Raw genomic sequence first — 139,884 nt, forward strand, 5'->3', positions numbered from 1 at the left:
CCGAGGAGTCTTCGGACCTTCCAGAGGACATTCTCGTGCCTCAGCGGCCATGGCCACAGCCACCTGGGCTGCACACATTTATAGGGATCTGTGTTTCCCAAGTGTAATGACTCTTAAATCATTTTATATAAAAATAAAACTAAATTTAAAACCTCATCAAACTAAGCTGCTGTTGAGAGAAGCAGTGGAGACAGGAATCGCAGAGACCAGCAGTCCAACCAGCTGGTGTTCCAGGTGCCCAAAGCCGCCCCCCCAACCCCCCAGCAGGATTCCAGGGGCCAGGATGTTACCCAGGGACCCAGGGAGAAGCACCGTCGACTGTCACTGCGGGGACAAGTGGAGGCGGCCTCCCGCTCAGCAGACTTAAGACTGTCACCAGGGCCCTTGCGTCTCATAGCTTACAGTGATGCCCCTGTGAGGGCCTGGAAATGTTCCTTAATGCTGAACACTGCCTAGGGAAGACAGGGTAGAAGAAAGGAAAAGGCACCAGAATTAGGAATTAAGGAAGTCCTTGGAAATGAGGTCTCTTTCTTTCAAATAACTTTAATGTAACTTCAAGCCCAAACATTCTGGGAGGTAAACAGTCTGGGTGAGGGGGCAGAAGGGACCCCTGGGGTGTCTGGTCACTCCCACTCTAAAGCAGGGCCTTGGACAGGAGACCCCTGAGCAGCCGGAAGACAAAGGGCTTCCTCGAGTTCCAGAAGGAAGGTACCGTGTGCGTCCTTGGGAGCAGGCCCCTGAAAATCTCTGGCATAGGACTGGGCACAGACTCGCCCTTGGCCAGAGCTGCTGCTGGCTGGCCCAGCACAGCCGCCACTCGCTGGGCAGCCGTCAGCATTTCGCTGAGAAAGGTACTTAAGGTACTTGCAACTGGGAAGAGGCCCAGAAGCAGGCGGCGCCTGAGCTCGAACCCGCCTGGACGAAGACGGAAGCAGCAGGAAGCACCCCCACCCCCAAGAAAGCTGGCTCAGATTCTGGCAGTCCACCCCACCCCACTCCTAGCGTGCATCCCCAGAGCGCCCGTCCAGGAGCCAGGGAGCTTGCACATGTGCCGGGGCCCTCGGGAGGCTCGGGGAGCCTGCTGGGACCTGCCCCACCCCATCTAAAGTGCCACGTGCGGGGGAGGGGGCCCCCGGGGGGCCGTGTCACAGGGAACGTGGGCTGGCAGCCCAGCAGTCTGTACAGAACAAGAGTGCTCCCTAACGAAGGGGGGGCCAGTCCATTGGGAGCCCCCCCCATGCTCGAAGGGCAAGTCCCTGGAAGCGGCTTCAGGATCGAGTGGACACAGATCCCTGCCGCCCAGCAGCGGGACGCCCCTCGCTGGCAGAGGCCCTGCAGGAATCCATCTGTCAGAGAGCCCCCCGCTCCTGGCGTGCACCCGGCCTAGGAGGCGTCCCTGGATATCCAGCCGCTCTCCGTGAGGAAGGTCAACACCCTTTTCTTGAGGACCCTGTCCAGGTAGCTGGGGAGGCGGCTCTTGGAGGGGATGCCCTGCCGCTTCTGGAGGTGGTCTTTGATGATGATGGTCTTCACCGTCACGTAGCGGGCAGGGCTCAGGTTCAGGGAGCTGCACAGCACCTTCTCGCGGTCCGACAAGAGCTCAAAGCCTGGAAGGTTCTCGATGGCCGCGAACTCGCTGTCCTTGCCGTCCTCCTTCCCACGTTTGGAGCCGGCGCTGTTCTTGTTCTCCTTCCTCTTCTCCCGCTTGTGCCTGGCCGCCTCGTACTCGGCCGACTCCTCCATCTTGGTGATGCCATTGCGCCGATACCTCTGCAGTTCTCGAATCTTCGCCCGCAGCATCTTCTCTTTGTGCATGTTCTCAAACAGGTCATCGAACTCCTTGCACGACATGAACTGGTAGAGTGGTCGCAGCTTGAGCCGCAGCTCCTTCTCCTCCTTGGTGATCTTGCGCTTGGGCACCTTTTCCTTCTCCTTCTTGTCCTTGCCCAGGAAGGCGGGCACCAAGTTGTAGTCACGGGCGATGTTCTTGCGCCGCTGCCGTTCCCGCAGCTTCCGCACATACATGTCTACGTGGGCGCGCTTGAGCTCGATCTCCACATCGTCGTCGTCATAGTTGACCGAGAGCCCGCTGATGAGCGCCTCGGCGTCCTGGTCGTACTCGATCTCGTAGTCATCCCGCAGCGGCATGTACCCGAGCTGCTGCTGCTCGGCCACCGAGATGTCTAGGGGAGGCAAGGGGGTGGTGAGGCTGGGCGAGAGGGGGCCCCCACTGGGGCACGTGTGGTCGGTCACCCGGTTGGGGATGGTGTCGGGGATGCAGGCCTTCCCCAGGTTGCCGTGGATGTACATGCTTACATAGTGCTCCATCACTTCCTGCGGGGTCCGGGAGGCACCCACGTGAGCTGCCATATCTTCCTGCAATGACCAAGACCGGAAGTTAGCGTCAATGTCAGACCTGAGACAGAGCACGGCAGTACAGGAAGGGGCAGGCCTGCGAGGTCGTGCCCTCCACTGCCCCGCCTGCAGTCCGCACCCAGGTAGGGGAGCTGCATTTCGCCAGCTTGAGCAGGGAGGCTGGTGGGTGCTGTGGCTGCAGACGGTCACGGCAAGTGTCAGCCCGTGATTCATGGGAGGAAACCATTCGGCCCCTCAACCTTTTCCTTCTGCCAAGAGGCCTCTTCCTCCAAGTCAACCGCTAAAGCCACTTCAGAGAGCCACAGCCAGGCACCCTGTCCGCTCTCACGGCTCCAGAACATGGGGAGTCTGCATCCCCCAGAAGCTACCCTGGAGATCAGGGACCTGGACATGCAGTGGCTGGCACTGACCACAGCTGGGCAGAAACGGGAGCTCAGGGCACGCTGCTTGCTCCTGAAACCAAACCCAGCTCAGCCACCACACTGCCCAGGATGGTCATCTCTGCTTAGAACTTCGGTCACAAGGAGTAAGGGCGGGGAGGGCGGTAGCTCTGCCCAGCCCAACACTGACACCAGGAAGTGGCCGTGTGCAGGCTCGTCTCCCACGCTTACTGCCTGCCCTCTGCAGGGCACAGCCGGGCCTGCTGCTGTTGGCTCCAGACTCCGCCATGAGGCCCTTGCACGGCTCACTCAGACCCGAATCCACAAGCCCCGGCCCAGCTCCCCCGGGGTGGGGTGCCCACTTTGGGAAACACCATTTGAGATGCAAAGGAAGGACCTGCCTGGGAATCAGGGCAGTCAGCTCCCGGTGGGGGCTGTGGCGTGTGCAAGGGAAATCCCCTAGTCGATGCTGCTGCTGCAGGTACGAGGCGCCTGAGTACTGGAGCCCAAGTGACAGGGCGCTGTGCAACGCAGCTGGCCGCATGCCGCCATCTTTCCACTCTCTTGGGTCCCGAGCATACGTGAGGGCTTGCACGAGGGCAGGAGACAGGTGTGCAGTCAGTGACCTGTGGCCGTATGGGCAGAGCCGGGAGGGTCAATGGCCCCCTTTGATCCAGCACTTCTCAGGTTACTCCTGGAGAGCCTGGGGGACCCAACCGGGGTCAGTCTGTCCATGCCTGGTATTTCCATGACACACTGGCACGGCTTCATGAAGGAACCAGCCCACTCAGAGCCTTTGGCCCCGCATCCGGAGAGCCAGACAGCCCAACCTGCTAAGGATTATTCGAGAATACCATGCCAGCCTGCGTCGGGTGCCAGATAGAGGCCAGCGAAGCTATAAGCGCTTCACTATCGGAGAAAAGTGAAATAGGGTTTCACTTTCTGAAACTTTTTTTTTTTGGGGGGGTTGGGGCCACACCTGGCAATGCTCAGGGATTACTCCTGACAGTGTTGGGGGGGGGGCTCTGGTGCTGGGGACGGACCCTGGCTCGCCGCATGCCAGGCATGCACCCTATCCGATGTACTACAGCTCCAGTCCAAGTTGAGCCGGGTTTTAATGTCAAACTCTGCCTCAAGTCCTCAGTCTAAGGAGTCTGGGGCTTTTGTCTGAAACATTCACCTAGAAAGCCAGAGACTGACCCGCCCCCGTGGTGGCAAAGGACAAACTGCAAAGCACTGCGGCAGGGCAGGGCGCTCCCAGGGAGCCTGGAACCTGAGGCTGTGCTGAGGAGCCCCGCACAACACAGCTACTCCCTGGGTGACATGAGAGGTCACACCCCAGAGGGGCAAATGCCCGAGGCAGCACGGACAGCACAGCTGGCACTCCCCGAGGCAGTCAAATCCAGTGAGCAGCTCCGACCCAGTAAGGACCCAGACAGGCTTCAAGCTGACTGGCAACAGCCCAGCTCCTGCAGCCTGTCCCCGGCCTCCACTGCCGCCGCCACAGGCCAGGGTGACACTATGTCTCTCAGCCACATGGGGACGGATGTGGCAGGGACTCCCCAGCTCCCCCAGGAAATGTACCCCCCGGAGCCAACACACAATGTCAGGTGGTTCCCCCTTTGGAACGGGCAAGGAGATCTGGCGCGCTGCCCTCGGCACCTGAGCAGGTGAGCCAGCAGCCTGGAGCCACTGCAGACGGGGCTGTGCCAGGGCCCAACCAGGCCCGTCCACAGCTGGCGCCATCTGCCTGCCCCACAGCTCGCTCTGCTCCCCTCCCACTGTCCTCCAGACCCCATATCCTGGGGTAATGGGGGCCCAATCGGGGCCAGGCCTGCTCTGGTCCCCCTCTGCAGCTTGAGGCAAGAGCGACTCCACACCCATCCCAGTGCTCGGGATTACTCCTGGCAGACTCGGGGGACCACCATGTGGGGTGGCAGGGATTGAACCCAGGCCTACTATGGCTCCGGCCACAGTCCCAGTCGTAGTTAAAGGGCAGGGCCACCTGCTGGGACTTGAGCCCCCTGCTATGCGTGGCCACTTCCTCACCCTGAAGCCTCTCAGCTCGCTCACCTGCTGTGACTGGGCTGGGGAAGGGCCATGAGAAACGGCAGCTGGTGGTGGGATCTCCAGACAGAAGGGAGGCCCCTTCCCATCAGGCATCCCTTAAGCACCCAGCCCCAGAAGGGGAGGGCCCTAGCCCCGGGCAACAAAGACAGGAGGCAATTTTAGGGGCCACAGACAGTATAGAAGCGGAGAGGCCTGCCTTGCAAAGCGCTGACCTGGATTCGGTGCCTGGCACATCAGGACCCCTGAACACAGGAGGCTACGGCCCACCAAAGCAATGAGTAACAAAACGGGTGATTTTAGGGCAGGAGAGGCAGTGTCAGGCTCATCGGACGGCCCGCAGCTGCCGAGTCAGCATCTCAGGCCTGACACCACAACCCAGCCGGAGTCGGCCCTGAACCCTGAGCACGGCTGGTGTGACACTGTCTGCCCACCATTTTATGGCAATTTTGCCACCCCCCCCCCCAAAACAAACCCAAATTAAAAAAAATCAGGAACTGAAATGAAGTGGCAATGTCTTCCTCGCATTAGCCGCCGGTGAACTGGGAGTGTCTGACGGCTGCAGCTGGGCTGACAGAAACGCAAACTTGCACAGGAAGTGGAGGCAGGTGTCTGGCCCTACCTCTTGCCCCCAACCCAGCAGGGCCTCTGCTCCTCAGACACCCACATACCCCGCGCCTGCGGAGATGCCTGAGGGGCTCGACACTCAGGCGATGCTGACAGAATGCAGCGAGCTCTGGGCGTGGAGGCCAATGTCCAGGGACCTGTGCCCTATGCGCACACTGGGCAAGAACAGGCACCTGCTCAGAACCCCCATGCACTTGTGCACCACAGGGGGTCCCCCTCCCCCCACCAGCTTGGATACAGGGGAACTTGGTGGGTTTTTTGGGGGGAGCCACAACTGGCAAGACACCTCAGGAATGACTCCTCACCCCTGGCAGTGCTGGGGGTGGAGGGAAGGGCTGGCTCTGTCCTGCTCCCGCCCCAGACCCTGGCAGCCAGCACTCAGCGGGGGGTGGGGGGGGGGTCCAGAACCTGAAAACCTCTGCACCAAGCTTCAAAGCTCACGAGCCCCTGCCCCAAGTCAGGCAGCCCTGACCAGGGTCTTCACCTGCTCCCAGCGAACAAGGCTGTGCGGCTCAAACACGCCGGCACCCGCCCCTGCACCCGCCCGTCAAGGCGTGGCCTCGCCCATCCCCTCTGCCTGGGAGCCCCAGGGAGTGGGTCACCACCCCTGGTCGCTGTCTCCCCACCCGCAGACCCCTGCAGTTCAGAACTTGCTCCTGTCCCGTTCTCCTCCGCGGGGCTGGGTCTCTGCCTGTCTGAGCTGGCCAGAACACACTTGGGGCGTGCACTTGGCCCCGCGTGAACCCCCCGTCCCTGCTCCTAGCCTGCTCTCTGCCAACAGCGGAGACTCCTGGTGGCATGGGAGCCCACGAGGCAGGCATGCAGCAGGTGTGGACTCACTGGCCGGGAGCCCACAGTGGGCAGCTCACAGCGGTGGCCGTGTCCCAAGTGGGACAGACTCGAGGCTGAAGGCGCGACTCATGTGACTGACTCTGGGCTTCGAGACTCACTGCACCATGGCACCTGCAAAGCCACTGCTCACCCCGGCCCGGACTACGGGGTGAGAAGGGGTCAGTTCTGGGGCCAAGGATGCGAGGGCCCAATTTAAGTCCGCAGCCCAAGGGAGGTGTGCAGAAGAGTGGTGAGGACTTGGTACCCCAAGGCTGGAGGGGCCCCTGGAGTAGGCACCACAGGAGAAATAGCTGGCAGCAGCGGGCACCAGCCGTGCCCCACTGATAGGCTGGTAGGTGGGGCAAGAGCGGGCAGCTGGGGGTGTGGGCACCAGAGAGAGGGCTGGGTTCGCTCCCCGGGCAGTGGACACGCAACAGAGGGCCAGCCAGCTGGGCAGAGGGCACCGGAGACGGACTGATAAGAGACAAAAGAACTAGCTCCCGGCCGGCAGAGCTCCCTGGGCAGTGTCTGGGGGGAGAGTGCGGCCTGTCCTCTCCAGGACCCCCGGTGGGAGCGAGGGGCGCGGCCGGCCAGGGCAGCCGAGACTGTCCTTCCTCTCACGCAGGCAGCACGCGGGGCAGCACTGGGCCGGGCCCCCGGAAGCGGGCCGGGGGTGAGCGCCCTCGCAGGCTGTCCAGGTGGGCAGCGCCGGCCGGCCTGTGTGTGGGGGGGGGGGCAGGCCGCGCGGGTCCGGGCAGGTGGCGGCCCCGAGCCCGGTGCGCCGGCCGTCCGGCCGTCCGTCCGTCCGTCCGTCCGTCCTCGCGGGGGCGCTGCGGCGCGGGGGCGCCGGGCCCGGCCGGCCGGGCGGGCGGTGACCTTGGGCGGGCCCGCGCCCCGCACTCACCCAGTTGCCGAAGCCGAACTGCTCGATGGCGTCCAGCAGCAGCTGCTCCTCGCGGCTGGTCCAGCCGCCCTCGGCCTCGGGCCCCCAGAGCGTGAAGCGGCCGCCGTCCACCAGCTGGTAGCCGTGGTAGCGCCGGTGGTGGCCGATCTCGGCGCCCGCCGAGAAGCACTCGGGGCACAGCTCGATGTCCTGGCACTCGGTGCAGCGGAAGCGCAGCGGGCTCACCTCGGCCAGGCAGTACACGCAGTACTTCTTCCCCAGCTCCGCCATCTTCCCCCGCCCGCCGCCCGCGCCCGCCGCCGCCGCCGCCCCGGCGCCCGCCGCGCTCGCCGCCGCCGCCGCCGCCGCCGCCGCGCACGGGCAACCGCCTCCCGCCGCGCCCGCCGCCGCGCCGCCGCCGCCGCCGGCCAGCCGGGCCGCGTCCCGCCTCAGCACGCAGGCGCCCTCGGGCCCGGCCCGGCCGCCGCCGCCGCCGCCGCCGCAGCCGCCGTCGCTCCGCCGCATCGCGCAGGCGCCACGGCGCGGCCGCCCCCGCCCCGGCGCCGCGCTGCGCCTGCGCGCCCCTCGCGCCGCCGGCCGCCGCCTCGCGCAGCGCCGGGCCGACGCCCCGCCCCAGGGCGGCTTGGGAACGCGGCGGCCAGGGAGCCGGGCCGGGGAGGCCAGTCCCCCGCGGCGCGAGCCGACGCCGGCGCCCAATCCGCTCCGCCCGGAGTGCGCTCCCCGCGTGCTATTGGCCCTCCCTTTTCCGGGGGCGGGGCTAGGAGAAGGGCGTCGGGCTCGCGTCTGGCCAATCGGCGGGCGCGAAGCGCGCGCCCCTGGTTGCCCCTGGAAACCTAACAGCGGCGGCCGGGAAGGTGGCGTGAGCCCAGCCGGAGCAAAATGGACAGCGCCCCTGGGCCCCCGGACGACTCGGAGGAGGAAAATAGGGACACCCCGGAAGGCGGGGGCAGCTCCGGCCTCCAGTCCGCGACCGAACTGGCCTGGTCGGTCTCGGGGTCGGAAGCGGGGGCCGCAGAGGCCTCGGAGGAAATCGCCCTACAAGCAGCGGTCCCCGAGGCCTGGGAGGAACCGGCGGCCGCGGAGGCGGAGGGAGAGGAGGGGTCGGGGGCGTCGGAAGAGCCAGCCCAGGCCCAGGCGGAGTCCGAGGAGCAGGAGAAGCCGGCGAGGACAGCCGGGGATGAGGCCGAGGAGACAGCCCAACCGCTGTCCGAAGGCGAGGCCGAGGAAGCCGAGGCCGGGGAGGAAGAGGAGGAAGAGCAAGCGGAGGAGGAGATAGAGCAGGAGCTGGAGGAAGAGAAGAGCAAGAAGGAGGCGGCGGCGGCCGAAAAGGAGGAGGTGGAGGAGAACCAGGAGGAGGAGGAGGAGGAGGAGGAAGAGGAGGAGGAGGCTGCGGCAGCGTATCTGCTGCGGAGGAAGAAAAGCCTGCCCCGGGGCGCCCTCTCCGAGGCAGTGACAGCCCGCAAGGAGGCGGTGCCCGGGGAGGAGGAGCTCGAGGGCGGCGAGGAAGAGGAGGAAGAGGAGGGGGCGGCTGACAGATTAACGCCGGCGTCAGTGCAGAAGGGGCACGTGTACGGGGAGCGCCCCGAGGAGGAGCAGGGGCCGGAGGAGGGGGAAGGCAAGGCGTGGGTCCCGGAGACGGAGAAAGAGCAGGAGGAGCAGCTGCGCTTGGAGCTCATCCAACAGTACAACGCGCTGATGGCCGAGCGCAGCCGCTACCAGCGCTACAACTTCTTCTTGCAGTATAAGATCAGCGAAGCGCTGCGCAGGAAGGGCCAGGACGCCGTCGCCGCCGCCGCCGAGACGGACAAGGTGGCCGAGGAGTCCCCCGAGAAGGAGCAGACCTACCTGGGCTACGTGGCCATGCTGGAGGACCTGCGGAAGCAGCAGGCGGACGATCTGGACTGGTACCACCAGGAGCTGGAGCAGCTGAAGCAGCAGTGCAGGTACACGCTGGAGCAGGCCGACAAGGACTGGAGAAGGTTCCAGGCCCTGAAGAAACAGGTGGTGATGCAGGCCATGGGCAGCTGCCGGATGACAGGCGGGCGGCAGGAGGCGCTGCGGCAGGTGGAGCAGATCCAGGCACTGGAGGACAGGAAGGAGAAGGAGATGAGCGCTGTGAGGCTGGAGAACGTGCAGCTGAAGCAGTGCTTGGTGCACTTCGAGACCAGGATGAGGGCCCAGGAGGACCTGACCCAGGGCCTGCACCTCATCGACTTTGAGCAGCTGAAGATCGAGAACCAGACGTATAACGAGAAGGTGGAGGAGCGGAACGAGGAGCTCCTGAAGCTGCGCAGCAAGGTCAGCAACAACGTGCAGACAGTGACGCACGTGAAGGAGAAGCTGCACTTCGTGGACAGAGAGAACATGAGCAAGAAGGTGCAGCTGCAGGAAATGGAGGAGCAGGTGGCCCTCCGGAGGGACATCCTGACCAAGACCAAGCAAGCCCGCGACAGCCTGCGGTTGGAGAACATCAAGCTGAACCAGAGGTGTGGGCTCCTGGGCAAGCACACGCTCCTCCAGGACCTGGAGGACAAGGTGGACAAGACGGAGCTGCTCAGGGAGCGGCTGGAGTCGCTGAAGCGGCACCACGCCAGCCTCATGCTGTCCTGCAGGGGCATGAAGCAGAAGATCAGGGAGGCCAAGGCCTTTGTCCCCTCCTGAGTGATGGAGAAGACGTGCTGCCAGCTGATGGCTGTGCACTCAAGAGTGTCAGCCACAAGCTCTGTCCAGGGCCCCTGATACTCGGGATGGAGCCACATTTTGTCACAATCCCAAACTTGCTGCTCCCCCAAGTGCCTGCACTGGCCGAGAGCAGCACTTTACTATGGATTCTGCGGACTGGACTGGAGATGCAGCCAGAGTCACCCGAAGGGACTGGCGATCTAAGAAGCTGTCCAAAGTCTTTCGCAAGTGACCCCAGGATATTGATGGCCCCTTCAAACTGAGAAGGATGCTTCCTCTCGCATGTGCAGGAGGGTTTAAAAGTTCAACCAGTGGGCTGGGTCCCCTCCACGCCCGCAAAAGCTGCTGGTGATTAAGCTAATTATTAAAATTACCCTTGAAATATGAATGTGGTTTTGATGACTGTCTATGAAAAACTGAGTTTCTTAGATTAAAATTGTTTCATAGGGACCAAAGACCTAGAGCAGGGACTAAGAAACTTGCTCGACACACACGGGTTGACCCTGGCAATGCATAAGATCTCCAATAGTATCACCAAGAGTGCTGGCTGAGCACAGAGCAGAGTAAGCCCTAAGCACTACAGGTGTAGCCCAAACACCAAGATAAAATTGTGTTTAAAAACGGGGGGGCTGGAGTGATAGCACAGTGGGTAGGGCGTTTGCCTTGCACACGGCTGACCCAGGTTTGGTTCCCAGCATCCCATATGGTCCCCCAAGCACCATCAGGAGTAATTCCTGAGTGCATGAGCCAGGAGTAACCCCCGTGCATCACCGAGTGTGACCCAAAAAATAAAATGAAAACAATAAGGGCCAGAACTCTAGTACAGTGGGTATGGTGCGTTGCCCTGTACGCGATCAACCTCTGTTCAATCCCCATCGTCCTGTCTGGTCCCTCAGCCCGCCAAGACTGCAGAGCCACGTGTGGCATAAAAACAAAAAGGAAATAGGAAAAAACTAAAAAGGGGGAAAAAGCTGAAGTTTCTTTGCTTTTTGGTGAAGAAAGGAGTGAACATTCACCTACATTTCTTCTCAGTAATATCTGGTATACATTATATATGGTATTTTCCTGGGTGGCTAAAGACATTCGTTGATCTGTACCAAAATAAGTGTTTTCCAGTGATGACCCACTGGTATTTTTCAAGAGCTGTATTTTCTTTTAAATCATTTTTATTGAGATACCAAGATTTACAATACTGTTACTCACACTTTTTTTTTTTTTTTTTTTTTTTTTTTTTTTTTTTTGCTTTTTGGGTCACACCTGGCGATGCACAGGGGTTACTCCTGGCTCTGCACTCAGGAATTACCCCTGGCCGTGCTCAGGGGACCATATGGGATGCTGGGATTTGAACCCGGGTCGGCCGCGTGCAAGGCAAACGCCCTACCCGCTGTGCTATCTCTCCAGCCCCATACTCACACTTTTAATGCATACATTGTGTCAACACCATATCCTTCAGAGAGACCCTGCTTCCCTCACCGGTGTCCCAAGGGCACACCCCAATCCCTAGTTCTATAAAACAAAATCTTTAGTTTCAATGACTTTGACCGTGTGTAAAAAATGTTTTTTGCTTCTTTTGGGAATATATCCAGAAACGGAATGGTTGGAATAAAAATATGGAACGCTTGACGAATTTGCATGTCATCCTTGTGCAGGGGCCATGCTAATCTCTGTATAGTTCCAATTTTAGTATATGTGCTGCCGAAGCGAGCACAAGAGCACAAGAGTGTATTTTTTTAAATTTTTTTGTTTTGAGGTCACACCTGGCAGTGCTCAGGGCTTATTCCTGATTCTGCGCTCTGCAATCACTTCTGGCGGGGTTCAGAGAATCATGTGGTGCCGGGGTTTGAATCTGGCTCGGTTGCGTGCAAGGTATGAGCGCTACTTGCTATACTGTCGCTCTGGCCCAAGAGTTGGCTTATTTTTAATTTTATTGTATTTTTTAAAATTTCAGGCACTGTTATTTGCAATATTGTTAATAACAGGGTCTTGTGCATGCAGTGAAGGCCACTGATGGTACTGTGTATTTTTCCAGGTGTGAATTAAACAAACAGAGGACTCAGCCCACAGGGACCCTTCTGTGTGCACCGGTAGAATGCCAGGACTTGATGCCCTCTGGGTGAGCCCATGATTTTACTCCAAATCAACAGTCACTTGTCTCTTCTGCCTCCTGTTCACGGAACAATGCCTGATGTTCTAGCACCTTCATCCAGAATCCAGAGTGAACACCTTCGCTTTCCTTTGGTGCTGTGGGAACTACTAGGGCCTTGGTTTCATTTCTCCCATCACAGAGTGAACTGGAGGTGGGGCTCAGGGTTAGACGCATGCTCACTCTCCCTCCTGGCGTGCAAATTCCTGCCTTCTGTCTCTGGTATGCATGTGCCTGCACTGGCTTTTCCCAGCTGGAAGCGGAATAGCTCGAGTTCGGCTGAATCCACTTACAAGTGGTCAGTTGGGAAATACCCCTTATTATTATATTTTTGCTTTTTGGGTCACACCCGGCAATGCACAGGGGTTACTCCTGGCTCTGCACTCAGGAATTACCCTTGGCGGTGCTTAGGGGACCATATGGGATGCTGGGAATCAAACCCGGGTTGGCCGCGTGCAAGGCAAACGCCCTACCCGCTGTGCTATTGCTCCAGCCCCTATCTCATAATTTTGATGACACAATTTTATTTCTAAAGTATGTTCCTTTAGAGGCCACTAAAGGTTGATTAAAATTCTAACCTGCATGGCCTGAATATGACTTTAAAAGAATATAGTCTTCTTGAGCTGCACATGCTCACCCTCATGCGCACGTGTTCATTCACACACACACACACACACACACACACACACACACACACACATACACTCCCTCTCTCATGCTCCCTTCCCACTGTTCAAGACTCTGAAGAAGTGAACTACTGGCTGATCATATCAGATCGCACTCTTTCTGCCTTGGGTAGTGCCCCCCAATCCTGCCCTTCTCCTCCATCCTGGAGAGGGCCCCAGGCGGGTGGGTGGCACCAGGCCCTTGGTGGTGGCAGCTCTGGGCTGCTCTCCTTGGCTCCCAGCTTACCTCTAGGGAGAACAAACTTATTATTCAGCCAACCTGGAGCCACTGGCTCCAACCCTTCCCCTTTCACTCGCGAGCAGACAGCAGCCTCGGCGGAGACCGGCCTTCGGGCCTGGCGTTCAGCGCGGGGTGGAGCCGAGGGAGCGCTTCACGCAGGAGATGCCACCACAGGAAGGAAGATCCTCACCCACTGCCCTGTGACCAAGGTTCTCTGGACTGAGATGAGAGGAGCGCGCTCATGGGACAGCTCCCTGCCCCTGCCAGGTCCCTGGGCTCGGGCACTGCCCATGTCCTCGGCTCAGGGGCCAGGGAGCTCTAACCCGGAGAAATGAAGACGGGGCCACGGGCTGTGCGTTAGCACCTGCCCTGCCGGCACTGAATCTGGAGCCTGTGGCCCAGGGCCTGAAATAAGCGGTACTTGCATGAAGCACGCATCCCAGAGGGCAGCCACATGGATGGAGGCGGGCAGGCTCAGTGATGGTCGGGCTGCCCAACAGATGATGTCCACAAGTCAAAGCTGCCTCGCATGCTCGGGGAGAAGGTAGCTCAGATAGAGAAGGGACCACCAAGTAAAGGATGCTTGGAGGGCCTGCTTGGGATGGGAGATGCGTGCTGAAAGTAGGCTATAGACCGAGCATGACGGCCACTTAGTACCTGTATCGAAAATCATAGCAACCAAAAGAGAGAATAAAAGGGAATGTGCCTGCCACAGAGCCAGGGGTGAGGCGTGGGGGTGGGGATGGCGGGAACATTGGCGGTGAAGAATGGGCACTGGTGGAGGGATGGGTACTGATCATCGTAAGTCTGTAACTGTACCTCACAGTATTCATTAAAAAAAATCAAAGCCGCTGACCCTAACCTGTGGACACCTGTGTTTGTGCAGGGTCTGATGGTGGCCCTGTCCCACCTGCCTCAGCAGGCCTCACCCAGACCTGAGCCAGCATGAGGGACCCAGCGCCAGGCTCTCAGGCGAGTGGGCAGCTGCCGGTGACGGAGTGGCTGAGAAAGCGCGGGAGAGGAAAGGGCTCTTTCCACGGGGGCCTGTGAGCCCCCAACCCACGCCTCAGGACAGGAGAGAGATGGCAAGTAGCTTGCAGTTTCTGCTCAGGTACGAGGGCGCAGGAAACTGAAGCTTCACTGGCGGGGACTTGGGGACACGAGCAGGCCGCCCTCCAAGGACCCCAGCAGCTATTTTGAGGGGGCACATGGAGGAGCTGGGCTTCTGGGGGGGGGCTTAGTCACAAATGGGAGGGGGAGGGAGGGGGCGGGAAGCAGCAGGAAGGGGGAGTGAACCCCCTGACCACACCATGAACTCCGAAGATGAGTGAATGTTTCACGGGGGGCAGAGCGGGGCAGGCACATCCTCTGCACTCAGGGCTCCCTCTGGCGGGCCTCAGTACACCGTATGTGGGGATGGGACTGAACCAGGCGAGTGCCGTCCCCTCAGCTACTTCTTGGGCCCCTCAAGGTCACGCGCCTGCTGTCCTCCCACGGGACCATTCATTTCAGTCACACCTGTGATCGCTGGTAAATTTTACATACTTTTTCTTTAATAAAACTGTAATTTACAATTCAAAAAAGTCTTCATTTGATACTTTACTAAATAAAAAGGCAATTGTACAAGCCGTCAGCACGGGGCAGACGCAGTGAGTGTCACCAGTTTCCACAGGAGCAAGTCTGAGGAGCCTGCAGCGCTGTGGTAGGAGCACGCCAACAAGGGAGTCTGTCTGCCAGCCCGTGTGTCCCTCTCTCGGTCCCCGACACTGAAAGGCCTCTCGGGAAGGCAGCCAGGCAGGGGCGCAGCAGGGCAGGAGGCTGGAAGACCTAAGGCTGCCTGCTGGGCCACAAGGGGACAGCGTGTTGGGGCTGCTGTTGGCAAGCGTCGTGGTCCTGCAGGCTGTGCCCGGGGAGGCCTGTCCGGCAGGAGGGAAGCAGCGCCCGACAGGAGCCGGGGGGCCCTGCCACTGCTGCCAGCACAGAACCTCTGGCGGTGCCACCATGGCTCTGGCTCCATCTGGCTCCCAGCTGCCCATGACACGAGAGGAGGGTGCTCTGGGCTGCTACTGTCGTGGTGACTGAGGAAAGGGTGCAGGAATGCTGCGGCCGAGTGGCGGGTTTCCGGGGCCTCACATGCCTTCGGCCACTCAGTGCCACAGCACTTTCCGAGACTTTCTACACCCACCCAAGCGCTTCACTCGTCACCCTGGCCACGCTTCCGCGGAGAGGGGAGCTGTGCGGGGAGTGGGGGCTGCTGGTGCCAACGGGGTACGCCAGGTGGCCTGGCCGGGGAATGCCTGAGAAAGGGTCACGGCACTTAGGGGTTACCCTGGCGCTCAAGGGATCAGGCAGACAGGCACGGGCAGGGCCGGGCCCTTCTGTGGCCCGAGGCTGGCCCTGTGTCCCTATGGGAGCAGCCCCCGATGGCCGCACAGAGACCCTCGCTGCAGGCTGGCTTGGGGGTCGGTCCAGCTGCCTTCGGCGTCTCAAGGTCAGAGTAAGTGGCAGCCGGGTCGGGTGGCCCGGCCCTGGGGCCCCTCTCGTGAGGTGGGAGCAACAGGCCGCTTCTGACGTGGTGGCCAGGCGTGTGGCTGGCGGCTCTGCCTCTCCCAACCTGTCCTCCTGCGCCTCGGCCAAGAAAGGGGACGGTCCTCTCTGGTCGTTGACATAAAAGCATCACAATTTAATGGGCTTTTGCTGCGAGGGGGGAGAAGTTGGCCACCACCCGGCTTCAGGGCCACTGGGTCCGTCCACATTGCTCTTTCGGCTCAGCACTGCCGGCGTCCTTCCTCCCCGTCCAAGCGCCGAGTCCCCGGGTCAAGGCCGGCTACAGGGCGAGGGCGCTGGCGGCAGTGTTTCTGGAAGCAGCCAGGAGGCGCCTGGCACAGGCCCGGTGGTCAGTGCCGGAGACATGGGCTGCCCCGCTCTAGCTCCCGGCTGTCCTTCTGCAGGGCACTCAGCACCTGGGGATCAAGGGCGGAGAGATGACGGGCGCCGCCATGGTCCCAGATCTGGAGCCCTCCCTCCGCCTGGCGCTCCCACCCCTGACGCAGGTGCCCAGGGTGCATGTGCCAGGCCCCCGAGCCCCATCTGCACCTCACCACAGCTCTCTGGATCTGGGAGCGGGCGCTGCCACCGAGTGGCCTTTCCAGAGACAACACTGGCCTCTTGCCCGTGCTGGCACCTGAACTGCCACAAGCTCGCCAGACACTGCAGGCACGTGCGCAATCCCCAACTGCCCGGGGCTGGATGTGCTCCCACCTCGGGAAGTGCCCTCCCCTCGGGAGCCGAGGGCAAAGGGCACACGTGTGATGGGTGTATGGAGTGGGTCTAAGTGTGTGCATGTGTGCGTATGTGGGACAGGTTGATACAAGCCTCCTGGACAAAGTAGGCACACACTGGGCACGCACACACCTGGACAGGCACACACTGGATACACACACACATGGGGGATACATACCCGGACAGACACACACCTGGACAGGCACACATGTGGGCACGCACACGCCTGAACACACAGGCCTGGCCATGGGGAGCATCCACCTCCAGTCAGGCAGGGGGCGCCCCTGAGGGCCAGGACAGCTCCGCAGGCAGGCACAGCTCCGAGCACTGCCACTGGGCCTTCCGCTCTGTGGTCAGCGTGACCCTTCACCCATGCTCCCACAGCTGCTGTCCCCACTGAGGCCCGAGAAAGGCCCAGCTCTTGGTCCTGCTCAACTGGCCCCGCTACTCATGGACACGCATGCGCACACACCACCGAGCACAGACATCACGGGGTCAACTGCAGGGTACCGGGGTCCAGTGGGAGGAGCCGCTGCCCTGGGCCCCATGACGCGAGGTGCAGCGGGCAGGGCACCTCATACCCGCGCCCCACACGGTCCCCCGAGCCCCGTAGGAACGGTGCCCGAGCACAGCAGGGGGAGCCTAGGAGCCGAACAGGAACAAAAGGTGCCCCCACCCTGCTGCCTCAGCACCAAGCAGAGCCCCCAGAGCAAGGGCCGCGACGCAGGCGGTTTCCTCCCGGCAGAGCCTGCCAGGAAGGGCACGGGGGCAGTCAGCAGCACACAGAGGGGCACAAGCACCGACCTGGCCCTGCGGAACACTTAGGGGGCCTGACAGGGGGCACCTCTGAGCAGCCCCTCCCGAGTCACGGCAAACCTGCATCAGGTCCCAGGTCAGCCGAGCCCCGCAGCAAGGGTGGAAACAGCCGTCTGGAGAGGGAGGCGACTAGCCCTGGGGACACGGGTGGCCTGGCTGCTGGGCACCTTGGGGCCTCAGTCCAGGAACCCGCTCACCCCTGAGAGCAGAGCTGGCCGGGGGCCGAGAGATGGCGCACGGGCGCAGTGTCTGCCACCACCAAGGCCTGCCGACACCTACCCAGCCCCAGCTGCGCAGTCGGGCACCCAGAGTCCAAGCTCGTGCCCCGGGCGCTGCCAGCCTGACACACTCCCAGGGGCCGCCCGCCAGGGTGTGCGGCTGGGGCCACACTCAAGACCGAGCCTGGGAGCTGCCCAGAAGCAACATATGTGGCCACAGACTTCAGGCCACTGCTCGAGCCAGCTTGAGCCGGGCACCATGGCCAGGGCAGGCTCCCCCCTGGCTGCCCCACACATGCTGGGCAGAGCAGGAATGAACCCCCAGAGCCACGGAGCCACGGCCCAGCAAGGTCTCAGCCAGGGTCCAGGGCCGGCTGGCAGGAGGGGCCCCGGAGACACCGCAAGGACACAGCACTCAAAACCAGGCGAGAGCAAAGTCCGGAGAGGAATCGGGCTAAAGGTGATGACAAAACAGCACACCTCGAGCCACGGAGTGGACAGAAGGGCCCGGGCAGCAAAGCGGACAGAAGAACCTGGGCAGCGGGGCGGACAGAGGGGCCTGGGCAACCAAGTGGACAGAGTGGAGACAGCTCAAAGACCATGCACAGGCAAATGATCTCAGTGTACACACACGGAAAGACGGATGGAAAGGAAGGGCAGGTGACTGGAGGAAAAATAAAGTAAAAGACCTTTTCGGGGCTGAAGCAATAGCAGGTGAGGCGCTTGCCGTGCATGCAGCCAACCTGGGTTATAGAATGGCAGGCAAAGTGTTTGCCTTGCACGCGGTCAACCCAGGTTCAATTCCCAGCATCCCACACGGTCCCCGGAGCCCGCCAAGGCACAGTGCCAGAAAGTCCAAGCAACGCCTGGTGTGGCCCAAAGAACAGCCAAAACCAAACCCAGAAAGCCTACAGACGAGACCCTGCCATCAGCGTGGGACCTGGATTCTGGCTGGTTTGGCTTGGGGGGGGGGGCCAGTCCTCTGGTGCTGGGGCACTGGACAAGTGATGACCGCTGCAGTGGCCGTGGGCAGAGCCCCATGAGCGGGTCGCTGGCTCCAGGTCACAGTGGTGCACTGGGCCTGCGAGATGTGTGCTGCCTCGGGTGGGGTGGGGTGCAGCCCCCCGCCACCTGACGGGGACCCACAAAGACTGAGTCGAGTGTCCAGCCGACGGCTGCCCAGGAGCCGCACCCTCACCTGCGCCCACTTCTTGTTCCGACTCTGCATCTGCACGGTGGCGATGGCCGTGAAGACCTCCTCGGCCGGGAGGTCGTCAGGCAGTCGGGTGAGGAACTGCGCCATGTGGATGAAGTCCATGCTGGCCAGGACGTCCTCAAAGAGCCGCAGGATGCCCAGCGCCGTGCGGAACAGGAACTCCTCCCCATCGCGGCAGAACACGTCCCACACGCGGCAGGCCAGGTCCAGGGGCAGGGACTTGCTGTACAGGGTGAAGATCCTGGCGGGTGGGGAGGCAGGGGCGGGCGGCGTGTGGGGCGGGCGCCAGCGACAACCCCAACCTACAGCCCCAGGACGATGACCCCGGCCAGTGCAGGGACCAGGGCACGGGCCCAGCCAGCGCCTTCCTCCCGCAAGGGGGTGGGGTGGGGGCAGAGAGACAGAGACAGAGAGACAGAGAGGCAGAGAGACAGAGAAGGGCCAGAGTGACAGTTCAGCAGCCTGGGGTCCAGAGTGAGCAAGAGAGTGAGAGAGGGGAGGGGAGGGAGAGAGGGAGGGAAAAGGAGAGAGAGAGAGAGGGAGAGGGAGAGAGGTAGGGAGAGGGAGAGAGGGAGAGAGGGGGGGAGGGAGAGGGGAGAGAGGGAGAGGGAGAAAGAGAGGGAGAGGGAAAGGGAGAGAGGGAGGGGGAGAGGGAGGGAGAGAGGGAGAGAGGGAGAGGGAGAGAGGGTAGAAGGAGAGGGAGAGAGGGAAGAGAGGGAGAGAGAGAGGGAGGGAGAGAGGGAGAGGGGAGAGAGGGAGAGGGGAGAGGGGAGAGACGGAGAGGGGAGAGAGGGAGGGAGAGGGGGAGAGGGGAGAGAGGGGGGAGGGAGAGGGAGAGGGGAGAGAGGGAGAGGGAGAAAGAGAGGGAGAGGGAAAGGGGAGAGAGGGAGGGGGAGAGGGAGGGAGAGAGGGAGAGAGGGAGGGAGAGAGGGAGAGAGGGAGGGAGAGAGGGTGGAAGGAGAGGGAGAGAGGGAAGAGAGAGGGAGAGAGAGAGGGAGGGAGAGAGGGAGAGGGGAGAGAGAGGGACGGAGAGGGGGAGAGGGGAGAGCGGGAAGGAGAACGAAGGCGAGGAAAGGGAGCAAGGGAGTGAGACGGGAGAGGAAGGGAGGGAGACAGCGCCTGCTTGCAAGATAAAGAACAGGATCCTTGGTGAGGGCAGGAGGGGCCTGCTGGACGTGGGCACGCAGCCTGGCACCCTCTCTGGTGACCTGGGCCATGCCTGACCCTGCCTCTGTCCCCCTCCGCCAGGGCCCGTCCTGCTACCTCATCTAGCACAGGGCCCTCGCACCAGGGCCATGACCCCCCACAGCCCCGCACCCACCTGGTGCCCTGGGCTCCTGGGGACTAGCCACCCCACCCCCAGCTCTGTGGCCTCAGGCTGCAGCTCCCACACACTCGGGACACAGGCAAAGCCACCTCGGGGACAGAGGTCAGGACGGTGAGTCACAGGTCTCTGCCCCCAGCTGGGGTACTGGGCCGGGGGACCCTGCGCAGCGGTGCACAGCACTGCAAGGACAGAGACCCGAAACGGGGTCCAAGGTGGAGCCCCCACACTGGGCATCTCAGCGGTCGTGCTGCGGGGTCATCCCCAGCACCCAGCAGTGCTCTTATCTGCTGAGCTTGGGGCAGTGGAGGGGCAAGGGGGCGGTTGCTGGTGGGGGGTGGGACACCCCAGCCCTGTCATCCCATCCTGCCACCAGCCGCTCCAAGTCACAGAAAACCGCAGGTCAGGATGCCGCGGCGCGAGGGTGACCCTCCTGAGGCCCTAACCCGCGCGAGGCCCTGCCTCCCGGGCCTCCCCCAGCACCCACAGCCGCTCAGGGGCTGCCTTTGTTTGCGGACCACCCCAGCGGTGCTCAGGGGCCGCTCCAGGCAGGAACTGGGGGACTATGTGGGATGTCAACGATCAAACCCGGGTCAGCCGTGTGCCAGGCCAACACCCTCTCTGCTGACTATCGCTCTGGGGGGCTGTTTTTTTGATTTTTGGTTTTTTGGGGGCAAGGCGTGCACCTTAACCCGAGGAGCGCTTCCTCTCCCCCGGAGGCACCCCTGACTGCCCGGGATGCAGAGCCTCAGGGACGACCACTCGGGGGTCTCGGCAGAGGCTGCACCGCCCCGTGTGGGGGCCCTGAAGGAACGGGTCCTGCAGCTCCAGCGTCCAAGGGCAGCCCGAGGGGGGCAGAGCCCGGCCCAGACACACCCCAAGGTGCTGAGAGGGCGCACGGCCCACAGTGCTCCCGTAGCCTCCTCCAAGCAAGCCCCACTGCCCAGCAGTGCTCCCGGCTGACTCCTGGCTCTGTGCTCAGGGCTCCCTCCGAGCTGGGGCAGGTCGTGTGCCGAACCCTTGTTTTCTCTGTCCCCAGGAGGAATTTTTGCCTCCTGATGAAAATGAACCAACCAGCCACCAAGCCCCCCGCGCCTGATCCAGGCTGCCTCCGTGGTGAGGCCTAGGTCGGGCAGACGCTGGCCCAGGTGAGAAGCTCGGGGCCACTTCCTCCCCCGCGGCTCCTCTCCCGCCTGCTCCAGCGCAGCAGTCTCCAGAACTGGCCTGTCCACTGAGACGAAACCAGTGGTGCAGGCCCCAGCCCGGCTCTCTGCACGTCACGGGGCACCCACAGAAGGTTCCGGGGACCCCCTTATCCCTACCCCATCACTCCATCACTGCACTTGGCCCAAGCCCGGCTGTCCCCGGCCTCCCCACCTCCCGGGCCTGAGACAGCCTGGAAAATGCACTGGCCCTCCCCTGTCCGGCCCAGGGCCCTGCCTCCCCGTCCCCCCTCCCCTCCCTCCAGGCTGGTCAGCTCAGGTCCATCTTGCTCTGCTGTTGCTGTCCATCTGTCCCTCCATCCTGAGGGTGTCCCATGCCCGCCACTCGCCTGCCTGGCACAGTCTCCCCCGGACTCGGTCCCACGGTCTGGAGCCCGGGCAGGTGAGCGCAGGCAGCAGAGTGGTGCCAGCGCATGGGCACCCAGCGGGCACAGGGCGGGGGGGGAGCACTCTTACCAGTCGATCAGGTAGATGTCCGGAGTTAGGTTGTTTTTCTTGAAGTGAGCAAACAGCTTCGGCAAATTCTCTTCAAAGAATACCTCAAAAGCAGCAAAGTAAGTCAGCATCTAGGGAGACGGAGGCAGGCGTGAGGCAGGGCAGCGGCCGGGCCAGGCCGGAGGTTTCCTGGGGCAGTTCCGTGGCCTTGCACACGGCTCCGGCCTGCCCAGGGGCTGCCCTTCCGAAGCAGCCCTCACGCCCAGTCGGCGGGAACCACGGCCCCACGTGAACGCTGGCCGGGTTCAGAGTGCGGGGCCCGCAGGGTGGGGGCGCAGACCAGCGCGGTGCAGGGAGATGCTCCGGGCTCCGGACACCTGCCCACTTGGCCACACCAAGTGACAGCCAGGCCACAGTCACCGGACCCCAGGGGCCAGGGCAGAGGTGGGCCCCAGCACAACCGCGTCATTTCCCAGAAGAGAGAAACTACAGCTCCCTCCCTGTGGGGCAGGGGAAGGGGACAGCATGCCCAGCTCAGCTTCCTCCCCCGTCACAGGGAGCCCACAGGGAGCCCGGAGCCTGACCACTCTCCCGTGCTGTGGGGAACGCTGGGCACAGAAACCCACACCCCCTCCCCTCTGCCTGAGCAGGCGGCTCTGGGCACCTCGCAAATGGGCACTGAACACCACATCCACGGGTGAGCCTGGACTCTCCAACAACCGGGGGCAGTGGGGCCTGGGTCAACTGTGGTGAGGTCTCGGGGATGCCGAGGGGCTCTCAGGTGAAGGGCCAGGGACAGGTGCGCCCCGGGCAAGACCAGCGCCCTGCGCCAGGGTGACCTGCTCTTAACAGTCCGCCCACCAACTTCATTTTCTGAGGGTTTTGTGTGTGTCTGTGTGTGTGTGAATGTATATGCATGTGTGCACACGTGTCTGTGTGTGTGCATGTGAGTGCATATTTGTGTATGTGTGCGCATGTATGTGTGCAGGGATGCATATGTGTGAGTATGCATGTGTGCATGCACTTGTGTGCATGTGGGGGCGTGTGTGCGTATGTGTGTGGGAGCATGTGTACATGCATGCATGTGGATAAGCATGTATGCGTACACGAGTGTGCATGTGCATGCATGAGTGTATGAGCGTGTGCATGTGTGTGTGGGTGCATCTGTGAATATAAGGATGTGAGTGTGAGAGTGAATATGAGTATGTGTGTGTGTGTGTGTGTGTGTGTGTGTGTGCGCGCGCGCGCGCGCGCGCGCATGCGCCTGTGCCTGTGCCCCTGAGTGCCAGAACTGACTGCTGGGCCCCACATATCCAAGGCCAGTGCGCTACCCTGAGCAACACCCAGCCCACCTGGTGTGCCCGGGTCTGTGCTGACACCGTGAGTCACTGTGTGCCGTGGCTGCACTTCAGGGCAGAAGCACACACTGATGCCACCTTCCACCACGATACTCCACCCAAAAGGCCTTCTGGACCACAGCGCATCCGCAACGTGGGGGGCGCTCACTCGGGGTCTGCCCAAGGCGCCAGGAAGGCCTCTTGCCCCCCAGGTCGAACCCCACACCACCATCAGGCTCTTCTAGGCCGGTAGGAACCAGCAAATCGGGCAATGTCCCTTCAAGAGCTGATGAGTCATCTGAGCTCGGGCACTTGGGCGGCGACTGTCAACACCGCTGCGACGAGCACGGGAGTGCAGCTGGCGCTCCTGCTGCGTCCGGGGTTTGTTCCTGGGAGTGGAATCACTGGGTCATATGGAAGCTTAATTCCTAGTGCTTTGAGGATGCCCATGCTGTTTGCCAGAAAGGCTGGCAGTCGGCATTGCGGCGAGTCCCTTTCTCCCGCATCCGCGCCAGCACTGGGCGCTCTTGTCCGCTTGGATGTGCCAGTCTCTGGTGGGAGACGGTACCTCACTGTCATCTTGATCTGCATCTTCCTGATGATCAGCGATAGAGCATTTTCCCATGTGCCTTTTGGCCATCTGTATTTCTTCTCTGAGAAAGTTTCTGTTCGTTTCTTCTCCCCAGAATTTGATGGTGTTGGATGGACTTTTCTTGTCAAATTCTCCCAGTGCCTTGGGTACCTTGGATATCAGCCCCTCACTGGGTGGGCGCTGGGGAAACAATCTCTCCCAGTCCGTGGGTGTCTGTGTGTCCTGAGCTTCGCTTCCTTTGAGGTGCAGAAGCTTCTGAGTTGCATAGCATCCCGTTTGTTTATCTTTGCTTCCATTTGTTTGGTCAGAGGTGTTTCATCCTTGAAAATGCCTCTAGTTTCAATGTCATGGACAGTTCTGCCTGTTTTCCTCCAAGTACCTAAAAGATTCGGGTCTGATGTCGAGGCACTTAATGCGTTTTGATTTGACTCTTATGCGTGGTATGAGAAAGAGATCTGAGTTCTTTTTTGCTTTCTTTAGCCAAGCAATTTTCCTACAGCTACTTGCCCAGGAGGGATTTCCTTGACCCAGTTTATACTGATTGCTTCTCTACGGAGGACCATGTACCCGAGCGCTGTCCCTGGAGTTTCAGTTCTATCCACTGATCTGACTGCCCCATCCTGGCCATCCTGCGGGTCACGTGTCGCCCTGCAGCTGTGCATGTGAACCAAGGTCCGCACGGGTGCCGAGGGGAGGCACCTGCGAGAGGAGCGGCCGGGGGCCCCAGGCAAGAGGGTCCTGCCGTCCCTTCCTCCGTGCCCAGAGCAGAGCCCCATGCACTGCTGGCTGCCAGGACACGGGGCACATGCGAGAAGCAGGACCCGCCCTCCACGGCGCTCAGCAGCAGAGCAGTCAGGGGTCCTGCTGCATGGACCCAAAGGAGACACTGCGCTGTGTGGGTCCACCCTGTGCAAGGCTGAGAGCCAGGGCTCTAGAACCTTCTGAGAAGAGGCATGAGGAAACCCACGCGGCTCCAACAGCGCCTGGGGATCCAGCCAGAGCCCTGACAGGAGCTAAGTGGGCAGCAAGTGGCAGCGGCCACTCACCAGGCTGTGGTCCACTCGGAAGAAGGCCATCTGGCAGGGCTTGTTGAGGAGGTTCGAGAAGGCGATGAAGGCGTCTGCAGTGTCCAGGTTGAGGATCAGCACGGCCGCGATGAAGGACATGCCCTGCACCTGTGTGGAGCACAAGGCGTCACATGTGTGAGCATGAGTGAGGGCGGGACATGCCCTGCATCTGTGTATGAGAGCAGGGGCATCGTGTGTGTGTGTGTGTGTGTGTGTGTGTGTGTGTGTATGTGTGTGTGTATGAGCATGGGGTGTCAGGGGTGTGTTGTCCGTGAGCACAGAATGGGACATACCCTGCACCTGTGTGGGAGCACGGGGCGTCACGTGTGTGTGAGCACGGGTAAGGGTGGGAGAGCAGGGGCATCATATGTGTGTGTGTGTGTGTGTGTGAGTACGAGCACAGGGTGTCAGGTGTGTGTGTATGTGTGTGTGTGAGCATGGGGTGTCAGGGGTGTGTTGTCTGTGAGCACAGAATGGGACATACCCTGCACCTGTGTGGGAGCATGGGGTGTCACGTGTGTGTGAGCACAGGTGAGGGTGGGACATGCCTTGCACCTGTGTATGAGAGCAGAGGCATCGTGTGTGTGTGTGTGTGTGTGTGTATGTGTGTGAGCACAAGCACAGGGTGTCAGGTGTGTGTGTGTATGTATGTGAGCACAGGGTGTCAGGTGTGTGTGTGTATGTGTGTGTGTGTGTCAGCCCTCCGCCTATGTGTTGGGGAGCATGGGATAAGGGCTGGTCATGCCCCGGGCCTGCTGTGTACATGTGGCGGGGGCTGGGAGGGTGTGCGACGAACACTTGCAGTGGGTGGCAGAGGAATCCCACCTGCCCTGATACCAGCACCTGCTTCTGCGGGCCCCTGGGACCCCAGTGGACCCTCCGACACACAACCGGGGCCTGAGCCTCATACCAGGTGCAGCCCATCCCCATCTCTGCCATGGCTTCTCCACCGCGGGCAAGACCGCGGGGAAAAGTAAAGCCTGTCCATTCAAAGTCAGTGCCCAGGGCAGTGCCCCCCACCTCCCGCTGGGGTCTCGGGGTGCACCCAGGCCCTCCTTGGGGATCCCGTTTCCCCCCCGAGCACCCGAGGGAGAGCTCACTCACGTAGCCAACATCGGGCCGGTAGCAGGTGTAGGCGCCCAGGACGCTGTGCAGGGGGTCATGGTAGGGGCCACCCTGGAAGAGCCGACAGGGTGGTGAGACCCACTGCCCGGGCGCTGGACGAGGGACAGTCTGGTCCTCAGCACCCGCAGGGCGGGCTTCCGTCTCAGGGCGCCTTGACCCTTAACCTCGGCCCTCACCCCTTGCCCCTGCCCCAGCCCCAGGAGCAGGCGGGGAGCATGGGCTTCTCTGCAGGAGATGGGCGGGGGCGGGGCAGGGTCTTCGGCATCCACCTTAGAAGGAAACACTCGGACCCAGGGGAGGCTGGTGGGCGCGAGGGAGCAGCTCATGCCAGGACCCAGACTGCAGGCCTGAGCCCAGGTCCCAGCGCACTGGGACCTCCCTGGGGGCTATGACACAGCCGGGCCCCCCACCCCCACGAGGGCCCTGCCCACTGCTGCCTGTGCATGGGTCACACCCAGGGACTGTCTCTCCCGACCCATTCACCAGCGGCATATGCAGGGAACCCCTTTCCCCAAAGGCCGCCCTGGGACCCCTTCCACACACTCTCGTGCATGAAATAGCCCGAATAGCCCGAGAACGCTTCGGGAGAGGGGACCCCGCCCCCGCAGCCCCCCACGGCTCTGAGCCACGTCTAGGGGCAGCCCAGGCTGCCTCAGCAACCGACTGTTCGCGTCAATCAAGCGACAAAAGGCCCGGCCAACTCTCGGCCACCCCCCAGTGACCCGCTGGGCATCTGTGAAATTGAGGTAAAACATATGAAAGCCACAATCACCTACTTGCTGGAAAATGCAGAGACTAGGGAATGTCCTGGAAATGTCCAGTTTAATGAGTTCGAGACTGGCCTCTCTGTCTGCGGCTGAAAACCCGGCATCTGTCAACAGACCCAGAGCACGTGGGGTCATCACCAGCCTTTGAAGTTTCATAAGAACAAACGAGGTGACGAGGCTCGAGAAGAGACACTGGCCTAATTACCCCGGCGGGCGCCACGGCAGCCAGAGGAGCGAGGGTGCCCGGGCCGGCAGAACCCCGAGTGGAAGCAGCCCTCCCGCCCCTCCCCTGCGGGCCGAGCACTGAGTCCTGCCTCCAGGAGCAGCAAAGGTCTTGGGGCAGACGGGCCTGGCCCCGTGCTGGCCAGTGACAGACGCTGCTGAGGACCAGCGTGGGCTTCCGAGTGCCTTGTCCTGCCCCCACGCAACCCTCCAGGCCCGCAGTACCTTCGCTCTCCGCCTCGGGGCCGCCCGCGCTGAGGGAGCGCCACCTCTCCTTGGCTCGGGCCAGGCAGATGTGGAAGAGCTCTGCGGGGGGGGGGGGGGGGGAAACATGCGGCCGTGAGCGCAGCCCCCTGCGCCACACCGCCCTGCCCCCAGCAGAGGCGAGGGGAGACACAGGATCCTCGCCCCACCCACCTCCTAACCTGGGGTGTGAGACCAGGCGGGCCCTTCGGGGTGGCCTGACCCGGGGGCCCCTCCCCCCTGCTTCTGCAGGGACCCGAGTCGAGTCGTGTGCTCTGGGCCCTGGGCGCAGCGACGTCACCACAAGGGACGGGCCTGGTGGCAGCCGAGCTCTCGCCCCCCTGTAGCCTGAGCCACGTGGGGCAGTGCCCGGAGTCTTGCCCCCAGGCTGGCTAATGCGCCCCTGGGGAGGTGATGGGACGCGCCCGGTGCCCACACCCAGCGCCACTCAGTGAAGCCCAGCTCGGGACTGGAGGTCTGGCCTGGGGTCAGAGGCCGCAGGGCCAGACGTGACCCTGGTCCTAGCTCCCGCCCGCCTGTGAGGCTGCACAGCTTCCTGGCAGGAAAGGGCCGCCCACCCCGCAGGCCCGCCACTCCGGAAGGAGGCCCTGGCCAGACTGTGGTGGACACTGGCACTGGGACCAGGAGGCATGCTTGCCCACTCATTCATTCATTCATTCATTCATTCATTCATTCATTCATTCACTTACTCCTCCTCCATTCATATCCTACTTGTTCATTCACCACTCATCCGTTTATCTAGTCAGTTGTGCATTCACTCATGGACTCATTCAGCTAAGACTCAAGGCCAGCTGTGTGCTGTGGGGGGGACTGGGCACGGTGACAGGTGGACAGTGTGTCGGAGACCCTGGCTTCCAGAGCGCTGGAGAGTGGTCAGCAAACTTCAGATAAAGCGTGAGCCCAACTCAGGGTCAGACAAACCTGCAGAGAAGGGTCTGAGCAGTCCCCACCTGGCCCAAACACCCAGGATACGCTCCTAGTGGATTTTGAGTAGCACCGGCCCCTGGGGCCGAGGAAGTGGCCACACACCTGGACGGCCTGCTTCCCTGAGCACTGCTGGGTGTGGCCGCAAAATAAAGAAGAAAAACCAAAAAAACCAAAACAAGGTCCCAGAGAGGTAGTAACGGGGTGCAGGCTTTTCCCTGGCACGAGGCCCAATCCCTGGTCCCCTGAGCACCGCCAAGGAAGAACCTGGGCACAGAGCCAGAAATGAGTCCTTGAGTACTACTGGGGGTAACAAGGAACAACCCCCCCTCCCAAGGCCCCAAGGCTATACACAGACCAACCCAGGCCTTGGAGAGAACCTGAGGAAACACCGGCTCAGCCAGCACCCGTGAGAGCTGCAGGCTCGGACCAGCACGGGCTGGGAGAGCGCCCAGAAGCTTCTGAGACGCCTCTCTCCAGGCCAGGGCTCACCGCCCTGTCCAGGACAGCTCCAGGTTCAGGCAGCGCAGATGGCCCCGTGTGCAGGGCCTGGCATGGATGGGGCAGTGCTCCATGTCTGACTCAGTTTCGAGTGGGGAGGGAGGGGAGCCCAGTCATACCAAGGCCTCAGGCTGGGCAGCTCCCTGCACAGGCACCAACTAGGTCTTCTGCAGCCTAGATCATACCTCGCACCCAGCACTCAGGGACAGTCCAGCTCCGGCACAGAGTCCAGCAGAGCTCTGGGCATGGCATGAACCACACCCATCACACGCAGTCACACACATGCACGCACAAACAATCACACAGCCACAAGCACATATAACCCATATGTGCACAGATGTGCAATCACACACAGCCACATACATGCAACCACATAGCACAACGTGTAAACACACATGGGATCCCACATGCATGCCATCTCACAATCCTGCATGCACACCTGTGGGCACAATCATGCTTGTGCATATATGCAGTCCACATGCACTCAGCATGTGTACAATCACATAATCATACATATGTCACCAATACACATCACCACGCAGGTGTCAGTCACACATGCCCAGTGCACATCGAAGCACACATGCTCACACACAATGACATGCCCACCCTCTCCTAGGGAGACAGCTGAGAGATGGACGCAGGCTCCCATGGGCCCCACATGGTACGAAGTAAAGCTCTACACCCGCTCCAGGGGAAACGCCCACAGACCACGCGCCCCAGCACGAGCCTCGCAGAAAGGACCAGGGCCAGCTGCCCCTCGGGCTGGACAGGGAGGTCTGGACCCGCCCTGCTGCCCCTCAGGGTGGACAGGGAGGTCTGGACGCTGGCCCTGCCTGCTCACCGTGGGTGATGTTCAGCTCGTTGCCGATGGCCAGGCTCCAGACCCTGCCCCGCACGCTGGGGGGGATTCCCTGCCACCAGAGGTCTCGCACCTTCCGAGAGCACCACCTGGACAGGAAACGGGAACTCACAGGATGCTGCAGTCAGGGCGCCCACGGCAGCCTTTAGTGGCCGACTCCGTGACCGGCCACGACAGGGACGGCGCCCACGTGCAGTGACCGGAACTGCTCTGTGGCCAAATCTCAGGCCAGCGGGCAATGTGAGCAGGAAGCAGAGCAACAAGGGGGAGCGGCAGCCCCCGGGCACGTTCTCTGGCAAGAGCCACACGCGGCTGGAGCTGCCTGCGAGGGGCGCAGGCCCGGGGCAGCTGCTGCCGGCCAGTGACCCCTGCACACCCCATGGCAGAGGAGGGTTCTGTTCCCCGCCCCCACCCCATAGCCCAGTCACAGGCAACCCACTGGGACAATGCAAAGGTGGCCAGGACTCCCGGAAGGTTCTAGAGAGAAGTGCGTGCGCAGAAGGCGCGTACATGGTCTCCCAGTGGGGCAGGATCTCGTTGTTCCATGTGAGCACGGCGTTGCCGATGTTCTCCTCCAGCCGGCACCGCTCCTGCAGCTGCTTCCGCCGCCGCTGGGCCTCGCGCAGCTCTGGAAGGCAGACGCAGGGCGCTCGCCCACCCGCTCGCCCACCCGGGTCCCTCGGCGACGCCCCCTCCCCACTCTCTCCCGGCAGGCAGCTCCCGGGACAGCTGAAGCCAGACCCTCGTGCTTTGCGGCAAACCCCGCCGAGAACTGACAGGTGAGGCCGGACTCGCTCCGGAGGGAAAATCATCAATCTCAGAACACTAAAGGCGTCATGAGGCCTGGCTCCAGGCCGTGAGGGGACAGGGGGACCCCCGGACACCCACAGCCGCCACCCCACCTCGCTTCTTGGCCTGGACCACCATCTCCTCATACTGCTGCTGGTGCTTCTCCGCCTCCTCTGCGGGCTTCGCCGGGAGGTTCCTGGGAGAAAACAAACGTCCGTCTTTCCCACCGCGCACGCGGCATCCGGTGAGATCTCCGGCCACAGACCCTGAGCACCAGCTCGCAGAAGCTCAGCTCACAGGGCAGAGCTGCGGCCGAGGCCGGCAGGGGCTGGAGAGCAGGAAACGCCAGCAGGCGCCCCGCCCTCCCCGCGGGCTTCCCCGCCCGGGACACTGCCTGCAGCAGGGGCACCCGCCACCCCGCAGGCCTCTCCCCGCCGGCGTGGGGCCCGGCCAGCCCCCCAGCACAGGCCAGCAGACACTGGGCCGCCGGCCGCCAGGGAGGGAGCCCCCACTCACGCTGGCCTGTGCTCTAGAATGAGCGCCGTGGTGGACAGCGGCTCGAAGTCCAGGGTCCTGCGCACACTCTGCCGGGGGGACGGGGGCCTGCTGCGGTGGCCAGCCTTGTCTTCACATTCCTAGGGCAGACAGCGGCGTCAGGGTGTCCTGCCAGCCCTGCCCCCGGCCCTCAGGACGGCAGCACCAGTCTGTGTGCAGAGGTGGACACAGCCAGTGCCCAGGAACTGCACGCTGTGGTCGCACCCGGCGCCCGTCCACTGCCGTGCAGAAACGGCTCCTTCCAGCCGATAGTCGCAAGGGCTGCTGGGAAACTCAGACGAGATATGGACTCCCCCACTCTCTCTGGAGCATGTGCACACATGTGGGTGTGTGTGTGGAACAGGATGGGGGTGTGGCATCTGTGTGTGCATGAGAGCACAGGAACGTGACACATGTGCATGTGTGCAAGAGCACGGGAGCATTCAACATGCATGTGTCCATATGTGTGCACGTGTGAGCACAGGAGCACGGAACACAGTGTGTCTGTGTGTGCACATGTGTAAGAACATAGGAGTACGGCACACATGTGTGCACTCCTGGTGCTCTGAAGGGACCTGCTCACCACAGCTCCACACAGGCCCCCGGAGTCTCTCATGGCAATGATCTGCCAAAGGGAGGCCCAGCAAGCGTTAACCTTCCACTGAAAAGCCCAGCAGACGGCCACGGGCATGACAGTCACTGAACGTGACTAATTGCCACCTGATTCTCACTGACGTGAGACGAAGGTGCCCGGGAGCAGCGGCTCTCAGAGCAGCCTATGAAGCACGTGGGGCCTGGGGAAGCTTCCAGAACAGCCGGGCGGTGGGGCCTCAGGGAGCGCACATCCCTGCGCGGGCCCACCGACGCCTCTCAGAGTCCAGCACTTGTGCAGCTTCAAGACGGGCAGCCAGAGGTGACTGAGGGGCCAGGGCTCTGGTCAGGAGGGGTCTGACTGGGCGGCCGCCCCTCCGCGCCCCCCGGGGCCCCATCACACAGAGAAGGCGGCCGGGCCATGGGGGAGCGGTTTCAGGGCAGTGCCAGCTCGGGACTCTCCCTTTCTCAAACCCGGCACGTGGGCACCAGGCAGAAGGGAGGGACCAGAGCCAGAACACCCACAGGCACCAGGCAGACCGCCGAGGGCGCGGGGGGGGGGGGGCTGGACCAGTCAGCTGGCTGCAGGAGGGCACCAGGCTGGGCCTCTCTGCGCGCTGAGACACCAAGTACCCCTACCCCTGAGGGACACCTGGGCTAGGTACTTGGCCCGGGACCCCTGGGGCATCGATGGGGAGGCGGGGTGCTGGGGGCAAAGCCTGCATTCTGGGGCCACGGTCACGCCTCAGAGGGCACCCAGGCACCTGCAGCTGTACCTCAGAGGGCACCCGGGCACCTGCAGCTGTACCTCAGAGGGCACCCGGGCATCTGCAGCTGTACCTCAGAGGGCACCCGGGGACCTGCAGCTGTACCTCAGAGGGCTCCCGGGCACCTGCAGCTGTACCTCAGAGGGCTCCCGGGCACCTGCAGCTGTACCTCAGAGGGCACCCGGGCACCTAGGCCACGTTTCAGAGGACACTGAGTAACCTAGGACATGTGTCAGACGGCACTCAAGCACCCACAGTCACGCCTCAGAGAGCAACCGGTCACCTGGGCACCGAGGCCACGTCTCAGAGGGCACCTGGTCACCTACTGCCAGTCCTGACAAAGCTTCCAACCATGACAGATGACCAGGAGACAGCACTGAGTCCTGACACAGCCAATGTCAGTAAGAGAACAGGGCATGGCCAGACCAGGGCACAGACACACATACACAGTCATACAAACACATACACAAGTGTACACATACACATACATGCACACACATGCACGTACTGTACACAGACCCACTCTTGCTCGTGTGAGGCGCAGCGCCTGACCCCAGCACCATGGGTAGAACCTCACAACAAAACTACAAACAAGGCAACCAGGGGCCTGGCTGGGTGCTACCTGGCCCTGGGCAACGCCCCTGAGCAGCCACAGGCCCGGCAGGGACCCGGCACGCGCCCAGCCGAGCAGGCCGGGCCGGGCCCAGACAGACAGCCCTGGGTGAGGCGGGGCCCCCTGCAGGGGTGACGGCCCCCCCACCCCGCTGACCCCTCCAGGCCACCTGCCTCTCAGCCTCATGGCCTCTCTCCAGAGAGTGAGCACTGTGGGGGGCAGGGAGCACAGGAGGGAGGAGGCTTTGTAGCACGAAGGGAGCACACCCTGGGTGCAGGTTGGTGCCACCCAGCCCAGTCCTAGCCTGACCCAGCCGGGCCCTGACCCAGCCCGGCCCTGATCCTACCCAACCCTGACCCAACCCAAACCTAACCCAGCCCTGACCCAGCCCTGACCCAGCCCCGACCCGTCCCAGCCCTCACCTAGCCCAGCCTTCCCTGAGCCCTGGGGTCAAGCTCTGAAATCTTGAGCCGGGCCGAGCCCAAGCCTGACCAGGTGTGACCACAGCCGGCCCAGGCTCGGAGGACGCTCTGCAGCTGTGAGCACCGGGCGCCCGCGCACAGCCGCTCGCCCTGTGCCTGGTTCCACCTGGCCGGTCCCACTGACTTCACCGGGTGCTGGGTGGGGGTCCCCTCGCGGCACAGGCCACGTCCTCAGCACAGCAAATGCGGCGGGGGCGGCGGGCGAGGCCCCTAACGGGCGAGGCCGCTGGCTCAGGCCTGGGCCGCGGGGCAGCACCTGCAGGGTGGGCGCTGCGCGTCCCACCGCGTCCCACCGGGAGGCCGCTGCGTCACAGCTGCCCCTGCTCTGGGCGCTGGCGTCTCCTAACGAGCTCCCGGGAGGGGAGCCCGGCGCGCCCGCCCACACGCCCCCGGACGGGCACCTGCTTCGTGCCGGCCGCGCCCGGCGCCGGACGCGGGGCCCCCGCCTGGGCCGCACACGCGAGGCGAGTCCCGCGGCGGCGAGGGGCGAGCCCAGGGCCTCCAGGACGCAGGCGCCCGCGGACACCGAAGGCGGCCTCTGCGGGCCGGCCAGGGCGGGGGCTCCGGGCAGGGGCAGCGCCGGGCCTGTCCCCGCACCACGGCCGGGGCGGCTGTGGCGCACGCCCGCCGGGTCGGGGGTCCCCAGCGCCCCGCGAGACCTCGCGCACGGCCCCGGCCCGGCAGGGCCCGCGGCCCCGGCCCAGGCGCCCGCCACCGGCAGTGGGTGGGTGGGACGCAGAGCGGGGTTCCCAAGGGCGCCCTGGGCTGGGACCCCGTTCCCGGGCCCGTAGGCACGCCCGGGGGGCGCCGGGCCCACTCACCATGAACGCGCGGGGTCCGGCGCGCGTCCCGCGGCTCCATCCCCGGCGGGGTCCCCGCCCGTCCCGGGGGCGGCAGGACGCTCAGTCGCAGGCCGAGCCGCGCCGAGCCGCGCACCTGCGCGCCGGGCGGGGGGCGGGCGGGGGCGGCGCTGCGGGCGGGGGCGGGGGCGGGGGCGCGCGACGCGGGAGGGGCGCGGCTCGGCGGGTTCGGGGTCTCCGCAGGGGTCGCAGCTTTGGGGCTGGGGGTCGCGGGGACCCGTGCGGGGGCGGCTCTGCGGGGCGCGGCCGCGGACCGAGAGTGGGGACCCGGAGAGGGTGTGGGGACCGGAGGGTGCTCTGGGACCTCCGGAGGGGTCGCAGCTTTGGGACTGGGGTCGGTCCGGGGCGGGCGAGGGTTCGGCTCTGCGGGGCGGGGCGGGGCAGGGCAGGAGGGCAGGGGGTTGGGGGGTCTTGGGAGGGGACGCGGGGAGGGGAAGGGTGCGCACTGGGCTGGTGCAGCTATGCAGCCCGTAGGTCAAGTTTGAGTGGGGCACACTGGCCAGTGTCGGGCAGAGGCCCCTGGCAGGGGGACTCTTGCAGAGCGCATCCCCCACGCCCAGCCTCTCCCCTGCTCCCCAGGGGCAAAAGCGCTCTATGTAACTGTAACCAGGGAGCAGAAATGAAGGGGGGGGGCACTTTGGGGGAGGGGGACTGTCCGTGATGGAACTGGACAATCAGGGACGCTGGAAACCCCCCAGCCTTACTCTGTGCCAAGGCTCCAGTCACTCAGATCTCCGTGCCCCTGCAGACCTGTTCAGGGGTGATGCCCCCAGGGCCCCAGACATCCCACAGGGTCCTCCTGCACCACCAGGAGTGACCCCTGAGCATCACTGGGCATGGCCCCCAAACCAAAATAAAATAATGTCATAGTTGGTAAGCCATATCTTCGGAACGGTGGCTTCCTTCTGCTTGGGATGCCAGGGGTGAAGCTGGGCTGGCCGAGCGCGGGTGGGTGCCCTACCCGCGGCTCTCTCCGGCTTATCCCTGGAGTTTTGGCCCGGATCACATCCACTCACGGCCGGCGCCCCTTTAGGACAGAAGCTGAAGCTCTGCGGCCAGGCCTCGTCCAGGGGCTGCCGTGGGCCCAGAGAACGGGCAAGCTGGAACCGTCTCCGGTCACTGGTGGGCGCCGCTGAATGGGGAAGGCCTGTCAGTTCCTAGCGGCGGAGGGACCACTTGCCCCACCCTGCCCCTGTGCCTGGCCCACACAGGTCCTGGCATTCACGCGGCCGGCCCGGAAAAGTACCCAAGTGGGGCACAGAGCAGGGCCCAGTCAAGGACGCAGAGAGGCCGGCACTGAGGAGTGGCCCAGCCGGCCCTGACTGACGAGTCCACGACCTGGAACTTCTGCAAAGGGGGTGAGGCGGCTTGGGGCCCGGCCGTCAGGCCCCACGGCCAGAGGAGAAAACCCAGATTCTCTGAGTCTCCACACTGCAGCCTGCAGGTGCGTCTCTGACCACAGCACTGGACAGGCCACCCAGTGTGGGGAGTGGCCATAGCAGGCCCCAAACTGGGCGGCACTGCCAGCACCGAAGCCCACCTGCCCGCCCACCCCGTGCCCCTGCCTGCCTGCCTGGGGCGAGCAGGACCGAGCCCACAGCTGTCCTGAACTCGGGCCTGTGCGCTGGGCACCGGGGCAGCACACTCCTGGTTTGCTCGGGAGCCACACCCGGCAGAGCCCAGGGCTGACTCCTGGCCCTGTGCTCGGGGATCATTCCTGCTGGGTCCAGGAGCTCAAATTTGCTGCCAGGGATGGAGCCTGGTTGAATGCGTGTGAGCAAGTCTCCTGCCCACCGTACTATTCAGGGAACACGGGGGGGCCCAGGGCAGGGAGCACCCCAATACACTGGCAAAGAGTCCCACTGCACAGGCAGCAAGTATTGCAGGCGGGTTCCCCAGCCCTGCCCAGGAGCAGCTGAGACCAGCCAGGCAGGCTGTGCCCCTGCCTAGGAAAAGGCCCCCAGCCCCTCCCCTCCCCACTCCCAAATGCTGGCAAGACTCCAAAACACTGAAAATCTCAGGTCCCTGGGAGGCAGGGAGGGGACCAGAGGCTGTGCCACTCGGCCACTTCCCGGAAATGCACCTTTTCTGTGACTCAGCTTCTGGAGGCACCAGCGGCCGAGCCAAGGGCAGCAGGCGGGCACTGCGGGCACACACAGGACCTCCAAGGACGGTTCTGGGTCAGGGGGTCTGTAGACCCCACATGCTGGCCACAGTTGAGGAAGCAGCAGGAAAGAGGGAGGAGGAAGCAGCAGGAAGGAGGGAGGAGGAAGCAGCAGGAAGGAGGGAGGAAGAAGCAGCAGGAAGGAGGGAGGAGGAAGCAGTGGGATGGAGGGAGGAGAAAGCAGTGGGAAGGAGGGAGGAAGAAGCATCAGGACAGAGGGAGGAAGAAGCAGCAGGAAGGAGGGAGGAGGAAGCAGTAGGATGGAGGGAGGAGGAAGCAGTAGGATGGAGGGAGGAGAAAGCAGTGGGAAGGAGGGAGGAAGAAGCATCAGGACAGAGGGAGGAAGAAGCAGCAGGAAGGAGGGAGGAGGAAGCAGTAGGATGGAGGGAGGAGGAAGCAGTGGGAAGGAGGGAGGAAGAAGCATCAGGACAGAGGGAGGAAGAAGCAGCATGAAGGAGGGAGGAAGAAGCAGAGGGAAGGGAAGAGGAAGAAGCAGGAAGGAGGGAGGAGGAAGCAGCAGGAAGGAGGGAGGAAGAAGCAGCAGGAAGGAGGGAGGAAGAAGCAGCGGGAAGGAGGGAGAGGAAGCAGTGGTCACCCTGGGCTCTGTGTCCAACAGAGGGAACAGTGGGCAGCACGGACCATTTCACAGTCTGCGAGCAACCAAGCGGCCAGAGAGAGTGTGTGGGTGGGCACTGGCCTTGCATGGAGCCAGGCCGATGCAGGTTCGATCCTCAGCACCGCGTATGAGCCCCCAAGCCCTTCCGGGAGTGATCCCTGAGCACAAAGCCAAGAGCAATCCCGGCGGCGGCCCCTCACAAGAATCTGCAGTGGAATTCGCTGGGGATCAGAGGGCGGCAGTGCCGGGTCCTCCTGGGGCCAGACCCACACCATACACGCCCATCATTTTTGCTACACAAGATTCCTGGGGAGGGGGCATCCCCGGGAGTGGAGGTGACCTGAGAATCACCGTCCCTCTGTCGCCTCTAGGGCCCCCTCGCCTCCAGCCCCTCTCCCACCCTTGCATTCCCCGAGGTTCTTAATCACAGAACCTAGACAAGTTAAATTGAGGCTGGAGCAAGTGTCCCGTGGGGAGGGCGTCTGCCTTGCATGTGGCCCGACCTGCGTTTGATCCTGGTGTCCCTTAGGGTCCGCCAGGAGTAATTCCTGAGCACTGCCTGGTGTGACCCAAAAAGCCACAGAACAAACAACCTAAGTCAAATTAAACTAAAATCCCTACAGCATGGGGGACAAAAGGCAGCTACGTGACCAAGGGAAACAGTACAGGCCCTGGAGACAGGACCTGGCCGGAAAACGGAGGTGGCTTTTGAACACAGAACAATGTGCTTAAGGGGGCAGAGAGAAGAGCGGTCAGGAGTTGGCTGCTCAAGTGACTGATGCAGACTCCACCTCCAGCACCCCCAGGTCCCCCGAGGTCCCCTGGAGAGACACAGAGCAAGGAGTAAGCCCTGGGCACTGCCAGGTGCACCCCTCCACCCCCAAAAACAGAGTGCTTAAGGACGAGACAGTACAAAGCGGGCACCCGTCTAGCACGTAGACACAGCCTGCTCCAATCCTGGCCCCGGCACCTCATATGACAGTCCCCCCAGCAATGTCGCCACGTATATGACTAAAAACAATCCAAACATTATAGTGTAAAAGAAAAGTGCTAAATTCTTGTAATAAAATGAGTGCAAATTAAAACCGTAAAAGCACACTGATCGGCACGCACAGCTTTATTCTTCATCAGTGCGGGGACCGGGGGTTGAGCCCAGCTCCGTGGAGGCCGGCTGTCTCGCACACACCGTCCAGACCCGGGCCAATACTGGATATTAGCCCTAAGCGTCTGAGGCTTCATCCGTGAACTGCCCATTTCCTCCTCCCAGCAAAGCTCACAGTGCTCCTGTGAGCAGCCTTTACCCCCTGAGTTACCGTTAACCTTTCCTTTTGTTTTACACCTCATTGTCGCAGTTCCCCAAGTCAATTGGTTACTGATAAGCCAAAACTTTCTGGTAATTCTGGATTTTGTATTTGAGGTGAATTACTTGCTTTTCTATTTCTCCAATCATCATCATCATCATCATCATCATTATCATCATCATCATCATCATCCCGTTGATGGTTGATTTTCTCGAGCGGTCTCAGTAACGTCTCCATTCGTCCCAGTCCTGAGACTTTAGCAGCCTCTCTTTCCTCGTCCTTCCCAATGGTGCCACATTGGAGGCTCCTTCAGGGTCATGGGAATGAGACCCATCATTGTTACTGGTTTTGGCATATGAATACACCACGGGGAGCTTGCCAGGCTCTCCCCTGCAGGCAGGAAACTCGGTAGCTTGCCAGGTTCTCGGAAGGAGAGAATTAGGCTATACGTGTATGAATAATAAAAAAATACATGAATAAAGAGCGACTCAGGCGTTTCTAATGGCCTGATGGTATGCCTGTCATCCCATGAGGCTCACAGACTTTCACCCATGGAAACCTTATATTTGAAGAATAGAAAGGTTCAAACACAGGCTCACCCTGTCCTAGTGAATACAAATGACCTGGAATCTATCCCCGGCAGAAACCAGCACTCCCGGGGTGAGTGGAGTAACTGGCAGGAGCAAGAAGAAAGCTACAGGGCTGGAGAGATAGCACAGTGGGTAGGGCGTTTGCCTTGCACGCAGCCGACCCGGGTTCAAATCCCAGCATCCCATATGGTCCCCTGAGCACGGCCAGGGGTAGTTCCTGAGTGCAGAGCCAGGAGTAACCCCTGTGCATTGCCAGGTGTGACCCAAAAAGCAAAAAAAAAAAAAAAAAAAAAGAAGAAAGCTACACAGTTCGTGCTACACTGTGGGAAAGCGCGGGGGGAGGTGCTGGGGAAACTCAGAGAGTCCCACTCCAGAAAGAGAGAAAAGGGGAAGATAAATGTCCAAACACACAAACTCATGCAAGTAGGGTCCTGCCCACTCCCAGCGGCGCCCAGGCCAGACCGCGGGCAGGCAGACTCCGTCAAGCGCCCGCTGCTCCCTCCTTCACTTCTCCTAGACTTCAGAAATACTGTTTTCCTCGGGGGGGGGGGGGACCCGCCTGACCTCCCCAGCCCTGGAAGCTCTGGGCCCTGGCTGGAGTGATGCGAGGGAAAAGCCAAATGCACTCCTGTTGCCTCATCGAAAGTAAACAAAATGGTTTTTGTCTCAAACTAACACCTGGGTTGCCGGAGTTAAATGCAAAGCACTTCCTGTGATGTTAGTGTTGTATTTCTTTCACACTCCCTGTACCATAAGAACTGCTATCTTGGATTTCCCCTTCAGGGAAGCCCCCTCAGTGCAACCAAGACTTCTTACATTTTTTTTTCCCAGCTGCCATGGCCTTTCTCCTCAGAAAGGCACCATGGGCTAGTGGTCAGAAGGTCCCCAGATTCACGATATGGATGATTTTGAATCGCTTGTTGGTAACTGTGGGTCAGAAGCTTGACTGTTGCCAAATATTCCCGGAGCCCAGCACTGAGTCACAAGACCTTACCCGAGGCCTTGAGCCTAGTTTTAGGAGGTGGGGCTCAGGCCAGCAACCTCTGAGCTGGCGAGCACTGGACTGACGCAGTCCAGAAAATCATCACAAAGCAGGAGGGATAAGACAGTGGGCAGGGCGCTTGCCTTGTCACCAACCTGGGTTGGATCCCCAGGATGCCAGAGGGTCCCCCAGCACCACCAGGGGTAGCCCATGAGCACAGAGCCAGGAGGAAGCCCTGAGCACTGCCTGGTGTGGCCCCCAAAGAACAACAAAACCAAAAAGCATCAAAATGCTTTTCCTATCTCCACTTATGGGCCGGAGAGACACAACAGGCCTTGCGTGCAGCTGAGCTGATTCCACTTGTAGCACTGCATGTGGCCCTCTGAGTACCGCCGGGAGGAACTCCCGGGAGTGTGTCAAAATTAAGTATCCACTTAAAAGTCATGGAATCAATTAAATCCATCCATGAAACCAGCACGGGTACCTTTACTGAGGAGTTTCCTCTCTGACTCCCTGGGGGCGTGTGGGCCCCCGTCTCTGCTCCGATCTCGTACCAAGCAAAGTCCGAGGATGCTGAGACTCTGACGAGGTGTTTTTGGCAACTGCTCTGCTGTGCTCCTCAGACTGTTGTATTTCTCCAACAGCCTTTTTATATTTTACTATATTTATTGTTCTTTACTATATTTTGTACTATATTTATATTATATTACAGAGCAACGTTCTTTGGTTAGACACAGAAAGACCATTAGTGCGATGCTCCGAATACTTGGGAGTTGATTGACTCTGAGCTATATCTGTCCTGGGCATAATTACTTGGTCACAATTACTTGACTCAGACTTCAGTTGCTGCAGTTCCTAACACCCCAACAGGGAGGTCCCGCCATGGGCCTGGCATGGACCCAGGGCAAGTGGCAAAGCTACCCTGGCATTGAAATGGGACATTCTGGAAAGCATAAATGACTGATTTTTTTTTAAAATAAATGCCTGATCTTGATGTGAGCTGTTATGACTTAAGAGACAGGACCCCCGTGGGGTAGGACACGCTGAACTGTCCCAGGACAATCGGGGAGTTACATAAAAGTCTCACTTGCTCTCAGAGCCCAGGAAACTAAGTTCTGGGATCTTTCTCTCTCACTGTGTTTATCCAAACAACTGCAAGTATTGGTAAGAAGTAGAATTAACTGTCTGACTAACTGACTTAACTGTTTGATGCACATGACTAGACAGGAAGAGAAAAGCAGTGTAAGTACCCCTGGGAGACAGCAGCCCCTTGAGTTTATCTCCCCAGAGAACTGCCTCTGCCGGGACGTCTCCCCGCTATAAATCACGCGGACATGCAGTCCTACACCTCTGGCCCCTCAGATGTCCTGTAAGTATCCGAGCAGCTCTGCACGAAACGGGCCATTTTCACCCTCAGGCTGTGGTCCCATCTCTCCATCTGCTGGGGGCCCTGGGGAGGACGAGAGGTGGCTCTGGGCCACTGAACGCACACGCGTCACTGCAGCACCCGCACGCTGCCTGTGAACTCACACAGAACCTTCTCCCGACACCCGAACCTCTGCACGTGCACGCCGTTCCCTAGCCCCCAGGCCCTGCCCAGCTCGCCACAACTCCGGTGTTTCTGCCTTTCCATGCCTGTCACCTAAAGGGTATCACATGGTTGTGTCATCTCCAGAGAGCAGATTCCTACACTCTGGCACCACTCAAGACTTGCCCAAAGGCCCTCGTATGGCCGATTACAGCAGCCGACTGGCAAACGCCCAGGTGGACTCCCCGAAGTCATGGGGCGGGGACTCCCCCTTCTCTGTCCTTGCGCTGTGCATATACTGGGTCTCTCCAGGTCCCGGCAGTATTCTGGCCTGGTAAAATGGGTCGGGGGTCGTTCTGCTCCGAGTACTGGTGCTGAGGCTTTATGCGTCCGAGACGCATCAGCAACAGCCTCTGGGGCTGGAAGTTCCCTTTTCGCAAAATTCCTGGCTCAATTTCCATTTCCGTAATAATTATACAGTTGCTTGGGGTTATCACATCCTTGATGCAGTTTGGTGATCTGTGATTTTTCCAAGGGCCATTTCATCCCAGTTATGGAATTTCGGTGCACAGAGCCATTCCAAACATTCTGTTCAGCTCCTCGTTCCTGCAGGGCTGAGCTGAGAAGACTTCTGTTCCGTCCCTGTTATTAAGAATCTGGTTCTCTGTTTCTTGGTTGCTTTTTTCCACCAGTTCACTGATTATTTCAAAGTAATAACTTTTAGGGGCTGGAGAGACAGTACGCTGAGCAGGGCAGCTGCCTGGCATGCAGAGGTGGGGGTTCAGCCCTCCACACCCGCAGCATCCGCGAGCGCAGAGCCGGAGTGAGCCCTGGGCACTGGCACGCGTGGCCCCCAAACACGCAGGGAAGCAGGAAGGAGGGGGGGAAGGAAGGGAGAAAGGAGGAAGGAAAACTTAGAATTCTGTTTTATTTGCTGGGGGAGGAGGAGTTAAGCCCCACTCTGCCCAGGGGCTAGTTCAGGCTCTGTGGTCAGGACTGAGTCCTGGGGATGCCCAGACCGGGCTGGACCTGCCACTTGCAGGAAACCTCCTCAACCCCTGCACCAGCCCTCAGCTCTAGCTACTGTGTCTCACGCCAACTTCAGCGGTTCCCCTGCACATTGCAATCAGCACTTCATTCTGCCAGCCAGACCCGAATGGGTGCTCTGCGTGAGAGACGCTAGGTCCAAGCCGAGCGCAAGGGGAGAGACAGAGAACCAGCACTAAGTCCGCCCCGACCTCTGACCCAGCCCTACGGGTACTTAACACCACAGCACTGCTTTGCTTTCAAACACACTTTGGGGCTGGCCGCAAGGCCCGCAGCACCTGGTTTTCCCAGGACCCCCAGCTTGAGGCTCCTGCGGGCAGTGCCCTCCGCCTGAGACTCGGCCCTCAGGGTCCCGCGGGCAGGGGTGCTCGGCGCTCCTGCTCGCCTGCGTGCGGAAGGGCACTTGCTGCGGGCACAGAACTGCAGCTGTCGCATTCAGCACTCGGGAAGCTGCTGCCCGATTCCCTTCTGGGCGCCGTGGTTCTGGTGAGAAGCCAGAAGCCCCCGTCTCCACGGCCAGCCGCGTCGCGGTTCCCCGTAAGTACAGCGCTTTCCTAGGACCCCCCGCGCGGCTGCATCACTCGACAGGACGTGCCAGGGCGGGGCGGGACTGCCAGACTTCGGACATGTTCCATGATTACTTTCTCCTATTTATTTTCCTGCGTCGTACTTTGCTCCTCTCCTTCTGAAGCTCAACAGCTAAAGTGTTAGGCTTTTATTTTTAGTATTGCCCCAAATTTCTTTAAGGTGTGTTATTGCTCCTTTTTTCTCTTTACGTTGTTTGGACCAGAATTTTTTTTTTAAAAAAAACTGATCTATCTTAAGACTATCTTCTATGTTTATTTTGTTTGGGGGGCTACATCCGGCAGTGCTCAGGGGTTACTCCTGGCTCTGCACCCAGGAATTACTCCTGGCGGGCTGAGGAGGCAAGATGGGATGCTGGGGCTCGAACCCAGGTTGGCTGCGTGCAAGGCAAGTGCCTTTCCTGCTGTATTACCCCTCCCTCCCTCCCTCCCTCTTTCAGTTTTTGGACTACACCAACTCTGCGCAGGGCTCACTCCTGACTCTGCATCCAGGTGTCACTCCTGCTCAGGGGACAATACGGAATGTCAGGGATCAAACCGAGGATGGCCACAGGCAGGACAAGTGTCTCAGCCCCAGAACTATCCATCCACTCCCCTTTAGAGCTACACGAGGCCCACCCACTCCTGCCCCGATCATCTTTATTCTGTTGTGGAACTGGCCTGACCTTTTATTACAGTTGCTACAGGTTTTAGTTAGAAACTGTTGATGTTGGGCCACAGAGACAGAACAGGGGTGAAGGAACTTGCCCCGTGAGAGGCACAGCAGAGCAGCTAGGGAGCTCTCACCTTGCACACAGCAGCTGACCCAGGTTCGATACCCGAGCCTGCAAGGAGCGACCCCTGAGTTTAGAGTCAAGAATAACCCCTAAACACTGCTAGGAGTGGCCCCAAAACAAAAGGAAAATGCTGAACTGAACAAGAATTGGGGGTGGGGGCTGGAGACACAGAACAGCAGGTTGGCACTTGTCTGGCACATGCCCGACCCAGGTTCAACCCTGGCAGCCCGTAGGCTTCCCCGGGCACCACCAGGAGCAACTGCTGAGCATCGCTGGGTGTGAACCCCCCCCTGCTCCAAACAGAGACACTTGCCTTGTACACAGCCCCCCCGGGTTCAAACCCTGGGACCAGACCAGCCCTGCCAAGGGTGGTCCCGAGCACAGAGCCGGGTAAGCCCAGAGCACCAGGCCTGGTGCCGAACCAAACCCAAACAAGAGCGGTCGCGTCGCTCTTCTCTGCTGCCTCCTCTTGGCTGCCACGGGCTGCCCTCTCCCCGCTGCTGCCTCCTGCGCCGGTCACTACACTGGCGTCTGCCTCTCCCCCGCAAGTGGAGACCTGCCCCGTTTCCCACACGCCAGGCGGAGCAAGGTGGCACGGCCACCTTTGGAGCCCCGGGTGCTCCTCTGGGAATTTCGCTCTTTCTGCCTCCCCCAGACCTGGCTGGGCCCCAGGCCCCGTGCCAGCAGCCCTGCGTGAGCTGTGGCCTGACTCGCACGGGCACCCCACACTCGCCCCGCAACAGGCCGGTCTGTGATCTGCGTGGGGTCCAATCCCAAAGTTCCGTCTATGACCCAGGGTCGGATCTGTGGCTTCATGACTGGGAGTCAGCCCGGGCACGGGCGATACCCCGAAGGGTCCCCTTTCGCGGCTGCCTGGCTGCCTGCCCCTTCCCACTCCCCAGCCACACAAGCGGAGTCGGAGCAGGGTATGAGGCAGCGCCCCCTCCCCAAGCCCCCTGTCTTGTTCTAGCCCCTTCCCTGGGGTTCCGCTGCAGACTCGGGCTGCTGTGGTGTCACAGCCTGGGGGGGCGGGGCAAGAGCAGAGGGTTGAGAACGAGGCACGGGGCAGGTCCCCACAGCAGTGCTCTGAATTCAGGGCAGAGGCCCCGGAAACCCCGTCCACGCAACTGCCCAGCACGGGTTCTGGGCTGCCCTGGACTCAGGGCGACTTCGAGGAAGGAAACAGGGCCGCTGCTCCGAGCCTGGTTTTCTCCTGGCCGCCTGCTAGTGCTTCCTCCCACGGTTCCCAAGCTGCCCCCACATGCCGCTGAGCCGAACCTCAGCGCAGCGCGAGGAGACCCCTCACATCCAGCCCCGGGCCGCCCAGGCCATGCCAGAGATACCAACCAGGGTTGCCCAGGGGTCCCCGGCCAAGGCGAGCGCCCGCTACAGGATCCTCCCGGCCGGCGCCGGTCTCCAAGTCTTTTGAAACTGGCTCAGGCTCATTTCCACAGGTGTGGGGAGGATGGGTACGAGAGCAAGTCTCCATATTCTGGGGCCAGAGAAACAGTTCAGCAGGGAGGGCGTCTGTCTCACACATGTCCCATCCGGGTTCCAGCCCGGCATCCCATATGGTCCCCGAGCACTGCCAGGAGTAAGCCCTGAGCATTACCAGGTGTGGCCCAAAACCCCAAATAAATAAACAGAATTTACTGTATACTATAGCTGAACTTGCAATAAACTTGAACACCCCCCCACCCCACCTTGGCCTGGCCTCTGTGCAATTCACACTGATCCTCGCCTTTCTGAGCACCCGGACTGAGGAGTATCAGTGACGCTGCCCTGGATTGGCTGCCTTCTGGAATTCTCTCCACCAGCAAAGAGCTGACCTGAAATTCCAGAAGGCCACCTGAGACACGCGGGGACCCGCACACAGGGACGGGAGAGCCCCAAAACCCCAGTCACCGCCACCAGCTGCGTCAGAACACAAACGGGTCCATGTCTGACGCTGAGGCCGGTTCCTCACCAGCACGGAGCGTCAGTCCGAAAGATTCACCCACTGTTCAGAGCATCCCCCAACCTTACAACCCTTGGGGCTAGAGCACAGGACAGCAGGGAAGGTGCCCAGACCCGGGTTTCATCCCCAGCACCGCACAGGGTCCCCGGAGCCCCGCCAGGATTGATCCCTGAGCACCACAGAGCGCGGCTCAAAACCCAAAAACGTCAAAATAAATTAATAAACCAGGAGTATATTCCCCACTCCCCAAAAGGCCAGGCCCAGGACCTTCGGAGCCCTTTGCGGTAAGGGTGTCCCTGCCTGGCTCTGCCTGGGCTCTGCATCTGCCACGTGTCACCTCTTCTTAAGGCTGACGGCACAACCAGTCACCTCCAGACTTGACCATCAGCCAAGCACCTGCCCAGCTGCAGGGCAGGGTGAGAAGATGGGGGAAGGGTCCTCAGGTCTGGGTCTGAAGGGGTTGGAGTCCGAGTGCACCTGAGGAAGCTGAGGAGCCTGAGGGGGCTGAGGGGGCTGAGGGGGCCTCAGGGGGCTGGGGAATCTGATGGGGTCTGGGGGGGCTGAGGGGTATGGGGGTGCTGAGGGGGTCTGAGGGAGCCTTAGGGGGTCTGAGGGGCCTGAGGGGGCTGAGGGGGCCTGAGGGGGCTGAGGGGGCTGAGGGGGCTGAGGGTCCTGAGGGGGCTGAGGGGGCTGAGGATCCTGAGGGGGCTGAGGGGCCTGAGGGGGCTGAGGGGGCCTGAGAGGGCCTGAGGGGGCTGAGGAGGCCTGAGGGGGCTGAGGGTCCTGAGGGGGCTGAGGGGGCTGAGGGGGCTGAGGGTCCTGAGGGGGCTGAGGGGGCTGAGGGTCCTGAGGGGGCTGAGGATCCTGAGGGGGCTGAGGGGCCTGAGGGGGCTGAGGGGGCCTGAGAGGGCCTGAGGGGGCTGAGGAGGCCTGAGGGGGCTGAGGAGGCCTGAGGGGGCTGAGGGTCCTGAGGGGGCTGAGGGGGCTGAGGGGGCTGAGGGTCCTGAGGGGGCTGAGGGGGCTGAGGGTCCTGAGGGGGCTGAGGGGGCTGAGGGGGCTGAGGGTCCTGAGGGGGCTGAGGGGGCTGAGGGTCCTGAGGGTCCTGAGGGGGCTGAGGGTCCTGAGGGTCCTGAGGGGGCTGAGGGGGCTGAGGGGGCTGAGGGGGCTGAGGGGGCTGAGGGGGCTGAGGGTCCTGAGGGTCCTGAGGGGGCTGAGGGTCCTGAGGGTCCTGAGGGGCCTGAGGGGGCTGAGGGGGCTGAGGGGGCTGAGGGTCCTGAGGGTCCTGAGGGGGCTGAGGGGGCTGAGGGTACTAAGGGTCCTGAGGGGGGCTGAGGGGGTCTGAGGGGGCTGAGGGGCTGAGGGGCCTGAGGGGCCTGAGGGGGCCTGAGGGGCTGAGGAGGCCTGAGGGAACCATGGCAACGGTGATCAGTTCCTCCCAACTCTTCCACACAGAAGCCCTCACTCTTTTTTTTTTTTTTTTGCTTTTTGGGTCACACCCAGCAATGCTCAGGGGTTACTCCTGGCTGTGCACTCAGGAATTACTCCTGGCGGTGCTTGGGGACCATATGGGATGCCGGGGATCAAACCTGGGTCGGCCGCGTGCAAGGCAAACACCCTACCTGCTGTGCTATCGCTCCGACCCCAGAAGCCCTCACTCTTCAGGGCGTTGAATCCCCTGGAACATTGCTCTTTGTCTCTCTGTGTCCCTGCCCAGAGTGATGGTCCTTAGTGATGTCTGTGGCAGGGTTCTCTCCCCCACAGGCTCTCCCGGGCCTGCTCTTGTTCTTTAAGGTAAACTTCCTTTTCACAACCTCTGAGAAACCTGAGAAAACCAAAGCGCGGCAGCATTTCCTTCCGACGTGGATGCTGAGCTTCCACAGACCCGGCGCCAGGCAGACGAGCGCCCAGGACACGTTCTGGCAACTAAAAGCGCCACAGCACTGACAGCTCCGAGAGGGGTCCCCCAGCCTGAGCCTCCTCCCGGGCAGCCCCCATGTGGGGCCTTCGGAGGCTCTTGGGGCCAGGCCAGGCAGCTCCGGTTACAGCCTGTGGCAGTGACGACTCAGTGTCAAGTTGCCAGAGTAGCTGACCGAGCTGTCTCTACCACGGGGACTCTCGGCTTCACAGAATCCACGTTTAAAAGCAACGGATCGAGGGGGCCGAAGCGATAGCACAGTGGGTAAGGCATCTCGCACACGGCTGACCAGGTCCAATGCCCAGCACCCCCAGAGGCTGACCCAGGTTCAATCCCCGGCACCCCAAGCGGTCTAGCCAGGTCTGGTCCCGAGCCCACCAGGACGCAGCCCTGTGTACCACCAGGGTGGCCCCAAACAAAACCAAAATGACCGAGAAACACAGAGCAATTCAAACACCATGTCCGGGTACTAGACGCCTGGGGTCACATCTACGGAGCAGCTGCTCCTCTGCATCATGCGAATGAGTATTTCTTAAAAAGAATAACTCCAAGCGTGTCCACTGAGATGCCCAGGAAAGCCCCGTGAGCACGCGCCTGATCATGTTTCGAAGCACTGGCTCTTGTGCTCAGCAAGGCGCGGCCCACGGACAAACGTCAACAACCTACAGAAGCAACCTGCGACACGGAAGCACCCAGGCTCTCTGCTCGCACGGCCGGACGACTCCGACGGCCGCCACAGCAACGCTCATCGCCGCCGCACCGGGAACGGCAGGTGTGGACAGCCACCCGCGCCGGCCGGCAGCTGCGGGGGTGCAGCACTCACCCCGCTGCCTAACGGGCGTGCACCTGGGGGGCTGCCAGCACCCACAGCCACCCTGCCTGGTGCGAGGGCCTGGCTGGGCCTCCCGGCGTGCCCTGCACAGCCCCTCAGCCACCCGGCCGCGTCCCTGCAGCTCGGGCCGTGTGCGGCCTAGACACATCCTCTTCAAGCTGCCGTGCGGGGACAGGCGAGGGCACTGGCCACTCCTGCTCCCTGGGGCTCCTCCCGAGAGTCCACTGACAAACGGGAGAGAGTGGTGGGCTGGAGCAGGCTCCGCCTGAGGGAGGCCCTGGCACAAATAACGCCCCCTCCCCCCCGCCAGCCCTCAGCGCGGGAGCAGGATGCCGGGAAGCTGGAGGCCAGGCCTCAGGCCCGCAGGCTGCAGCCCTTCCACAAGGAGCAGGGGAGGCAGCTCAGAGCCGGCAGGGGAAGGGGTGGGAGCGGCCCCGGAGCCAGGCGTGGGGCTGCAGCACCAGACAGGCGTCACCCTGACAGCAGGTGCCCCCAACCCAGACCCAGTTCCGGCAGCGCGACCTCTCAGGGACACGCAATGCAAAAGGCTGACAGCGCCCACCCGGGCCACGTGGCCCGTATGGCCCCCACCCCCTGTGCCCATGGGGGAGCCGAGGGCGTGCCGTGAGGGCCTCGAGTACCTTCTGCGTTTTCCTGGACTCTTTCTGAGCATTCTCTCGCGGTGACGCTTTTCCGAATAACTTCCATCCCAAGTCACTCTGTTTGCCAAGTCTTGCATTTTGTTTTCTAGCAAGCAAATTCCTATAGGGAGAAAAATAGAGGGTTAGGGGGGTGCTGGGGGCGACCCCGAGGGAGAGCATGGCAGATGCCCCACGGCGGGCACGGGTGCTGCCAACATGTCCCCCGCCCCCTGCACACAGACACACGCGGGAGCGACCTGCAGGGACGTCATGGGCTCGACCCTCGGGGCAGCGGGGAGAGTGCGGGTGGGGCCACGCCCCGTCCTGCTCAGGGCTCCCTCGTGGCGGGGCTCGGGGAAGCAGAAGTGGTGCTGGGCACAGCCAGATGCGTGCAGCTGAGCCCCTGGCCCCCGGGGCATTCCCCTAGTCCTGGCTCCACGGCCAGGCCTCACCCGCATGAGATGGGCACAGTCTGCCCAGGACCTGGCGCCCACCTTGAGGCTGCTGGTGGGCACACAGGAGTGGACGGACGTGGCACGGCAGAGAAGGTGCCTCCACATCCACGGCCAGTGGGGGCTGCTGGGGGCACTGCGGGGCGCAGAGACCAAACGGTGCCCGGGGCCGGGGGTGGGGCCGGCGCAGTGCCAGCGTCACCCGTGGGTCTGGCGCCGTCGCGGCCCGGCGGGAAGCGGGGATATCGAGCACGGGGCCTGACCGGCGGAAAGGCGGCAGCCACCGCAGCCGGCTCCGGCCACAACAGAGATCCCCCAGGACAGATCACAGCCCGGGGGCCCTGAGAGGAACGACAGGTCAGCGGGGAAGGGGCGAGAGACAGACGCTCGATGCAGAGTGCTCTGGCGACAAGTGTCCACCCTGAATCCCTGTCCTGCTCGCCGGACGCAGGGGCCTGGGGCCTAGAGCGTGGCGGGCAGGACGGGGCTGGGACACCTTCCATCCACCCGCACCACGGGGACTAAGGTCTGCCCAGGGAGGTGCTTCTGCGGACGTGAACCGGCTTCACCCTCCACCCGCCCCGCCCCGCGCCCACACCCGGGTGCGTGTCCGGAGGCGGGAGCGCAGGGGCCGAGGACAGGCCCAGCCCAGGCTGGCTCGGCAGGTCCCACAGGTCCAGACACCAGCAGGTTCTCAGAACTTCAGGGCGTCCTGGGAAGCAAACTCGGGTCCTGCCCCTCGAGCGGCTGCGTCCAGACCCGGGGACTCTCACCCTCGTGCTGGCGACAGACCCCAGCACCCCGTTCCCACGGGACCACCAGGCACCTTCTCCCCAGCTCGCAACCACGTGACAGTGGTGACCCATGACCTCAGAACCGTGGGGTCTGTGCCGCTGCAGCCCAGGTCGGGGAGCCACAGGGGAGACACCCCAAATCCATACAAACAGTGCAGAGCAGACGGGGGGCAGCGGTCACACCTGCCAATCCCAGATCCACCCCTGCACACATTCAGAAGCACCCCAGAGCTAGAACGCAGGAAAATGTGCCTGAGGGGAAGGGGGCGGCGGGCCCTGCACTAGAAGCACCCGAGAGGGAGTAGCCCCCAGCCGGCCCCCAGGGGACAGCCCTGCACAGACCTGTCCATCAGGAGAAGCGCCGGGGACATGGCCATGGCAGCGGGAGCAGCAGCACCATCCCCGCCTCTCCTCTCCGTCCTGCACGGGTCAGCCTCCTTCCTGCTCTGAGAGAAGGCTGAGAAGGCAGCCAGCGGGAGGGAGGAGGAGGGAGAGAGGAGGAGGAGGGAGGAGGAGGGGAGGGAAGAGGGGCGGAGCCAGGTAACAGGGGCCCCAACAGAGAGACTGACCTCAGGCCCCTGACCCTGAGCCCGACACCAAGCCCCTGACCCCAACAGAGAGCCTGACCGCAGACCCCTGACCCTGAGAGCCTGACTCCAGGCCCCTGACCCTGAGAGCCTGACCCGGGCCCCCTGACCCCTGGTCCCTGACCCCGGCCTGCCCTCGTGCCCTGCGTGGCCTGTGCTGTGAAGGCACCAAGGATTGGGTGCATCACTGTCACTGTCACTGTCATCCCGTTGCTCATCGATTTGCTCGAGCGGGCACCAGTAGCATCTCCATTGTGAGACTTGCTGTTACTGTTTCTGGCATATAGAATACACTACGGGGAGCTTGCCAGGCTTTGCTGTGCGGGTGGGATATTCTCGGTAGCTTGCCGAGTTCTCCGAGAGGGACGGAGGAATAGAACCCGGGTCGGCCGCGTGCAAGGCAAACGCCCTACCGGCTGTGCTATCGCTCCAGCCCAATAAACGCTGAATAATGCCACCCGTTCCTCATTCCCTCGTTCCCTCGTTCCCTCACAGAGTCTCCCTCTTTCACGGAGACTGAGACCGCGGACAGTCTCAGGGTCAGCAAGAGCCCCCCTCGGAGCAGATGGAATGGGCGGGCGGTGCGGGTGGGAGCCGCGTGCTACCCCGTGCTGTGGACAGGTGACAGCCCGCGCGAGGGCACCGGCCTCCCACATGGCTCAGCTGGGTCCCATCCCTGGCACCACATGTGGGCCGGAGTCAGCCCTGAGCACAGGACCAGGAGTCAGCCCTGAGCACTGCGGGGGGGGGGGGCAAAGACCAGAACCACCACCCACAGCACCAAGCAAACCCCCTGTGGGTGTCCACACCGGCGAGTGGCCGGTGGGGCAGACGTGCGAGCGAAGAGGAAATGTCACTTCTGGAGAGAGACACCTGGGTGCCCGGGGCCCATCCCAGGGGAAGGCCATATGGCCGGGGCTGACGCCGGAGCAGGCCACTTCCTGGACATGAATCTGCCGGGCGAGGCCCTGAGACAAACCAGGACTAAGCAGGACAACGGTGTCAGCCCGGCACGAGGCCCCTCTGGACTGTGAGTGGAGAGCAGAGTGCTGCTGGGCCAGCTGACCCTGGGGAAGGGCAGCCTAAAGTGCAAAGTGCGATTCAGACAGAGAAGACAGAGTCAGCGGGAAAATCCGGATGGTCCCAAGCACCAAGTCTGCCAGGCCCCTGCGAATCCAGCAGGCCAGGGTGGGCACTCGGACGGCCAGTGTCCCTGGGAACTGACTGGAAGCGGGTTCTGGAGCCCCAAAGAGACCTGGGACTGGACCCTGGTTCCCACATGTCCCACAACATCCTGAAGATGACGCCAGTGAAGCCAACCACACTGGGGACAAGCTTGAGTGAGGCCTGAGGGACGCGCAGTGGGCAGGGCGTGCGCCCGGCAAGGAGCTGACCCGGGATCCATCCTAGCCCCTCAGAGGGTCCCCGCGCACCTCCAGGTCAGGGGTCAGCCCCGAGCACCTCTGGGTATGGCCCCAAACCAAAAGCAAAGGCCAGGGAGACAAAGTCCAGCTGGACACGGGCAGGGAGGCTGGCAGCGGGGCAAACGGGCATACGCACAGGGCGGGAACAGGGCCGGGAGCTGCAAGGACACGGGCCAGCACAGGGCGACCCCGGGGAGCAAAGGACCCACAGGGAAGGGCCACACAGCTCCCGGGGCATCGGGGTGCAGGCGGCACGGAGAGACCACTGGGTTCCGTGTGCTCCAGCGGGCGCCCCCGGGTGCCCCTGTGCCCGTGCTCCGGGTGGCACAGAGCAGTGACGGAGAGCGGCTGCCGTGGCACGGAGGACAGGGTCATCCCCACCCTCGAGTCTGGCCGCCCACATGTGTCCTGGGCCTCAGCAGAGGGGCTGAGGGGATACCACAAACACATCTGGGAGCATTCGGGGACCCCAGCGAGGCTCAACAAACACCACGGTGACCAGAGGCTCAGCAAGGCCTGGGCAAGGGTTTAGCCCTGGGGAGAGAGAAAAATTTTCACAAATTTTCTTCTACTGAAGTATTAATTGTGGCTGTGTGCCTGCTAAGGCTGGGGAACCGGGAAGGTGGCGGGGGAAGGTCACCTGGTGGGGGACGGGCTGGGCCATCGCAAGCCCCTGGCACCTGTATTAGGAGCAACCCTGTACATCACGGTGCTTGAATAAAGTATTTTATTTTTCAAAAAGTGCGTTTAGGGGTCTGGGCGACAGAACAGCGGGCAGGGTGCTCGCCGTGCACATGGGTGACCTGCCTGACCCCCGAGCCCGCCCTGAGCACGCTGGGTGTGGCCCCAAATCCCGAAAGGGCACATTGATGGAGCGGGAGGGAGCCCAGTGGGCGAGGGACTCGCTGTGCTCACACGTGACCTGGGTACGATCTCCGGCCCCACATGTGGTTCTCGGGCCTGGCCGGGGGCGATCCCTTAGCACCCCAGGTGTGGCCCCAACAACAGAACCTTTCTGTACAAGGGGTTTCTCGGCCCCAGGCGGCAGCGGCTCTGCCTGAGGGTGTGCGTGGGCGGGGGTGGGGGAGGAGGGCTGGGAGGCAGGTGATCCCCCCAAGCGCACACGAGCAGACCCAACCCTCTGCAATGCACGTGCAGCCTCCCGGGCCCCTAAGCGGGTCTGGAGCTGGTGAGGGGAGAGGTCTGAGGCTCTGGGCGTTGGGCACAGCCCCCACAGACAGTCGTGGACCCCCCTTTATCCTCTGCTTTAGAGCTGCTGGCTCCGGGCCCGGGGCCGAGAGGTGGGACAGTGGGAGGCGCTGGCCTTGCACACAGCCCACCTGCAACTGGGTCCCCGGCACTGCACTCCGCTCCCGAGCCCGCTGGGCGAGACTCCTGGGCGCAGAACCCAGAGAAGCCCGAGTGCCGCTGGGTGTGGCCAAAAGCCCAAATAACAACAACAATAACAATAATAATAATAAATAATTAAAAAAATAAAAGTAAGGATACTGGCTCTGTAAGGCCAGATAGCTCAGGGCAGGCACTTGCCTTGCATGCAGCTGCCGGGGCTTGATCCCCACCATCCACGGGTCCCCTGAGCGCCGCCAACAGTGACCCAAGTGCAAAGCCAGGGGTCAGCTCTGAGCACGAGTGGGTGTGCCCCGAGCCCCCGCCCACAGAGAAAGATGCTGGTTCCCATGCTGGTTTCTGGAAGGGGAGGAAGCTGGTGCAGCCAACGGAGACTCTGGGGCCGAGGGAAGCACCGAGAAATGGCTGAAGGGGCCTTTCCTGTCCCCACCCGCCCCACTGCAGGGCCCTGGAGGAGACGACCTGCCCCCCCCCCCCAGTGCTGGCCCCCTGCAAAGGTCTGTTTGGTTTCAGTTTGCCCCCCAGCAGAGCCCAGGGCTCACCCTGGCTCTGTGCTCTGGGGGCACTGGCGGGGACCCCCGGCTGGCAGTGTGGACGGCCAGCGTGTCCCCGCTGCAGTCGCTCCAGCCCTCTGTGCCCAGCAACAGGACACTGCGGGGCAGATTAGGCAAACCTGGATGACTCATCGGAAACCGCAGGCCGGGAGGCAGGGGAACAGCCCGCACGGGAACCACGGCCACAGGCCTGCCCGGGAAGGGCACGTCCCGGCTATGACGCCCACAGAAGGGGGAGCAGGGAGCCAGCTGGAGGCTGCGGGCGGGGTTGCCTGTGGGTGACCAGAACCCCCAACGGGCCTGTTCCATACCCTGCCCCCGAGAGGCTGCGCAGCTGGCAAGGCGCCAAAGCCAGGGCCCAAGCAGGGGACACTCGTCCCCACGGTGCCGCAGGAGGCCCTCCTGGTGACGACTGTCTCCCTGATCCCCAGCCCCACCGCCTGCTGACGGCTGGGAAACTCCTAGGGCCAGCTGCACGGCTGACAACCCCGACCGAGGGACCCAGCGGCAAGGACTAGCTCGAGCAGCACAGCAGGAAGGGGACAGAAGCAGGGAACTCGGGGAGACACCAGAGAGGCCAAGTGACTCGTCCAACGTAGCACAGCAGGAAGGGGACAGAAGCAGGGGACTCGGGGAGACACCAGAGAGGCCAAGTGACTCGTCCAACGTCATGCAGATTCTAAGTGGGTGAGATCACACTGAAAGTAGCCAACCCAACTGCCAAAACAGTTAAACACACACACACACACACACATAGACACACACATTCACATACATATTCATATATACATACTCATACACACAAACACACACACAAACACATAAACTCACATACACAGAAATACACACACTCATAGACACACACATTCACATACATATTCATATATACATACTCATACACACACACGCAAACACATAAACACACACAAATACACACACCTGTTCACACACACTTATACCAACACACGGTTCAGTCACCTGCATCCTCGCTACACAGCCACTCCCGCCCACTCCCTCACACTCCCTCACGCCGTCGTCTGTCATGCTCATGACCCACATTCCTACACACTCACTGATACACACACACACACACACACACACACACACACACCCCAAGCACACCCTTGTCTCTTCCCCACTCTCCCCCTAAGCCGAGCCGACTGTGGCCACCTCCGCCACTCCCCTCTCTACACAGGACGCCAAGCCCCTGGGGACGCGGGCCACTTGGAGCCGGCAGAGAACCAGCCCCAGCTCTGCCCCCCAAACCCCAGCAGCTTCCAGACCACCGGCCCCAGAGGCCCTCCGGGTGGCAGAGCAGAGGGCAGGGCCTGGGGGTCAGCCACCTCCTCCCCGTGGCCCCGGGGGCAGCTGAGAAAGTCCTGGAAGCTCGTGTCCTGGAAGGCTGGACATGAGCAGGGACGGTCCTTCCCATACCCCCAGACCTGCTGAGACCCCGCCTCTGGGCGTCCCAGCCCCCCCTCCCTGCCCGCAGATGGGATCCAGCACCAGTGGCACCAGCGAGGGACCCCCGCCTGGGGCGCCCTCGGGCTCTTCCCTGCCGCCCCCCTGCCAGTCCCCTGCCCTCTGTCCACATCAGCGGGGCTGGCCAGGCGACACCATGCTCAGCCTGGTGAGGCACAGTGCTCGGCGAGCTCGCCAGCCTGGCCCTGCCAGCTGCAGCGGCCACCCGGGCCCAGCCCCCACGGCGAGGCCCAGCCCTCACGCCCCTCATCAGCCCTGGTCTGGGGGCTCCTGGGGTGGTCGATGCAGAGCAGGGTGCAGGCAGCTGGGGGCCCACGCAAGAGCACATGGTGACCCAGAGGCCCGCACCCGGGTCTGGCAGCAGGGCTGCAGGCGGACCAGCGCCCCCGAGACACCCCTGCTCGCCTGAGCCCCTCGTCTCAGCAGAGCAGGCCTCACAGCACCAGAAGAGGCAGCTGGCCCAGGAGTCGGGGAGTGCCCAGGACACAAACAGGGTGAGGGTCCCCAGAGTGACTCTGGACACGGTAGGCCGGGCAGCAGCAAGGACTCCACCTGCCCCCGTGTGACCCCCGACAAGGCACCTCTGACCCAGGGAGCACCTCGGGGCTGAGCTGGCCCGGCCACAGCCGCCCGCCAGTACCTGGACAAGAAGCTGCCGACGGAGCCCAGGAGGCCGCGCTTGCTCCCCTCGTCCGCTCCGTCCGCTCCGTCCGCTCCGCCCACTCCGTTCAGCCGGTCCCCCTGCACGGGTGTCCGCAGTGCCCCGGGCCTGGTCCTGAGCGAGCTCAGGGTGACGTCGGTGAACCGCGGATCCTCATCGTCATTCTCCAGGGTGACAATGGCGCTGGAGCTGCTGGTGACCATGAGGTCCAGAATGTCCTCGTTGCTGGCCGACAGCTCGGTGCCCAGGCTGGACGAGCTGCACAGCGAGCCATGGTCACTGCTGCGGGCGGTGCGGGCGCCGGGGCTGTAGGGCCGGCCCGAGTCGTAGCCCGTCCTGGGGAACGTGGAGGCCTTGCGCACGGCCGGCTCAGGGGCACTGCCGGGCACTGTGGGCACACAGGGCGGCAGCGGGCACGCGCTCTGGCAGCTGCGCGTGGGTGCCGGCGCCTCTGCCTCCGCCCTCCGGACAAGGCCCAGGCCGCAGGGCACAGGCTCCGGGTCGCTGATCTCGAGCGTGGGGATGCCTGAGTCCGCCGAGCAAAGGCTGTGCCGGTCCTCCAGGCCACCAGCTGCCCGCCCGGGGCCCTGCTCGGGCGCCTTGAACGTCGCTGGGTGCAGGCTCTGTGTGGGCCGTCCCGGGCGGCCATCTACCACGCCCATCACGGCTGCGCCATGTGTGGAGGGGCCCAGGGCTCCATCACTCATCTTGTTCCCAGGAGAAACTGGGGGCAGAGCACAGACAGGAAGGCGGAGGTCAGAGAGCAAGGCCAGACACGCCCCAATGGCCCCCTGGGCACCCGCAGCCTGTCCACGGGGGTCCTGCAAGACCCCCACAGCTGTTTCCTGGGAGAGGCCACACCCCAGAGAGCCCAAGGCAGCCAGCGGGCAGGCGTTTGCCCTAGACACGCCAACCCGGGATCCCCGAAGCCACGGTGGGTCCCCCACGACTACCAGGAGTGATCCCTGAGCACCACTGGGTTTCTGGCTCTAGCCTGCACATCCTTTGACAAAGGGAGGCCCAAAGGCCAAAGCTGGAGCAGGCAGAGTCTGCCCCGAAAAATGCCACCCCCAAGCGAGGGCTCAGAGGCCAAGCTGGGGGGAGCCAGGCCGTGGGGGAACGGGGGGGCGCAGACAGCACAGGGCGGCTGCTGGGAGAAGAGAGGGAAACTAAAGCCCAGTGACAGAGGTAGGGGCACGGCGGGCAGACACGGCAGGCACACACAGCGGGCACACAGAGAGGTCACACACAGTGGACACGCACAGCAGACACGCACAGAGGACACGCACAGAGGACACGCACAGCGGACACGCACAGAGAACACACACAGCAGACACGCACAGAGGACACACACAGCGGACACACAATCAGGCGCTGGCCAGGGCTGGGCTGGGCCAGGGAGGAGGGGCCCGCCCCACTGTCCTTTCACTGATGCCAACTGGATCCCAGGAGCAGAACCCCAAAGACCAGCCCCCGCCCCCCCAAGCCAGCCCCAAGGCGCCCGGCACGCTGCACCTCCTGAGGGTCCCAGCACTGCAGGCGGGAGAAACCTCCTTTCCCTGCAGGCCACAGCGTGCTCGGGGCCGGGGGAGGATCTCCCCATGGGGGCCTCAGGAGGAAGCACGGGCACGAGGGACAGGCCAGGAGGGAATGAGCTCTCCAGCCCTCCTGTTCTGCTCTGACACGGCTACATATGGGACGGACAGAAACAGCCTGGGGACAGGACTCACAGACGGGCAGACAGAGGGCAGACAGAAGGACAGACAGATGGGCAGAGAGGACAGAACAGAAGGACAGACAGATGGGCAGACAGGCACAAGGCTTCTAGAAACTCCAGCCTTGGCAGGTGCCCACCTGTGCCCCAGGAGACCAGTGTGGGTCCCGCCATTCACGCTGGGCCGCCAAAGGGACAGAAGTCCAAAGCCTTGGCCTGTCCTAAGTAAGAGTGACCACAGAACACCGGCGCAGGGCGGGTAACTGCCCAGCACATGAGCTGGCTCAAATCACGCACCGCACAGTGTCTCCCGAGCAGTGCCCAAGAGCAGAGCCAGGAGCAAGCCCTGTGCCCTGGCCCGGCACGGCACGGCCTCAACAGAACAAAATGCTGGGCATCTACTCGGGGCCGAGGCCGCGCTGACCCCAGCCGCAGAGGAAAGGGGCAGTGTCCAGCTCGCAGGCAGCACAGGAAAGATGGGGCAGGGCAGCCCGAGGCATCCGCAGTCCAGCTCTGGGTCTTTGGCACCGGCTTCGAGGAAAGGGCCGGTGCCAGCCCTGGTGCCTGGGCCTCAGCAGGACGCCTGCCCGGGCAGAGCCACCCCTGCTGGCTGACAGGCCTGGGTTCCACAGGGAGCCCTCCCCCCGCACCCCTCTCCCCCGCCCAGAGCTCCAGCACGGGCACGAAATCAGCGGGCATGCCCGGGAGGGAGAGGTGTGCCCTGCAGATGCAGCCCCAAGGCTCCAGCCCCCAGGAAACCGTCTGGGCCTGGGAGACCGTCCACCCCTCCGGAAGCCACACAGCCCCCGAGGTGGCTCCTTTTCTGCTCCTGAGAGGCATCTGGGAAGCCAAGCCCACATCCCGCATGCTCCAGAAGCAGTTTCTGAGTCACATCCAGAGGGAGGAACTGGGATGCCCCTGGCCCGCCCAGTGGCTTGGGGCCACCACGGCAGCCGGGGCCCTCCGAGGTCCTCCTGTCTGCTATCACCACCGCGAACCCCACTGCGGCAGGGGCCGGGGGCTGGGCAGGGCTCGGCCCCAACCCTGCACCAAGTCGGGCAGGATCCCCCAACAAAAATAAGCACATGGACAGCTACATGCAAAAGCATAGGCTCAGACCTCGACCTGACACCATGCACAAAAGTCAGATTAAAATGGATTGAAGACCTCAACATCAGATCAGAATCCATAAGGTACATTGAAGAAAAGGTCGGCAAAACCCTTCATGATACTGAAGCTAAAGGAATCTTTAAAGGAGATACTCCACTGGCCAAGCAAGTGGAAACAGATAAACAAATGGGACTATCTTAAACTGAGAAGCTTCTGCACCTCAAAAGATACAGAGACCAGAATACAAAGACAGTCTACAGAATGGGACAGGATATTCGCCCAATACCCATCAGATAAGGGGTTGATATCAAGGATTTACAAGGCACTGGTTCAACTCTACAGAAAGAAAACATCCAACCCCATCAGAAAATATGGCGATGAAATGAAGAGAAACTTTCTCCAGGAAGAAATCTGACTGGCCAATAGGACCATGAGAAAATGCTCCTCATCACTAATCATCAGGGAGATGCAGATCAAAATAGTGAGGTATCATCTCACACCACAGAGACTGGCCCACATCCGAAAGAACAAAAGCAACCGGTGTTGGCATGGATGTGGGGAGAAAGGGACCCTCCTTCACTGCTGGTGATAATGCCAACGGGTTCAGCCCTTTTGGAAAACAGTGTGGATGCTTCTTAAAACATTAGAATTTGAGCTCCCATTTGACGCAGCAATACCACTTCTGGGAATATGTCCCGGAGAGGCAAAAAAGTAGAAATGACATCTGCACTTGTATGTTCATTGCAGCACTGTTTACTATAGCCAGAATCTGGAAAAAACCCGAGTGCCCAAGAACAGATGACTGGTTAAAGAAACTTTGGTACATCTACACAATGGAATACTATGCAGCTGTTAGAAAAGATCAAGTCATGAAATTTGCATATAAGTGGATCAACATTGAAAGTATCATGCTAAGTGAAATGAGTCAGAAAGAGAGGGACAGACACAGAAAGATCGCACTCATCTGTGGAATATAAAGTAACAGAATGGGAGACTAACACCCAAGAATAGTAGAGATAAGTACCAGGAGGATTATTCCACAGCTTAGAAGTCGGCCTCGCATGCTGGGGAAAAGCAGTTCAGATAGAGAAAGGACCACCAAGTAAAGGGTGCTAGGAGGGCCCGGTCAGGATGGGAGATGCGGGCTGAAAGTAGACTACAGACGAACATGATGGCCACTCAATACCTCTACTGCAAACCACAACACCCAAAAGGAGAGAGAGAGCAAAAGGGAATGCCCTGCCACAGAGGCGGGGTGGGGTGGGGGTGGTGGGAGGGATGCTAGACCATTGGTGGTGGAAAATGGGCACTGGTGGAGGGATGGGCACTTGATCATTGTATGACTGAAACGCAAGCACAAAAATCTGAAATCTGTAACTGTACCTCACAGTGATTCTCTAATTAAAAAAAAAAAAAAAACAAGCAGAGGAGGCCCCAGCCGTGCTAATTCCCTAGATAGCATCATCGGGGAGGGCGGGGGCAGCAGTGACCTGGGCTGAGCCCCCTCCCCGCTCTCCAGGAGGAGTCCGAGTCTTCCCGCAGACACACAGCCCTTCTCCGCCCTCTCCCAGCAGGGACCCCAGCCCCTCTCCCTGGCAACCCCCGTCATTCTCTCCGGGTCTCGGGGACCATGTTTCCAGGGGAGCCTTCAGGAATTGGGAGGGGGGATGCTCTGGGAAGAAGAACTCTCTGGGGGCTAACAGGACCACCGAGCACCGCCAGGCTTCCCTCGGCAATCCAAGCTTGTCAGAGACCCTCCCGGAGGGCACATCACTGACAGCCCGCCACTGCATCCCCGGGACCTCGAGCCCGCGTGCAGAGAATGGCCCGGGCACAGGACGCGGGGTGAAGCCTTCTGTGGGGTGCTCTGGTTTGGGGCTGGGGGCTACTCCTGGCTCTGGGCTCGGGTGTGCGGGAGGCCCCTGAGGGCGGCCAGGTGAGTGCCGGGTGTGGCCCTGCAGGTAAGACTGCAGCATGTGCAAACCAGGCACCACGCTGCTCCGTCCCCACCTGACAATGTCCCCTCACACCTGCATACCCCTGACCACGAGAGCCCACCCCACACAGCCCCCGCCACGAGAGCCCAACCTGCGTACCTCAGGCTCGCTCCAGGCAGGGCAGTGCCGTTCGCTCCCAAGGGCCCATCTGGGCGCCATCACCGGACCCCCTCTAAACAGCACAGCGCCCACTCCCCTGCCAAATAAAACCGGCAGTAAGGCGGGAGCACAGGATTTGCGACAAGAACCCTGGGCTCAGCCCCCCGGGACCCTGCGGCCCCAGCTCCAGGCCTGACGCAGCGCCCGGGCACTCTCAGGGGTGGGACCCTGGAAAAGTGGAGGACGCAGGCCCCCGGGGTCCGTGACAGCCACGAAGGGAAACGCAGCTTCCTCTGTGTGTCAGCTCCAGCAGTGACCCGGGGACAGCGGCAGAGCCACGGCATCAGGCAGGGCCCGGGCGAGGGGAAGGAGCCCACAGCAAGCGAGCCACGGCGGGAGGTGGCCGCGGAAGGTGCCGGCTGGGCTGTTTTTCTTCCCCAAGGCAGCGGGCAGGGCCAGCCGGCTCAGACCCACAATTTTAGCAACTCATTTGCATCAGTAGGCCGGGCTGGGCAGCCACTCGGCACCACCCCAGGGCCCACAACTTCCCCATCTCAAAAGGAGCCAGCCCGGCACCTTGTCACCAGACACCTGCAGCCCGAGACCGACACACACCCGCCTGCGTCCCCAGGAGGCGAGCAGACGCCAACTCCACTCCCACGGCCCGAGGCACCCACAGCATCCTGCCCAGGGCTGAGGCTGGAGTGTGGCACCCCCTGGGGTACAGCCTGGTCCTCAACCCGAGGCCTCTCCAGAGGACAGGCAGGTGCCAGGTCTGGGGGAGGCCGTGCAGGAGGCACAGGAAGGAAACTGAGGCAGGAGCGAACAGAGGGTGGGCTGGGGGCAGCCAGAGGAGCTCGCACAGCCCAGAGCCCGGGAGGTAAGTGAAGTGACACTGCCAGGCCTGGCCTCCCTGACCATCCACCCACTTGAAGGGGCAGAGCCAGACCGGAGCATCAGTAGATCCTGATCCCTGCCCAGACAGGTCTACCCGGGGCGGAGGCTTCTGAGCCCCCAAGCTCAAGTGCTCAAAGGTGCTCTAGGAGGTTAAGTAAGAATCGGGGAGTAAGAATCCATGCTGGAAGAGAAGCCAGGAGTGCGGAGGCTGCTAGCATCGGTGGCCACAGAGCCCCCAGCCACACCTCCTCCACGGAGCACCAGGACTGCCCGAGAATGGAAGAGGTCCTGGGTCCTGAGGCCCTGTGCCAGGCCTCCAGAGGCCTCAGCAGCTGAAACAACTGTGCCTGCAGCAATGCCACAGCCACCGGCCCTGGTGGGGGACTGAGTCAGCAGGGTCCCCGGGGCACGCCCACCACACAGGCTGCCCTCTGCTGCAGGGGTCTCCCAAGTCTGGGGGATGGGGTGTCCCCAAGCTGATTCTGGGGATCAGAGAAGGCGGGCACACAGCTCAGGGACGGAGTTCCCGGGAAGACGGGGACTGGGGCTCTAGAACCCGGGAGGGACTTGGGGTTTCCAGGTTGGGGGGATTCATGCCCCGTGGGGGGGTCATGAGGTGGGGATCCCCAAGATGTGGAGGGCAGCACGGGGTGGGTGGAGTCAGGGCCACGGGGTCGCAGGTGGAGATGGATGAGAGGCACGCGCAGGGCCCAGAGGGAGACTGAGTCCAGGTTCAAAGTGGACACGGAGAGTCCAGGGCGCGCCCGGGACGGGGGTCTCGGGTGGAGGAGCTGCCGCGGCGCGCGGGGCCAGGCGGGGGACGGCGGTTGCGCGCTCCGAGCCGGCCGCGGCCCCCTGAGAAACTTTGGCCAAGTTCGGGGTCGGCGCGCGCGGACCCCGAGGCCGCAGCCCCGCGCCCCAGGTCCACGCCCGCCCGCGCCCCGCACCCTCGCGTACCGGAGTCAGCGCGGCCCGGACGCCATCCTCGGGGCCCGCGAGCCCGCAGCCCAGGCCCGGGGACCCGCGACTCGTGCGGCCGAGAGCCGGGCGCAGCGACCCGACGAGCAGGTGGGCGCGAGCCGCCCGCGAGCACCAGCGGCCGCGGCGCGCGCCCGCGGCCCCGCCCCACCAGCGGCCCCGCCCCCGGCGCGCTCTCCCCGCCCTCATCACTCTGGCCCCGCCCCCGCTGGCCGCGCCCCGCCTCCTTCCGGCTGCCGCGCGCTTCCGCCCGGGCTGCCGTGCCCTCCGCGCCGCCTCTGCTCCTCGAGCTCGCTCCGCCGCCCCTCTTCCGGCTCGCTCGCCGCGGCCCCCGGGGCGGCGTCGCCCACCCTTGCCCTGCGGAGGGCCGCGCGGCGCCGAGAGGAGCTGCCAGGGGCCCCCTCACCTGGCCGGCTCCGCCCGCGGCCATCTTGGCAGTGGGAGGTGGCCGGGAGGGCGGGCGCGCGCGGGCGGCAGGCGCGGGCAGCCGAGCGCCGAGCGCGTCGATGGGCGCCGTGCCTCCACTCTGTCTCTGACGTCGCCCTCCTCGAGTTAAACGGTGCCCGGCGCCGTGCCCGATCCTCCGCCCGCAGCCGGGGCGAGTGGCGCCCACCTCTACGGCAGGGACGGAGCTGCCCATGGGGAGAGGGGACCGGCTTGGCACGCGCCCGCCCGGCGTCGGCCGGGGCTCTGCCCACTGTGGGCCTCGGGGAGGAAGGATCCGGACGGAGGCGGTGACCTGCGAGTTGGGCGGGTGGGTGGGGGGGCGGTCTGAAGTCGCTTCCCTCTGCTGGGCCCTGCAGAGCTCCGTGCTTGAAGGGTCGCGAGGAAAAGCCGGGCTGTGCCTCCTGATGGGGTTAAGGAGTCGCCCAGGCCGCGCTCCAACCGCCACCATGACAAGGGGCAGCTGTTCCCAGCCCCGCCAGAGCCCGGGGGTCACTCACCTGACCCAGAGGGACGAGGCTGGGGCAGACGGGGGTGCCCCCTGGCTTGCTGGCGAGCGCACGCATTGGCCTCCAGCTGCCTGTGTGGGGCTGGGCACAGGCTGGGGTGCAGTGGCCATGCCCCCAGCCAGACCACCCCTCCCCAGGTCTCGGAGGCATGTGGCACCTCCCATGTAGGAGGGGGATGTCCCAGGAACCCCGGTCATGGGGAGCACCGGGCTCTCCCCTCAGTGTCCCTCGTGGGTTCTTGGTCTGGCCATACCAAGGGCAGACCCCAGAGGAACCTCGGCAGAGCACCTGTGGCCTCAGGGAACCCCAACTTTCTGCGGGTGTGGCCGTCATTGCAAAGCACACGCGCGCCTTAGGGACAGGCCCAGAGGAGCCAGGTCAGGGCCTCCTTCACACTTGTCAGGAGAGATGGCCACCTGGGACTCGGCCATGTCCCCCTGGATGTCCCCTCCACGCTGAGCCAAAACACCGCAGGCACCCTGGGGCGACCCCCCCCCCTGGGTTTTGTGTGTGTGTGTGTGTGTGTGTGTGTGTGTGTGTGTCACTCTGGGGCTTACCCCACTCTCCCCAGTTTCACTCGTGTTCATCCTCACCCGTGTCAGAGAAACAGGCCCTGCCAGGAAAACTGCCAAGGCCTCACAGCTGCCCCGCGCAGGCGAGGGCTGAACTAGGCGCTTTGACACCCAAGTTGCCACTCTGGACAGTCAGGCCACATGATTTGGAGTGAGACCCCCCACCCCGGACAGCAGACTCACCTCCTGTCCAGGGAGAGGCCATGCCCACGCCACCCTTGCTTCTCCCCTCTTCTGCTGTCCCGAGACTCCACATTTTCTGGCCTCTTAGACGATGACACGGAGAAGAGCTTCCGCAACAGGGAAGAGTGGGCGGGAGCCTTCACTGTGGTTTTCTGGGCAAGCTACTTACTCCGCACAGCGATTTGCTTGGAACTGCACCGTCTCTCTAGGAAGGAGCCTTGTCCCCCCCCACACCCCAAAACCTGTCTCCCATGTGGCAGCCCCTGGGGCACAGGCCCCAAGATTCAGGTGAGCCAATGGTGAGGGGGAAGCAGTCCGCGGGGCCGGAATGACAGGACAGCGCCTAGGACAGCTCCCTGGCGTACGGCGGACCCTCGTTCCATCCTGGCACTGCAGAGGATCCCCCGAGCCTGGCACTGCCTGGTGTGGCCCAAAGTCAAAAACAAGAAAAGGGAAACCTTTGAGGGGCAGCCCTGCGCTTGGGGAGGGAGGTGCTCCCATGGGCGCCTACAGGGAACCTTCCCTGGGGGAGCAGGCGGGTCTGGGGCGCTCTCAGGAGGGGCTCTGGGCCTCTTCTCCCCCTCAGGGTCTCCCTGCTGCCTTGGGGTTCCGGTGCCATGAGCGCGGACACCAGGTGGGGTGCTGGGAGTGACCTTTGCCCAGGGCAGCACAGCATGGCTGCAGGTGGCTGGAGATGCGCTTCACTTTCTCCGCACCAGGGGCAAAGGGCCGGCCCCAGAGCTCGGCAGAGCGCCAGGCCCACCTGCTCAGCCACACAGGGCTGGGGTCGGAGATGCACCCCCTGCAGCAGTGCCTTCATTTACTCAGCTTTGTTGGGGGGCTTGAGGCCCTGGGCACTGCACATGCCAGATAAGTAAGCTACTTTCCTGGCCCCGAGTCCCTGAGCGGTTTTTGGTTTTTCTTTTAGCTGGGAGCCACGCCCGGCAGTGCTCAGGGCTGCCTCCATGCTGTGCGCTCAAGGATGACTCCGGCGGGGCTCATATGTGGTGCTGGGGATTGAAAATGAGTCGGCTGTGTGCAAGGCAAGTGCCCTGCAGCGGTACTATTGCTCCAGCTCTGGTGTCTTAAATTTTATTTTAGTCCCTATGATTTACAATGCTGTCAATGAGAGGGTTCCCACACCCTTCACCAGAGCAACCACTTCACTGACTTGGGGCCCCCCTCTCAAAGCCTCTCCCTACCACCCCATGCGTATCTTTTAAAAGCTACAGAAGGGGCTGGAGAAATAGCACAGCGGGTAGGGCGTTTGCCTTGCACATGGCCGACCCGGGTTCGAATCCCAGCATCTCATATGGTCCCCTGAGCACGGCCAGGGGTAATTCCTGAGTGCAGAGCCAGGAGTGACTCCTGTGCATCGCCAGGTGTGACTCCTGTGCATCGCCAGGTGTGACCCAAAAAGCAAAAAAAATAAAAATAAAAGCTACAGAAGTTTTTTTTTTTTTTTTTTTTTTTTTTGCTTTATGGGTCACACCTGGTGATGCACAGGGGTTACTCCTGGCTCATGCACTCAGGAATTACCCCTGGCGGTGCTCAGGGGACCATATGGGATGCTGGGAATCGAACCTGGGTCAGCCGAGTGCAAGGCAAACGCCCTACCCGCTGTGCTATTTCTCCAGTTCCCTAAAAGCTACAGAAGTTCTTAGCCAGGGATATAGCTCAGCAGAACACTTGCCTTATCAGTCTAATCCCTGGCACTGCAAAAAAAAAAAAAAAAGAAAAGAAAAAGCAGTAAAAAGTTCTAGAAGATTCCCTACCATGCAATAGCTGATCCCCAAATCCTACCTCTCCAACCTCAGGAGGGAGCTCCATCCACCCAGGAAGCCACACTCACCTCCAGGAGGAAATTGCAACCTTTGGGGGTCTGCAAGATACCATCTCCCAGCCCCTGCCCCACACTTCCAACCGGAGGTGGTGGGGGGAGGGTGTTTCTGATGTGCGGCCCCAGGCAGCACTCCAAAAGGCAGGTCCAGGGAAGCTGCATCCTCTCCCAACTTGATGGCTGAAGGAGATCCCCGGAGCCCCGAAAATGACATGGAGGCAGGAGCAGCCTGGAGAGGGAGGGTGGAGGGGCAGGACCACAGGCTGAGGGGCTGCAGTGGGAGCCAGCAGCTGGTCCAGAGTCCCAATCAGGTGTCGGGGAGGGGCCTGCAACGTGAAACCAAAGTGAGCATGAGCTCACCCCTACCCGGGGTGGTGGGCTCAGAGCAGCCTCCCTGGGCCCTGCCCAGACCCTGTGGAGATGTGGTGCCCCCACACGTCAGCCTGGTAGAGCCACCGGCTTCCCAGGCTGCAGATCTCAGAAGAACCCCTCATCTGTGGGGGGCCGGGTGGGGTCCTCGGCTTAGGGCATGTCTGACCAGCGTCTGAGCTGGAGCCTCACCCAGTCCCATCAGTAGCTGATCGCTGGTCTCTGACTGGGCACCCACTGCCATGGGCAGGGCAGCGCCCCCACAGGCTGCTGGGGGTTTTGGGGTGGGCAAAAGGATGGCACTGTGCCAAATACAGGATATGCTACAGGATTTTGGCAGAGGTGGGGGGCTGCTGTGTGCCGGCCGGGCAATGAGGGCGACAGCCGGCCCTGCAGAGCACCGCCAAGGGGGTGTCCCATCACTCCCGAGCAGTGCTCTCTGGGCACCGGGGCCACCTGACTTCACTCAACCATATTTTGTTTGGGGACCAACCCGGCAGTGCTCTGGGCTGACTCCTGGCTCTGCTGAGGGTTCACTCCTTGCGGGGCTCAGGGGACCCTCTGAGTGCTGGGAATCCAATCCAGGTTGGCGACATGAAGGCCAGCGCCCTCCCTGCATCTCAGCCCTGACTTCATTCAAACCACTCAGAAGCCCAAGGCGGCCTGAAGTGCTCAGGGGGCCAGGGGCCACGAGAGCCACACGGATGGAGCTGGAGGGGGCCAGGCAGTCCTCAGGATGGTGCGGGAACAGCATGGTGGGGCGCGCCTGCACGGGGCTCATTTTTAGGCCTCCACTGGCTCTGGGCTTTTTTTTTTTTAACTTTGGGTTAACATTCGACAGTGCTTAGGACTTACTCCTGGCCCTGTGCTCGGGATCACTCCGGAGGGTCTTGGGGAAACCTATATGGTGTCAGAGAGCAAATCCAGGTACGCCTTAACCTCGGCCATACTCACTGAGCACAGATGCACAGAGTTCCAGTGCACTGGCCTGACTCCAGTAGAGCAGGAAGCTTCTAGAAACGCATGAGAGAATCTTTTAGACTCAAGGTTTAAAAAAAAAAAAAAACAGCCCTAAGACAAGCCAACAGCATGCCCTACACGCAGGGACACCCTCAGCAGCCTGGCGTCACCCAGACCCACCCCAGAGCAAGGCAGACAGCTGCGGCCCCGCCCGGGGGTGCCCTGACGGAGCAGATTCCAGCCACTTCCAGGCCCAAGGAATCCGGTCGCCCCGTTCTTGAGGGGCCAGGAGAGCACGACCCCGAACACGTTTCATGGGTGCTGGGGGACTGCAGTGACCTTCGAAGGGTGACACCCGTGCGCCTGCCTCTCCACTCTACAAACACACTCTACTTTCCAGCCCTGGGGACACATAAACAGGTACATTTTTTCACAGAACAGAATCAAGGAGTGTGTGGAGCTGGGCCCGGTGGGTGGGAAGGTGAGTGTGGAGGGTCCTTGGGAAGACAGCCGCAGAGAGAGGGCAGGGGAGCGGCACAGGCTGGCCATAGCTCTGCATACAGGAGCCCGGGTTCACCCCAACTCTACACGGTGTCCTCAAACACCGCCAGAGCACTCCTGAGCACTGAGCTGCAAGTGACTCCCAAATCAAAATTTAAAAAAAAGGAAATCCCCTGAGCTGGGAATCCACTTACAGACAAGAAGCTGTGGGCTATGAATCCCTCACTGGAACTGGAGGTCTGCACCCCACATTCCAAGCACATCACCCCAGCAGCCAGAGCATGGAACCCGCTCTAAGCCCCAGCGACAGGTAATGACAGGCGAGGAAGCAGAGATCAGCGTGCCCCCTGGAATATTATGCTGCCATGACAAAGACAAAAGGAGCCCTAGGGCCAGGGTTGGGGCCTGGGGGACCAAGTACAAGGCAGGACAGTGATATGGGTTGCTTTCACCTCCGTGGGGTGGAAACAAACAGGCTGGCAAGAAATGAGAAGATGACTCTGACTGGGCAACGGTGGGAGGGGGGAGGAACGGACAGAGGTTTGCTCTGGGAGGACTAGCCCTGGACCTCCACCAGTGGGGACAAGGATGACTAGAAACATACACAGAAACATCCCAAACTCCCCGTCACTGCAAATCATTGATGAGCCAGAGCAGCGGTCGGCAGGACAGCCAGGGACAGTGATGCAGGTTATCTGCAGGCTGGGGAGCCGGTGAGGCCCCCCATGTTCTCCGGGAGGGCAGCAGGCATGGAGCTGGCGCTGGGGCCATCACCCCAGAGACAGGCGCTTCCTGTCTCCTCCTGACACCCAGAGTGAGGCCTGGCCAGGGCCCTCACACAGGGGCCTTGGGCAGAATGAAGACCAACGACTGTTTTAAAGGGTTTTTGTTTTTTTATTTGGTGTTAACTCCACAAGAAAACAAAAAAATCAGTTACTCTGGTGTACGTGAAATCAGAACGGTACAACCACAGGGAAGACAAGTCTCCAGGCGGAAACCGTCCCCCAGCGCCACGCTACGCAACGCGCCTCGTACCACAGTGCGTCTCAGCGTTTGGCCAATTTTTTCAACAATGCTTTTTCTTTGTGATCATTCACAAAAAAAAAAAAAAGGAAGAAAGAAAGAAAAAAATAATAAGGAAAGAAAGAAAAAGAAAAGAAAAACCAAAACAACAACCCAAACTCTCAACTGCCGCTGGAAGCCGCCAGGCCTCAGCCACAGAGTGAGGAACACAAACAGCTGACCTGCCCCGTCCGTGCCTCGCCTTCCCCGAGGAAGGGTGCCCGAGGCCGGGCCGGAGTGCATTTGGTCTCTGCTATAAGCAACCACAGCTAGGGTGACCATCACCATGGCCACTCGAAGGATTTACAACTTCCAATTTGTTTTTTGCCCTTAGCTGTTAAATTATATTTCAGTGCAGATGCTGATCAATTCTTAGGAAGCTCCAGAAGAAAAATACATAAAACCTTAAAGTCTGTAAATAAATAACAGCAACGTAAAACCTTCCACACGGCGCACGCACGCACACACACACCCCACTTGGAAGAGTCAGAGGATGCGCTGCAGAGACCCCAGTGCCTGCGGGGACCCCGGGGACCCTGCCCAGCTGAAGTCAGCAGTGTCGTCTTCTGGGAGAGAGGCAGCGGCGCGCAGTGCGCAGAGCAGACCGTCTGTTCTCAGCCTGGCCAGTGCACGCTTCCTGCGGCCGAGGGATACCTGGGAGACTTCCTGGCCCCCCACACACTACGCTGACTTCACACGGTGGGAACGTCTCAAACCAACAGTGAGCTGGTTGGTTAAACCAAGACAACGCAAAATGCTCAGGTTCTGCTAACAGCTCCTCCGAGCTTTAGCCCGCCACTGTGGCCTGCAGCTGGAGGAGCACTGGGGACAGAGAGGGCCAGGACAGAAGGTGCTGATGTTGGGTTCCTAAGGGAAGGTGCTGACACTGGGTTCCTTACACAAAGTACTGACGCTGGGTTCCTAAGGGAAGGGACTGACGCTGGGTTCCTAACACAAGGTACTGACGCTGGGTTCCTAATGGAAGGGACTGACTTTGGGTTTCTAACAGAAGGTGCTGACACTGGGTTCCTAACACAAAGTACTGATGCTGGGTTCCCAAGAGAAGGTGCTGACGCTGGGTTCCTAACACAAGGTACTGATGCTGGGTTCCTAAGGGAAGGAGCTGATGCTTAGTTCCTAACACAATGTACTGACGCTTGGATTCTAACGAAAGGTGCTGATGCTGGGTTCCTAACACAATGTACTGATGCTGGGTTTCTAAGGGAAGGTGCTGATGCTGAGTTCCTAACACAAGGTACTGACACTAGGTTCCTAAGGGAAGGTGCTGACACTGGGTTCCTAACAGAAGGTGCTGACGCTGGGTTCCTACGTGAGACAGAAAGGCAGTCCCATGGCTCCCAGGGCGCAATCACACCAGCAGGAACAAAGGCTGCTCTGCCACCCCCACCCACCCACACAACCCCCTCACACGCCCCCACACACGCCCGCAGACACACCCCTTCACACATGCTCACAGACACCCACCCACACACCCTATGCCCAGGCACTCTCAAACACAAAAGGGATCCACGCTCTGACCAGCCACAGACACAGTGACAAGCTGCAGCAGCCAGGGTTTCTTTGGGGTGCTGGGGGGCCGCTGACAACGTCCAGTCTAGAGGGCCTCAGTGGACTGAAGATGACTGGAAATGTGACCTGCAAGCCATGCTCTCATTGCATTTTAAGACCCACCACAATCACCCTGGACGGCGTCTGGAGAAATAAACTGCAGTGACAACACGTGGGTGACTCGAGCCCCACTCGGCTGTGCGCCCACACCCCAAATCCTTGGCGGTCACGGACATCGTCTCCTCCACGATGCTTCTGTGGCCGCCCTCGCCATGCCCACAGACCCTGGCCGAGACGCCCGCGCTCCCCTCCTGCCTCCAGAAGGCCCGCTCCATCGCAGGCACGCACTTCCATCCCAGTTCTCAGGTGAGGGCTGGAGGCTGGCGCGCTTGGCGCAGATGCGGAAGGGCTGTCGGAGGACAAGCACATGCACCCCCACTCTGCACTGGACAACACGATCTAGTCTATTTCAAAGAGCCAAGACTCAACAGCTTGGGAAAGAATCTTCACCACGATAGCTGTCCTCACGCTAAAGGAAGCAAGAAGAGAAAGAGTATCGCGATGGCGGACGGCGAGTGAAGAGGAAACCGAAGTTGTCTGGGATTAACAGCGCCTCTCTGGGTGGGCCAGCGCTGCTCTGGGCTAGAGATGAGTCCGAGAGAAGATCTGGCCAATGGGCTCGGCCCACTCGGCCCCACCGTCCGAGGCTGTGTCCTCCGAGCCAGAGCTGGCGCTCGAGCACAGCTTTCTGCAGAAGCCGTTGGCTTTGGCCCCGGAGCGCCTGTCTCCTGTACACCTTGCTTCACAGACAGAAGACACCTAGGAGGAAAGAAGGGTTGGCACCGGGTCAGAAAGCACACGCACCTTCCCGTGGGCAGCCGGAGACTTTCCGGAGTCACGCCAATGTGAGGACTTACCGTTTCAAAGGCAACCATCCCTCTTCTCCCTGATCCAAGCAACCTGTTCTGCCCGGCAACCTTCCACAAGGGGATCCACAAGGCTGCCGGGGAACCAGCATGGAGGGGAGCAGGCAGGGCGCTGCCAACCACGCTCAGGACCCACAGCCCGGGTGCCACAGGGATCTTTCCCCTTCTTGACAGGGCAGGGGGCTTGGCTTGGACCACCCCAGGGGCACTCGGGTGCGACACCAGGCTCTGTGCTCAGGGATCGCTCTGGGACCATCTGCTGTCCCTGGAGGGGACGGAGCCTCTGTCAGCTGCTCTCAGGACAGTTCTTTGGCCCCTTTTTCTGACTTGCAGTTTGAGCAGCATCTAGAACTTTCCGATGAAACTCTCTGGGTCAGCATTGTGGCCCTGTCCAGCCCCAGCAACTAGCTCCCCCTCCCTGACAAAAGTCACATGCCCCTGGTCAGTCCCACAACCCAACCATGCCCCTTTAGTGCTGGGGTGAGGGACCAGAAAAGGTGCCCACTCCTCACCCTCATCACCAGGACCCAAGCAATGCCCCCTCCCCATGTAGTGTCTACAGAGAGCGCCCCCTGTAGTAACTGCAGCAACCCCCCATCCCGTTACAGGAATCAGCAAAGCCCCTCAGCTGGAGGAAGTAGCAAAGCCCCCACGAGTCACCCTTGGTTAGAGGAACTAGCAATGTACCTCAGCTGGAGGAAGCAGCAAAGACCCCCAGTTATACTGACGAGTCACAGTGAGTGGCAGAGCCCCCGCCATCAGGCACGCGAGGACCCTGGTCAGTGAGTGGAGCCCCCACATCAGTCACGAGAGGACCCCGGTCAGTGGCAGAGCCCCCTGCTATCAGTCACGAGTGGACCCCGAGTCAGTGAGTAGCAGAGCCCCCCTCACAGACGAGCAAACCAGCGAGCAGCAGCCTTGGCCTAGGCTGAGATGCCGGGGAGGCGGCGAGATGCCCACCCAGCGGGGAGCAGAGTCCCTACTCAGGCTGGCAGCAGGGGGTGGGCACATGATCGCAGATGCCCCATGGAGCCCCTGCACACCTGCCAGGACCGCCTGACGGTTAGGGGGTGACAGATGAGCCTCAAAGGCCATGCTGTGCAGACAGCACATGGGCGCGCCCAGGGGGTGGCTGGAGAGCTGAGGGGATGAGGTGGCTTAGGATGCAGACAGACAGCGCGCGGGGGAGGGAGAGGGGAGGCTGGGGGCAGCCAACCCATACTGGAAGAGAGAGAAGCTTCCTCCTGCCTTCCAGCCCATGCCCAGGAAGTGCTGGTACCAGGCAGGGCTGTGCCAGCTGCGCTGGAGTGGGCTGCTTCGAGGAGGGGAGACACGAGAGGGGGCAGGAGCATGGCTCGAGGGCTGCGGCGGGGGCTGGGCGGTGCCCCAGGCCAGAGGGAGCAGGGCGGCCACGGGAACGTGCGCAACAAGGAGCAGGACACTTACCCTATTAAAATCTAACAGACGCTCTTCATTACTGGGCATCTCTTTAACGTCTGGCAATTCTTCTAGACCATTCTCTCCCTTGGCATTTGTACAACATTCTTAATCATTTTGAATGGAAAAGGGAAAAGAGGGAAAGGGGGAAATCCCATTAAGACACGGATATGAAGCACAATCTTGTCCATTCCCACGGCACAACCCTGTGGCCACTGCGCCCTGCAGCCCCGGCCAGGTGCGGACTCTTCGGGACTGTCCCCATATGCCTCCCGGGAATGCCACCACAAGTGCCTTCAGACCCCGGCGGGGCAGCCTTTGGGGACGGGCCCGGCAGACCGAGAGCCCCACTAGACTCGGGGCGCCAGCCTCTCCCACAAACCCTGCCCTGGTCACAGCACAGAGTGCACGGGGCGGCTGGGGAGGACAGTGAGGCTGGCACAGTGACAGGGTTCACGGCGGAAGGTGGAGGCCCCATCCCACCCCACAGCGTGGCACCTGGCTGTGAGCAAAGAAAAGCTGGAAGAGAAGCAGGGGTGCAGGAGAGCGAGTGACTGGGGGCTCCAGCGCGGGGCCGAGGGGCAGCTCGTCCTCCAGGCCAAGGCCCCCCCAAGCCTGCCCCAAGGCCCTGGCGGACATGAGCCTGAGCTGAACATTCACGTAACTCAAGGGCAGAATGGTTAACAATCTTTCTGCTCCTGAGCCACAGCTGGCATCCTCAGGGCTCCTGGGTCTGACTCAGGTATTCCTGGGGGGGCTCAAGGGCCGGCTGCAGCAAGGGCCCTGCTCGCTGCACTGTCCCCGTGCTGAAGGCCTTGGACGCACCTCCTCAGCGCCTCGTGCCCATGTGACTCAGTCTAGGGGCCATGCCGCCTGTCTCCTTGTGATAAATGCCCCTCACAGGACAGCGGCTGGCGCCTTGGCAACCGGTCCTTCGTGTGGGGACACATCTGGTCCACAGTGACCTGATCAAGCCCTTGGCTGTCCCTGTACTGGCAGGGCCCGGGGGGTCGGGGGCCCAGGAAAGCGACTATGTCCTAACACCTGCTCACAGCACAGAAGACCCTCCCTCCCGGCCATGCCAACTGTCCGTCCGTCCTGTCCCTGCCTTAGGGACACACAGCCTGAGGTCACACCCTGTCCCTGCTGTGGGGGGGTGTCACAGCCTGAAATCCCCGTTGCTCAGGGTGTGTGGGCGCAGGAGGCCCTGACACACTCGCACTGACCGTCCGACCACACACGGCCGACAGCGCCCCAGCACTGAGTTGGCCCAGAGCTGGAACAGGGCTGTGGCCTCACCGTGCAAGGGTCTCCTGCCCTTCGGGTGGTCCCTCCTTCAGCGGTCACAGGGTTGATGCCCTCCTCTGGGGCCTTCTCCAGGCCACCTGGCAGGAAGACAGGGGCAGTGACTGCCCTCATGCCCACAGCGGGAGCAGCGGCGTCTGTTGGCGGCTGCCAGTGTTCAGGCCCTACTGCTGGGCCACGCTCTCCCTCCCGGCTCTTCTGGAGGCCAGCCCTGGACACTGAAACCACCTTCCCATACTTACGCCCCCTAGGCACATCCTGGACACAGGCCGCCTGGCCAAGCGTCACACTGGGCAGGAGCGGACCTGAACTAGGGCGAGTCAGGGTGACTCTTGCAACGGCGGCCGAGGTCTCAGGGCTGTGTGTAAGCGCCTGGGCAGGAGACAGCAGGGCTTCCGGGAGCCGGGCAGACACGCTGGACATGCGCGCACCCCCCACCAGGCACAGGACAGGAGGTGGGAGGGCGTCCAGCAGTCCAGGTCAGGAGAGAGGAGGACAGCACAGCACGGGTCAAGCACGGGCAGCTCTGGAGCTGCGACTCTGCCCCCGCTACGCCAAGCGTGCCCGACTCCCCTGCAGTCGCCCTTACTCGCGGCCCCAGACCCATCTGAAACGCTTCCTGGGCCCTTTCCGAACGCAGCGCCTCCCGCGCCCGCTGCTCTGCGCGCCCTCGCGGTCTCGCTGCAGGCCGACAGGGCTCCCAGCCCATGCTCCTGGCGCGGAGGAGCCCTTACCTTCGCACTCGGACGCGGGGAAGAGCGGCGAGTACAGGGCCTTCTCCCACCAGCTCTGCTTCTCGGGGCGTCTGGAGGCGCCGAGCTCCTCGGTGTGCAACATGGGCAACTGCGCGGACAACACAGAGAAGGTCACACTCAGGGGAGGGAGAGGCCCGACACCCACCGGGCCACAAGCGCGCGCTTGGCAGATGGGTGGGCTTCCTGCCGCCCCACAGGTGAGCAGGAGCTTCGGCCACAGGCTCCTCCCAGGTGACAGCAGTGAGTGAGGCTGCACCCTGAGTGCAGAGAGGCCCCTGAGGCCCATGCTGGCCCTGACCCACTCCAGCCCTAGTGGGGCCCTCATCTGTCTCTGGGACTGCAAGTGGCCAAGCAGACGGCCCGTGGGCACCGCCCTCTGGGACGGCCTCTCAACCCTTCTGACCAACAGACCGCCCATCCCATCTGAAGTCACCGCGTTCGGGTGCAAAGGAGTTCCTCCTGGGGTCAGGGCTCGGTAAGGGGGAGGCCGCATGCCCAGCGCCAGGCAGAAAGCGACCCTGCAAGCCAGGCTGCCACAAGCACGGGAGCCACCAGTCACTAGCGTGTTTCGGTCTCTCCAACTTCTTCACAGACCTCGTGTTGAATTCAGCTGGGTTTACTTTGGGGGAGGGGTAACTACACGGGGAACACTTCAAGCTTTCATTTTCCCGCAACTAGTTATTCAGAAATTCTAAATTAGAAACTAAACTTTACTCCCTACGGAGGGCAGTCGGTGACTGTCCCAGTTCCCGCTCTAGCTGAGCCGCACGTTCAACCCGGCCGAGCGTGGGAGAGGCTCCTCAGCCTGAAGCATCCGCGGCATGCGGGGCGTGGGCCTGTCCTCGCACCTGCTAACTACCCTCCTGAACAACGCCAGTCCCCGCGCGGGCACAGCGGCACGAGAACAGGCGGTAGGCGGGCACAAGAGCGCCCTCATGCTGGGGGACACCAGGCAGGCACGCTGGGCAGAACAGTCCACCTCTGCCACAGCTCAGCGGGGAGCCAGGGAGGGTCCCCCCCTCCAGACCACAGCAGTGGGGCATGGCTGGGGCACGGCTGGGAGCCACGGGGCTGGGTTCCAAGAACAGACAGACGCGTCCTCAGGGCGAGGACCCCCAGCTCCCACTGGACCTCAGGGCTGGCGAGGCACCAAGGAGCGTCTCGGGGCTCAGTCCTGCTGGGGCCAAGGCTCAAGTGGTGCCTGTTCGATGTCCGCCCCTGCGGCAGGCACTCATCCTCCTGACACTGCAAGGAGTGACCACCGCTGTCTCCAGACTGGCCTTTCCCACCCTGTAGGATGCAAAATCCCCAAGTGCTGTCCACTCGGATAGCACATAGCCCCCCAGGAAAGACAGGCCTCGCGGGGCAGAGAGCTGCCTGACCGTGCTGACGGCCACTCCAGGGTCTGCCTCCGTCCCTGCTGGACAGCACTAGCTGATGGCCTCCTGCTGCTCTGAGCGTTACATCCGCACCCACAGCAATGAGCGGAGGGAACACACGGTGGGCCCCACCGCTGCCCCTCAAGGCAGGAACCACAGCACCCAGGCCCGGCGGCAGGGGCTGGCTCCGTGGGTGTGTGCCCGCAGAGGGGAAAGGCAGGGCTGTGATAAAGTGCCACAGCAGTGCCACACCAAGAGCGGAGAGAACCCGCTGCGCCCTGGCTTGCCCCCGGGAACTGTCTGTCGGAGAGGCGCACTGAGGCTGCTGGCTGCGAGGGGACTTCCACCGTGCTCGTGCTGGCGACTCGCCAACTTCACTTAGCGTCAACGTCCACAACTCAGTATCCATTCCACACTGAATCCAAGGGCAAGTCAAGTCCCGATCCTACAGAGCCTGGACCTCAGCGACAGACGGGCACCAGATCCTCAATCAACAGGTGCCGATGCACAGAACCACGCTTTGGGCCCTGTGCTCCAGGGAACTGGTTCTGCTGGAGTCTGACACTTTGTCCCTCTTACTCCCTGGAAGAGGTGGGCAAGGGGAGACCCCGAGAAACAGGGCTCTCAGACTAGCTCTCCACAAAGAGCCGCCTCAGGACTGGCTCGGGAGCACCAGCAGGGTCTGGTGGAGAGCCCAGCCTGGCCCCAAGTTCACCCTGGACGCTGCAGTACTGGCCGGAAAGCAGGGCCCATGGGAGTCACCCTCCCAGTGATGGACAGCCCTGGGGCTCTGCCCGTGCCGGAGGACCCGGAAGCTGGTACCACATACACATCAACACACTAGAAGACGGAAGTGGTACGAGGGAGACTCCCGCTTCTTCCCCTTCCCTTCCTTCCCAAGTACACGAAGGAATACGGAGGGGTCTGTGTGGACCAATAAACAGGGAACAGACCAGCAACACTGCTTTCCCTCCTGAGCAGTTCCAAGCTCAGCGTTCCCACGGGATGCAAGCCTCATCTCTTCATGGGCCTCCAGGTCCAGCTGGCTGCTACAGTGGTTCTCCTGCTGCCCCCACCGTGGGCACAGTCCTTTCCCAGATGGGCATGCACAGCCCGTATCCGGAGAGAGCTGCTTGGTTGCAGAGCAAAGGGACGGAAACCACTCATGCAACAGCGAGCGCGCATGCAAGGGGCGGCATTAAGCACACGGAAATTAGGGAGAGAAATGATTTCTGATGTGGGATGGGGCTGAGCAGAGACTTGAGGGACGGGGTCAGGGAAGGCAGACATGGGGGTGCACAGAGGGCACCAGGCAGGGGGCTGGCACTTCCATTTCTCCCCGAGTCCCTCCCCGGGCCAGCAGGCGGCCTGCTTCCTCATCAAGCAGGTCCCTCTCCTAAGTGCCACTTCTCCCAGTCACCTCACAGCCAGAGGTCACCTCATCTCCCATTAACAAAACCACTGGGATCACTCAGTCTCCTAGGACAGATTGTAATGTGCACTCTAGAACTTGGAATTCTACACAGAGACAGTTTACAAGACACGTTTTAATAAACGGACGCCACCGTCTGGGGCAGGGCTATCCCCAGCACAGTCTGTGGGGGCAGTGCGGTGCCTGAGCTCCCGTCTCTGCCCTGCCCAGCCCGGGCCAGGCTCCTCCTACACCTCCTTGGCTGTAGCAGCTTCTGAGGACACGCTAGCTTCTGGAGAGAGAAGAGGCGTTTCCTGATGTGTCTACTCAGGGAGCTGCAACACTTAGTGATTATGGGGCTGGAGCAATAGCACAGCGGGGAGGGTGTTTGCCTTGCACACGGCCGACCTGGGTTCGATTCCCAGCATCCCATATAGTCCCGAGCACCGCCAGGAGAATTCCTGAGTGCAAAGCCAGGAGTAACCCCTGAGCATAGCTGGGTGTGACCCAAAAAAGAAAAAACACCACTTAGCAATTAGGTTTCGCTTTAAGTGGACTAAATGCCTGTTCGGGCAATGTTACCTCAAGGCTAGACAGATGGTACAGGGGGTTAAGGGGCTTGCCTTGCATGTGGCCAAATCTGGTTTAAATGCACGGCACCACATATGACCCTAAGCACAGCTGAGCACCCCAGGAATGATCACTGAGCACGTGATCATTTCTGGGGTGACACGTGACAGGGCCCAAGTATTTAAAAAAGAATTTTTAATTTTCTTATTTTTTTTCTCACTTTTTAGAATATCTCACCTTTGATTTATTTTAAAAAACATCTTTTCTGGGCTGGAGCGATAGCACAGCGGATAGGGCGTTTGCCTTGCACGAGGCCAACCCGAGTTAGATTCCCAGCATCCCATATGGTCCCCTGAGCCATGTCAGAGCCAGGAGTAACCCCTGTACAATGCCAGTGTGACCCAAAAAGAAAAAAAAAAACAAACTTTTCTGTTTAGAAAATATCTGTCTAGGCACTCACAAATAAATCTCAGAAGAGATAAAGAAGCTGCAGAGATGCCTCCAGACTCCAAAGTTAAAAAATCCAGCTGCATCACCTGATTTAAAACTTCAGAATTCCTGGAGCACACAGTCACGTCTGTGGCTGCACAACAGCTCATGTTCTACACCACTGACGAACCAGGAGCAGCACAACACACTGGATGGGTGTAAAGTACAAGGCAACCGATCTCGATTGAAAATCTATACATATGTATATATGCATATATATACGTATGTATGTATTAACACACAAGGCTAAACCTGTAACAACATGTTAGTTATCTCTTATACAAGGGCTTAATGGCTCCAGGGTGAGAAGATGGCTCTTCTTTTTTCTAAGGAAACTTTTCTTTGATCATTTTTAGCAACTATTCATAACAAGCAATACAAAATAAATGATCTAGGGCTGCTCCTGGGGCAGGCTTGGGTGGTGGCTGGGAGAATTCAAAATAATGGTGGTGGGAAGGTGCAATGGTGGCGAGACCAGTGTGGCACAGGGCAGGACATCTGAGCTCATTTCCCTACAACTTAATCCCTTTTCCTTGCCCAACGGCGGCTCCTGGACCACCGGCCCAATGGGGCACCCGCACGCACCACATACCTCTCCCAGCTGGACTGAAGACACCGGGTTGTCTTCATAAGCGGGAAACTGGCACCCTGCTCTGCAACTGCAAAAATTATTCATTTCCTCCTCACACTGTGCCATTATTTTACAGTTTGCTTCTGAGTGTTCCTCATCAGTCTGCAGAGACTCATTCAGGCTGCACTCCAAACACTGACCCTGCTTCCCTGCAGGCAGGGTCCCGGAGGACTCCTCCTGCGAATCCAGGGATGTCTGAGCACTCTTTTCCATCCCGGATTTTTTTAACCTGGGAAGGAATTTCCCCGACTCGAGCTCCGTCTTTCCGTAATAATGGCCTTCTTTCTCTGCGTCTTCTTCCAGGGGTGTGAGGTCTGCCTGGGGATCTTCAAACGTGTCAACTTGAGAAGGAATGGGAACATTTGCTTCGTCTTTCTCAGATTCAAATTCCGACTCACTCCCCCCTCCTGGAGACAGTTCGGAAGCAGAAATTGGGCGGAAGTGAGTCCGAGGAGAGATCCGAATAGCCCTGTACTGTGTTCGGTCGACACCGCATATCCTGGGATGGAAAACTTCACTGTCGGAATCAGAGCAGAGGATTGACTTCGGTTTGAAACTAGGGCTGAGAGAGGCAATCCCTTCAGGCTCAAAGGAGCACTCCACATGAAGAACTTGTGAAAATGGATTGCTTAAGTCAAAGGAAGAGAATGAATATTCAAGTCCGGGATCTTCAACCTGGAAGTTACCACAGGCTCCAAGGAAGTCTTCATGGAAGATAAAAGAAAATCCCTTGTTTAATCCGTTCCCCCCTGCGTTTTTCGGCGGATCGTTTGGCTCCAATGACACGAAGGGTTTCCATAGTTGCCTGTGTCCAGGAGCGAAGCTGTTTCCTGGGGCCATGAAGACGTCTGTGCCCGCTATCGTCACCACATCGGAAGCTGCACACTGCAGCAAGCTTCCCTTTGTGTGACCGGGCGGCACGAGTGCCCACTCCCCGTCGCTATGGAAAGGTTTGAATTCTCCATAAACTCCTCCAAGAATAAACGCGCTTTCTTTCTCCTCGGCCATGTCCCAAGGCTTCGAGGGGGTGGTGTAATCACCTCCGTCCACCTTCGACAGCTCCCCGGAATCAAAAGCCCTTTTCTCCAGGGTGCTTCTCTGGCCCTCCCAAAGGCGGTACTCGGACCTCTGCACAGCCCTGCGAGGCTCCTGGAGGGCCTCCGGCTCCGCTTCAGCATTCAGGCAGCAGCAGTAGTTATTGACATCTGCGGGGAACAGCGCGTCACCCATTCTCTCTCTGTCCACCTCAGCTACAGAATTCCTATCTGCCATCTTTGTCCAAATCTCTTTGATCACCCCTGAGCTGTAGCCCCCTCCGGGTGGGCTGCCTTCATGACACACCTGTGTCGCTTCAAAGGGTTTATTTTCCGTTTTTTGTTCTAACTGAATACCACAGACAGATTCTAGTTTCGATCTGGTTTTGCAAACTAAGGTAGGAATTTCTCCTAAAGTTCTACTATTTTGCTGGCAAGTTTCGTCCTGCAAAAAATCTAGAAGTTCTTCATCTACATAATTTGAGGAAACGCTAGGAACTACATAATTAATATCTTCTGCATTAAACTGCGTGGATTCTTCAAACTGAATATTCAATGTCTCGTTGTCTGAGCGTGTTTCTTCTGAATGGGACCACGGGCTACAAGTCCTTGTCGAAAGATTAGAACAGTGTTCATTTTCTTCAAAGGCACTATTTTTGGTCCATATTAGCAGCCTAGACTGCGTTTTCCCAAGCATATTAGCACTAGAATCCGTATTTTCATTTCCCAAGTTGAGTGTTTCAAAAGAAAAAGGTAAAACAGAATTACTGCATTGCACTTCAAACACTGAAAAACAAGAGTTTATACCAGATCCTTCATTAATATCTGTAAAGAGCTCTTGATTGCCAGCAAGCAAATGCGGACTGAGCACGGTGCCGTCCAAGACAGGGGAGAGTCTAACGGGAGAGTCTCCTCCAAAACTCTCTCCGTCAGCATCTCCAGAGCTGGACGAACAGCACTCCCAAAACTGAGCCAGGTTGCCGAGGTCTTGCAGGAAGAGCCCCTCGGCCCCCACGGAGCTGGTACGATCTGTCCATATTGCACGTTCCCCTTGCAACTCCATCCCATCTAACACTATGCAACATTCTGCCTCAAAATCTGTTTTCTCTTTGCTTTTTTGTCGAATCATATTCAATATCCGACTTTCTCCTTGCATTGTTTCTGAGGCACCAGGATCCAACATGGATTGATCAATATCCACTTCATAGAAGTGCGTTAATTCTGCTAGATGAATATCATCCAAGTATTTGTCGTCCTCTGGCAGAGAACAGAGCGAGGTCCCCGTGAGGGCAATGTCCTCATTTAGAAGCGCAGGCATTTCTACAAAGTGACCATCAATGAAAGTGCCTGCTGCGAGGTATGTTGGCTGGGCATCGTGGCCGCCGCCGTGGAGACCCTGCACTGACTCCGACAGCTCTCCCGCCGCCTCTGCCGCCAGGTCACGTGCGTCTGGGCAGTTCCGGTATGTGGTCTCCAGTTTACTTTTCCTGCTCAGAGGAACGAAGTACTCAGCAATGGGCTCGGTGTACCACAGTGGTTCCTCCTTGTACTCGCGGTCGCTCCTGCTTTCCGCAGGCAGGTCTCGGCTCTCACTGCCCCCGGTGTCCTTCCTCCCGGCGTCCTTGAACGGTCTCTGCCCCCGCTTGCCAGCGGCGGGAAGGCTCCGCTCTGCCTTCTCGCCGTGCGCCAGGGGAAGCCGGCCTTGCCCGTGCCGCCCTTTCTTGCTGTGCACTTCCCGTGTCTTGTGTCTTACTTTCACACACTTGGTGGATGCTTTGAATTCGCCCTGGTTGCCGCTTGAACTGGAGCCTGCCTCGCTCGAGCCTGAGGACCACGACCGCGGTCGCGCCTTTCCTTCGGCTCTGTGCCGGCCCTGCTTCCGGTACGGGGCAGGCTTCTCCTCGCCGGTGCTGTTGCTGGCCTTGTTCTCTCTCTCGTTTCTGCTGCGGGCTTGCTCATGCGTGGTGGCAGGTGCCGCACTGCCTCGCTCCCGGACGGCTTCCCCTTCGCTGTTGCAGTCCTTGGGAGAGGATGTCTCAGTACTTGCCGGGGGTGCTGTGGATGAGGACGAAGAACTGGAGTAAGAACTGACTTTGGACTTGTTCCACACGGTCATGATCTCCTGAAGGCAGACTGGCTTCTCGGAAAGGGGTGGAAACGCTTCATAGTACCTGCAAGAGAGAGAGGCCAGATGTGGGTACTCGTGTGCACTCGACACAGGAAGTCCCCACAATCAACCAGAGCAAGTGGCATTGCATCTTTGCCATCAACATTCTCATCAACCAAAATTTACATCAGTTTTTAATTAATTAATAATAAAGTAAAACAGCCTTTGCATTTGGCCCCATGCATCAAGCACGGAGATATGTAACAGAATATTAAGAGGAGGAAAGGTTTTTTGTTGTTGTTGTTGTTGTTTTTTGCTTTTTGGGTCACACCAGCGATGCTCAGGGGTTACTCCTGGCTTTGCACTCAGGAATTGCTCCTGGCAGTGCTTGGGGGACCATATGGGATGCCGGGGATCGAACCCGGGTCGGCCGCGTGCCAGGCAAACGCCCTACCCGCTGTGCTATCGCTCCGGCCCCAAGAGGAGGAAAGGTTTTTTGTTTGTGTGGGTTTTTTTTTTGTCGGGGATGAGAGAGGGGGTGCTGGGTCACACCCAGAGATGCTCAGGGCTCACACCTGGCTCTGCACTCAGGAACTATTCCTGTGTATGCTCTGGGGACCATGTGGGGTGCCGGGGATGGAAACTGGGCTGGCCATGCGCAAGGCAGTGCCCTCCCCACTGTACTCTCTCTCCGGCTCCAAGGTGATAGTGACCTATCACTATCAAGGTGATCTCCAAAGTCTGTTTTAATTAAGATGTCAAAAGTGAAAAAAAGTCAAAAGTGATAATGCAATGGAAAGAATATGATCTTCGGATAAGAAACTGTCTTTCATGTTTGGTTGTTGGGCCAGCCCAAGCAGTGCTGACCCAGGGCTGTGCTCAGGGCACACTCCGGGCTGGGTCAGAGGCCCATGCAGGGTGCTGGGAATCAAACCAGCACCCTGTGGGGTGTGCAAGGCTAGTGTCCCACTCTCGAAGCTATCTCTCCACACCCAAGAAATGTCTGAATTTTAATCTCAACTCAGCCACTTAGTAAGCTGTGGCTTTAAGATATTCTTGAATGACTTGGTCCACTGCTCAAAATGAAAAGGCACTGTGAGTACAGGAAGAGGACCAGAGAGACAGGACAGTGATAGGGCACTTGGTCCCAGCATCCTATATAGTCCCCGAGCCCCGTGAGGGGTGGTCCCTGAGGGCAGAACTAGAAGTAAACCTTGAGTACCACCAGGGATGGCCCCAAAACAAAATGGAGCATATCTGAAAAACTTAAAAAAAAAAAAAACTGGGGCTGGAGTGATAGCACAGCGGGTAGGGCGTTTGCCTTGCACGCAGCCGACCCGGATTCAAATCCCAGCATCCCATATGGTCCCCTGAGCACCGCCAGGAGTAATTCCTGAGTGCAGAGCCAGGAGTAGCCCCTGTGCATCGCCGGGTGTGACCCAAAAAGCAAAAAAAAAAAAAAAAAAAAAAACTTCAGAGCAGGAGAGAGAGCCTAAGAACTGAGAGTCAGGCTGGCAGGTGGGAGCTGTGTTCTGGAGCTGCCCGTCAGGGCCGCACAGGAAGTGATCAAGGTGACATTTTCACACGTGGCTCCTTTCCAGGAGAGCCAAAGAGGTACAATTTTGTGACTAAATTTACATATGTAATGTTAATGTTTTGGCGTCACTTTTAAAACATTAAAGTAGAAACAGGTGAAGCTGATTTCAATAATACAAGTTACTTAACCAAACATCCATGATTTTATTGTTTCAACATGTGACAGACTTCTTCATCAAGACCCTGAACGAACGGTTTGATGCACTTCGTGTTCCTGGAGTGAGCAGACACCACTGGATGACCGGGCCGAATGGAGGAGACGTTACTGGTGCCCACTCAAGCAAATCAATGAGCAACGGAATGACAAGTGACAACATGTGACAGAGAGAAGTGGTCACTCCGAGGCAAGGGGGCGAGGGGTGCTGAGAGGTGAAGTGTCACACATGAAGCCCTCTCAGGAACAGCTCTGTCAACCAAAGAGCCTGAAATTTATTTTTCAAAATGCCTGTCATAGAGGCAGGCTGGCTGGTGGGTGCGAGCAAAACTGGGGACACTGGTGGAGGGACGTGGACGCTGATGAGGGGACCGGTGTTTGGTTGGAACATTATATGCCTGAAACCCAAACATGAATAACTAATTCATTGTGACTAAAATAAAATGAAAAAGAAAATATTAAAAAATATGTAGTCAATGCTAAAATCAATGCAATATTTTATATGAAGTCTTTGAAATCTGGTGAGAAGCTCACACTGACAAACATTTCAAGTAGCCATATTTTATTTTTGTTTTGCTTTGCTCTTTGATTGTGGGCCACACTTGGCAGTGCTCAGGACTTACTCCTGGCAGGCTCAAGGGATCATGTGGGATGCCAGGGATCAAACTTGGGTTGGTGACATGGAAGGCAAGCGCCCTCCCCACGCACCCTCTCTCAGCCCCAGAAGGAGGGCATGGCAAGTGCTCTCCACTCACTCGACCTTGGCTATCAGGGTGCACAGCACGTGTCTACAGAGGCCAACATTACCTCCCGCTTGATTTTAGGTCTGCAGAAGCTAGTGTTATTTTCCCATTTTATTTTAGGAGTTCAGAAGATTCAAAGAAATCGTATACTAAGCCAGTCTGCAGCTGCTGCTGCAGATTCTAACACTGATGGTTCACAAGGAAAGTGAGCATCTTCAGGAAGTTGGCCTGAGGAGGTCAGTGCGTCTCCAAGCAGTAAGGAACAGGTTTCCCTGGGGATGAGACAAGGTTCAGCAAAACTCCTCTGAGCTGTAGCAGCCTTGACTTTCCGACGTGCTCAGAAGCAGAGCTGCAAACCGTCAGTCAACTTGTGCCTTTCATTCATTTCACAAATTCTGACCCAGGGGGCTGGAGAGAAAGTGCAGTGGGAAGGGTGCTTGCCTAGCTTTCAGCCAACCTGGATTTGATGCCCAGCACCCCCTGTGTTCTGCCAGGAATAATTCCTGGATACAGAGCCAGGAGTGACCCCTGAGCATCACTGGGTGTGACCCAAAAACAAAAAACAAAAAAATTCTGACTCAGTACGTATGAGGATAAAACCATCTTACTCACCTTTGAAATTTCATTACCAGAACACATAAATGCTCAATAATGATTCCTAAGTTACAAAATATGACACTAAGTAGAAGATGACCACAAAGACTGAATCCAACAAATATCCATCTGATTTCAATAAATGTATACTTTATCACTAAACTCAATCATACATACATTTCCACCTGATCCTTCGCTGTTGGGGATAATTCTGCCTCTGGAGAGGGAGAGCCCTCTAACTTTTTGTGAATCTTCTCTTCTGTTATAAAACAAAAACGCAGAAAGATTTGTTGTCTTATATCTAGTTGATAAATGCTTATGCTTCTTTAAGTTTTGCAAATAAACTTTAAATCAAAAGTTATACAGACTTTTCTGGCTTAAAGAATATTCTACACTACTCTGTCATTTTGAGTAATAATCATAGTTAATGGGTTTACAATGGCATTGTCATTTATGTCTTGGTATACACACGTACCCACCCCAAAGCCCCAATGTGCCAAACCTACCTTTGTGTGTATGTGAAAAACAAAATAACTAAAAGCAATTTACTTAGATGTGAGGGGAAAGAGAGGAATATTTATTCAAGAGATATGGAGGAAGAGGAGGAGGAAAAAGAGAGAGGAGGAGAGAGAGAGGGGAGAGAGAATGGAAAGAGGAAGAGTGGAGGGGGAGAGAGAAGAGACCTTGGGTGAGAGGAGAGACTTCGGGGAGGGAGATAGTGTGGGTGGGAGAGAGGGAGAGAGGAACAAAGAGAAGGAGAGAGGGGGAGAGGTAGAGACGGGGAGAGGAAGAAAGGGGGAGAGGGGGAGAGGGGTTCAGGAGAACCCGGGCTTGAGTAAGAAAGCAACTGTCTCCTGGTGTGTGGGGTCTTCTCTGGCTAGAGCTTCAGTGTGGGCCTAGGTAAGAGGGGTCCATCTCTGCACTGACCCAGTGCTCTAAAGGTGCTTAACCAGGAGTCAGAATTCCCTGTGTACTGATTAATCACACCTCAAGAAACAAGGACAGGGGATTGAGCGAAAGCACAGCAGGTAGGGCATTTGCCTTGCACGCGGCCAACCTGGATTTGATTCCCAGCATCCCATATGGTCCCCCGAGCACCGCCAGGAGTAATTCCTGAGTGCAAAACCAAGAGTAACCCCTGAGCATCACCAGGTATGACTCAAAAAGAAAAAAAAAAAAAAGGACAACCGTCTGGATTCAAAAAACCTTTTTTTTTTTTTTTTGCTTTTTTTGTCACACCCGGCGATGCACAGGGGTTACTCCTGGCTTTGCACTCAGGAATCACCCCTGGCGGTGCTCAGGGGACCATATGGGATGCTGGGAATCGAACCTGGGTCGGCCGAGTGCAAGGCAAACACCCTACCCACTGTGCTATTGCTCCAGCCCCTCAAAAAACGTTTTCTCACAAAATTCTACCCTCATAGACTTCCTCCTGACTTGTGTAACCTGTGCAGAAATTCTTCATGAACAGATCTCTGTTCCTCACCCGACAGGTCCCCTAGAACTGAAGAGTCTTAGCTCACAAGGCCGCCTGATGTTGAAGCAATGACCAGAGCACGAGCAGGAGGCTCAAGGTCTTGGCAGACAACGACATGAGCATCGCTCCTTCCCTGAGGACACTGAGCCATGCGGAAACCGGGTAACAAGAGACAAAGCTAGGAACGAAACGCCAGCCACAGTGATCCAGAATGAACAGCTTTGCATGAGAGCGCCTGCAGGGGAAGCGGGTACTCCAGGGGACAGACGGGCAAGGCTGGCCCAGGGACACCAACAGCAGGGGGTGGTCATCACTGGCTCTCACCTTGCTTACTTTGAAGGTCCTTCAGTCTGGAGCAGAGTTCCTCCACCAAAGTCTCGATGCCGGAGCTCTGCAGGAGAAGAGACACGGTTAGCATGGCCTCGCACTCACACATCTGCCGCAGCTTCAATGTCTCACGATCTTCCACGTGCCCAAAGAGTCACATGACCAGTATGAACCAAAAGTGTACCAGCACTCGCTGATGAATCAGCTTCCCTGAACGGCCCTGTCTTCCCTGGGGTACTGCGAACGGTATCAGGCTCCAGAGGCCAACCAAGGGCTATAGTCGCCGCCACTATGTGCTGAGCCCAGGCCCTCTGTGCCACACTCCGGCCCTAGGAAACTCAAGACCCTCATCTGGGTCCTCGCCCACTCGAAGCCTAAAGAACACAGGTGACACCCCTCTCCGCTTTCCGAGAATGAATACTCAGAGCTGCAAGGGAAAAAACAAAAAACAGACGCGGCGCCCAGGCTGCAGGAGAGGGCTTGGAGGGGCACCAGGGAGGCCTGAGGCCCTAGGGAATTGGGGGTGAAGCAGGGAGAGTGACCGACCGGGAGGACGAGAGGAGGAGGTGGCTGCCTCACAGGACGGCATCTCACCCTGCATCGCCAGCATGAAACCCCCTCTTTCTCAAGCAGAGGGGAGCTTTGGATGACATAGAGCAAGAACGGAACCAGAAACTGCTGATTAGCCGGACCCAGGCCTGTCTCAGGGGTAGAAGCGGGGGCACGGCCTACCCACGCCGTCCTCTGAGGCCCGGAGGAGCTAAGAATAGAACCTTGCCCCACGCACTTCACCACAGTGACTCAGCACAAGGATCCCAGCTCTCCGGGCCAGGAGCCCCACGGCTGCGCAGTCTGAGCAACAAGAAATAGATTACAAGGCAAGTTAGTTGTAAACACTGACAGCGACACACCATTCGCATTAAACCCCAGCTTTCAGGAGGGAGACGGGGCAGAGGAGAAAGAGAAGCAGCCAGAAGAGCACCGGCGTTTCCCCTAAAACACTCGGGAGTGGCGGGGAGCAGCCGGCGACAGTCCGACTCCCCGTTCCATCCCGAGGACTCTGCTTACCATAGCGCTGGCCGGGGAGTGGTATGGCTGTTCCATTCCACTTCCTCTGGCTCATGAACCCAACACCCGCGTCAGCTGACCCGCGGCCACACGCCCCTGTGTACAGCAGGGCCGTCACTGTTTCTAAACCTGGTGCCAGTCTCCAGAGCGGAGCGGGAGCCTGGGCACAGCGCCGCCCCTCGGGCTCAGGCCCCATGGCAGGAGCCGTCAGGACTCTCCCAGGCCAGGCCTCCTCCTTGCAGCTTGGGAGCCGAGCAGCCCTCCTCAGGAAAGCAGGTTCCTTGTCCCTGGCCACGGACAACACCCCGAATCCTTCAGCCCAAGAGGATGAGGGCCCACAGGGCCCGAGAGAGAGCACAGAGTGGGGCGTGTGCCTCACACGCAGTCAGCTGGGGTTTGATTCCCAGCATCCCACAATGTTCCCAAGTTTTTCAAGGGAGATCACTGAGCACAGAGCGAGGAGTCACCCCTGAGCACTGTGGGGTATGGCCAAACACAGAAAGAAAGGAGGAGGGGCAGCCAAAGCAGCAGCAGTGCCTCTGTCTCGGGCTGGCCCACGGGGAGTATCTCCACCGTCCCGTGTGTTTCTCAAGGCTAACCCTGACCCTGACCTGATGTCACAACCACCAACGTTCTGTACAGATGATATGGCCCCTGGCCTGTTACATCCCTCTCAGACCCTCACGTGCCCAGGCAGAGATCAGCCCAGAATGGTCACAGTGTGACAGAGCATTGAAATGAACCCCCTTGGGGATAGAGTGAGAGCGCAGCGGGTAGGGCATTTGCCTTGCACTCGGACAACTCGGGTTCAATTCCCAGCATCTCATATGGTCCCCTGAGCACCACCAGGAGTAATTCCTGAGGGCAGAGCCAGGAGTAACACCTGTGCATCACCAGGTGTGACCCAAAAAAGAAAAAAAAAAAAACCCTTGAGGCTCATGAATCAGCCTCAGAAAGCAGCACTGGGACCTTTCTCCACGCAGACCAGGTGAGGAGGGAGAAGCAGGGCAGGGGGCAGCGAGGATTCAGCATCAGTGTCACGACTCTGTGCCCAGAACAGGCGAGTGCTCTGGCCGCCAAGGCCAGCATCATCATGGGCGCTGCCTGCCTGGCCTGGGCAGAGGGAACAGCAGCATCACCACCACTGCAACCACCTGGCCCCGGGGCCATTCCCTAGCTGGTGCTGTATGCCCTCAAGGCCTTCACGGCCTCCCTAACCAAAGGCTCACCAGAGGGCAATGACCCCTTGGGAGAACAGACTAATATATTCGACCAGCTACTTGCCAACGACTTCCTGTTCCAACTCTAAACTTCAGATCCATGTCATCCAGTACCAGGTGGGCGTGCAGATGTGCAGTACACCCCCCAGCACACCCTCAAGTTTGTACAATGCTCTCCATCTAAAGCTGGGGCACAGGGACGGGCAGGCATTAAACTGCTCAAAGGCAGTTCCTTCACCCACCACTGACGCGGCGTCTGACATCCGTCCACGCCTCCCTCCCTCAGCACATGGTCAGGAGATACCTGATGTGCCAGGAGGACACCAGCAGAGACGAATCAAGTAGCAATGCCTTCGTTTATTGTTTGGGGGCCACACCCAGCAGAGCTAAGGGCTTGTTCCTGGCTCTGCACACAGGGATCACTCCTGGAAGGGCTCAGGGCACCTTATGGGGTGCCGGAGATCGAACTTGGTTCAGCTCCACGCAAGGCAAGCCCCCCTGCATTATCTTTCCAACACCTAGAGTGACAATTCTTCCTTGCAAAACAGTGGCTGAGCACAGAATCAGGAGTAAGCCCTGAGCACAGCCAGGTATGGTCCCACAGCCCACCCCTTTCCCTCCAAAAATAATCTTCAAATTTCAGAGAAGGTGGAGCCAGAGAGATAACTGACTGGGTTTCATACTGACCCTCCCCCAACAGAAAATTAACACAATTCACATAAGCAAGTCCAACGGGCCGAGAGCACACGTAGGCTGGGCGGATTCCAGGCATGGCCACCTGAGCACCACAGGGGTGGCCCCAAACCACCAGGGAACTAAAATGTTCATGAAACAAGGGTGCAAAACAGGAGTGGCGCCATTCCTCGGCTGAGCAGGCAGAGCACCCTCGGAGAGCACAACGCCACTGCCCACGGCCCCCGAGGCCCGGGGCTCCCGGCAGCTGTCGGGGTATGCTCACACACATGCTCCCTCTCCACGCCACGCAGCTCCGCGAAGGTCTTCCAAGCCCAATTTCTGGGCTGGAGCGACGGGACAGTGGGCAGGGCACTCGTCCTGTACCTGACTGACCCAGGTTCAATCCCCAGCACGCCATATGGCTCCCCAAGCCCCGTCGGGAGCAAGCCCTGAGCACCGGCAGCTGCGGCCCCAAACAAAGTCCCACCTTTGCCACTCTGCACAGGCAGCCAAGCTGGGTCTGATTCCCAGCACGGCATACGGCCCCCCAAAGCATCAGCAGGGATCAGCCAGGCGAAGCCCCGAAGCCCTAAAGTAATGAACATGCCCCTTTTCCTCACAGCGCAAGAGACCAGAGGCTCTTGGCCTCAGAACCGCATCCGCCCAGTCAACTGCGTGTCCAGAGGGGCCTGTGGCCTCACTGCTCCCTCGGGTCTCACTTGGCCCTGGAGCTGGGATGATGGAATCTCCTCCCCGAACAATCTTCCCCTTCCAAGCCTCCCCCTACCCAACCGCACGTCCATCTGCATGCTGATCTAGCGCCCTTGTCCTCAGCAGCGAAAGGTCCATTCTTGGGGCCTTCCTCCATCTTCCTTACAGCCAGCCTGAGCTACCTGCAGAATCAGCACTACAGTGAGGAACTGGCTGGCGCTGTGCTTGTGCTGCAAGTGAACTGCCTTGAATAAACTGGTGTGCTTCATGACTGCAGGGAGGAGGCTGAGGGGGAAGCCTAGAATCCATGTAGTTCTCCTGGCTTCCTGCTCATCCTTCCAGTGCTCCCATGAAGGTCCTGCCAGGACAAGGCTCCCCAAGGCCAGAGCGCCAGCCTCTCTCTGGCGCAGAGCTCATTTCTCTCACCCTAAGACAGGGCCTGGTTGAGTTTCTGATCTTTAAGTCATCCCCCAAGTACTTTAAGCAACTCAATACAAATTATTACTCATTAGTAAAAACAAAACAGAGCCTGGAAAGTAGATTTGCACACAAGGCCGCCCGATTCAGTGCCCGGCACTCGCTGAGAAGGAGGCCCAAACTCAGCCCTGAACATCTCTGGGCCAGGGCACTGCCAGCTGTGGACCCCCTGCACTGCTCAGTGTAAGAAACAGGACCGTCTCCAGCCTTGGGATGGAGCAAAGAAAAGAGCCCCTGCTCCTGAAAGGGACATGTGAATCCATCTAGTGGTCTTGGCATCCGCCACAGCCACCGCCAAGAGGAACAGCCCGGAATGCACAGAATGCTGCACTTCTGTCTGTTTTGCTTTGGGGGTAACAGCAGCAGTACTGGGGCTACTTCCAGCCTGATGCTCGCAGTGTCAGGGATCCGGGGCTGAGCCCACCACCCTAGTCCTTCCTCAGTTGATTTTAACTCGGTAAGATTAAAAACAGTCATTATTAGAGAAAAGTGATGCAACTTTTCCCTAAAGGAGAAGAGTCAGAAAACAAGAACATGTTTTCCCCCACCTTCGACAGTCGGGCAAAGTAAAAGCCTTTTCCACACGGCACGGTGGAGCCACAGTGACTTTCCCTGCCTTCCCGGCCACTCTCCAGCAGAGGACAGTGAGTGCGAACTGCAGCAGCTGAGAGCAGAGCCCGGGCCTGGTGCCGTGTGCTGCCACGGCCCCACAGCCACAGGCGAGCTCGGCCAGCCTGGTGTTCACGCAGCTCAACGGAGCTGGGGCACGAGTCGCTATTCAGTGCTTTGGTCCGAGTGGAAATAAGATCCTTCCCAGATTAAAACTCCCTACTCATATTTTCCTCTCAACCATGACTCAGCAGCTACTTGGGATCTTGCCCAAAGAATTTACCTGATCTAACCTCTCACTTAGAACAATAACAACAACTGTTGGCATTTTTAATTCCTGTAGAAGCTCCAAATTACTAGAAAACAATTTGTGCCCTGAGAAAACAACTCTGAGGCCGGAGTGCCACTGCCTCCATATCTCTCGGGGCTGCTGTTCTCCACAGCATGGCCCCGGAACCAGCAGGAACTGGGGATGGTTGGAGAGGCTGGCCCTGGCCACCACGCTTCCGGCTCCCACCAGAGGACCCTGCACTGCACCTGTCAGGAGTTGGTGCCCATCAGATCTCCTCGGCCCTTTAGGGACACTCCTATTGTGTGACCAGGAACAAGGACGTCGCTCGCTACCCTTTACCATGAAACGTAAGACTGCCACACGAGCAGAAATCCCAGCTTCCTATTCCATGGTCCGGGAGCCAAGCAGCTCGAGAGGAAACTCGGGAGTTTTAAGCACAGGGTCAGAAGCAGGCACTGAGCAGCTCTGGGCGCGGCCCAAAAGCAAACAAAAAGAACTACTATCTCGCTGGTGCTGGAGAGGGGACAGCAGGGAGGGCACTGGCCTCTGCACGCAGCCGACCCGAATTCAATCCCCCGTACGGTCTCCCAAACTCACCAGGAGTGATCCCTGAGCACAGCTGAGTGTGGCCAAAACACAAAAAAAGAGAAATAATACATAATCCATAGAAAAACACAAAAAAAGAGAAATAATACATAATCCATGGAAAATGCCACATCTAAAATATTCTAGACAATCTAACAAAAAGTAAGGAACAAGCCAAAATACCCTAATAAAAATCATCCTGTATTGGTGTTGGGTTATTCGTGGGGAGACAGGAGGTTTGGATTTTGAGGCCACACCTGGCAGTGACCCCTGCTGCTATACAGAGGACTGACATACATGTTCCAGGACTGGAACCCAGGACAGGGCTAGTGCCTGCAAGGTACCTCATCTCCTGCCCTTATCTCTCTGACCCAATGTCACAACATTATTTGGTGAAAAAATTGCTTTTCCCTGTTTCTCTTTAACCTCTCCTTTTTGCCCTATCCCCCCTCTCTGGTAGTCACAAATATCTCCAAATCAGACATGGCAACTTATAAAGTCAAGCCTTCTGGTAGCTGTGGACTTTGTATTGTTAAGTGAAATATTGCTTTTCTCTTCCTTTCTCTCCTGTGCATTTTTATTTTAGAGCAATGTCCTTTTTGTATAGACAAGGGAAGACAGTTAATGCTATGCTTTTGTAATATGGGAATTAACTGACTCTGAAAAATATTTACTCTTAGGCATCTGTCATATTTACTTAAGCCTCAGTTGCCCTTAGACTGACCTTAGTTCCTTATACCCTAAAAGGCGAGTCCTGCCGAGGGACTTGGATAGACCTGGGGCAAGCTGTAAGCTACCCTGGCTTTGACATGAGACAGCCTAAGGGCCATAAGATATATACTAGGCTAAGAATACGGTCATGGAACAAACCCTGTCATGACCCAAAAAGAAGTAACTGAATAAAGGACCATATTGGGGTCAGGAAAACCTAACCTGGCCTGAGGACTGTAGTCTGGGTAATAGAGTGAGATGTCCCCAGGAAGAGCCATTCAATACCATGAGTTCAGAGAAACCATTTTAGCTTAATGTAGGGTATAAATAAAAGTCTGAATCTCATACCGTGCTTATAAAAAGTGACTTGGAATATTATTAAGAAGTAAATTTAATATGATTATTTAAGTGGGTCACCAGTGAAGGAAAGGAGAAGGCAATATGTCTCTGGATGGTATGCCACCTTTGGCACATCTCCTAGAAGGAATCTACGTGCTGGAGCCCCTAGATGAAATTCCATCCCTGGGTGGTCTCCTAAAGGTTTCCCAGAAGGAAGTGCTTTCCATCTGTTGATAGTCTGTTAATGCTCGTCCACACCTCTGTGTAATTGCTGCCCTCAACCCTTCACGAATTCTCTATAATAATGCTTATAGACTTGAATAAAGTGCCACTGGTTACCAGCCTGTGGACCTGTTCCTTTGCCCATCAGCCAGGGTGGAAGGTCTTCGGCCCTGAACACAGTGTGGGATGGTGACACAGACAACTGGCGCCCAAGCAAGGACACCTCAGACATGCCAGCACCACCAGAAGTGATACCTCAGTGCAGAGCCAGGACAACCCCTGAGTATAGCCAGGTATGGCCCCCAAAATTAAATTAAGTTTAAAAAGTTAAAGGGGGGAAAGAATGTAAGATTTTGCACACAATCTAACATATATAGAAAAGAATAGACATGATGCAAAAATTAATAAATGAGGGGAAATGCCACAAAGGAAAGAGCCTAATGAGTGTGACAGCAGTAAGACCATCACCAGTGACTCTTCCAAGGTCCTTTGGTCACAACGCTTTGCTCATGCCCCCACTTCCCTCCTCACACAGGAAACGTCAACTCACTTCGTCAGAGGCCGAGCGGAGGCACCGGACAGCAGCCTGCTTCTTCATCTCCTCCAGAGTCAGGTCCGAGCACTTCTTCTTCCTCTTTCCCCATTTCTTGTAAGCTCCTTTTTCCCAGCCCAGGAAGATGTCCTTCTCCTGGAATAGACCAGACCAGGTTAACTGACCGAAAGGCAGCACTGCCTTTCCTGGTGCCCGGGACTCCCCATGGACGGGGCATGGGAGCACCGTCCCAGCACTCAGAGAGGCCCCCGAGTCAGGTGCCCGGACTCCCCACTGGTGGGGAGCACTCCTGGAGCACTATGTCCCATCACTGAACCGCCCCGCCGGGTGCCCAGGACTGGGGTGACCGCCAGGCTATGTGGGATTATTCTTCTATTTATGTATTTTGGTTTGGGCCACATCCAGTCTACTTACTCCCAGCTCTGAGCCCTGAGATCTCTCCTGGCTGTGCTTGGGAACCCATATGGATGCCAGGGACCGAACACCACATCAGTCATATGTAAGGCAAGCACCCTCCCGCTGTCCTATGTCTCTGGCTCCTGATTTCTTATTTATGATCTTAACATGTCCCACTTGTAGTTAGAATGAATATTTGTATGAAAATGCAAGTACTATCATTTTGCCCTAAAGTCTACACAATCTATAGTCTACAGTCTAAAGCCTAAAGTCTAAAGTCTGCCCTTCCTCTGTATGTCACCAATTCAATGACACGTGTTCACGTTCCCATTTAGACTATAACATTTAAAAATGGTTCAATTTCTACTCTATATGTTGTAGCCTAAAGGTCAGAAAGAAATTATTGGCTAAAGTTTCAATTTTATTTTCATCCTGATCAAGCATACCCATTATAAAAATCTGAAGAGAATTGAAAAGGAAAAAAACACAAGATCAAGGCCTGGAGCAGCAGCATAGCAGGTAGGGCGCCTGCCTTGCATGCAGCCAAGCCAGGTTTGATCCCTGGCATCCTATATGGTCCCCCGAACCTTCAGGAGTGATTCCTGAGTGCAGAGCCAGGAGTAACCCTGAGCAAGGCCAGGTATGGCCGTAAAACAAAACAAAACAAAAGCTCAAGGTCAGAGAGCTGAAAGGGTGAGGAAGCCTTGCATACAGCTGACTGGGGGTCCACCCCAGTAGCCCACAGCATCCCCTGGCACTGTCGGGACTGATCCTGAGTGCACAGAAGCAAGCCCTGACTACTGCTGAGTGTGCTCCAGATAAAGAAAACCAAGTTATCCTACCCCTGAAGCAAAATCTCAAACAACCAGGATGTGTTTTTTTGTTTTGCTTTAGGGTCATATCCAGCATGCTCAGGGTTACTCATGGCTCTGTACTCAGAAATTACTTCTGGCAAGCTTGGGGACAATATGGGGCCGGGAATCGAATCGTGCTGGATCACAGCTACCACAACCGGGCCTTATTGGGTCATTTTTGTATGCTTAAAACAATACAGGGACCAGAGAGTACAGCAGGTAAAGCGCTTACCCTGCCCAGGTTGATTCCTGGCATCGATATGGTCCCCTGAGTCTGCCAGGAATGATCCCTGAGAGCAAAGACAGGAGTGAGCCCTGAGCACTGCCAGATGTCACTCCCCCCCCCCAAAAAAAAAAAAAACCCCAGAAAGATCAGTTGTGAGGCCAGAGCATAGAAACAGCACATAGAAATGACTGCCTTGAAAGCAACCGACCGGGGTTCAAGCCTCACACGGGGTTCAAGCCTTATGGTCCCCTGAGCACCGCTAGGAGTGAGCCCTGAGCACTCCTGGGTGTGGCCCCAAAACCAAAACAAGAATAACTGTCAAATACACATTATTCATACACTTTTAACTTATACTTTAAACATTATACCTATGTCTGAACAAATTATTTTGTCTGTTCAGTATTTCATGATTTAAGTTCACTTATGGGACTTCAACTGATTTTTTTTTTAAAAAAGGCTTTGAGTTGATCAACTATGATTAAAAACCAGTGGAAAAACAAAGGGAGAAAGGACTAGAAAGACAGACAAGAGCAAAACCAAGACAATCCTGGAAGGGAGTATGGCCTATAACAAGCCCTCAAAACACAGACAGGAATGAGACAGAAGAAAATCGCACACACTATCAACTTACTGTAACGTGAGATCAATTTGCCTACCATCGACTGTCTAACCCAATCCCCCCAATTATTTTGATGGTGCCAAGTAGAGACCCACCCTACACTCACAATTACATGCAGTTTGCTTAAGGCCTTGGGCAAGTTTCTAAATCCCATGAACCTGTACAATCAAATTGCGGCTGAGTAGCATGCCCTTCGTTTTCTGAGTTAAAATGTGCTTTGTAGTCGAGTCCAAATTATCAGTATATTGTATTTGCCTCCCACATCCAGCTGGGCTCTACCTGAAGCCCCCCTATCATTTCCCTGATACTTCTAGAGATGGATTTTATTCTCTGACAGGAACTGAGACCGGGGCCCTAACAATGAAGATGAAACAGAGCTGCTGACAGGGTGAGAATAGTGTAATTTTTGCTATCGTTCATATGTATTAAAAAAAGCAGAAAAGGTCCTTTTGCAATTACTGAAAACAGGTTCATTCTTGGAGCTGCTGAAGCCACAGGTAACTGGGCCAAGGAAACGCCCAGCAAAGGTCCCCATGAGGGGCCTCGGCACGGGGATGACACAGCCCGTCAGAGGGCCACTCACAAACACGAACGCGGCCAGTGCGCCTCCCTCCTCCCTCTGGCACGGCAGTGAGGTGCCACCCACGTGCAGCAAGCCTGATGTCCCGAGACCAGGCTCAGGCAAGGGGCCGAGCAAGGGGCTGGGACACATGCTCTGCACAGGGGAGCTCGGGCTCCTCCCCTGCCCTGCGTGGCCCACCAAGGCTAGGGTCCACTTGGGTGAGGAGATAGGCCAGTTCTTCAGGAGAGTAAGCACCACGGACATGGAAGGCGCTGACCACAGCTGTGAGAGCTCACAGTGGCATGTTCTCACTCCAGGCCATGAACCACATCCACAGCTGGAGAGACCTCGACGGGGCCGAGATGACAGCCCAAGAGTCCAAGACAGACAGTTCCCCAGAGGGATTTCCATCACCCCCACCCCATTCCCTTCGTTGTTAGCACACATCTGTGCTCCTCACAAGCTCGCACACGGGAGCTGTGGTGTGGCCCAGGCTGTGGTGCCAGAGGTCCTGTCAGGCGTGTAGGGTGGTACCAGGGATGGAACTCAGAGCTGAATGCCTGCCAGACACATGCTCTGGGCTGGGAAGGTTCTATGAGGGTGAAGCACTTACCTTGCAAATGGCCTGCTCCCAACTCGATCCCTGGTTCCTGATGGTCCCAAGCCCTGCCAGGAATAAGCCCTAAGCCCCACGTATGGCCCCAAATCCTACCCAGAAGGGCAGGTTGGGGCCGGAGCCATAGCACAGCAGGGAGGGAGGGCGCCTGCCCTGCGCATAGCTAACCCAAGTTCAATCCCTAGTACTCCATATGGTTCCCCAAGCCTGTCAGGAGTGATCCCTGAGCACAGAGTCAGGAGTAAGCCCTGAGCACCACCAGGTGTGTCCCCTCACATACACAGAAAACAACCCCCACCCAAAAAAAGATTCTACAACCACTGAGCTATGTGCCCAGGTCCTGGAAATTTTTAGTATTTCCCCTTCTGCCCCCAAATTCTCACTTTCCCACTAGGAAATCAAAAAGACAATACAGCGAAATTTGTGTGATACGTGTCTATTAAGGAGAAGGGTGTGATTTGCGAGGGTTCAAAGGCGGTGCTCACTGTCATGGAGGCAGACGCCCTGTGCACATCTGTGAACCGCAGCTTCTCCGACACATAATCCACACTCCACGACCCTTATCTTTCAAGAGTGCTGTTTCCGTACGACACCTACGCTGTACAACATCACCACCGAACTTCTATCATTTCAGCGTGCCAAAAAGATCTGCACCCATCACAGAAAACTTCCATCCTTCACCCCCAAGGCACCAGTGACTCGCCATCAGCTTCCTCCTGGCCCTGACCTTCTGGTTGCGGCCTGTAAGTAGAGCTGGACATTGTCCTCTCGAGACCAGGTTCTGCCATGCGCCATCAGATTCCGAAGAGTCCTCTAAGCCATGGCACAGACTGGTACTTTATGACCTTCCAGGACTGACTACTGACCGCTGGCATGGGTGCCCGTGCTTCCTTACCCATCCCCCACGATGCATACTGGCTCCATCTGCCTTTGGGCTGTCTGAATAACAGAGCCGCAAGCGTTCAGAAGCACACTGTCGTATGATATCCATTTTCAGTGTCTCTTCACTGTTTCCGTAGGAGCTGCTAACTACAGAGTAGCTCTGCATTTAATCTTCGGACAGCCAGGTCATCAAAAGCAACACCCGCACTACCACCCCAGCAGCACCCTGGGAGGACTCTCATTTCTCTAGACCCTCAGCAACACCTGTTGTTGCCTGTGTTTTGAATTTTGGCCATCTCAGGCTGAATCTCCTTTAGGCTGAATCTCCTAAAAGGTCACTGTATCACTGTTTCACTATCATCCTGTTGTTCGTCGATTTACTCAGGCGGACACCAGTAACGTCTCTATTCCTCCCAGCCCTGAGATTTTAGCAGCCTCTCCTTACTCGTCTTTCCCAATGACTGGAGGCTCTTTCAGGGTCAGGGGAATGAGACCTATCGTTACTGGTTTTGGCATATCAAATATGGCATGGGTAGTTTGCCAGGCTCTGCCCATGCAGGCAGGATACTCTCGGTAGCTTGCTGGGCTCTCCGAGAGGTATATATGTGTATATACATACATACATATATATACACATATGTACATATGTATACACACATACATATATACACCTATATATATATACACATATACACACACATACACATATATCACTGTATCACTGTCATCCCGTTGCTCATCGATTTGTTCGAGAGGGCACCAGTAACGTCTCCATTGTGAGATTTGTTGTTACTGTTTTTGGCATATCAAATACGCCATGGGGAGCTTGCCAGGCTCTGCCATGCCGGGCTCTCCGAGAGGGGCGGAGGAATCAAACCTGGTAGGCCGCGTGCACCAGGTAGCCTGGTGGTTGGATAGTCGAAGTCAGCTGCCGGGCTGGGTCCCTTGGAGTGGGGAGGGTTCTCACCCGCCCCCTCTGGGGCGCCCTGAGTGAAAACAGCCTCACGCAGAGTCCGAATACCTAAAGGATACCTTTTTAGGCTGAATCTCCTAAAAGATATCTGCTCATAATTTTGATTTTATGGGGTTTTTTTTGTTTTTGTTCTTGGGCCACACCGGCGATGCTCAGGGGTTACTCCTGGCTCTGCATCCAGCAATCACTACTGGAGGTGCTCAGGGGATGATATGGGATGCCCAGGAGAAAACCCAGGTAGGCCAAGTTGCAAGCAAACAATCCTACCCACTGTACGTACTATCATTCTGGCGCCGTGATACTGATCATTGTATCACTGTCACTGTCATCCCATTGCTCATCGATTTGCTCAAGCAGACACCAGTAACATCTCTATTGTGAGACTTTTTACTGTTTTTGGCATATCGAATACACCACAGGTAGCTTGCCAGGCTCTGCCGTGCAGGCGAGATGCTCTCGGTAGCTTGCTGGGCTCTCCGAGAGGGGCATAGGAATCGAACTCGGGTCAGCAGCGTGCAAGGCAAATGCTCTACCCACTGTGCTATCACTCCAGCCCTCATGATCCTGATACTGAATCAAGTAACCAATGATGCTAAGCATCTTTCCATGTGCTTTTCCACCATTTGACTAATGTCTATTCAAAATCTTTTTTAATTTTTAGTGCTTTTGTTTGGGGGGGCCCACCTGGCAGTGCTCAGGGGTTATTCCTGGCTCGGTGCTGAGGAATCATCCTAACATGCTCAGGAAACCAGATGAGATGCTGAGGAACCAACCCAGGATAGCCGCGGGCAAGGCAAGTGCCCTACCTGATGCAGTATTGCTCCAGCCTCTCCTTTACCTATTTTTTAACTGGCTTGTCTTTTACTGAGTTACAGATAGTATTAATAGATTCTGGAAACATATCCCTTATCAAAAATCATTTACAAATATTTTTTTCCAGTCCCATGACAGTCTTTTCACTTACCTGGTGCTGTCTTCTGGAAACCAACTTGACCATAAATATAAAATTGGTTTCTAGACTCTGAGTTTCATTGCACACATCTAGTCACTTCTACGTCACTACCAAACTGACTTAATTCCTGGAGTCTAGCAGCAAGCTCTGAAACTGAGAAATGTAAGCCCTCCAACCTTGGTATTTGGGGGCACTGGGTCACCTGGTGGTGCCCAAGGCTCACTCCTGGCTATGTGCTTAGGGGTCACTCTTGGTGGTGCTCTGAGAGCAACAGGTAGTACCTGGGATAAACTGGAGTTGACCATGGGCAAGCAACACCCCCTTAGGTCCCTTAGTGTTGACACAAACCCCCACCAACCTTCCTGCTTTAAAAAAAATTGTGTTTAGTTTCAGGGCCGCACCCAAAATTACTCTTTTTAAAAAAAATTTTTTGGGGGGCAGAGGGACAGAGCAACAGTACATCAGGTAGAGGACTTACTTGCCTTGCACACAGCCAAGATCTTGGTCTCTGCATTTTTTCTTTCCATTCCCTGCTCTGTGGCCATACTCAGCTACATGCTCAGAGCTGACCCCTGGCAGGGCTCAGGAGGACAGTATGTGGTGCTGGCAACATGCAAGGCAAGCACCCTAACCACTGGACTGTCGCTCCAGTCCCTCTCCTCGCACTGCAGAGGGATTCTGGAACCTGCTTGCCAACTTCTCCCAAAAAGGCAGGTAGGATTTTGATACTGACTGCACTGAATCCATTTGGAAATGCTGCTATCTTAATATTGTCTTTTTCAGAGGGAAGTATGAGGACTGGGTGCTGAAATAAGGTCAAGTGGTATGCAAGATATAACAGTATTGTAAACAACAGCACCTAAAAAGTAAAAATAAAAAATTGTCTGCCAGAGAGGCAGCCGGACTTGGTGGGGATTCAGGGGCCATGGAGGGAACTGGGGAGACTGCTGGAGGGAAGGGGACATTGGTGAAGGGACTGGTACTGGAACACTGTACACCTGAAACCCAATCATGAAAAATTTTGCAATTCATGGTAATTAAATTTTAAAAATTACTGTCTGCTTGCAGAGTCTCCTGCCCCTGTGCCTGGCTGTCTTCACCAGGGCCCCTTGGAGGGGGGTGGGTTGAGTTTCCCTCCCCGCCCCAAGCAGAGCCCCGGTAGCCGAAGACCTCTGGAACCCAGCCATATCCATGATCAAGGCCACTCTCCACACACTCACTCAGATGAGCCTCACACATGAAGGAACCGGCAGAGGAACGCAGGTGTGCGGGACCTGGGGCTAAGATCTCCAAGCCTGCTTGGATCGGGACAGGGCCTCCTGCACCCAGATCCTCCCTTTTCCAGTAGCTTGGCAGTCACACCCATAAACTGCTCCCCAGCATCCTGTAATTCCATCAACAGCCAAGATCCAGAGACTATTAAACAAAGCTCTCAGAAGTGCTTGGCTGCAAATGACCTCTTATTGTCTAGTTCTCCCTCTTGGAGAACCCGGCAAGCTATCGAAGAGTATCCTGCCTGCAAGGTAGAGCCTGGCAAGCTCCTCGTGGCATATTCGATATGCCAAAAACAGTAACAATGATGGGTCTCATCCCCTGACGCTGAAAGAGCCTCCAATGCGGCACCACTGGGAAGGATGAGTAAAGAGAGGCTGCTAAAATCTCAGGGCTAGGACGAATGGAGATGTTACTGGTGTCTGCTCAAGCAAATCCATGAACAACGGGATGACAGTGATACAGGGATACTGTCTCTTTAATAATCTAAGATAATAATCTAAGAGAATTTTTCCATTTATAAGGTCTTCTTTGATTCTGTTTTATGGTTTCTGGTCTTTCATTTCTTCTGTTAAACTCATCCCTATGTAGTTTACTCATTGGAGTTGTATTCATCTTACTTCGCAGGGTTTTTATCCCAGCAGTGGGGGCTACAAGAAGTGATCAGGGGACCTAGAAGCCATTCCCAGCAACACACGGGCAAATTCCAGGCTCAGCCCAGTGCCCCAATGCTGGCTAGTGGTGTTCCAGGCACACCACACTGTGGGCAGAGTGAACTCCAGCCTTTGGGCACGGAACGCAGTGCTGCAGCCCGTTAAGTTCTCTCCGCAGCCACTACACAGACTTTTACAGATAAAAATCATATGCCCTATGTGGGATCCAGCTTTAGTTCTTCCTTTCCACCCTTGATGCTTTAGCCTTAAACAACAACAACAACAACAAAAAACCGACCCTATCCTTTCGACTTTTGCTGCATGTAACGGTGAGGTGGCACAGGCGGAGCTTGCCAGGATCTCGCTAGGTCACGCTCAGCCTATGTGGGAGGCGTGAAGCTTACCACCCACCCACCTAAAGACCAGCACTGCAGTTCCCCACTGCGATGCGTGACAGCCCTGCCTTCAAGCTAGCCCTGGCTCCCCCTCATTTCTTCTCCCTGCTCACTGCCCTGTTAATGCTGATTAATAAAAGGGATTCCATGTAGATCATCTTTAAAAAAATGGTTTTTCTGATTTTTTGCTTCTGAGCCATACCTGGTGGTCCTCAGAGCTTACTTCTGGTTCTGTGCTCAGGAATCACTCCTCATGGTGCTCGGGGATCAAACCCAGGTGAGCTGTGTGCTAGGCAAGTGCACTATCCACCATACTATATTACAGTCAAGAAAATACATTTGTACAAAAAAAAACCTCCAATGCTATATGGGTTATGATTTTAAGTGAACATAGCTGCTCAAAGGTATTTACAGAATCCAGCTTATACACCTAAGTCAAAGCTAGGCAAAGGTTCACAACTGAATGACGTACACTGGTGGGCTCTGGGGGCTGGAGACAGAGTACAGCAGGCAGGGCACTTGCCTTATCTGTGGTCGGCCCGGGTTCCATCCCCAGCACCCCGTATGGTTCCCTGCCAGGTGCGATCCCTGAGCACAGAACCAGGAGTTAGCCCTGAGAATATGCAGTATGTCCCCGAAACAAAGAAATCAAAGAGTTTCAGATGCAGCATTCCTTTGCGCTGTGCTGCTGGGGAGATGCTGTACTGCAGCCTGACCACTGTGGGGTCTGTGTGGGCAGAGATCTTGCTTCTGGTGTGGACTTCTGAAAGAATGAGCATAAAAAGCAACCTAAATTACTTGACATATTATAAATTTGGCTTGCCTTTATAATTTTAAGAGGAACTCATTAACAAACGTTACCCAATCTGGAGCGAAAGCTCGCAGAGTGCATCCAAGCTACACCATCTGCATTCTGCACCTTCCACGAACATGGGAAGGCGCCTCACGGCCCCGCTCTGGCTTCCTAGGCGGCGTAAACGCATACTCCCATGTGGCTCCCAACAGGAATCTAGTCTGAGAAAGGCTGCAAATGTCACACAGCAGGTGTGACATCTCCCAGTGCCAGCACAGCACTCGGGAGGGAGCTGGAGGAACAGCAGGGACCCTGGGGTCTTCCTGGTGCTCGCAGAGCGTCTGAGGCCTCACCAGACACCAGGAGTTTGAAACTGCCTGCACACATGTGTCCTGTCACTGACTAATGTCACAGAGTGCATTTAATGAACAGGACTGGCCTGATGAGGCTGGAAAGAATGAGCCTAAGAAAGGGTCCCAGGGAAGGATAGGGAGCGCCGAGGACTGCTTCAGGCACTGAATGTCCCCTGCTCCAGTAGCTGGGGGCCCCCAGAGCAGGGCCTGTATCAGCACTGACCCTCAGGCTGCGCAGTACAGTCAGTACCACCAGGAGTGGTCCCTAGCACCTAGCACTGCTAGCACCCCGCCCTCCGCCCCCGAAAGGAGGGTTCAAGATACTATTTTGCTTTCTGCTAGATTTTTGTCTTCTATGCTGTCTAGTTGGAAAGTCCATTAGACATAACCATAAACAGACTTATGCCAAGGATGGACTCCGTAAACCCAATAAGATCAAAATGATCTCTCCGAGTTACAGAGCTGGAGCCCGAAACAACTGTAACATGCCCAAGGAAGGTAGGGCCGAGACACTTCTCAGACAAAGGCCTCATCGCAGGTGCTTTTCCACCATAGCTGCGAGGTGATGTGAGGCGAGCACTCCGGCTCTGACTCTCCGCAGCCTGCTATCAAAAAGGAAACGGGAAGCTGGGGGCCGAGAAAGAACACAACCTTCTGAACAGCTGCCGGCGGTGACGTCTGTGCGCGCCGGGTTCCGCCCCTGCCACCCACCTTCCCTTCAGAGCCTGAGGAACGAGCCAGGCTGTGTCTGTCAGTAGGAATACCCACCCCGCGGGCTCTGTCCCTCTGGCCACGGGGACGGGCTAAGGGAGAGGCTCGCAACCAATCAAGCAGGCTCAGCAAAGCAGGAGAGAAGAGGGTGCCAGGGAATATTCGCAGTGTCGTGTGCAAGCAGCGATGGTGGGGGCGGCAGGGAGCCGACAGGCTGCAGAACTCTGAATGGAGAGAGGCGGGGGCCAGCCCTGCTTCCGGAGTCTCAGTCACAGGCACCTCCCCTCCACCCCCTAAGTCAGTTCAGGCCAAACCTCTGGCTGTTCATGAATGGAAAAGTTCAGACTCGAGGAAAGGCCTCAGCAACAATCCCCCCCTCACCTCCGAGGCGTGCGTGCAGGCTGTGTCCAGCCCGGCTGCCTGCAGTGTCCAGCCGGCTGACCCACCCTGCTGCATGCCATTCTGAACTGCTGGTTAAATATAGCCGGGCTTGTTGTCTCTGGGACCAAAATAGCAAACGCCCGCACAGACTATCAGCTTCTCAGGCCTGTTTCCTGTGCACACTGCTCCTTCACGTGACCGAGGCTCTCCCCTTCCTTCAGGCTGCAGTCCCCACTGCCCCGTGCCCCGCGCAGAGCCCATGCTATGGAGAGCCAGAGCAGCTCGGGTTCCTCTCAGGGACAGTCTCCTCGGCTCCCGGTGCCTGCCAGCGTCATGCGCAACACTCACACGTTGAGTCAAGAGCAGAAACGCGTACTTGGGAAACGCATCACGCAGGATGGAAGACGGTCTAGCACTGAGGTGCAGGCCTGGCATGCGCCTGGCAGGGTTCTATCTGCAGTGCCACATGCAGCCTTAAAGGGTCCTGAGTCCCCAGCACTGCCCCCCTCAGCCCCTGCCTCCAAGCACTGCCTGGGAATAGCGCATTGTTTCAGGACCCGGAGTTCAACCCCCAGCACTGCTGCTCCAACACTGACCTGTCAGGATTTCCGGGAATGGCCCTGGGCCCTCAGCACTCCAGGGGGGCGGGGAGTAACACCCCCCCCCTCCAACGATCAAGTTCTATTCAAAGTATCCTATTTCCCATAAATACTTTACCGGGCCAACTCTCTTAGGCTGGTCCCATACGGAGTCGGAGGACATGCAATGGTCTCCATCATCATGACTGCCCCCCCCCGCCCGCGGCTCCCTTTCCACACACTGGACTGCCAGGCCCAGTAAATGAGCGTGTCTGAAAGGCAGGGCGCCACCAGGGCTGGAGGCTGGGTGAGTCTCTGCGGCAGATCCTGCAGAGAGGGATGCTGCCTGCACCCCTGAGCTCCTGGGGACCGGGCCCAGGCATGGTGCACGTGGGCCTCAACGAGCATGCAGTACTGGGGTTATTCGGATCAAACCAAAGGACAAAGGAGGTACACTTGTCCAATGGTGGAATCTGCGCAAGGAAAAAATTCAATTAAGAGATTTCAAATAAACTGCAACCGGCAATAATCCAAACAGGGTAGGACTGGCGGCAAGGCCAAGACACAGACTGACGGAGGGGAGGGGAAAGCCCTGGCCTGCAAGATTAATGGGTCTCATCCAAGAGTGCCCAGACCATTCAACAACTGCACGCAGAGCTGAAGAGTGCCTGTCCGCAGTTCTCAGTGACACTCATCAGGAGGGATCGGGCCAGGCATGGCGAAACCGTCTCCAGTGGCTAGTGCCGCAGAGGAGGGCCGCACAGCTCAGCGGGGAGACCTGCCAGGAGAGCAGCAGGCCCACATCAATGCCCCCTGCTGTGCATGGAAACGAGGGGCCCATGGGGAAGCCGGGCACATCACTGCAAAGCAAGCTGACTCAGCGTGATGCAGTGAAAGGAAGGACACTCCACGAACACCTGAACAGTGATCTCCAAACGGGGCTGGGCCAGAGTCCACATCAAGAAGCCGGACTCGAGCCCCAGCACCATCAGAGTCCCCCAAGAGACAGAGAGGAGTAGGTCCTGTGCACCACTGGGTGTGCCCCCTGCCCCACAACGTCAGGCACCCCAAGGAAAGCTGAAAAGCTACTCCAGACGGAAGGTGAGAGATGCACAGGACGTCAGCATGATCTCAGACTCGAAACGGGGTGACAAAGGTGGCCACAAAGGGCATCATGTGGATAGGCAGTAAAACTCGGCCTTTATTTAATAACAAATGGCTGGTGTTCATTTTCCTGAATTTAATTTACTATAATTTTGCTACCTAAAGTTTAAAGGTAAACTTTTAATAAAGAATTCTTTTAATAAAGAATTCTACAGTAGAAATATGACCAGGTTTTGAAGACAATGTTGTTTTTACTGGGAATGATCAGAAAAAGCCTTTACAGGGAAAGACAAGCAGGGCTGGAAGGCCAGAGAGGGGGCCTTGTTCATCCTGATGCCCCTCGAACACTGACCCAAGGGTGACAACAGTGCCAAAGGAAAAAGGGGGCTTTGGGGCTGGAACCACCCTATCACACCAGAACAGGCAAGCTTAGCGATGCCACAACCCTTCTAAACCCTAGAGCCAAATGTAAGTAGGTAATTCAGCCGTGCCAGAGACCGGGGTCTAATCTGCCTAACCTCCTACCCATTAGATCCTAGACAACTAAGACCAAATTCTTGTATAGAAATCTGTTCCTGAAACCAAGATCTCTAAGTGTGTTTGCACTAAGACTCGGAAATGAGACAGAGTTAACATGGCAGGTAAGGCCGAAGCAAAGGCCTTAAAATTGGCAATTTCCAAAAAGAGGTCTGACTACTTCAAAGACTGGAGAGTGGCAAGGACGTGAAGACACAGACACGAAGGGGCTGGGTGGCCTCCCACTCAGGACCAAGCACTGGAGGGTGAACCCGACCCAGGAAAGAGGTGTGCACCGAGGCAGGCAGGGACAGGCTCCAGACATGGAAGGAAGCGGAGGCTCCATTTCCTCCCCGCCTCTCTGGGCGGGGCCCTCTCCTCCCACAGGCGCCGTCTAGCTGGACTCCCCCAAGCAGCTGAGACTGGGCCTGGGGCTGCCCAGACTTTGGGGAAAGGTATCTGAGAGCCTTTTCTTTCCCTGCGGCTTCTCTCAGGAACTCCAGACATGTGCTCTTTCCACTCACCTTTATCTGTCCTGTGTCACACATCAAGACAAACCAGAACTTTACAGGGAGGCTCAAACACAGCTAATACGATACCTCAATCCCGAGAGCTAACGACCATTGGAGGAATTCACAAACAAGTCTCATCAGCGACGCAGTCAAGCACAATCCCCACAGCACGCCTCAGTTTCACTCCTTTCATAAAGTTCAGTCGCATCCAGCTCACTGATCCTTTCTGCTAATGAATTAAGTGTTGATAAAATATTCTAGGCTGGTTAACACACAATTCTAAGAAACAACACTTATTCAGATCCTTCATAAAAAAGGATTCATTTTTGGGGCTGGAGGAATAGCACAGCGAGTAGGGCGTTTGCCTTGCATGCGGCCGACCCAGGTTCGAATCCCAGCATCCAATATGGTCCCCTAAGCACTGCCAGGGGGTGATTCCTGAGTGCAGAGCCAGGAGTAACCCCTGTGCATCGCTGGGTGTGACCGAAAAAAAAAAAAGCAAAAAAAATAAATAAATAAAGGATTCATTCTTGGGGCTGGAGCGATAGCACAGCGGGTAGGGCGTTTGCCTTGCACACAGCCAACCAGGTTCAATTCCCAGCATCCCATATGGTCCTCCTTAGCACCACCAGGAGTAATTCCTGAGTGCATAAGCCAGGTACCCCTGTGCATCGCCAGGTGTGACCCAAAGCAAAAAAAAAAAAAAAAGCTAAAAAAAAAAAAAAAGGATTCATTCTCTATGAGAAATGCGTTACTTGGGGAGGAGAGAGGGGGTAAAGAAATACCCTTGGGGCTGAAGTGATGGCACAAGGGGGAAGGCTTTTGCTTGGCACGCAGCAGGCCCAGGTTCTATCCCCATCACTCCATATGGTTGCCGGAGAAGGAAGGAAGGAGGGAGTGAAGGAGGGAGGGAGGGAGGGAGGGAGGGAGGGAGGAAGGAAGGGAGGAAGGAAGGAAGGAAGGAAGGAAGGAAGGAAGGAAGGAAGGAAGGAAGGAAGGAAGGAAGGAAGGAAGGAAGGAAACCTTGCTAGTTTCTTGAAAAAGAAATTTTTCCAAGTTTGTATATTTCACACTCTACTTATATGCATTTTGCGTCTTCAGCAACAAGATGAAAAATAACAGAGCCTTGGTTAAGAAAATTATACAGGAGCTGGAGCGATAGCACAGCAGGTAAGGCATTTGCCTCGCGCACGGCAGACCCAGGTTCGATTCCCAGCATCCCACATGGTCCCCCAAGTACCGCCAGGAGTTATCCCTGAGTGCAGAGCCAGGAGTTAACCCCTGTACATCGCAGGGTGTGATCCCAAAAAGCAAAAAAAAAAAAAAAAGAAAAGAAAAGAAAATTATACAAAGTATCGGCCATCCAAGTAACACATTTTCCTATGAAGTCAACCCCTCAAAATCTGGCCTAACTGCGGAGGCCAGAGTTAGCACCTGGAAATAGGGGCGCCGCAGCTGTGTCCAGCTACCAAGGGTGAGAAAACACACACACTGTCCAAGTGGGCTGGGACAGGCTCGGCAGTCCCTGAAAGCCACAGGATTTAGCTTATGAGGCATAAAGGAGCAAAAGCAATTTCTTCCTTCATATGTCCTGCACTCAGTGTTAGTAACCACCACCAGCCACATAACTCTCCCTGGCGGGTGAAATCTGTGCCCAGAGCTCATTTCCTTCCCCTGCCACAGACTCTTCCAAGGTCTCACTTTCAGGAACAACTCTTAGACGGTGAGACTCAAGTGGTTTCCTCCCCACCCCCCATGAAAACTAACTTTAGTTGCCTTCTCACTGTGAATTTAACACATCCCAGTCAAGAAAAATGTACGGGGACTGAATTCCACCACGATGTAAGATCACTTACAGCAAAGTCATGTGCTTCTTTTAAGTTTGCTGACTGGCAACAGAAACTTTCAGTTCAACATCACCTCTTACAGACAAATATTAAACTCTGCAATGTAAATAAGCATAAGAGACACCGTGAACAAAATGACTAGTCATTCTGTGTGATCTGCCTGAAGAGCAGAAGACAATATTCCGGATCAGTGCCATTCACGGTGGCAGGGGTTGACCACGACTAGTGCCCCCATAGGAGCAGGACCGAGAGTCGAAGGAGAAGAGCACTGAGTACCAAAGGAGAACAACTGCGCTGCAGGCATGTGGCGCCGCCTAGTCTCACCCCTAGGTTAAGGGGAGGGCCCTGTGCTAAAACGTGAGAGGAACACAGACGTGCATCCTGAGGCGGAGCTCCCACAAATCTTGGCAACAGGGACCCACCTGTTCCTGTAGGTCGTAGTCATAGCTGTCGTGCAGCAGAAGACTGAGGACGTAGCGAGTATAGATCATGGCATCAATGCCACATTTCTCTAGCTCCTGTCCCAGCCAGGTCTGCACTGGGCCCAAAGCATGAAGCAGAGACATCTCAGAAACAGGTCTGGAGCCGGGAGAGGAGCCTGGGGAGCCTCCAGATGGTGAACCATCCACAGCGACAGTGCAGACAGGGCGCATGGACTCAGGTTGCCGACATCCTTAGAGCGTGGGGCATTGTTTGCAGCTGATGTTCTGGTGGTCTCAGAAGAGGATTTTTCACTCCAGTCAAGCAGAGGGCCGCCTGACATCTAGGATCTGCATTGATTTTGCTGTTAATCAGCCATCTCGAACAGAACTTCCCTCTTCAGGCACGGCCGATGAATCAACATCCTGAGAGTGACACACGCAGATGTGATATTCTACTTAAATTTCACATTGAGGCCAAATGTAAGTCTCCGGCAGAACCTGCAAGGAGAGAGAGGAAAAGGTCCATGTCAGGTACAGAGAGAAGTTACTGATCTCCTGGTGATTTTGTTATTTGGAGAGGAGGGCTGGGCATCACACCAGCAGTGCTCAGGCACTTTTCCTGGGTCTGAACTCAAAAGTAACCCCTGGAAGTGCTCCAAAGAACCACATGTGGTGCTGGGGATCAAAGTAGCGTCAGCAAGATGCCTTAATCCCTGGTTTATTTCCCCAGACCTTAATTACATGTTTCTGACAAAATACCTTGAAAGAGACAATTTGCTTTTGAAATAACCACTGTTGTGAGGTCAGGAGTGGAAAATTAAATACAATCATGTTTCTTGTACATTACATGAATGACATACTATCTACTTGAAGATTACAACAAATAGCTGTCGATACCAATAATATATCCAAATGGTCTAAACCAGTATTCCTCAGCCTCCGACTGTGGCCCCCTTCCAACCATGTGGCCCCATGTCCTAGCACCTTAATCTCATCCTATGGGCCCCCATTCATGCCATTTTCACTTGTGCATCCCCCCTCCCAAATCCTGGGGGCCCAGAGGATGGCCATGGTTGGGAAAGGCTGGTCTAAACTAAAGAGCCAACCTAAACTCAAATGATAAACTAGATTTAAAAACAGGAAGATAAAATATGCTGCTGATTTAAAGAAAAACAATTACATTAAATTTTTATAAGGGTACAGACACAAAAGGATGAAGCACACACATCATACCACTGAAAAGAAGGCTGGCATGTCAAATCTAAATCTGAACAATTTTCCAGAGCAAATTTTGGAAGCAGTTGGAAGTGAGTGAAGTAAAACCCACCAAGTTAGAGGAAACAATTGTACTGAGAGTATATTTATTTATTTTATTTTATTTTATTTGCTTTTTTTGGGTCACACCCGGCGATGCACAGGAGTTACTCCTGGCTCTTCACTCAGGAATCACTCCTGGCAGTGCTCAGGGGACCATATGGGATGCTGGGATTCGAACCCGGGTCGGCCGCGTGCAAGGCAAATGCCCTACCCGCTGTGCTATCGCTCCAGCCCCTGAGAATATGTTTAAAAAGACCTCAGGCCAAAGTGGCCGTATACTGGGCAGTCTCGGGCCGGGGCCGGTGCCGGCTCGAGCTCCGCCGAGATTCGACCCGGGTGGCCATGCCTTTGCACAGCCGCTTTGCTGCTGAACAACCAGGATCCAGAGCCTGCTATATGACTTGGGGTCCCAGCGAGTGCTTGCAGCCATGTCTCCAGACTGTGAACTAAGCTTTTGCTCCATGCTGCTCCAGGAAGGGAAATGATTCAATTTCCAACTTAAATCTCCCTGGACTTAATTACTAAAATACAGAAATCCTAAACTGCAGTAGCAGCCGCACGACTTTATATCTCTTCATTCTCATCAGTGGAAAACTAATTGTCAAATGTTTCCCTGTCAATAGGGCTGTATTCTTGGGGGATAAATTCCAACAAGAATAGTGAGTTCTGTGTTGAAACTCCAACAACAATAGTGAGTTTTGTGTTGAAATATGGAATGTAATCAAGGTAAAGAGAAAAGGAAGTGAAATTTATCAGTTATGCAGGGGGGGTTGGGGGCGGTGGAAGGTATACTGGGTTTTTTTTTTTTTTTTTTTTGGTGGTGCAATATGGGCACTGGTGAAAGGACGGGTGTTTGAGCATTGTATAACTGAGACATAAGCCTGAGAACTTTGTAACTTTCCACATAGTGATTCAATAAAAAAAAAAAAAAAAAAGTGGCCGTATAGCCGTAAGGTACTTGCCTTGCATCGGAAAATGCCCTGATCAAATCCCTGGCACCACACATTGTCCCTGACCATTGCCAGGGGTCACTGCTGAGCATAGAGCCAGAAAGAGCCCCTCAGCACTACTTGGTGTGGATGAAACAACAAAACTTTTTTGGGTTTTTTTTTTTTTTTTTTTTTTTTTGCTTTTTGGGTCATACCTGGCAATGCACAGAGGTTACTCCTAGCTCTGCACTCAGGAATCACCCCTGGCGTGCTCAGGGGACCATATGGGATGCTGGAAATCAAACCCGGGTCAGCCGCGTGCAAGGCAAATGCCCTACCCGCTGTGCTATAGCTCCAGCCCCGAAACAACAAAATTTAAAAAAATCAATTACCTCAGTTTTCACCTGAAAGTAACTAGAAAATGATGGGCAAATAACAACTAAACAGATAGGGGAGAAAAAATTAAATCAGAATAGAAAGCAATGAAACCAAACATTTAAAGTAAAACAATAAAAACTGGTTCTTCTAGACAACAAAACTGACAAACCTCTCTAGCCAGGCTGTTCATGAGAGAGAAAAATCACAACAGCAAAAGGGCAGTAAGATCACTTCAGAGTCTAAAAGTACAAGAAGGAAAATGAGAAAATATTAGAAAAGTTTTACAACCAATAAATTAAATAACAGGTAAAATGGAAAGGGGCTGGAGTGATAGCACAGCGGGTAGGGCGTTTGCCTTGCACACAGCCGACCCGGGTTCAATTCCCAGCACCCCATGTGGTCCCCTGAGCATGGCCAGGGGTAATTCCTGAGTGCAGAGCCAGGAGTGACCCCTTAGCATCGCTGGGTGTGACCCAAAAAGCAAAACAAAACAAAACAAAAAAAAACAGGTAAAATGGAAAAACTCCTTGAAAACACAAATTATCAAGTTCACGAAAGAGAAGGAATACATCTGTATCTATGAAAGTAAAATTACAGTTCAAAACTTTCCCACAAATATATCTCTAGGCAAATATATCTCTAGGCGTTAAAGGAGAATTCCGCCTAATATTTCTTTAATAATTGTGTAGAATTATACTAAATCCATACAAACTTTTCCCAAAAGTTAAAGGGGGAAGGAATACTGATTGAAATATGTAAAGAGCCCAGCATCATCCTGAGAGCAAAACCAGAACAAGAAATCACAACAAACTCCATGCTGTGGGGCAGTGGGGGGTGTGAGGGGGGTGGGGGGCAGAGGAGGAGGGCACAGCCAGTCGGTCTCGGCTGCTTCTGCTGTTGGACAGGCTGTGTGCTGCATGAAACTCCATCATGAACAGGGCTGGGGATCAAGGGGCCCACAGAGAAGGGGGAAGACTTGCTTTAGTTGGGTCAGGGGCTCCTCTGGCTCTGTACTCAGTGGACATGCAGAGCCAGGGACTGGCCAAGGTCAGCCCAGGAGGATCAAGTGCCTCAGCCCCTGTGCTCCGTTTAGCATTTCTTTCCCTTTTATTGGGCAGTGCTCAGGACTCACTGCTGCAGGACTCAAACCTGGCTGGCTGCATGGAGGGCAAACATTCTGTTACATTTACCTAGCCAAATACAGAATTCTATTACCAAAAAGAGATTACATGTTTCTTTAGACATGGGAGCCATTCAACAAGCAGATGAGAGAGGAGAAAGATACATAAAGGCAAAAACCCCAAAACCACATAGGCCCTTATCAAAGCTAAACAAAATTTTATCTTCATTTCTTCTATAACTTGTTCAACAGCTGATTCTGTGTAGCATAAATATAATTGCACACTGATTATACTTTCTTACTCTCGCTACATAGTACAGACTGCAGAGGACCAAGAAAATGAAAGAAAATGAGTAAAGCTGTGAAGAGCATCAGGAGTCTCAGACAGAGCATCCCTGGCTGTCTGCCTCACCCTCGCTCAGGCCTCGTCGGTCTGCAGTCCCTGGGAGGACCAACACTGTCACCACAAGGGACGGACACTCTCCCTCTCGTTCTGAACATGCTCACCGTGTGGTCTGAACAATGAAGGGATATGATAAGCACAGGCAAAGGCACTTCTTCACCTGGCAAGTTCAGCAACACAGTAGGCAAACACCCAATTTTAACTCAACTTTACATTCATTCCAATGCAAAATCTAGTCAGCATGATGTTAAATTTCATTTTACTTTGAATAAAGTCTCCGAAATTTTTCTCAAGCACTACTGTGTATGGACAGACTTCTGTTTTGTTTTCAGCAATCCTGTCTCCCGATGTTTATGCTGAGAAAAGAACCTTCAAATCAACTTGAGTACCTTCTTCCCATACACATTTATCCAAATCATCCTGAAGACTGAGTTATATAACTAACTATTAGGCTTAGGTATATACAAAGCCCCGTGTTCAATTTCTAGACCCCACATAAATAATAAAATTTAAAAGAATTCTAAAACCTCATTGAATACTGTTTCACTGCATAATCACTGCACCTGTTTTAAGTAATACCAGTACAATTGCTCCCCACCCCAGTCAGATAACAGTCTCATTCCACATTTTTGCAAAGAAGAAAGAAAGAATGAAAGAAAGAAAATAAGGAAGAAAGAAAGAAAGAAAGAAAGAAAGAAAGAAAGAAAGAAAGAAAGAAAGAAAGAAAGAAAGAAAGAAAAAGAAAAAGAAAGGGCATAAAATGTACGATTCTTCAGACAATGACACAATAACACCAATGTGAATTACAATTTTCACAATTTTCTCTTACTGAACTATTTTTGATAATTCCACTTACCATTTTGCTGTAACAAGCAATGGAAAATAAGTTATTTTGTGCCTGCCAGGGCAGGTGGCTGTGGGGTGGCTGGACACTGGGAACAATGGTGGGAGGAAGGTCCCACTGGTGGTGGGATTGGTGGTGGAACACTGAGTGCCCAAAACAAGTGGATTATGAACAACTTTGTAAACCATGGTATTTAAATAAAGCTGGTGGGTAGACATGACATCCAACATCTGTATAGTGAAATGTGATGCTTCTGAAAGAACCCACAATAATACACTCATTTTAGAATTCCTTTGGTCTTTTTCACTTTTTTACTTTTGAGGGGCAGAAGGGTTGGGAGCAACACCCAGCAGTGCTCAGGGGACCAAATATAATGCTGGGGATCAAACCAGCACACCCACCCTGTGCTCACTCTGGACCTCTGCAGGTCTGTGGCGACGAACACACACACACATCTTCTCAGCAGCTCCCGGGACGGAGAGGAGCCGGCGGGCTTGAGCAGGCTGACACAGCCCAACAGCTAGGCTTTGCGCTTCCTTCCTCCCCTGGACCACTGCCCTCCAGGGACCTGCTCTCAGTCGCTCTCTCGTTGGGAGGACCAACCACACAAACCACACCCCCTCCAATTGTTTCTTTTGCTGAATTTTACAGATTCCTTCACAAATAATGATTATTTGAGTTAGTAATTATGCGGGCTGGAGCGATAGCACAGCGGTTGGGCTTTCGCCTTTCACGTGGCCGACCCAAGTTCAATTCCTCCGCCCCTCTCGGAGAGCCCGGCAAGCTACCCATGCGTATTGGATATGTCAAAAACAGTAACAAAAAGTCTCTCAATGAGAGACATTACTGGTGCCCGCTCGAACAAATCTATGAGCAACAGGATGACAGTAATTATGCGAGAGGCCTTGTAGAACAACAAAATTGACAGCACAGCAGGTAGGGTGTTTGCCTTACACGCGGCTGACCCGGGTTCGATTCCTCCGTCCCTCTCGTAGAGCCCGGCAAGCTACCAAGAGTATCTAGCCAGCCCAGCAAAGCCTGGCAAGCTCCCCGTGGCGTATTCGATATGCCAACAGTAACAACAAATTTCACAATGGAGATGCTACTGGTGCCCGCTCGAGCAAATCGATGAACAATGGGACGACAGTGCAGACAGTGCAGACTACTTCACTATCCTTTAAAAACAGACAAAATTTGCCAGGTGTGGCCAAAACCCAAAAGATAAACAAATGAAATTATTGTCATTTAGACTGATTCAATTCCGTTTAGCTCACTGCAAATTCAGTTGTGACTGCCAAGACTCCCAAGTGGTGAGGCACCGGGGAGGCAAGAGAAACCTCAGACACTGCTGAGCTCCTCATCTCCTCTGGAGAAGGTGGTCCCTGCAGCCTCCAACACTGAGGCACGCAACCCCTGGTGAGTCGGACACATCGGCACACACCAGACCCGCCCTGTTGCCCAGTGCACACTCCCCAGCCACCCTTAAAGAATGAGCTGGGTGGAGAGAGGACAGCAGGGAGATAGCTTGATCCCAGTGCCTGATCCCCACTGGGAGGGATCCTAGCACAGAGCCAGGCTTAAGTGCTGAGCACCACCCGGCGTGGCCTACAAACAGAGCAAAAGATGGTCTGGTGGTCAAGGAAAACCATCTTCCAAGACTGGACTGACGCTGGAGACCTGGAGATGCTGACCGTGGCGCATGTCACTGGGAGCCCAGCAGGGAAAGTGGCCACGGGAAAGAAGAGGGCTCTACCAGGACCCCCCCCAACCCAAGTCGCCCTGGAGCTCCCGGAGACGGGGCTTCAGGTCCCTGCCATATTTCAGATCAGACCTAAAGCTGTCCAGGGAGGAAGCTGACCCCGCTGGTCCTAGGACTGCAGCCTGCAGGCCAGTGAGTCCACAGGCTGTCAGAGGGGCACACCTTACTTATGCCCCAGTGGTTCCCACAGAGGAAATGGGAGCAGGTCAGATCTTGGCATGACGTAACAAAGTTCTAAGTAACAGTCTGCATTTGAGGCTGGTGGTAACACCACCTACATTCTGGGGCAGAAGTAGTGTCTCTTGAGAGTAAGAGATTATCTAGGGTTCAATTTCTCTGTTGCGCAGAAACATGGCCAACTGAACTGAAACATGGCCAACTGAACTGAAACATAGATGCTTTCCCTTTGTTTGGTGTATATGTAATTAATGTGCAATAATAAATAGATGGTGAACATTTGTAGGTTTGCTCAAAAACATTTTTTCTGCAAAAGTACATCTGAGGCAGTATGTAACTATTCCCTAGAGTGTGTTCTAGATTTGCTGGTGCTAGAGCACCACTGGTGATGAGTGGCAAGTGGGGAGTGGACAGCTGTAAACCAAAGGTCAAAGGAGCAGTTCTGCACAGGAAGGCCAAGACCCGACGGTGCTTTCTCTGGTCAAGCTGCCAAGTTTATTGTTTGCCCTAGGAGGGGGGCTGGGGCCATACCCAGTGGAACCAGCAGGACTCAGGGAGCCATACGTGAGCCAGGGATGGAGCCAGGATCGACCAAAAGCAAGGCAAGTGTCTTAACCCCTGTACTCGCTCCCTCTGGCCCTTATCATAAACGCTTTTGTTACAAAAGTTCCTTAATTTTTTTTTCTATTTGAGGGTGGGGGGTGGGAGGTGGGGGCCACACTGCTCTTCTATATTCTGCTTGCCTTGCATCCTGACTGATGACCCTACGTCAAATCTCTGGTAACAGAGTTCTATCTATGGTCCCTTGGACACCACCAGGGGTCACCCCTGAGTACTGAGCCTCTGAGCACTGCTGGGCTCAGAACTCCAGAAAAATATTCTGAATTTAAAAGAGAAGAAGTCACTTTTTAAATTTTTTTTTTTTTTTTTTGCTTTTCTGGGTCACACCTGACGATGCTCAGGGGTCCTTCCTGGCTTTGCACTCAGGAGTTACTCCTGATGGTGCTTGGGGGACTGACTATATGGGATGCCAAGGATCAAACCCAGGTCAGCCATGTGTAAGACAAACGCCCTCCCTGCTATATTATCACTATGGTCCCAAGAGAAGAAATCACTTTTAGAGACCAAAAAAAAAAAACCCTACATATCAGTTCCTTGGTAACCCCAGCCATTACTGCAGCTTCTCAACAGCTAGGCACTGCTGACAAATATAGAATCTCCAATTCTCCAGCAAATGACAGTGTTCACCTAAACAAAGAACCCTAAGCTCAGGGCTGGAGCAATAGTACAGCGGGTAGGGCGTTTGCCTTTCACTCGGCCGACCCAGGTTCGATTCCCAGCATCCCATAGGGTCCCCTGAGCACCGCCAGGGGTAATTCCTGAGTGCAGAGCCAGGAGTGACTCCTGTGCATCGCCAGGTGTGACCCAAAAAGCAAAAGAAGAAAAAAAAAAAAAAAGAACCCTGAGCTCTTTTCCACTCCTGTGCCTGTAATCCGCAACCAGAAGGGGAGACCCTAATGCCAGCTCTTTCCAGAAACTGGGAAAACTGGGAGAATATCTACCTTTATGTTGGAAAAGTCTCAAATTTCAACAAGTCAAATTTCCTTACAGAAGAATGGAGCCACTGCAGGTTCTGTGACCAAGTCAGACCATAAGTAAGAGCAAGCATGGCTGAGGGTCACCAAGGAAGCAAAGGACATGGACAAAGAAGGACCGGGGTGAGGCAAAACCAGGACAGGAAGGTTAGTCACAAAGGTTTTGCTTCTGCTGCAGAAACAGACAAGCCTCGGATGGCAAGACAACACAAAGCTTTCGATCTGGCTCATGCCGCAGGCCCAGCCCTAAATGGCAGGTAATCTCAGCAGTCAGTCCAGGACACAGAATGCCAGGGTGGACGCCCCCCAGCTCTGCCGGCCCGGGAGGCAGAGGTCTGTGCTCAGGGTACATAGACACTCAGCAGGGCTGCAGGGAGCACCCAGCACCCCCACCGCAGCTGACACCTGGGCTCAGCACCCCTCAGGACTGAAACAGTTCCCTTGGCCAGTCTACAGTGTGGACTGTGGAAGCAGCAATCAGTGAACTCGGGGCACTGGAGGAACAGCTGAGGGAAGAGCATCCCAAGATCAAGGGCAGCATCGTCGTGCAAGCCCACTCCTGTCCCAGCTGTCAACAGCATCGGGTGACAGGCTTCGGCCCCAGCTCTGAGGGCCTGAGGGCATGCTGAGGCCCTGAGCAGGGATCCAAAACAGAGTATCACTGTATCACTGTCATCTCCTTGTTCATCGATTTACTCGAGCGGGCACCAGTAACATCTCTATTACACTCAGCCGAGATTTTTTTTTTTTTTTTTGCTTTTTGGGTCACACCCGGCGATGCACAGGGGTTACTCCTGGCTCTGCACTCAGGAATTACCCCTGGCCGTGCTCAGGGGACCATATGGGATGCTGGGATTTGAACCCGGGTCGGGTGCGTGCAAGGCAAACGCCCTGCCCGCTGTGCTATCTCTCCAGCCCCTCAGCCGAGATTTTTATCAGCCTCTCCTTACTCGTCTTTCCCAACGACTGGAGACTCTTTCGGGGTCAGGGGAATGAGACCTATCATTACTGGTTTTGGCATACAGAATACGCCACGTGTAGTTTGCCAGGCTCTGCCCATGTGGGCGGGATACTCTCAGTAGCTTGCCAGGCTCTCTGAGAGGTATGTATGTGTGTACACATACATACATATATCACATACATATATGCACCTACATATATACACATACACATATATCACTGTATCAAGTTCTACAGAGTATGCCGGCTTCTTCCCACACTGACAGAACAGAGCTACTGCAGGTCTTTCCATGCAAACACACAGTACTGCACTGAGATCAAAAGGTACCCTGGTAACTGGCCAGGTCATCAGGAAAGAACGGATTAGGGCATGTTCTCCAATGACAGCTGAAATAAATTCTCTATAAGAACATAAGAACAGGACTGTTCTAAAAAAATAATAATAATAAAAATAAATAAATAAATAAATAAATAATTTAAAAAAGGGAGCTGGAGCGATAGCATAGCGGGTAGGGCGTTTGCCTTGCACGCGGCCGACCCGGGTTCGAATTCCAGCATCCCATATGGTCCCCTGAGCACCGCCAGGAGTAATTCCTGAGTGCAAAGCCAGGAGTAACCCCTGTGCATCGCCGGGTGTGACCCAAAAAGCAAAAAAAAGAAAAAAAAAAAAGAACAGGACTGTTCTTATAGATAAAAAACTACTACTTGATGGTAGCAGGAGTAGTAAGATAGATCTTGATTACCTACAGATATATAACAAAGCTGGTTAATCTTTAAAGGGTAAGGAAGGCAAAGGAAGAATGAACTTTATAAAGTATAGATGAAAGGATCACACAGAATAGGAAGAACTAAAAAGACTTCCCTTCAAAAGCAAGAGAGGAAAAACTGTTAAGGGGCTGGAACAATAGCACAGCGGGGAGGGCGTTTGCCTCGCACGAGGCCTACCCAGGTTCGATTCCCAGAATCCCATATAGTCCCCTGAGCACTGCCAGGAGTTAATTCCTGAGTGCATGAGCCAAGAGTAACCCCTGTGCATCGCCAGGTGTGATCCAGAAAGAAAAAAAAAAAATTGAAAAAATAAAAAACCTGAGTGCTGAAAGTTCTGGCATATCTAATACACTACAGGTAGCTTGCCAGACTCTGCCGTGCGGGCGAGATACTCTCGGTAGCTTGCCGGGCTCTCCAAGAGGGGCGGAAGAATCGAACCCAGGTCAGCCGCATACAAAGCAAACGCTGTATAACAAGTCTCACAATAGAGACATTACTGGTGCCCACTCAAGCAAATCAATAAGCAATGGGATGACAGTGATACAGTGATACAGTTAAAAGTAGGTAAAGGGGGGGCTGGAGCAATAGCACAGCGGGTAGGGCATTTGCCTTGCACACGGCTGACCCGGGTTCGATTCCCAGCATCCTATATGGTCCCCTGAGCATGGCCAGGGATAATTCCTGAGTGCAGAGCCAGGAGTAACCCCTGTGCATTAGCGGGTGTTACCCAAAAAGGAAAAAGTAGGTAAAGGGATATACCTGATAACCTTTCAGAATTTGTGTTGCAAACCACAATGCCCAAAAGGAGAGAGACAGAGACAGAGAGACTGAGAAAGAGAGTGAGAGAAAGTGACAGAGAGCGAGGGAGGAAGGGAGAGAGAAAGAGGGAGAAAGAGAGAGAGCGCATGAGCACCAGAGAGGCAGGCTGGGGTGGGGTGGGGGGTGATGGGAGCGAACCTGGGGACACTGGTCCTGGGAAATGTACACTGGTGGAGGGCTGGCTGTTGAACAGTGTGTGGACTGAAACCTAATTATGAACAGCTTTGTAAGGATCTATCTCACAGTGATTCAATTAAAAAAAAAACCTTAAAAATAAATAAATAAAAAGCAAGAAAGGGTCGGAGCGACAGTCCAGTGGGGAGGGCACTTGTCTTTGACAACACAAATTCAATCCCCCACATATGGTCCCGTGTCCCACCAGGAGTGATCTCTGAGCACCAAGTCAGGATTAAACCCTGAGCACAACGGGGTGTGGTACCCTCTTCCCCCCAAGACAAATGACCTGAAATCTCGTAATAAGACTTTTTTAGCTTAGTATTAAGAAGCCATTCGGTAATGCAGTAGTGTAATAGTTCTCTCAGTACTTCAGAACTATGAAACATTTTGATAATTTGTTGTTGTTGTTGTTGTTGTTTTCGGTCACACCTGACAATGCACAGGGTTACTCCTGGCTCTGCACTCAGGAATTCCTCCTGGTGGTGCTCAGGGGACCATATGAGATGCTGGGAATCGAACCCAGGGTAGGCCGCGTGCAAGGCAAACGCCCTACCCGCTGTGCTATCACTCCAGCCCCCTGATGTTTTAGTATCTCTCCAAGGATGCCATGGAATGCCAGGACCGTCGCACTGATGCTAGGGAGCCTCCAGAGCTCCACCTGGTGATGCTGTGGTGACAGGGATCAAAGCTGAAGTTGTTTATGGGTACATGTGTACCATAACCCCTATACTATCTCCCTGGCCATGGTCAGACATTTTAAAGAATTAAAATGACATTCTACTTGATTTGCAAAATAACTTTACATTTGAAAACTCATTAAGTTCAAAGTACGTATTTTTGCTTGTTTTGGGGTCACACCCAGCGATGCTGAGTTCTCCTGGCTCTGCACTCAGGAATTACTCCTGGAGGTGCTCGGGAGACCATATGGGATGCTGCCCTACCTGCTGCACCCTCTGGTCCCAAAGTGTGTATTTTCATTCTTCAGTTAATGATATGCTTCAAGGAGTGCATCAAGTCTTCAGCTGTGACTCTTAGGATGTTTAGTTACAACTACAATGCGGAAGAAGCTAAATAGCATCATGAGGGGCCAGAGATAGCACAGCAAGGAAGTTGCTTGCCTTGCACACAGCTGACCCAGGTTCAATCCCAGCATACACTACGGTCCCCCATGCCTGCCAAGAGTGATCCCTGAGTGCAGAGCCAGGAGTAAGCCCTGAGCAATGCCAGGTGTTATCCAAAACCAAAATCAAAATAATATAGTGTGGTGGTCATTTTAAAAGATCACATGCTGGGCCAAATATGGAGCTCAAATGCTGCAGCTTAGGGCTGGAGTGATAGCACAGCGGGTAGGGCGTTTGCCTTGCATGTGGCCAACCTGGGTTCGATTCCCAGCATCCCATATGTCCCCCAAGCACCACCAGGAGTATTTCCTGAGTGCAGAGCCAGGAGTAACCCCTGTGCATCACCAGGTGTGACCCAAAAAAAAAAAAATGCTGCAGCTCACTGCATGCCTGCCTTCTCCCCCCCCCGCCCCCCAGCACCACTAGCTACAGCCTCACAATTTAAAAATATTTGCCACAGTTTCCCCAAAGTATCACTGTATCACTGTTCAGTCGAGCGGGCACCAGTAATGTCTCTATTGCACTCAGCCCTGAGATTTTAGCAGCCTCTCCTTACTTGTCTTTCCCAACAATTGGAGGCTCTTACAGGGTCAGGGGAATGTGACCTATTGCTACGCCACAGGTAGCTTGCCAGGCTCTGCCATGTGGGTGGGATACTCTCGGTAGCTTGCCAGACTCTCCGAGAGTCATGTATATATTTGTTACTATATTCTGGATATGAATATGCCATGGGGATCCTGCCAGGCTCTCCCAAATGGGCAACAGACTCTCAGTAGCTTGTCCAGTTCTCTAAGAGGGAGAACTAGGCTATTAGACGTTGCTTGATTTTATAGTCTCTGGATGTTGGCCATTGGTGGGATTACACGGCACCACGGGCAGTCTCTGGGTGCGACTACCTAGCTACTGGAAAATGGGGGATCTGGGTGGAAGCCTTGGAGATCTCAGCCCTGGGTCCCACACACCTGGGTTCCTCTGCCGGCTCCTCCATGTGTGAGGCTCATCCAAACATGTGGAGAGTGGCCGTGGCTGGGTTCTGGAAGTCCTCAACTGTAGAGACTCTGCTGGGCGGAGGTGGGGGGAGGGAAATGAAACCTGTCCCTTCCAAGGGGCTCTAGTGAAGACAGCCAGGCGCAGGGACAAGAGACTGCGTCACTCTCTTCTGGGAGCTTGGTTTTAGAGTCTCTGGATGTTGGCCCTTGATGGGATTACCCAGGTGTGCAGGACCTGGGCCAAGATCTCCAAGGCTGCTCCAAGGGACTGGGCCTCTTCCACCCAGATCCCCCATTTTCCAGTAGCTAGGCGGTCACACCCAGAGACTGCCTGAGGCGCCATGTAATCCCCAAAGTATACAGTGAACAATACAGAAATTCATTATTTTGCTACAGAATTTCTTCTTTTTGCTTAAATTGGGGAAATACCTGTGTTGAAACAAAAGCAGGTCTTTATTTTTGGACATTTAGAAACTTTTTAATGCCATAATATGCATCTGGAGCCTTCAGGAAAGAAATAAAGTAGATGGCATTTTTCCATGATTAATTATGGAATCCTTTTGTGTTTCTCAGCCCACACTTAGGAAAATTTATCTTCTAACCAGAAAAAAATGATGACATGTCATATAGAGTCCTTGTATCCAGAATTTCCCAAGACCGGAAATTAAAGATATAATTTTAATACAAGGTAATTTAAGGGGCCAGAGAGATAATACAGTGAGTAGGGTGTTTGCCTTGCATGTTGCTGACTTGGGTTCAATCCCTTGCGTCACACACTGTCCCCTTGAGCCCAGCCAACAGTGATCCAGAGCAGAGGCAGGAGTAAGACAGGAGTAAGCACCCCAAGTGTGGCAAAAGTAAATAAATATTTCTTAAAAACCAAGATAATAAGATAATCTGAGTATAATCCTTCTTGCTTCTTTCCTCTAATCTGCACATATCGGACCATTTCGCCATCAAGGCCCCCCACCCCTTTACCCCGCGATCAGAAGTTTGCAGCCTGCCCTGCTCCGGAGGCCTCCCTCATTCCTTGGCACCATCTCGCTTACCTTGGACATTAGCGTGCTCAGCATTCTGGCCACACCCAGGGACAGGGTCCACTCTGACTCACTGACCATCCAGAGTGCACACACAGCAGTAACGCAACCGTCTGAGCAGCAAGGTGCGGACTGCCACCAACCATCCTGGCTTCGCTTCCACTTGACCAACCATCACGCTATTTCTTAACAGGCCAAACCATCTCACTAGGGTAGGGACAGAGCCACCGCCAAGAATGAACACTGCTGGCCAGCGGCTCTTCAAGGAGCAAGGCACACTGCAGAGCCCAGGTACAGCAGCTGAAATCTTCAGAAAGGCTCGAGGTGCAAGGCGCCCTGAGGCAGCCTGAGTATAATAACCGAGCTGAGGAACTCCACTGTTCTTAAACTGTCCAAAGAGTCGCCCAACCAACATGACCATTGCCTCATGACACAGGCTTAGTCCCCAAAACATGACTACCTTAAGAATAGGTTAAAAGTGCAACATTCTAGGGGCTGGAGCGATAGCACAGCGGGTAGGGCGTTTGCCTTGCACGCGGCCGACCCGGGTTCGAATCCCAGCATCCCATATGGTCCCCTGAGCACGGCCAGGGGTGATTCCTGAGTGCAGAGCCAGGAGTAACCCCTGTGCATCGCCAGGTGTGACCCAAAAAGCAAAAAAAAAAAAAAAAAAGTGCAACATTCTGGGACTAGACCTTCCTCACCTCCAGCTGTGCAGGGTCGGCCTCCGGACCAGCAGGCTGACACAGACCAATCTCTCTGCTACATGTTCAGTCCTGTTTTGGCCTGGGCGATTCCTGAGTGCAGAGAGGGAGTACCCCTGAGCACTAACAGGTATGACACTCAAACAAAAAAACATACCTCCCTGGAGCGTCCATTTGCATTTCCTTCACGCTGACATTACTGCTTCCTTTACTCCGAAGTAGGAAACAGTTTCCTACTGGACTGTTTCTGATTTCTTATTTGTTCCTTATGTATGAAAGTTCATTACAGAACGTAAGTGTATTTCCCATTGTGTGGCGCATCATTTCATTTTCTTCACCTTGCCCTAACTTTAACGAATGTAATTCACTCATCTTTCCCAGGCATTGTTACTGGGAACTGAACAGGGTTACTGGTCCCAGGCAGGCACTCCAGCACCGAGCCATATCCCAGTCCTCGAGTTTTGCTTTTTGTTGTTGGCAATTTTTGTGCCTTATGACTTTTGTGATAACACAGCAGGGAGGGCGTTTGCATTGCATGGGGCCGACCAGGTCTAATCCCTGGCATCCCATACGGTCCCCCGAGCACCACCAGGAGTGATTCCTGAGTGCAGAGCCAGGAGTAACCCCTCAGCATCTCCAAGTGTGACCATCCACCTCCTCACCAACCCCTACCCCGCCACCGAATAAAAGACTTTGTTATGGCAAATGTGGTCCTGGCCCAGCAACATTCGCTGGAAACCTGCTAGATCTACAGCCTCTGCCCCACTCCAGGCTCGCAGACGCAGTCAGTCAGTAGCCGTGCAGGTAAGAGTCAGAGCACGGCTAGGACAGCGGGTCCCGGCCCCAGGCCCCAGCTAGAAAGACACCTGAACCTTCCTCTGGAAACATTCTGGTTTTCCACTGTACCTTTGAAGCAGATTCAACCACTATTCCCGACTGTCCCCACCCCTGTTGTCCACCAGAGGGTACGCCACACCCCCTGCAACTGCGCCAGCCAGGCACTGCAGTGGCCAGCATATAGGTTATGTCCAAGCAGGGGCTTTCAAAGTGCTCCCGATTCCCGTCTTTTGTGCAGTCACAGCACCTGCATGTCCACGCCTGGGAAGACTCCTGGGACACAACAGGTGGGAGGTCAATCAGCCAGCTTGCACTCACTGGTACGTGGTGATGGCCAGAGAAATGGCTGCTGGTTAAGCCACTGAGGCTTGGTTCTGTCACCATAGCACCAAAACAAGCTTGTAAACCTAACTAACCACCCCTGTCCTTGACCCATGTCCAGCTGCTTAGACCTCGGTTTGCCAGTGCCGGGACGCCGAGCCCAGCCCAGAGCATGCTTCTCCGTGCGGAAGAACACCGTATGAACGGAAACCGGCTTGGTAGCCCCCAAAGTACTGCCAGCAGCGGCAAAACAAAAGACGTTTTCTTCTGTATTCTCCAGAAGTTTTCTATAGACATTCTTTTTAATATTTCCTCCTACTTCTAGTTAGCTAAAGCCACGGGATTAGCTGCATCACCTAAATCTAGAACTAGTGAACTAAGCAAACCCGACTCTTTCCAATCTAACTGCACTTTCTTCCAACAGCAGAAGCAGCTCATGCTGACTGGGTCCTCACCATGTAAGTGTTCAGATCAGCATTCTCCACGTTTTTCACACCTGTGGACTGGCCTCTACCCAAGGACCAGCAGTAAAAACCAAGGACAGAGACCAGTGGTTGAGAACCATCCTATGTCCATGGATCTGTGACTGAAGACCTCTGCTCTAGAGCATTTGCACAGCACCACAGGCAGACACTGTAAGTAGGCTCCTTTTACAGACAGAGTACTAAACCAAGACTTAGTATAGAGGATCAATTTGCCTGGACATCACGAAAAAGCCAGAGTTTCAGTCTCAAAGTGTGTGGAGCTAATTCAGGGTCGAGCTCCTCACTAAAGGGCACCAAGAGAAACTCACAACCTCCTGGCCCCTTGCTCTGGTCTCTGAAACTCACACCCTGTCCGAAGGCTGGCCTGTCTGCCCATCACTCCTGAAGTGCAGGCATCGGAGCAGGAGAAACTTGGCGTGTGCTCAAGAGCAGGAGGAGGAAGCCAGCCGAGAATGTCAGCTGCACCCCAAAGAGAAGCTATGTTCACAGAGTGCAGATCGGGGACTAGCAATGGGACACAGACAGCCACAGAAATCCAAGGCAGCCCCCACTACGCCAAGAGAACAGAAGGCACCACAGGAACAGGTAAAGGAAGGGAATCTGGAGGAAACCAGATTTCTGGGGTTTTTCTGGCCACACCCAGCTGTGCTCAGAGGAACCATATGTGTTGCTGGGGACTGAACCTGGACTGGCCACATGCAAGGCAAGTGCCCTGCCCACTGTATTATCTCTCCCCAGCCCTGGAAACCAGAGGTTTAATCTGGGAAAGAAAAGGGTAAAAAGCAGTAATTCAGTACACATACAACCCCACGTTCACAGTATGGGGGGGAGGAAGGAGAGTCCAGACAAAAGGGAAGGGATGTATCCTCTCTGTAAGGCAATCAGTGTGTTAAATCAATCAGAGAATCTTCTAAGAAAATGGATATTTAAATTAGATGTTTCCACTTATTTGGCTGACTGTCCCCTTTTCAAAAGAAAAGAAAGTCACTCGACATCCCCTACTTTAAGAGAATAGCAATTGGGCCGGAGCAATAGCACAGCAGGTAGGGTGTTTGCCTTGCACACAGCAGAACCGGATTCAATCCTGGCATCCAATATGGCCCCAGAAGCACTGCCAGGAGTAACCCCTGAGCATTGGTGGGTGTGACCCAAAAAGCAATTAAAAAAAAACCAGCAATCATCCCCAACTGTATTTGAGGCTATTACTCTCCCCTCCCCCCGCCCCCCCACCATCATTCCAGTGCCCCCAGGGGCGCAGTGCTACTTTCTTTGGAGAACACTGGTCTGGCTGGATCTGTTACCTACAGACACAGGTCCTGGGCCTGCTGTGCCTGCCCCTTTCCCTCCGGAGCAGCTCTCCACCGTGCTGCCCCACCCAAGGCCTGCCCTTCCAGGGAAGCCCAGGGACAGCAGACCAGGCTGCCTGCGGCAGCTTCCCACATTCCCGGGGCAGCAGGTGCTGGCTGGGCCTGAAGATGGTGCAAATGCTCCCTTCCTCCTGCAGCCTATACCCACTGGGTGGTACTTGTGTTTGCTTTTGATTCTTTGCTCTGGGCGTGATTTCGTGACCATACCCAGTAGTGCTCAGGGGTTATTCCTGGCTCTGTGCTCAGGTGTGATCACTGGTGGCACCCAGGGCAGCAGTACACAAGGCAAATGCTACTATCTCTCTGGCCCCCTTTGTGGCAAGGGCATATCTGGGAGCACTTAGGGGCCACACCAGGCAAACTATATGTGGTGCCAAGATTCAAACCACCATTGCAGCCCCATGCAAGTCAAGTGACTAAACCTCTGTGCTGTCTCTTTGCCCCTGCTCCCACCATGGGTATTTCTTAATCAACATTCTGCTGTGAACTGCCTGCTATTGTTTCCCAGAGCCCCCTCCCAAAGAACTCAACTTTTAACACTCAAAACGGAAGCGATTACTCTCATCAGATTCAAGTGTCCCTTAACTCTGTATAGCCAGCAGGAAAACCCACCATTCGGTATGTATTTAATACGTGCAAGACACAGCCAGGGATGCAGAGTGGGGCGGGGTGGGGGGGTGAGCAGGGTCAACAGATGGGAGGTTCTCCTGACATTCTAATTGACTTTGCTTCTGGCAGGGAGGGGACGAAATGCAGGGCCACACCCGTACTTTCCATGGCTGAGCTACATCCGCAGTTCGCTCTCATCCTTTAGAGCAGACACACGGCACGATACGCCTCAGTGACCTGCCTGTTGTCAGCAGATAACACGGACCCCAGTTCCGCTCGATGAAAACTCCGGGTTCTCCCCTCTAGGAACACAGACCTGCTCAGTCACGTTCTGGCCCCGAGTCACTCAGCTCACAGCTCCTTCCCGCTTTCCTACTCCCTCACACTCATTTCAAACCACTCTGTCCGACTGACTCCAACCAACAGGCATGTCTCACAGGGGGGCCTACCTGGGCAGTCACACGAGAACGAGGCTGCGTGAGGATGGGCCAGGAGAGTGGTGACGTGCGCCCCGGCCAAACCCCAGACATGACAATAAACATCTGCCCGAGGCTGGGAGAGGCCTTGACCAGGCCCTTCCTTCCTCAGGACCTCCAAAAGGAACCCCCTGTCAACACCTAGCTTCGGCTTTCTGGCCCCCAGAACTATGTCTGCAGACCTGTTTTCCTAGTTTGCTGTTTGCCAGCACCAGGAGCCACATCTGACTCTGCACTCAGGAATCACCCCTGATGGTGCCCAGGGGACCCAGTGTGATGCTGAGGATCGAGCATGAAAGGCAAGCGTCTTTACCCTGGCACTCTCTCTCTCCAGTCCTCAGCCCCCAGTTCTTGAATCCCTTGTAAGATCAGCCTAGGAAACTAACCCAACACCTTGGCACGCTGCCTGGAACAGCTTTCACCCTCGGCTGCTCTGACCCCGTTTTCAGGCACACTGCCAGCAGAGGAGAGAAGCGAGGTCAGCACCAGAAAGCATCCCTACCTCTGCCCAGACAGTGGGCATCAAACCATCATCAAAGCGGGCACAGCGCAGGGTTCTCAGCACAGAACCCAACACTACGTGAGTGCAGTTAAGCAGCATAGGGCATGGGGGATGGCCCCGACACCCTCCTGCCCCACTGCAGCCCTGCCTCACACCACATGGATCCAGACTCTGCAGGACTCTTTCCTGCGCTCGTCATCCGGTGAGATCACAGAACACCATTCTGCCGCAACACAAGAAATCTAGCATGAAGACAAGCTCTCCCTCCCACAAGGAAATGTCAGATCGTGTCTGGGCTCCTCCTGGTCCCCTTCCCAGCACGCCTTTTGCCCCTCAGCTGATTGGCAGTCAGCTGTGCCCTCACACAAACCCACTGGAAGGATCAATCAAAGTCTTTTCACCTGGCCCTTCCAGTCTCCCCTACTCAAAGCTTTCCCTCTGGCCAGGACAGTTCTGTTCCCACAGGCCTCAAGGCGTTTTGAGAAGTTGAACCCAGGGCCAGAAAATAAGGGAAACCAATTCTGATCCTACTTTAGCCAAAAGCAGATGGCAGAGTGCCGGGGGTGCTACTGAGGCAAGACCCGGCAGGCTGTGTGAGAAGTTTTCGTTTTCATGACAGGGCCCACTGCATAGCAAGGGGACAGACGGTTAGAAAAACTGTTCTCCAGAGCTCAGGGACTGCTGTTGGCTGTTCTGGGATTTGTAAACAGGAGAACGGAATGCAGCGGGAAAGGTCAATGTCTCAGGGTGAGCCCACTTGCCCAATGTCGGCACTGACCCTGAACAGATGGGAGCAGGCAGACTGCGGTCCAGGAAGCCCTCTGCTTTAAATCTGGAGACCAAAAGGGCTGGGGGTGCCCAGCCAGTGAGGCAGGACACCAAACCTGGAGGATCTGTGGTGGGCAGCCAAGGGAACAGGACAAGCAGGAGCAAGAGGGGAGGCATGCCCAGGAGGCCAGGTTCCAGGGGGCTCCTGGGTCCCGACGTGCATCACAGCAGGGATTTACATGAGGGTCTGGCTGGGTGGAGGGAAGAGGCACCTGCTCCTGAGGAACCCCAGACTCGATTCAAAAGAGCCGGGCATCACTTCCCCAGCAGTGGCCCCACCCCGCCCCATGACAAAGCGCAGGGCTCACTCTTCCCCCACCTCTCTATCTCTGCCCTCTAACCTCACTTTCTCCATCTCGTCATCCAATAGCAAAAGAAAGCAAGTCACCAGGTTAGAATTTGAAAATTTTTTAAATTTTTGTTTTAAGGCTTTTTGTTTGTTGTCTTTGTTTTAGGACCACACTGGACAGTGCTTACCTCAGGAGGGCTCAGGGGACCAAATAGAATGCCAGAGACCAAATCCAGGTAGCCATGTACAAAACAAGCGCCCTACCTGCTGTACTATTGCTCCAGCCTCTAGGATCTGAACTTTTCTAGAAGTCGTACTAAAAGAAAAATAGTTGATATTTTATTTGTTTAATTCACTATTAAACTAGTCTCTTGCCCGAGCGCCTGGCTGTCCTCCCCAAAGCCCCTCGGAGGGAGTGGGCTCCAGATTCTCTCCCTGCCCCAAGCAGAGCTCCCGAGACTGAAGACCTCCGGAGTCTAGCCACAGCCATGCTCAAGGCCCCTCTCCACACATTCGGACAAGTCTCACGGCAGAGGAACCCAGGTGTGGGGGGCACGGGACTGAGACCCCCAACCCTGCTCGGATCAGGACTGGGCCTCTTCCACCCAGATTTCCCATTTCCCAGTAGCTAGGCGGTCACAGCCAGGGACTGCCCCCTGCACCCTATAATCCCACCAATGGCCATAATCCAAAGACTTAAAACCAAGCTCCCAGAAGACATCTTATAGGCTACTTCTCCCTCTGGGAGAACCTGGCAAGCTACCGAGAGTTTCCTGCCCACATGGGAGAGCCTCGAAAACTCCCCATGGTGTATTCATATGCCAAAACCAGTAACAATGCTAGGTCTCATTCCCCTGACCCTGAAAGAGCCTCCATCGTTGGGAAGGACGAGTAAAGAGTGGCTTCTAAAATCTCAGGGCTAGGATGAATGGAGACGTTACTGAGACGGCTCAAGAAATTCGATGATCAATGGGATGATGATGATGATGATGATGATGATCAAAACAGTAACCATTCCAAATAGTTGAGGTTGAAGATTCTGAGGAAATAGCTAACCCACTTCCCCATCGTAGGCTTGGGAAATTCAGGATATGCCAACCCTCACGGCACATCACCCTTGATCAAATACCATTTCAGAGAGTCTGTAGTTCAGACTGATCCCCATGGCTTCAACACCACCTGTGGAAGTTTCCTGCAAATTCTTTTTGGCCTGCTTCTCCCGCTGGGGCCCCGAATTCCAAAGCTATGAGACTGTCAGGCAGGTATAAGCATCTCCAACTTCCAGTATGGTTTTTAAAAGTCCAACTAAATTCTCACTACTCCCATCCTTGCTGGCCAAGGGCGTGCGGGACACCTAGCACCCAGTACTCGAGCCCCTCCGGCCCCCTCCCTCATACCCCATGACCGGTACTGCCTTTCTTCTGCATCCAGGTCTGCTCTGGTGCGCAGAAACCCACCCGCGACTCTCCCAGCTCTTTCCTTCAAGTCTCCACTCCTGGGCCATCTTGCCAGGGCCCTCTCCTGTCTCCCCACCTCTGCTCCATTTTCCCCTGAGCAGTTTTCACCCGGCACATACTGGCATTGCTTACGAGGATGCACAGTCCTGCCCGCATACCCACCCCAGAGAGAGCAGAGTGGCCGGAAAGGGAGGCCCACTCACACAGTGCTCCCAGAGCAGTCACAGCCAGCACACTGACCCCAGGCTGACCCCTCAGGCTGCCAGGACCCCGCTGCTCTTCCCAGCAGGAACCCTGTCCATGGGGCCTGGTGTGAGGCTGCACCCCTCGAGCCCCTCCATTCCCTCTCCTGGAGCACTGTCAGTGGGCATGAACGCAGGTAGGCTCTTCTTAGACATTCCTGTGCCCTCCCTCTGCCCTGATGCAGCCCCGTGAGCCCTGGCAGCCCCCAGAGCACTGGAACTGCGCTCCAGGAAGGAGGCCAGCAGACACTCTGGAACCCTGAGCTGCAGAGAGGAGTCAGCGTTACCTGCCACCTCAGGGACACCAGAGGCCTTGGAGCTGCTGCATGCTCTGTGTAAATGAAGACAGACCACACAACCTCACTCAAGGGTGTGGGGACTGAGCAGGCAAGAGACCTACTGGCCCGAACGTAAGGACTGAAGGAGGAAGGCTTAGCCGTACTGCTCATTCCCCTCCTGGCCCATTTCCTGCAGCAACCCCAAAGAGTTCTTTGCCTTTCCACCTCCCCAGCACCCAACCACTCGATTTACAACTAAAGCCCCACAGAGTCTACTGATCTTACAATGAATCCCTGTTCAGTAGAACTGAAGAGTAAACTCTTTCCATTCCGCATTTGCCTTTGCTGGGCTTAGAGCTTATCTCACTAGATTTCAGAAGTGAACCATCATCAGAGATAAGCATACTAATTTAATTAAGACTCTGAAACTAACACTATTTCCCTAAAATTGGTCGTGGGAAATGTCCACTGGGTTGGGCCAGATGCGGGAACATTGTATGACTGAAACCCAATCACCAATAACTTTGTAACTGCGTATCTCATGGTGATTCAATAAAATAAAAAATAAAATTTTTTTAAATAAAATAAAAAGTTGGTAGTACTCTAAGTTGTGCAGTTTTCAAGAAAACACAAACCTTGCATACATTTTGATTTAGCAGATATTTTTTAAAGCCTCAATCATGACAAGTCTGAATTTATATATGCACTCCAGAAAGTGTCCAACAGGTAACTGCTGAAGGTTGTCACCCACAGGGAACAGTACTAGTGTCAGGAAAGGCATTCTTCCTAGGGCTTCTTCAAGGAAGTCTACAGGAGGCCAGGGCAATAGCCCGAGGATTTGCACTATGCCTCACCCAACACCACTGGGACCAGCCAGGGCCTGTCTGGGGGCAATGCAGAGTCAGGTGTCACCGGGAATGGCCCTGAACCCCTCGGAGTCTGGGAGACACTTTCCTTAAAAACGTCTTTACAGAATGGGCTGGACAATTTGCAGGGCTCAACACACAGGTGCGCCTCTCTCTGGCACGTCAAGACCAGCAGGCTGCTGGCAGTGCGCATGATGCAGGGAGGCTCTGCAGGAATACACAGGCTGCCGGCTCCGGAGGCCAGACCACAGCCTCCAGGGTTTTTATTAATCTACTAATTAGATTAATCTAAATGTTAATTCGGTGCAATCAAGTAATCTTACTTCTTTTACAGTACAAAATTATATTACAAGACAGCTTCAGACAAGAAAAAGAATACCCAGCCTAATGCCTAAAATCACTGACACTTGTATCGCCCCCAGAAACCTAAGATGACCAGTGAAGACACATGGAACTGAAGTTTACTGCACATGTATGCATCTAGATTAGAGCGAGGCTTTCCTTCCTGTTTCCAAATTCACTAGGTAGATGTAGACGGCTTAGCTACAAGGCCACTGGAGGAGCACCTGGACAACCTCGCAAGCATGCAAAGTCCCATGCTGCCACCTGTCCCCCTTCCAGCACACTCACGCTGTGGCAGCCCAGGCCAACAGAACCACAGCAGAAAGTCTGAGCACACAAGGCACATCTGTGTGTCCAGAGAAAGCACTGAAGAAAGCACTGAAGAAACCAAGTTTAGTGTTTTACAGAGCGCTATTCTATCAGTCATAAGCAAAGGCATAAGGTTTTCTCCTGACATCCAAAAATCTAATCAGTGGTTTTTAAAGACGAGTACAGCATAGATAAGGGGTGAAGATTTACTTTACATCTTATAATCTGCTGCTTAAGTTTTTTCCAATATTGGGGTTGGGGGGTGTCACACAGCCAGTGGCCTTCATTCGTTATTCCTGGCTCTGCTCTGGACCGTCTCCTGGCAGGCTCAGGGGCCATAGGTGGTGCAGGGGATTCAAACCAGAGCTGAAGGAATGCAAAGCGAAGTGTCTTAACTCCTGACCCACTTTAAAAAAAAAAAAAAAGTGCTTCAGGATGGGGAAAACGACTCAATTCTAAAGTCTTTTGTGCATGAGACCTGGGTTCTAAGTAAGTAGGTTTTATGACTGTCTTGGTTAATCATATTAAATACACTTTAACAGTTTTTTGTTTGTTTGTTTGTTTTGCTTTTTGGATCACACCCGGCAATGCACAAGGGTTACTCCTGGCTCTGCACTCAGGAATTACTCCTGGCAGTGCTGGGGGACCATATGGGATGCTGGGAATCGAACTACCCGGATTGGCCATGTGCAAGGCAAATGCCCTACCCGCTGTGCTATCACTCCAGCCCCATCACTTTTAACAGTTTTAACTTTGGTTTCCAAATTTATAAAAACAAGAAACTCTTTCAGATGGTACTAAGAATACAACCAGCACTCAATTTCTATGGTGGAAACCAAAAAAGATAGGAGGACTCATCATTACCAAACAAAGGATAAAATCATGTCTAGTCCAGGGCAGGGCTAAAGCACGTGCTTTCCATGTCGGAGCCCCAGGTTCAATTCCTAGCACCACTGCCCCTAAGCATGGATAGGAGCGTCCCCCCAACCGAAGAAAATGTGTTCCATTTCATCTCTCTAATATAATCTTGAGAAGATGTTAACAAGAACCAAAGAGTCAAAGGAGATACCTATGCAAAGGCTGGGAACTAGGAGGAGGGAGGGGAAGAGAGGGAGGGGAAGAGAGGGAGAGGGAGAGACTTGAGCAAATCCCCACAGTGGGTAAACAATTGTGAAGTCTTTAAGTCATTTAAGATTCCAAAGGCACTTGAAAAATGTAACTGAGCTAAAAACAAACAATAAATCCTTCCTCATGGTCTACCTCCTGAAAAGAAACTGATCTCTCCCAACACCCCACACACACAAACACAGGCACAAAAGCGAAAAAGACACTGAAAATGCACTATGGCACATCTTTTTATACTTTTTCCTCTTTGCATTGCTTTTCAATTTTTGGGCTACACCAGACTAACCCCGGCCCTCCAGCCCTCTAAGCTATCTTCCCAGCCCTTTGTGAATGTTTTCTCCATAGGTGACTAATTCATTTCCACATGTACCAACTGACCACTCCCCTGCCTCATAAAAACTCCAGACACAGTGCCCAGGCTCACTTCCGGCCACAAAACAACTGGACACACAGAGCCACATATCTGCAAGTTTTCTGCAATTTCTTATCTCAAACTGGTCAACTGCCTCTATCTCTGATATAGTCAGAAGCCCCATTAACAAGCTGGTCCACGGGAATAGCCCTATCACTCCGATTCTTTTATTTGGAAATACACATTCCCAAGGTTTCAATCAGGGCTCAGAGAGATGATGGGGTAACGTGCTTGCTTTCCACATGCAACCCAATTTGATCCCAGGCACCACGTGGTCAACCCTGAGTACGGAGCAGAAGCAGCCTCGCCCCAACACCCAAACTCCTCCTCCCCAAAGCTGATAATCACAGTCAACATCATCAATACAGCAATCAATATGGATTCTAATGTCACTGCGATTCTATGTTCTCATCAAAAGATGTTATAATTTCTGAATAAAAATTGCCTATCACCAATGCACATAAACTAAACTTCAGTAACCAAATACAGAAAATTTCTGCAGCTGGCTGTCTCCCCCTGTGGCCCGAGGATAGGACTGCTGATCAAAGGAAGAGACACAGGACCTTGTGTCACAAGAAGCACAGTGTCAGGCAAAAGCTTTGCAGACAGAAACAATTTCAATCATCACTCCCAATACTTAACAGGGAGATTTTACTGCTTCATGAATAAGTACAAGGTAACCAATTAAAATTAAAACATTTGCTCTAATGGAAAAAAATGCTTAGTATAAAATTTGAGAACTTGGGACCAGGAGACAGTCATCGGTCAGGCATCACCCAACCTAGGTTTAATTCTGGCACCTCAGGACCTTCTGACCGCCCGCCCTGGAGATTCTCAGGCTCTAGCAGTGAAATACCAAATACCCTTGGAAGTGGTCCCTGGGTCCTTGAGCATTACTTAGCCCACTCTCCCAAAAATAAATGCCAACTGCCATTTTCCACACCTCCTCAAGCCACATGCTAAAACCCCTCACCTACAGACAGGCTGTCTTCAGAATAATTTAGGACCAACTTCATGAGTCTGTTTGTGCAAAAACTCTCTCCAATCAAATCTTTTCTTTTTTTTTTCTTTTTGCTTTTTGGGTCACACGTGGCAATGCGCAGGGGTTACTCCTGGCTCTGCACTCAAGAATCACCCTGGTGGTGCTCAGGGGACCATATGGGATGCTGGGAATCGAACCCGGGTCCTCCACGTGCAAGGCAAATGCCCTACCTGCTGTGCTATTGCTCCAGCCCCTCAAATCTTTTCTTTTCCACAAGTAAAAGAGGTACAAATGGGGACCCCAGTATTTTTCCTTTACACACATATGCCAGAAAGTTGTAACAAACCAGCACAACCAACCAACCAATGTGCCCACCCACTGCTGTTCACGGAGCCTCCTTGGGCCAAGAGTGACTGCAGCTCTCCAAAGCCACTCAAGATGCTGCCCCGGCAAATACTCTGCAAAAGATTACAATACAGAGAGGATCTGCGATAAGCAAGAGTTTCCTCTCTTCCCTCAAAAAAGTAATAATATGGGAAAGTCCTCCAGGTAAAGAATAAACTAAAATGTCCTAAGGGTGGAGCTGAACCAGCAGGGAGTTTGCCTTGAACAAAGTTGAACCAGATTTGATCCCCAGCTCCCCGCACGGTTCCCCAAGTCCACTAGGAGCGCAGAGTCAGAAGTGAGCCCTGAGTATCAAACAGTCACAAGGGGAAAATAACTGAGTGATCAGTCAAGAACCACGTGAGCACACTGAGCCTTGATTCTGCAAATCAGGGGGAGCTTCTTTCAGAGGAGGAACACTGAAGCTAACGCTTCAGTGGAAAGGACTCTATGAAGAAGAAAAAGTCAGGAAGGAGATTCCAGAGTAAACAGGTCAGGCGATTGACCACGCAAGTGGCCAGAGGTCCCAGTGTTGAAACACAAGGTGACGAGCGATGATGCAGTGGGAGATGAGGCTGCACACTGGACCAGGCCAGATGGCAACAGTCTGTGAAGAATTTCCTCACCCTCTCACGATAATTCCCAAAGGGTCAGTAGCTAGTGGCACCTCTGAGGTGAAAGTCTCCCCTGTGAAGAGGAAGACATTAGGGTCATACCCTCAGGTGTGCTGGAAGTCGGAGTGGGGGAATCACAGAAGTTTCAGCCTTGGGAAGCAGGACCAGTGTGCCGTGGGGTGAGCAGGACATACCCGGCAGCCGCCTGCAGAGCATCAGCTGAACGCCAGGCTTCTCATTCCACAGAAGAACAAAACCAGAACCCAAGAGGGGTTTCACCTGCTTGCCCGTAACTTGGAGGGGGTAGATGAGTATGAACCAAGACAAGACCCAAGTTTGAGTCTTTCAAATTTAGGTCTATCTAACACCCTTTAAATAACCCTCCCCTCCCCCCCACCCCACAAATTGATTTTTAAGTACAATAAATTTCTCGTTGGGTCCATATCCAGTAGTGCTCAGGGCTTACTCGTGGCTCTGTACTCAGGGCACTATGTCTGGTTCCGGGGATCGAACATGGGTCAGCTGCTTCAAGGCAAGAGCCCTACCAGATGTGTTACATCTCTCTGATCCCCTTCCAAAAGTATTTTAAACAAAAGGCATGTAATCTGCTGCGGTGCAACTGGATTTCCGGGAGAGAGAGCTTCTTTCCTAATGTTACTGATGTCCCACTGGCTCACAAACCTCTGGACATCACGGTTGCAGGGAGTGTGCCCAGGGGACCACCAAAGCGCCAGCACAGTGACACTCTCTAACCACCTTCCAAAGCTTCCCCTCTGGTCACCACCATTCTATTTCACGGCAGAACATAAGGAAAATTCCAGAACTTGTGTTCAGGTTGCTTCTCTACCCAAAACACAAGACACAATCCCTTCAAAGTCAGGAATGCAGACTCAGGGACCCTGAAAAGCTGGAGGCAAATGACAGTGATTGCTCCACTTGGCATTACCAGAGACCAAAAGTAACTGAAAAAAGGTTTAAACATTCTAAGTCTTAACTATCTTCAACATAGCAAAACTGCATTTGAGTGTTATGGTTGGCACTCTGATGTCATTGAAATTCTTTCTAATAATATACTCCATAAAGATCACAGACTTTGACTTTACTCTGCAAACACTCGAGTTTAAGGCCTTGAAGAAGGTACTGGGGATAAACAATGACAGGACCACCCCAGCCCTTGCTGCACGCTCACAACACAACCTGACAAAGGCAATACTAAAAGCAAGACTTCATTTGATAGGATTTCAAAAGAGCTCCTGAGAGACTAT

General features: G+C 56.6%; 4 protein-coding genes and 1 non-coding gene across 13 annotated transcripts in view; 1 reads left to right on the plus strand and 4 right to left on the minus strand.

Moving 5' to 3' along the window:
* Nucleotides 1-523: 523 nt before the first annotated feature.
* TADA2B (transcriptional adaptor 2B) lies at nt 524-7,516 on the minus strand. The gene is made up of 2 exons (XM_055138375.1): nt 7,186-7,516; nt 524-2,376 (listed from the first exon to the last, which is right to left on the minus strand). The coding sequence occupies exons 1-2, from the start codon at nt 7,453-7,455 to the stop codon at nt 1,384-1,386; spliced, it is 1,263 nt and encodes a 420-aa protein (XP_054994350.1). The 5' UTR covers nt 7,456-7,516; the 3' UTR covers nt 524-1,383.
* A 334-nt stretch (nt 7,517-7,850) lies between these two features.
* CCDC96 (coiled-coil domain containing 96) lies at nt 7,851-13,618 on the plus strand. Of its 2 annotated transcripts, XR_008630198.1 has the most exons (2): nt 7,851-10,215; nt 11,897-13,618. XR_008630198.1 is itself a non-coding variant. In XM_055138373.1 (1 exon), the coding sequence occupies exon 1, from the start codon at nt 8,065-8,067 to the stop codon at nt 9,844-9,846; it is 1,782 nt and encodes a 593-aa protein (XP_054994348.1). In that variant the 5' UTR covers nt 7,851-8,064; the 3' UTR covers nt 9,847-10,255. The 2 variants fall into 2 exon arrangements, 1 of the variants encoding a protein (XP_054994348.1); XM_055138373.1 differs by lacking the exon at nt 11,897-13,618 and having other exon boundaries at nt 7,851-10,255.
* On the minus strand, nt 11,472-11,575 carry LOC129405244 (U6 spliceosomal RNA). Its single transcript, XR_008630427.1, has one exon. It is a non-coding gene; the product is annotated as a U6 spliceosomal RNA (small nuclear RNA).
* Nucleotides 13,619-14,447: 829 nt separating the features above from the next.
* TBC1D14 (TBC1 domain family member 14) lies at nt 14,448-63,275 on the minus strand. Of its 5 annotated transcripts, XM_055138365.1 has the most exons (15): nt 62,754-62,854; nt 60,900-60,996; nt 55,959-56,703; nt 48,658-48,778; nt 30,394-30,512; nt 29,991-30,073; nt 29,599-29,716; nt 29,071-29,177; nt 26,766-26,846; nt 26,328-26,422; nt 25,531-25,602; nt 24,406-24,534; nt 21,452-21,561; nt 18,431-18,689; nt 14,448-15,879 (listed from the first exon to the last, which is right to left on the minus strand). In XM_055138365.1, exons 3-15 carry the CDS (start codon nt 56,684-56,686, stop codon nt 15,814-15,816), a joined length of 2,088 nt encoding a protein of 695 aa, XP_054994340.1. In that variant the 5' UTR covers nt 56,687-56,703; nt 60,900-60,996; nt 62,754-62,854; the 3' UTR covers nt 14,448-15,813. The 5 variants fall into 5 exon arrangements, with proteins under 5 accessions (XP_054994340.1, XP_054994341.1, XP_054994342.1 ...); XM_055138366.1 differs by lacking the exons at nt 60,900-60,996; nt 62,754-62,854 and adding an exon at nt 63,181-63,275; XM_055138367.1 differs by lacking the exon at nt 60,900-60,996 and having other exon boundaries at nt 62,754-62,900.
* Nucleotides 63,276-69,025: 5,750 nt separating this feature from the next.
* The window catches only part of KIAA0232 (KIAA0232 ortholog), a 73,420-nt gene continuing 2,561 nt past the window's right edge, over nt 69,026-139,884 (minus strand). For 2 of the 4 annotated variants that reach the window (XM_055138335.1, XM_055138336.1), the window contains exons 2-9: nt 110,798-111,295; nt 95,178-95,315; nt 87,716-87,782; nt 86,092-86,173; nt 79,648-82,891; nt 75,186-75,294; nt 73,156-73,253; nt 69,026-71,602 (exon numbers count right to left, since the gene is read on the minus strand). In XM_055138335.1, the coding sequence (XP_054994310.1) occupies nt 71,426-71,602; nt 73,156-73,253; nt 75,186-75,294; nt 79,648-82,891; nt 86,092-86,173; nt 87,716-87,782; nt 95,178-95,315; nt 110,798-111,028 (4,146 nt within the window). In that variant the 5' untranslated portion in view covers nt 111,029-111,295 and the 3' untranslated portion in view covers nt 69,026-71,425. Of the gene's footprint in view, nt 71,603-73,155; nt 73,254-75,185; nt 75,295-79,647; nt 82,892-86,091; nt 86,174-87,715; nt 87,783-95,177; nt 95,316-110,797; nt 111,296-139,884 lie in introns of those variants that run through there. The other 2 variants (XM_055138337.1, XM_055138338.1) reach the window with 2 other exon arrangements.

Source organism: Sorex araneus, chromosome 5 (genome assembly GCF_027595985.1).
Source record: "Sorex araneus isolate mSorAra2 chromosome 5, mSorAra2.pri, whole genome shotgun sequence".
Classification (NCBI taxonomy): Eukaryota; Metazoa; Chordata; class Mammalia; order Eulipotyphla; family Soricidae; genus Sorex; species Sorex araneus.

Coding starts and splice junctions, on each gene's coding strand:
- CCDC96 (XM_055138373.1), top strand. CDS start 8,065: ATGGACAGCGCCCCTGGGCCCCCGGACGACTCGGAGGAGGAAAATAGG.
- TADA2B (XM_055138375.1), bottom strand. CDS start 7,455: ATGGCGGAGCTGGGGAAGAAGTACTGCGTGTACTGCCTGGCCGAGGTG. Junction 2,377..7,185: donor AGTTCGGCTTCGGCAACTGG/GTGAGTGCGGGG, acceptor TGGTCATTGCAG/GAAGATATGGCAGCTCACGT.
- TBC1D14 (XM_055138366.1), bottom strand. CDS start 56,686: ATGAGTGATGGAGCCCTGGGCCCCTCCACACATGGCGCAGCCGTGATG. Junction 30,513..48,657: donor AGTCCAGGAAAACGCAGAAG/GTACTCGAGGCC, acceptor TGTCTGCCCTAG/GAATGTGAAGACAAGGCTGG. Junction 21,562..24,405: donor TCCGAGTGGACCACAGCCTG/GTGAGTGGCCGC, acceptor CCGTCTCCCTAG/ATGCTGACTTACTTTGCTGC.